Source organism: Oncorhynchus gorbuscha, linkage group LG05 (genome assembly GCF_021184085.1).
Source record: "Oncorhynchus gorbuscha isolate QuinsamMale2020 ecotype Even-year linkage group LG05, OgorEven_v1.0, whole genome shotgun sequence".
Classification (NCBI taxonomy): Eukaryota; Metazoa; Chordata; class Actinopteri; order Salmoniformes; family Salmonidae; genus Oncorhynchus; species Oncorhynchus gorbuscha.
The window spans coordinates 53,293,498-53,437,676 of NC_060177.1; the positions used below are offsets into that span (position 1 = coordinate 53,293,498).

At 43.7% G+C, this 144,179-nt stretch overlaps 3 protein-coding genes across 8 annotated transcripts; 2 read left to right on the forward strand and 1 right to left on the reverse strand.

Annotated features, from left to right (window-relative positions):
* The first annotated feature begins 3,512 nt into the window (after positions 1–3,512).
* On the forward strand, positions 3,513–35,548 carry LOC124036043 (ubiquitin-protein ligase E3B-like). 6 transcript variants are annotated; one of them, XM_046350134.1, is made up of 27 exons: positions 3,513–3,561; positions 15,609–15,778; positions 15,892–16,003; positions 16,200–16,259; positions 16,370–16,474; positions 16,591–16,687; positions 16,806–16,891; positions 17,002–17,084; positions 17,368–17,473; positions 17,629–17,749; positions 17,943–18,120; positions 23,354–23,517; positions 23,733–23,900; positions 23,992–24,163; positions 25,916–26,034; positions 26,176–26,290; positions 28,020–28,119; positions 28,227–28,346; positions 28,543–28,719; positions 28,984–29,094; positions 29,303–29,440; positions 29,723–29,788; positions 29,872–29,930; positions 30,531–30,713; positions 30,951–31,062; positions 31,985–32,077; positions 32,431–35,548. In XM_046350134.1, the coding sequence occupies exons 1-27, from the start codon at positions 3,559–3,561 to the stop codon at positions 32,620–32,622; spliced, it is 3,210 nt and encodes a 1,069-aa protein (XP_046206090.1). In that variant the 5' UTR covers positions 3,513–3,558; the 3' UTR covers positions 32,623–35,548. The 6 variants fall into 6 exon arrangements, with proteins under 6 accessions (XP_046206090.1, XP_046206092.1, XP_046206087.1 ...); XM_046350136.1 differs by lacking the exon at positions 3,513–3,561 and adding an exon at positions 3,948–3,997; XM_046350131.1 differs by lacking the exon at positions 3,513–3,561 and adding an exon at positions 12,705–12,725.
* Positions 35,549–39,182: 3,634 nt separating this feature from the next.
* Positions 39,183–42,766, reverse strand: mmab (metabolism of cobalamin associated B). The gene is made up of 9 exons (XM_046350139.1): positions 42,611–42,766; positions 42,076–42,140; positions 41,897–41,990; positions 41,752–41,809; positions 41,590–41,662; positions 41,387–41,484; positions 40,095–40,159; positions 39,930–39,989; positions 39,183–39,834 (listed from the first exon to the last, which is right to left on the reverse strand). Exons 1-9 carry the CDS (start codon positions 42,715–42,717, stop codon positions 39,750–39,752), a joined length of 705 nt encoding a protein of 234 aa, XP_046206095.1. The 5' UTR covers positions 42,718–42,766; the 3' UTR covers positions 39,183–39,749.
* Positions 42,767–42,888: 122 nt separating this feature from the next.
* On the forward strand, positions 42,889–70,874 carry mvk (mevalonate kinase). Its single transcript, XM_046350138.1, has 10 exons — positions 42,889–43,270; positions 56,160–56,307; positions 56,706–56,853; positions 57,647–57,802; positions 58,545–58,648; positions 58,992–59,037; positions 59,453–59,543; positions 60,935–61,054; positions 61,261–61,414; positions 69,835–70,874. The coding sequence occupies exons 1-10, from the start codon at positions 43,193–43,195 to the stop codon at positions 69,984–69,986; spliced, it is 1,197 nt and encodes a 398-aa protein (XP_046206094.1). The 5' UTR covers positions 42,889–43,192; the 3' UTR covers positions 69,987–70,874.
* Positions 70,875–144,179: the final 73,305 nt, after the last annotated feature.

Here is a 144,179-nt window from a genome sequence, read left to right on the forward strand (position 1 = left end):
AAAACAATGTATAGGAACGGTGTATTTTGCATTTGTGAAATTATTTTGACGTGATATAAAAAACAACAACATACAGTACTGCAAATGAGAACCAAATCATGTTTAGATGGAATATTTGATTGTTTTGGCTTCCAGGCCCAATTCCACCTTTAAACAGAACATGTAAGGTCCAATACTGGGCTAAACCAAGAAGACTAGCTAACGTTAGGCCAAAGAGACACGAATGTCCCACATTTGACAAATGAGTGATCATCATTGATTCAATGTTTTCTATTCCCGAAAGTGCTAGCTAACTACCATGTGATTTAGAACAATAACATTATTCAGTCATATCTACCATAGAACCCACCCCCAACAGATTTAGGTAATCTAGCACCAGCCCAAGTCAGGAATCACCCACTTCCGGACACTAGTATTTTGCCAGTGGAACTTCTTATGTGATTATGTTTAACGGCGGTTTGCATTCAACAATGTTGCATTACCGTCAACTACTAGACTGGAGTATAACTCCCTTATACTTTGCTTGAAAAAAATAAAAATAAACAAATACCCTACAATCTACAACACTCACAAAAAAATACAAAATAATAATGTTAAAAAATAACACCACCCTACTCCACTATATAAATCTATTTAGTCCCACTTCAGGCCAACAAACTAAAAGGATGAGACAACCCCACCTTAACACACCCTGTAACGTTTCTGATGTAAAGTCTCGCACACCCAAATACCTCTCTGCAGCTGCCACCACAACCTCAATTTTCTGCGAGTTACGTTCCATCCCTGCAGTACAGTTGATAACCATTGCTATAAAAAAATCCAATCTTACTGAAACATATATCACTTGTTGGCGTCTCCCTCTGTACTGGTACAGATCGCCTACTCACACCACTCCTCTCAGAATCCCCTCCCCATGACACATATTCCTCTACTTTCTTCACTGCCTCAGCATATGACAACGGCTGCTCTACTCTAACCCTGGAAACCTCAACCTGCCTCTCTCGCACGGGACATTTCTGATCCCAAGTCCCATGGGCACCCCTACAATTAACACATACCATTACTTTCCCAAATGCTACACATTCCTTTGGCTCATGCCCTTCTGCACAGTTCTAAACTCTCCTTCCAGACTCATATTTAGCATCTCCAATCCAAAATGTAATCTACAATCGGCTTCCTATTGCGCAATCCTTCACTTATGCTGCCAAATATACCCTCATAAAACTGACTATCCTACAGATCCTTGACTTTGGCAATGTAATTTAAAAAATAGCCTCCAACACCCTACTCAGCAAATTGGATGTAGTCTATCACAGTGCCATCCGTTTGTTACTAAAGCCCCATATACTACCCACCACTGCGACCTGTACGCTCTCGTTGGCTGGCTCTCACTACATATTCGTTGCCAAACCCACTGGCTCCAGGTCATCTATAAGTCTATGCTAGGCCTTATCTCAGCTCACTGGTCACCACAGCAACACCCACCCGTAGCACGCGCTCCAGCAGGTATATTTCACTGGTCATCCCCAAAGCCAACACTTACTTTGGCTGCCTTTCCTTCCAGTTCTCTGGTGTCAATGACTGGAACGAATTGCAAAAAAATCACTGAAACAGGAGTCTTATATCTCCCTCTCTAACATTAAGCATCAGCTGTCAGAGCAGCTTACCGATCACTGTACTTGTACATAGGCAATCTGTAAATAGCCCACCCAACTACCTCACCCCCATATTATTACTTACCCTCTTGCACTTTTTCACCCCAGTATCTCTACTTGCACATCATCATCTGCACATCCATCACTCCAGTATTAATGCTAAATTGTAATTATTTCACCTCTATGGCCTATTTATTGCCTACCTCCCTACTCTTCTAGATTTGCACACACTGTACATAGATTTTTCTATTGTGTTATTGACTGTTTATGTGTAACTCTGTGTTGTTTGATTTTGTCTCACTGCTTTGCTTTATCTTGGCCAGGTCGCAGTTGTAAATGAGAACTCAGCTGGCCTACCTGGTTAAATAAAGGTGAAAAAAGAAAAAGAACTTCTCCCACCTACACACTGCTGCCCTTAAGCAGTCCTTCTGTAGCTCAGTTCTGTAGCTCAGTTGGTAGAGCATGGCGCTTGTAACGCCAGGGTAGTGGGTTCGATCCCCGGGACCACCCATACGTAGAATGTATGCACACATGACTGTAAGTCGCTTTGGATAAAAGCGTCTGCTAAATGGCATATATTATTATTATATTATTATATATTATATATTAAGCTTGACACCTGTAACAACTTAATGTATTCGGCACAAAAGCTCGTACAGGATAACTTATATATCCTAATATTACTTTGTCGGGCAAAGACTCAAAATCAAAACTCAAAAGAACAGACAACGACTCTTCTGTTTCACCACTCACGCCACCCTGTCTGTGTCGCACTAAACGACGAGCATCACAAACACCGGGAATCTTCCCCTTCAGTTGGAAAACTTTTACATTTACTGCTAACAGTAATCACTCCTTTCAATAGCGCCCTTTTCTTGAGAGCAAAACAATTCACATTTCTTGCCCCCATTCATTTAATGTTGAGCGCCTTCACCCTCTGATCAGCAGAAACACAACCAATTATCACAATACCACTTCTGGTTACCCTCACCGATTCCATGACATCCAACTCTGTTTTCACCCACCCTGAAACCACAAATGGATCAGCCAAAAGGCAAGGGTACACTTTTTCCAAAAACTTCACTCCAACTGTCACAGACTCATCTTTATCCTGACCCTCGGTGCAAGCCTCAGGCTCAGAGAACATCACCACACCTTACAACTCTTCGCCCTCATGTAACAGTATAACTTTAAACCGTCCCCTCGCCCATACCCGGGCGCGAACCAGGGACACTCTGCACACATCAACAACAACAGTCACCCACGATGCATCGTTACCCATCGCTCCACAAAAGCCACGGCCCTTGCAGAGCAAGGGGAACCACTACTTCAAGGTCTCAGAGCAAGTGACGTCACCGATTGAAACGCTATTTAGCGCGCACCACCGCTAACTAGCTAGCTATTTCACACCCGTTACACTCATTCACTTCCATTTCTCCTCCTGTCTTCATTCACTCTGCTTACACTTTCTACCATTCTTTAACATCTCCCCTTTTCCCGGAATTTTTAACCGACTCAAGCCACCCTCTTCCTCCCTCTCTCTGACCTCTTCTGCCTCTCCTTTTCCCTCAATTCCTCCTATGTATTACAAGTAAACGTGTCCTTATGATAATACTGCACGTCTCCTGACATTTGCCAGGAGAACAAACTATGATGTCAGTTTAGTATGGTAATAAGGAAACCTCATTCAAAAGATATTACCAGTGGTGGAAAAAGTACCCAATTTTCATACTTGAGTAAAATTAAAGATTAACTAGGCAAGTCAGTAAAGAACAAAGTCTTATTTACAATGACGGTCTACCAAAAGGATTTAAAAATAAAATAAAAATATAGGACAAAACACACATCACGACAAGAGAGACAACAACGCTACATAAAGAGAGACCTAAGACAACAATACAGCATGGTACGCTACTGCTACTCTCTGTTCATCATATATGCATAGTCACTTTAACCATATCTACATGTACATACTACCTCAATCAACCTGACTAACCGGTGTCTGTATGTAGCCTCGCTACTTTTATAGCCTGTCTTTTTACTGTTGTTTTATTTCTTTACCTGCCTATTGTTCACCTAATACCTTTTTTGTACTATTGGTTAGAGCCGAAGTAAGCATTTCACTGTAAGGGCTACACCAGTTGTATTCAGCGCACGTGACAAATACACTTTGATTTGGTAGCAACACAACATGACGACAACATGGTAGCAACACAACATGGCAGCAGCACAGCATGGTAGCAGCACAAAACAGGGTACAACCATTATTGGGCACAGACAACAGCACAAAGGGCAAGAAGGTAGAGACAACAATACATCATGCAAAGCAGCCACAACTGTCGGTAAGAGAGTCCATGATTGAGTCTTTGAATGAAGAAATTGAGATAAAACTGTCGAGTTTGAGTGTTTGTTGCAGCTCGTTCCAGTCGCTAGCTGCAGCGAACTGAAAAAACGAGCAACCCAGGGATGTGTGCTTTGGCGACCTTTAACAGAATGTGACTGGCAGAACGGGTGTTGTATGTGGAGGATGAGGGCTGCAGTAGATATTTCAGAGACGGGGGAGTGAGGCCTAAGAGGGTTTTATAAATAAACGTAAACCAGTGGGTCTTGCGACAGGAATACAGAGATGTCCAGTTTACAGAAGAGTGCAGTGATGTGTCCTATAAGGAGAATTGGTGGCCGAATAGTAAAGAACATCTAGCCGCTCGAAAGCACCCTTCCTTACCTGCTGATCTATAAATTACGTCTCTTTAATTTAGCGTGGGTAGGATGGTCATCTGAATCAGGGTATGTATTGCAGCTGGGGTGAAAGAGGAGCAATTATGATAGAGGAAATCAAGTCTAGATTTAACTTTAGCCTGCAGCTCTGATATGTGCTGAGAGAAGGACAGCGTACCATCTAGCCATACTCGCAAGTGCTTGTATGAGGTGACTAGCTCAAGCTCAAAACCCTGTGGAGATAATAATCACACCTGTGGGGAGAGGGGCATTCTTCTTACCATAAATAGGAATCCTGACTTAATGAAGTGGTGATTAAAAAGCTCAGCCGTGTGCTTCTTGTCAGTAACAACCATATCATCAACTTTAAGGGACATGGGCAGCTGTGAGGAGGAGGGTTTATTCTCCAGGTCTTTAACCGTTTTCCAGAACTACTTGGGGTTAGACCCACAGAGAGAGAACTGCTCCTTAAAGTAACTAACGTTGGCTTTCCGGATAGCCTGAGTGCACTTATTTCTCATTTGCCTGAACGAGAGCCAGTCAGCCTGAGTATGCGTTTGCCGAGACTTTCGCCAAATGCAAATCTTTAAGGTGGAGTAACACTGCCAGATCACAGTCAGTTATTGGGGTGTGTTTGTTAATAATATAACTGAAAATAAATAAATAAATACGGTCCAAGTGTCTTCGACAGAGGGGATCAAGCTGATTCTATACCAATTTTCAGGTATTTTGTTATAAATATATTTAAGTATCAAAAGTAAAAGTACAAATCATTTCAAATTCCTTTTATTAAGCAAACCAGATGGAATGATTTTCTTGTTTTGTAAATTTATGGATAGCCAGGGGCACACTCCAACACACATGTACAAATGAAGCATTTGTGTTTAGTGAGTCCGCCAGATCAGAGGCAGTAGGGATGACCAGGGATGTTCTCTTGATAAGTGCGTGAATTGGACAATTGTTCTGTTCTGCTAAGGATTAAAAATGTAACTAGTACTTTTGGGTGTCAGGGAAAATGTATGCAGTAAAAAGTATGTAATTTGCTATATAAATGTAAAGGAGTAAAAGTAAAAGTTGTCAAAAACATAAAGAGTAAAGTAAAAAAAAACTTCTTATTTTTTTAACTAGGCAAGTCAGTTAAGAACAAATTATTATTTACAATGATTGCCTACACCGGCCAAACCCGAACAACACTGGGCCAATTGTGCGCCACCCTATGGTACTCCCAATCAAATCAAAATCAAATCAAACTTTATTTGTCACATGCGCCGAAAACAACAAATGTAGACCTTACCGTGAAATGCTGACTTACAAGCCCTTAACCAACAGTGCAGTTTAAGAAAGAAAATATTTACCAAATAAACTAAAGTTAAAAATAATAAAAAGTAACACAATAACATAACAATAACGAGTGTATATACAGGAGGTACAGGTACCGAGTCAGTGTGCGGGGGTACAGGTAGAGGTCATTTGTACATAATAATAATAATATATGCCATTTAGCAGATGCTTTTATCCAAAGCGACTTACAGTCATGTGTGCATACATTCTACGTATGGGTGGTCCCGGGGATCGAACCCACTACCCTGGCGTTACAAGCGCCATGCTCTACCAACTGAGCTACAGTAGGTAGGGGTGAAGTGACTACGCATAGATAATAAACAGCGAGTGGAAGCAGTGTACAAAACAAATGTAATAGTCCGGTGGCCATTTGATTAATTGTTCAACAGTCTTATGGCTTGGGGGTAGAAGCTGTTGAGGAGCCTTTTGGTTCTAGACTTGTTCTAGACTATTATTCAACCATGCTGGTCATTTATGAACATTTGAACATCTTGGCCACGTTCTGTTATAATCTCCACCCGGGACAGCCAGAAGAGGACTGGCCACCCCACATATGCTCTCTCTAATTCTCTAATATAATAATAATAATAATAATAATAATAATAATAATAATAATAATAATAATATATAATATATGCCATTTAGCAGACGCTTTTATCCAAAGCGACTTACAGTCATGTGTGCATACATTCTACGTATGGGTGGTCCCGGGGATCGAACCCACTACCCTGGCGTTACAAGCGCCATGCTCTACCAACTGAGCTACAGAAGGACCTGAGGACCTGAGCCCTAGGACCGTGCCCCAGGACTACCTGACATGATGGCTCCTTGCTGTCCCCAGTCCACCTGACTGTGCTGCTGCTCCAGTTTCAACTGTTCTGCCTTATTATTATTCGACCATGCTGGTCATTTATGAACATTTGAACATCTTGGTCATGTTCTGTTATAATTTCTACCCGGCACAGCCAGAAGAGGACTGGCCACCCCACATAGCCCGGTTCCTCTCTAGGTTTCTTCCTAGGTTTTGGCCTTTCTAGGGAGTTTTTCCTAGCCACCGTGCTTTTACACCTGCATTGTTTGCTGTTTGGGGTTTTAGGCTGGGTTTCTGTACAGCACTTTGAGATATCAGCTGATGTACGAAGGGCTATATAAATAAATTTGATTTGATTTAGACTTGGCACTCCGGTACCGCTTGCCATGCGGTAGCAGAGAAAACAGTCAATGACTTGGGTGACTGGAGTCTCTGACAATTTTATGGGCTTTCCTCTGACACGCCTATTATATAGGTCCTGGATTGCAGGAAGCTTGGCCCCAGTGAAATACTGGGCCGTACACACTACCCTCTGTAGCCTTACAGTCAGATGCCGAGCAGTTGCCATACCAGGTGGTGATGCAACCAGTCAGTATGCTCTCAAAGGTGCAGCTGTAGAACTTTTTTAGGATCTGGGGACCCATGACAAATCTTTTCAGTCTCCTGAGGGGGAAAAGGTTTTGTCGTGCCCTCTTCACGACTGTCTTGGTGGGTTTGGACCGTGATAGATTGTTGGTGATGTGGACACCAAGAAACATAAAACTCTCAACCAGCTCCACTACAGCCCTGTTGATGAGAATAGGGGCCTGTTCAGCCAGCATGTTCCTTTAGTCCACGATCAGCTCCTTTGTCTTGCTTACCGTTGAGGGAGAGGTTGTTGTCCTGGCACCACACAGACAGGTCTCTGACCTCCTCCTTATAGGCTGTCTCATTGTTGTCGGTGATCAGGCTTACCACTGCTGTGTCATCTGCAAACCTAGTGATCGTGTTGGAGTCGTGCCTGGCCATGCAGTCATGGGTGAACAGGGAGTGCAGGAGGGGACTGAGCACGCAACCCAGAGGGCCTCCGTGTTGAGGATCAGCTTGGCAGATGTGTTGTTACCTACCCTTACCACCTGGGGGTGGCCTGTCAGGAAGTCCTGGATCCAGTTGCAGTGAGAGGTGTTTAGTCCCAGGGTCCTTAGCTTAATGATAAGCTTTGAGGGCACCATGGTGTTGAACGCTGAGCGGTAGTCAATGAACATAATTTTTACATAGGTGTTTATTTTGTCCAAGTGGGAAAGGGCAGTGCGGAGTGCAATAGGGATTGTATCATCTGTTGGGGTGGTATGCAAATTGGAGTGGGTCTAGGGTTTCTGGGATAATGGTGTTCATGTGAGCCATGACCATTCTTTCAAAGCACTTCATGACTACAGACTTGAGTGCTACAGGTCGGTAGTCATTTAGGTTACCTTAGTGTTATTGGGCACATGGACTATGGTGGTCTGTTTGAAACATGTTGGTAGTACAGACTCAGTCAGGTACAGGTTGAAAATGTCAGTGAAGACACTTGCCAGTTGGTCAGCACATGCTTGGAGTACACGTTTTGGTAATCCATCTGTTCCGGCGGCCTTGTGAATGTTGACCTGTTGAAAGGTCGTACATCGGCTACGGTGATCACACAGTCGTCCAGAACAGCTGATGTTCTCATGCATGCTTCAGTGTTGCTTGCCTCGAAGTGAGAATAGAAGTAGTTTAGCTCGTCTGATAGGCTCGTGTCACTGGGCAGCTTACGGCTGTGCTTCCCTTTGTAGTCTGTAATAGTTTGCAAGCCCTGCCACATCCGATGAGCGTCGGAGCCGGTAAGGCTTATGGCCTTATACAGCTCGTTAAATGTGGACTTAGTGCCAGCATCGGTTTGTGGTGGTATATAGACAGCTATGATGAAAACTCTCTTGGTAAATAGTGTGGTCTACTGCTTATCTGTGACGTGGTAAGGTTGGACCCAGATGCAGAGAAGAGACCATACGAGGAATCAGTGGTTAAGGATAAACGTAATACTTTTACAGAGAAACGGTAGCCGCAGGATCACAGTACACTTGAAAAAACAACAAACAGTAAGTCTCGCAAACTCACTCAAGGAACAAACGCACACGGATAACAATTCAAGCTTCTGCAAAGGACAAAAGAAAACACACCTCTTTTAACAGGGAAATCATAATGAGTAAATTGGACACACTTGAGTGACGTTAATGTCTCTAGGACGGTATCTGCTACCCTCTGGTGACCGCTGGAACCATAAGATTATCATGAGATACTCTACATCAGGCGAGCAAAACCTTGAGACTTCCTTAATATTAGATTTCGTAGACCAGCTGTTGTTTACAAATATACACAGACCTCCACCCCTTGTCTTACTGGAGGAAATTATTATAGTGTATTTTGTCATTATGTTTCAGCTAACAGAAGCATGATATTAAATGAAGGGATTTATATTGGCATGTATATGAATTAAGATCATGTGTGAGCATGGAAGAAGTTGTATCCATAGTTTCTGCACTTGGCTTCAGGGTTTTAAAAGCGTTCGAAAATGATATCGGTCAGCTAATAGAGGACTAATAAAAGCCCAGTGCACTACTTTTGTAAAAAAAAAAAATCATATATAAAAAAAATATATATACAGATTTTTCAGGGTGTGCAGCAAGCACCCTCAGCACCCCTACTTCCCTCTAAAGTACAGCTTCACCAGATCATCGAACTCAGGCATTTCAATGGTGGCGCACACAGCACAAACCACTTTAATGTCGAAATATTGCCACTTTATTCATACAATTTAATTTAGACGTTATTCTCAAAATATTGGGACTTCATTCTAGAAATATAGCATCGCAGCTAATGTATTTTTTCTCTTCACTTGGTCCTAATACTCTTCTGTATTATTACGAACAAGATGCATTAGAATTTTTTTTTTTTGTTCTGTACAAGCTTCCTCCTTTTCATAAAGTCCATTTAGGTTGGACTAGTAACCAAGTGGTTGCAAGTTCAAATCCCTGAGCTGACAAGGTACAAATCTGTCATTCTGCCCCTGAACAGGCAGTTAACCCACTGTTCCTAGGCCATCATTGAAAATAAGAATGTGTTGTTGTGTATTGTGGAGTAACTACAATGTTGCTGACCCCTCCTCGGTTTTCTCCTATCACAGCCATTAAACTCTACAACTATTTTAAAGTCACCATTGGACTCATGGTTTAATCCCTGGGCAGTTTCCTTCCTCTCCGGCAACTGAGTTATGAAGGACGCCTGTATCTTTTTAGTGACTGGGTGCATTGATACATCATCCAAAGTGTAATTAATAACTTCACCATGCTCAAAGGGATATTCAATATCCACTTATTTTTTGTACCCATCTACCAACAGGTGCCTTTTTTGTGAGGCATTGGAAAACCTCCCTAGTCTTTGTTGTTGAATCTGTGTTTGAAATTCACTGCTCGACTGAGGGACCTTACAGATAATTGTATGTGTGGGGTACAGAAATGAGATAGCCATTAAAAATGTATGTTAAACACTATTATTGCACACAGTGAGTTCATGCAATTTATGTAAATTGTTAAGCACATTTTTACTCCATAACAAAGGGTTTGAATACTGACTGACCCAAAACATTTCAGCTTACATTTATTTTAAATTAATCTGTAAAAATTTATCAAAACCTAATTCTACTTGACATTATGGGGTATCGTGTGTAGGCCAGTGACACAAAATCTCAATGAAATCCTTTTAAAATTCGGGCTGTAACACAACAACGTGGAAAAAGTCAAGGGGTGTGAATACTTTCTAAAGGCACTGTGTATGGTGTTATTTCATGGGGGACTGAGGTCTAAATTGTCACGAACCTCTACTAAGATGGTGCCTCTTCCTGTTCGGGCGGTGCTCGGCGGTCGTCGTCGCCGGCCTATTAGCTGCCATCGATTCCCTTTCCGTTTGTTTCTGGTTATTGGGTAATTGGGTACACCTGTTTTGTGTTAGTGTTTGTTTGTAGGCTATTTAAGGGCACTAGGCCCGCTGGGTATTTGTGCGGGCTTGTTTTTTGTTACTCTGTTGGATGCTGTTTTTTTCGTGTCTTTATTCTCCGGACTATTTTGGTCCTGTTGTTTGGGCTGGTAAATTGTATGCGCCCTGTGTGTTGGCGTGACCGTTTTGTTGCGCCGGTGAATACATTTGACAATCTACTGAACCCTGCTCTCTGCGCCGGATTCCATCCACCACTCCTAGTTTATCATAATATAAATACAACACATTCTACTCCACCCACTCCAGTGGTCCCAATGCAATACACATTAGACCTATAAATTATAAATTGGCTTGTTGATAAGAAATGGGGGACTGAGGTCGTTATACCCAGCAGCACTTTATAATCCACCCATTCCAGTGGTCACAATGCAATACACTGTAGGGCTATAAATTACATATTGGCTTAAAAAAGGAGAAAAAACTCCAATTCTATGTGCCAAATTAAAATGGGGTTGGGATTACTCAGTAGGGTCTGTAGAATCTATATATGACTTTATTTATTGGGGGACTGTGGTCTAAATACCCAGCAGCACTTTCTACCCCACCCACTCCATTAGTCAGAATGCAATACGCTATAGGCCTAGAAATTACAAATTGGTTTACAAAGAAAAAAACATTTGATGTGCCGAGGTAAAAGTGTGGTTGGGAATACACAGTAGGGTCAGTAGAATGTGTATACTGTATGCTGTTATTTCACGGGGGACTGAATAGTACAGAGCACAGTATATGGATTACTGGATATTAATCCTGTGTGTTACATTAATCCCAAACAAATGAATTATTTGACTGGTGTGTTGAATATCAGTTGGAGAAAAAAAAACACCTTAAAAAAAATGTTAGGATGAGCAATGTTCGAGTCGGGAGTATAAATATATAAATACAGTATATATACAGTGCATTCGGAAAGGATTCAGACCCCTTTACTTTTTCCACATTTTGTTACGTTACAGCCTCATTTTAAAATAGTTTTTCCCCCCTCATCAATCATGCACACACAGTATCACATAATGACAAAGCAAAAACAGGTTTTATAAATTTTTGCAAATGTATTAACAATAAAAAACTGAAATATCACATTTACATAAGTATACAGACCCTTTTCTCAGTACTTTGTTGAAGCACCTTTGGCAGCGATTACCCGTGGCGACCCGTCATTCAGGGTAAGGGTAAGGCTGAGCCCCACATTTTTTGCAAAAAATAATAATAATAAATGAAATAAAAATCTATAAATATTTTTTTGGGGGGGCTTGCCTGTTTTGCATGTTATTTTGGCAGTAATACATGTCACATATCAGTTTACAAACAATTAAAAATAATATATATCATTGAGCTAATAAAGCTGCATACATACTTTTTTGTTTTCTTGAGTAAGGCAGCTCCAAAATACAGGTGTTTCAGCCTAGCTCAGTGCTTTCTGTGGTGGTGGGGCGAGCCAGCAAAAAGAGGAGCATTGCGCCGTGTTTGGCTCAGTGTTCTGTCACTCATGGGGACAGTACGTCATCATCAACAAGTTTAAGTGCTTAGTAAGGGTAGACATCCAAAATTGCAACCCTTTGGGTCCTGCCATAGAATTATATTACAAGTGCCCTTCCAAGAAAGCTCAAGGTCATTGGTCACAGATAAAATGATGTCAAATTACGTTATATGTACAGTAGCTTTGATTGGACTGAACATGTCAACATATTACTTTCAAAGTCTTAGCTAGCAGTCATCATCATGAATCAAGTCGACAATCCACTGGCAAATCCTTTTTAATCCTTGTCATATGAATAGAAATAATGAAGAGAAAATGTAGATAAAACGCATCGGTGCTCATCGGCCATTGGGCATAAAGATTACACAGCAAGTTAGAAATCGCAAATTCAACAGTGAGTCATTTGGAAGGAATCAGTGGCAACTGCAAGCATTGCAACGCAACCACTAACATTAGCCTGCTGTTCCACACTGAGGACCTTGGGTTTAGGGGTGAGGACCTTGATGATCTTCTTGGCCTTCTTGTGACACAGGGTGCTGTACATGTCTTCGAGGGCAGGCAGTGTGCCCCCGGTGATGCGTTGGGCAGACCACACCACCCTCTGGAGAGCCTGCAGTTGCAGACAGTGCAGACGCCGTACCAGGTGGTGATACAGCCCGACAGGATGCACTCAATGGTGCGTCAGTAAAGGTTTGTGAGGGTCTTAGGGTCAAGACAAATTTGTTCAGCCTCCATCTTCTGTGTGAGTGGACCATTTAAGATTGCCACTGATGTGTACCCCGAGGAAGCTTTTCACCTTCTCCACTGCGGCCCATCAATGTGGATGTGGGCATGCTCCCTCTGCTGTCTCCAGAAGTCCACGATCAGCTCCTTCGTTTTGTTGATGTCAAGGGAGGGGTTATTTGACTGGCACTGCTCTGCAAAAGGGCCCTCACCTCCTCCCTGTAGTCTCTCTCAAAAGTTTTTGGGATTCAGGCCTACCACTGTTGTGTCATCTGCAAACTTAATGATTGAGATGGAGGCGTGTGTGGGCACACAGTCATGGGTGAACAGGGAGTACAGGAGGAGACTGAGCACGCACCCTTGTAGGGCCCCTATGTTGAGGATCAGCGTAGTGGATGTGTTGTTGCCTATATGAGTTATTGGAGAGTAAATTACTTTGTTTAAAGAAGTTAAGGTTTTATGCTTGAAGGAGACAGCAGACTGATGAAATGAAGATATATTCTTAATAATTAAATTATATTTAAATATACATGTGTTATTTATTTAAGGTTAGGGTTAGGGTTAGTAGTGGGCACCAATGTTGACAACTCGATATATTGTTTGATATCGATATGAGCAAGGCATATTGTGATATCAGTTTATTCTTCCTCTTAACCTACACTATATAAATCAAAATCAAATCACATTTTATGGGTCACATACACATATTTCGCAGATGTTTATTGCGGGTGTTGCGAAATGCTTGTGTTCCTAGCTCCAACAGTGCAGTAGTATCTAACAATACACACAAATCTAAAAGTATAGGAATGGAATTAAGAAATATATCAATATTAGGATGAGCAATGTCTGAGTGGCATTGACTAAAATACAGTAGAGTACAGTATATACATATGAAATGAGTAAAACAGTATTAAACATTATTAAAGTGACTGTTGTTCCATTTAAATTGACCAGTGATTCCATGTCTATGTACATAGGGCAACAGCCTCTAAGGTGCAGGATTGAGTAACCGGGTGGTAGCCGGCTAGGGATGACTATTTAACTATTTAACAAGCTGTTGGCCTTGAGATTGAAAAACAGTTTCTGTCTCTCCATCCCTGCTTTAATGTACCTGTACTGACCTCGCCTTCTGGATGATAACGGCATGAACAGGCCATGGCTCGGGTGGTTAAGCCCTGTGGTTGCGGGCGGTGATAATAGTAATAGTAATAGTTTGTGATGGTCTTAGGGGCCAAGACCCCACCTCCTCCCAGTAGGCTGTCTCGTTATTGTTGGTAATTAGGCCTACTACTGTTGTGTCATCTGCAAACTTTATATTTGAGTTGTAGGCGTATGTAGCCACAGTCATGGGTGAACAGGGAGTACAGGAGGGGGCTGAGCCCGCACCCTTGTGGGGCTCCAGATGTGGTTAGTGGGTGTGCGCTAATAGTGTTTCAATTGGTGACGTCACTCGCTCTGAGACCTTGAAGTAGTTGTTCCCCTTGCTCTGCGATGGGTAACGATGCTTCGTGGGTGACTGTTATTGATGTGTGCAGAGTTCAAGCCCAGGTAGGGGTGAGGAGAGGGACAGAAGCAAAACTGGGACTCTTATATAGAGAAAAATAAATACGCTATTGTTCTGCCAGCATCATATCCTGCTGCTATGAGAACGGTAAACATAAAATAAAACAAAGATTCAACAAATTATTCTTTATAAGCCATAAATAGCGTTGGATTGTTATACGTCACTAATTAGCTTCCGCCCCACAAAGGAGTAACCAATAATATCTCCCCCCTTTTCATAGCAATACCTATAGTTCCTATAAGTTGCTTTAATTGAAGAGATGCAGTTCAAACAAGAGTAATTGTGACAAAATAAATGCTAATAGTTCAGTATAAATAAAATGTATCAATACTGAAATTATTTTGTAAGTGTCTACTCTCACACAATTACATCCCACTCACAATATATTCTGTGCGACAGTGCAAGAATTAATGGTTAAATTGGATGCAGTCAATGTACGGATCGCCTGTTATTGTTTACATTTTGAAACAGCGTACGGACTCTACTTAATGAGGGTGTCATATCCAGTGAACGTTCGGTTATTATTGAGTAATGTTTTATTTCGTTTTTCATGTTAGTAAAATGCTTTGACAAGTATTTCAATCAATTGGTGGCGATGAAGTATCTAATCTGCTATGCTAACCAACACAGCTAGCTAGCTAACCATAATAGCTAGCTGACTGGCGACAAAAGCTAGCGAGTTATTTGCCGGGTCTAGTTATCTACCTAACGCTACTGTAGTACGCTAACTAACCGATACAATTGATTGGTACCACATTGTCAGTTTGTCCATTGGATAAAAACATCGTTTATGTTGCTAGCTAGCTACCTGCCTTAGGAATGTCAACGTTTGAGACCAGACAACGTCGTCAATGTAGCTAGCTAGCGAATTTAGCTAACGTTAGCTAGTTAACATGGTCTCAAGTTGTAATGACGTGTTAATGTTACATATGTTATTTAAATAGTTATTTTCCTAGAGTTGACAATTGTAGCTTTTGCTGGGCTAACCGAAGCGCAGCTAGCTATAGCTCTCGAAGGGTGTCTAAACTTGGATGTCGAGGATGTTCAAATGACTTGAGAAGCATAGCGCATTCTGAGCTTCAAAGGTCTAGTCAAGACCAGAGGAAAACACAGGTATACCTTAATTTGAATGTATTCATATTCTATTCCAGTGTATGGTTCTTCTCCCTCCCCTTCCCACACTGAGACTATAGATGTGTTAATTTGACCATGAGTATTCATCTCCATTATGTTTCAGCACCAACTAAGTCTGTCCATTTTGTCTGACCTTAGGGGTGCACAATGTTTAGTGCAGCTCAGAGTTCCAAGTCTGAGTTTCTGGACAAAGCCAGGCAGGCACGTGAGGAGAGGAAGGGGTACAAAGCAAGGGACAGAGCAGCCACCCTAATTCAAGCGCTGGTCAGGAGATTCCTCTGTCGCTGCAGACTCCAGAAACAAATAAGGTTCGCTTTACAAGCAATGCGTGCTGTTATGCATTAGGACACACAATCTTTCATGAGACTAGTTTGTGAATAAACCTTTTGAAGTAATGTATGAATGCTCTCTTTCTTACTAGGAAAGAAGTTGATGACTTATTCCAAGATGCTGGGACCACAAAAAGAAACGCACTATCCATTTTTAAAATTGCACGGAAGTTACTATTCATTTTTTGCCAAGATGATAAGTTGGTAAGTTCTTTAACACCTACACTTTACCCTCACTGGTTTGAATGTATGTTTTGTACATTGTTATTAATTGTCTCTTACAGGGTGATTTCTCTTATTTACTAAATGAAAGGCAAATGAATGATTACATATAAGTATAGTACTTGAGATTGTTTAGGGTACATATAACTAACAAGCTATGATGCTTTTAACTACACAGAGATTTGAGAAGCTTTGTCGCTCCATTCTTGGCAGCATGGATGTTGAAAATGAGCCCAAAGTGAGTATGATTATAGTGGAGGAATCATCAGTGAGAACAGATTTTTAATTAACCCAGAGTGTGATTGACTCTGACTTTATATATAATAATTTATTGTTCTTTGTTATCAGGTTTGGTATGTGTCCTTGGCTCTTTCTAAAGACCTCACCATCCCTTGGATCAAGCAGATTAAAGATCTCCTGTGGATCTCCTGTCAGTTCCTGAAAAAATTAAAGGTAAATCAGAATGCTTTGATGATAATAACCTTCTTTAAGAAAACAGGTGTACCATTTTAAATATCGAAATGTTATAATTGGATCTTTACACCCCTTCTTCCTTCTGTCTCTTGTAGCCTGACATCATGCAGGACAATAAGCTGGTGACTCTGTACCTCACCATGCTGGTGACTTTCACAGACACATCAACCTGGAAGATAGTGAGAGGGAAAGGTCGGTCTCAGGTCAAACCACTGCTGCAGTACACACACCTCCTCTATATAAGTGTCTTGATGTTGAAAGGAAAAAGACAAAGTGGAGTCCTCCATTTGTTTTTCTCCCTCTGTGGTAGGCGAGGCCCTCAGACCTGCATTGACCCGGATCTGTGAGAACATCATGGGGCATCTCAATCAAAAGGGATTTTATTCAATACTGCAGGTACAGTGACACATGACATTTTCCATATTTTCATCAGGGCTTTTAGAATGATTATTATTATGTTGCTGACGTTTTATTGTTGGTTTTTGCAATTTTGTATTCCCTGGTAGATTCTACTCACCAACGGATTGGCACGCTCCAGACCCTCACTTACCAAGGGCACACTCACAGCAGTATTCACACTGGCATTAAGGTGAGTGGAAGCTCTCTCATTCCCATTCGACCACCACGGATCAATTGTCTCTGCATCACTAGAGCCTGGGCCAGATCTATTGTTGTATATACCCGATGTTCTGCTTGCTCAGACTTCCCTCTGTAACTGGGTTTGTTGGAAGAAAAAAAATCAAATGGCTTAGCTTCATGGAATATGAGGTCCTATCTTATCATAGTGTATGATCTGCTTGGTCACCTTTTTAGAATGCTTGGAGCTGAAGAAGGCTTGGGAGCCATTAGTGTAACTTGTCTTTATTTTACAGACCTGTCATTGCTGCTCACTTCTCTGACAACTTGCTGAGGTCTCTCCTCATCCACATCATGTCTGTCCCAGCAGTTGTCTCCCACATCTACACCATCACCCCAGAGGTAAACGCTAAACACTCAAAATGAAGAAATTGCAGCCAATTCTCTACCTAGTGCACTGTGTAGGGTGCCACTTCAGATATATAGACATTATTGTATAAACATATAATAGCTTGTACAATGACAAAGCCTCTGAGTGTGTGCTTGTCTCTGTGCAGTGCATGACCACCATCCAGACCCACGACCTGTTGAGGAAGTTCATCCTGTTCCTTAGCTGCGAGGAGCAGTGTGTCGACATCTGTGTCTGCCTGGAGGGGAGCCACACACTGTGCTTACTGGGTAGGGCCGTTTACACTGACTCTCATATCTATTCTATGGCAATATTGGCTACTACTGTGAGTGTGCATGTTTGAGTTGCCTTTTTTTTGTCTCTTTCTTGTCTTTCTCTGTGCGGTGCTGTGGGAAACATACTGAATCAGTTATTTGGGGTTGCTGCTCTGCGGGGCCTCCGTTTCATCCTGTTGTACTGTAGGTAACCTGATTCACCTGGGCTACCTCAACGAGAAAGTACTGGAGGAGGAGGCCAACCACTTTGTGACGGAACTGACGGACATGCTGTCCTACTGCCAGAGATACGTGTCCCAGAAGAAATCTAACCTCACCCACTGGCACCCTGTCCTTGGCTGGTTCTCCCAAACCGTAGACTACGGGTCAGTGAGACATCCTCATAGCCTGATCACAGATCGGTTTGTGCTCTCTTGCCGACTCTTATGGTTGTTGTCATGCCAAAATCAAGTGTCAATGACCTTAGGAGCAAAACAGCACAAACTGATCTGGGACTGGGCTATGAAATGGGATCTCAACTAGGGCTGTTATGGTGTCTGCGTTACTCCACACCGGCAGTCATGAGTCATTAGTCTTCTCCAAGCTCTGATACTGCTGATGGTCATTAGTAGCATACCAACTTGCTAACTGCCTTGTACTCAGCACTCTATTGTTCCTCTAATCACTCTGACAAATGTAAACAAAAATCTAATCAAATACTTAATGAGAGCCCATGAGCTCATGTTGTGCAATAATTCTATAGGCTATGCAATTGAGAAAACAGAGTTTTGATGGCCTCTATTAAAGAGAGGAGGATCCTATCAGCTTTCTAGACCTACTATATTTATTTCTCAACTTTCCTAATATTAAGCACATTGCTTCTCTTTACTGGCTGGCATGAATGTGAACCACAGGAAAAGCTTCCTCCATTTCCTATTTAAGTGCGTAGATGACATGTATTTCTTTCCCATGCCCCTGTTTTGAGACAGGTGCATGCTAATGGTCCATTCTAAATCAAAACAAATTTCACACATATATTATTTAGTATATGTAAAAACTAGATTAAATCAAGAATAGTCTGATTGTTGACAATATTAGCCCATCACTTGTGAATGATATAGTATCACTTGTGAATGACATATTATCACTTGTTAATGATGCCCAGCCTCTGTGCAGTGAGGCAAGAAACAGTGCATGCCTTTTTTGCAACTTTTTCAAATCATAGTTGCAAACCCCTTTGATAAGGTCTGTATCACCACTAAAGTGGCCAAATAACTTCTTAAAATTACAAACATTATTTTGCTTTACAACTGGTGTGGAGCCTAACTAGCTTACATGGGAGCCTAACTAGCATACATAGGAGCCTAACTGGCATACATTTTGTGGTATCCAATTGGAAGTTACAGTCTTATTCCATCACTGCAACTCCAGTACGGACTCGGGAAGAATCAAAGGACAAGAGCTGTGCGTTCTCCTAAACACAACCCAGCCAAGCCGCACTGCTTCTTGACACACTGCTCGCTTAACCCGGAACCCTCCCCTAACCCGGACGACGCTGAGCCAATTGTGTGCTGCCCCAAGGGTCTCCCCGTCGAGGCCGGCTGCGACTGAGTCTGGACTCGAACCAGGATCTCTAGTAGCACAGCCTTGGACCACTGTGCCACTCGAGAGGCCCTGGCAGCGTCTGAGTTTCAAGTTTGGGGAAGATAATTGTCGCCATAAAAATGTACCTTTATAATAAAGCATTACATGTATAATCGCATTTGCGGTCACTTTTAAGAATAGTATTTTCCCGCTAATTGCATTTTCAATATTCACTGTTATAGCCTACTGCCGTGTGCGCATTTCTGAGCTTATAATGTGAAGAAATAGCCTAATAGTTTATCAACATTTTAAGCTAAACCAGGGATCCCAAACTGGCACCCCATGGGTGGTTTTATTTGACCCCCCCAGGTTTTCTGAGGGAAAAAACTTTTAAAACATTTCAAATTAATTGTTGGACATAAGACTGTAAAAACATCAGGAAATCAGCTCCAAGTGATTTTAATTTAAGAAATCTGCTCCCAAGTATTTCAACGTATAATGGAGAGTTGTGATCGTACACAAATGTAAGCCAGGTTTAAAATGATTATGTTTTAATCAAACATTATATTGGTTTGGGCTTCCTGTGGCCAATTTGCAGTCTACAAATTATTTGTAAATAAGTTCTGGCACCCAACCTTCCGCTCAAGAAAAATTGTCCCACGACTTAATTTAGTTGACAATCAATGAGCTAAATGTTCTGATCTGTTGCATCAGCCTCATTGCTTTAAACATTTTTTTTATGCTAGTGGTTGTATTTAATTTGGGATCTGTTGCATTCGACAACTGTCCCAGATTATGTTTGGAATATTTATTTCTCGCACAGAAGGACAAGTTGACCAATAGAATAGGTCAAAATAGGTCAACTTTTGTACTATGGGAGTTAGTAGATTGACATAGGCTAGTGCGTTTGCTGTTCATTTGGCCTGCCAACATCTTCAATATGCGCCTCAGAATTTGATAAGTACGAGCTCAGTTGCTTCCCAGATGTGTGTGTTCACTTTTAGCCTGTGAGAAGGACCTGATCATGTGATGGCCATTGACTAATAAGAATTGCGGTATCTGAGAAAGCCACGTGAGTGAGAGGTGCTTTGGAGATCTCAGCTGGGGGAAGGAATTATTATATTTATCCAAGGGCACCATGACCGCTAGGCATTATCAATTGCTTGTCAAATTGTGAATGAGAGACTGATAAAGTGTGTGCAGCCTGCGCAAAAAACTAAACTAAACAAAGCAGAACTCATGCCTTTCATGCGTAAAAAAGGGAAAATCATTAGTCACATCCTGCAGAATGTATTAACAATCAAAACATGTAGCCCAATGTTTCTTTCACACCTAAAGTTGTATAAATAACTCTAAATGAATCATATATGAGGACCTGTTAATTTGTTAACCGCTCAACACAGAATAGCCGTAAAATCGATTGGAGAAAATATACAGTGGCTTGCAAAAGTATTCACCCCCCTTGGCGTTTTTCCTATTTTGTTGCATTACAACCTGTAATTGAAATAGATTTTTATTTGGATTTCATGTAATGAACATACACAAAATAGTCCAGATTGGTGAAGTGAAATTAAAATAATGACTTGTTTCAAAAAAATAAAAATAAAATAATGGAAAAATGGTGCGTGCATATGTTTTCACCCCATTTGCTATGAAGCCCCTAAATAAGATCTTGTTCAACAAATTACCTTCAGAAGTCACATAATTAGTTAGATTGCACACAGGTGGACTTTATTTAAGTGTTCCATGATCTGTCACATGATCTGTGTATATATACACCTGTTCTGAAAGGCCCCAGAGTCTGCAACACCACCAAGCAAGGGGCACCACCAAGCAAGGGGCACCACCAAGCAAGGGACACCACCAAGCAAGGGGCACCACCAATAATATATGCCATTTAGCAGACGCTAAATGCGGCACCACCAAGCAAGCGGCACCACCAAGCAAGGGGCACCACCAAGCAAGGGGCACCACCAAGCAAGGGGCACCACCAAGCAAGCGGCACCACCAAGCAAGAGGCACCACCAAGCAAGGGGCACCACCAAGCAAGCGGCACCACCAAGCAAGCGGCACCACCAAGCAAGCGGCACCACCAAGCAAGAGGCACCACCAAGCAACCGGCACCAAGGAGCTCTCCAAACAGGTCAGGGATAAAGTTGTGGAGAAGTACAGTTCAGGGTTGGGTTATAAAAAATATCCGAAACTTTGAACATCCCACGGAGCACCATTAAATCCATTATTTAAAAAATGGAAAGAATATGGCAACACAACAAACCTGCCAAGAGAGGGCCGCCCACCAAATCTCATGGACCAGGCAAGGAGGGCATTAATCAGAGAGGCAACAAAGAGATCAAAGATAACTCTAAAGGAACTGCAAAGATCCACAGCAGACATTGGAGTATCTGTCCATAGGACCACTTTAAGCTGTACACTCCACAGGGCTGGGCTTTACAGATGAATGGCCAGAAAATAATACTTTACTTAAAAAAAAAAATAAGCAAACACGTTTGGTGTTCGCCAAAAGGCGTGTGGGAGACTACCCAACCATATGGAAGAAGGTACTCTTGTCAGATGAGACTAAAATTGCGCTTTTTGGCCATCAAGGATAATGCTATGTCTGGCGCAAACCCAAAACCTCTCATCACTCCCAGAAAATCATCCCTACAGTGAAGTACAGTGGTGGCAGTATGATGCTCTGGGGATGTTTTTCATCGGCAAGGACTGGGAAACTGGTCAGAATTGAAGGAATGGTGGATGGCGCTAAATACATGGAAATTCTTGAGGGGAAACCTGTTTCAGTCTTCCAGAGATTTGAGTCTGGGACAGAGGTTTACCTTCCAGCAGGACAATGACCCTAAGCATACTGCTAAAGCAACACTCGAGTGGTTTAAGGGGAAACATTTAAATGTATTGGAATGGCCTAGTCAAAGCCCAGACCTCAATCCAATTGTGAATCTGTGGTATGACTTAAATATTGCTGTACACCAGCAGAACCCATCTAACTTGAAGGAGCTGGAGCAGTTTTGCCTTGAAGAAGGGGCAAAAATCCCAGTGGCTAGATGTGCCAAGCTTATAGAGACATAACCAAAGAGACTTGCAGCTGTAATTGCTGCAAAAGGTCATGCATGCTCAAGTTTTCAATTTTTTTGTCTTAATTTCTTGTTTTGTTTCACAATAAAAAATATTTAGCATCTTCAAAGTGGTAGGCATGTTGTGTAAACCAAATGATACACCCCCCCCCCAAAAAAAAAATGTATTCCAGGTTGTAAGGCAACAAAATAGAAAAAAATGCCAAGGGGGATAAATACTTTCGCTAGCCATGGTATTTTCGAGTTTATTCAGCTACAAAATATATATATACAAAACTGTGGACACCCCTTCAAATTAGTGGATTTGGTTATTTCAGCCACACCCGTTCCTGACAGGTGTATGAAATTGAGCACATAGACAAACATTGGCAGTAGAATGGCCCGTACTGAAGAGCTCAGTGACCTTCAACGTTCCAACAAGTCAGTTCGTAAAATTTCTGCCCTGCTAGAGCTTCCCCGGCCAACTGTAAGTGCTGTTATTGTAAAGTGGAAATGTCTAGGAGCAACAATGGCTCAGCCGTGAAGTGGTAGGCCACACAAGCTCACAGAATGGGAGTGCCGAGTGCGGTAGCGCGTCTGTCCTCGGTTGCAGCACTCACTACCGAGTTCCAAACTGCCTCTGGAAGTAACGTCAGCACAATAACTGTTAATCGGGAGCTTCATGAAATGGGTTTCCATGGCCGATTATACGTACCAAGATCACCATGGGCAATACCAAGTGTTGGCTGGAGTGGTGTAAAGCTAGCTGCCATTGGATTTTAGAGCAGTGGAAACATTCTTTGCAGTGATGAATCATGCTTCACCATCTGACGGATGAATCTGGGTTTGGCAGAGAAGCCTTACCGGAAGAGTGGAGGCTGTTATAGCAGCAAAGGGAGGACCAACTCAATCTCACACACCCACCCACCCACCCCCTTCCCACTCAACCTTTACTTCATCCCTCCAGTCTGAATGAGTCCATGCCACTGGTCACGAAGCAGTTGCAGTACCTGTGGGGCATGCCTGTGATCCGGACTCTCTTCAGTGACGTCCTCAGCAAAAAACTGGAGACCCAAGAACCCACGCCTCCGCCACAACCTACCACATCCCAAAACAACCTGCCAGTCAAGAGTAAGTCAAATTTGTATTTCAGTTTCTCTTTTGTTTTCTCATCAGGCATTTAATCATTTAATATCATGGGTTATTTATTTTGACACCATTATCAGATTTATTATCACATACCTGGGTTGTTGTTGATTGATCCAGATTATATTATAGAAGTGCATAATATAAGTTGTGTTTTTAAAAAACAATGAACTAACCTTATTGGATCGTTTTCCTCTTAGGTCTATTCAAGCGGGCATTTCAGAAGTCTGCCTCAGTACGAAACATCCTGAAGCCAGTTGGCGGGAGACGGGTGGACTCCGCAGAGGTTCAGAAAGTGTGCAGTATCTGTGTACTGTACCAGACAGCCCTCACCACGCTCACCCAGATACGACTGCAAATCCTTACTGGTGAGTCCATGCATAGTTCCATTTGATTCAGGCACGCATACACACGCACACGCACATTCTCTCATGTTGTATTCGGTGCTGTCCCCCTCAGGCCTAACCTACCTGGATGACCTGCTGCCTAAACTGTGGGCCTTCATCTGCGAATTAGGACCCCAAGGAGGGCTCAAGCTGTTCATAGAGTGCCTGAACAACGACACAGAGGAGTCTAAACAGCTGCTAGCCATGCTCATGCTGTTTTGTGACTGCTCCAGACACCTCATCACGTGAGCTCCATGAAATGCTACCACATAACTTACACGTTATACAGTATGGGGTGGTTTCCTAAGTATATATTAAGTCTAGTCCTAGACTAAGAAGCTCCTCTTTCAGTCCTAATCTGTATCCAGGAAACTGGCCCTAAATACAATATCCCATCTCTGTACTTACTTATACTGTCATGGCCGAAAGTTTTGAGAATGACACAAATATTAATTTCCACAAAATTGGCTGCTTCAGTGTCTTTAGATATTTTTTTCAGATGTTACTATGAAATACTGAAGTATAATTACAAGCATTTCATCAGTGTCAAATGCTTTTATTGACAATTACATGAAGTTGATGCAAAGACTCAATATTTGCAGTGTTGACCCTTCTTTTTCAAGACCTCTGCAATCTGCCCTGGCATGCTGTCAATTTACTTCGGGGCCACATCCTGACTGATGGCAGCCCATTCTTGCATAATCAATGCTTGGAGTTTGTGGGTTTTTGTTTGTCCACCCGCCTCTTGAGGATTGACCACAAGTTCTCTCAATGGGATTAAGGTCTGGGGACTTTCCTGGCCATGGACCCAAAATATCAATGTTTTGTACCCCGAGCCACTTAGTTATCACCTTTGCCTTATGGCAAGGTGCTCCATCATGCTGGAAAAGGCTTTGTTCGTCACAAAACTGTTCCTGGATGGTTGGGAGAAGTTGCTCTTGGAGGATGTTGGTTCCATTCTTTATTCATGGCTGTGTTCTTAGGCAAAATTGTGAGTGAGCCCACTCCCTTGGCTGAGAAGCAACCCCACACATGAATGGTCTCAGGATGCTTTACTGTTGGCATGACACAGGACTGATGATAGCGCTCACCTTGTCTTCTCCTGACATGCTTTTTTTCCGGATGCCCCAAATAATCGGAAAGGGGATTCAGAGAAAATGACTTTACCCCAGTTCTCAGCAGTCCAATCACTGTACCTTTTGTTGAATATGAGTCTGTCCCTGATGTTCTTCCTGGAGAGAAGTTGCTTCTTTGCTGCCCTTCTTGACACCAGGCCATCCTCCAAAAGTATTCGCTTCACTGTGTGTGCAGATGCACTCACACCTGCCTGCTGCCATTCCTGAGCAAGCTCTGTACTGTTGGTGCCCTGATCCCGCAGCTGAATCAACTTTAGGAAACAGTCCTGGCGCTTGCTGGACTTTCTTGGGCGCCCTGAAGCTGCTTTCACAACATTTGTACCGCTCTCCTTGAAGTTCTTGATGATCCGATAAAAGGTTGATTTAGGTGCAACCTTACTGGCAGCAAAGTCCTTGCCTGTGAAGCCCTTTTTGTGCAAAGCAATGATGATGGCACGTGTTTCCTCGCAGGTAACCGTGGTTGACAGAGAAAGAACAATGATTCCAAGCACCACCCTCTTTTTGAAGCTTCCAGTCTGTTATTCGAACTCAATCAGCATGACAGAGTGATCTCCAGCCTTGTCCCCGTCAACACTCACACCTGTGTTAACGAGAGAATCACTGACATGATGTCAGCTGCTCCTTTTGTGGCAGGGCTGAAATGCAGTGGACATGTTTTGGGGGGGGATTCAGTTCATTTGCATGGCAAAGAGGGACTTTGCAATTCATCTGATCACTCTTCATAACATTCTAGAGTATATGCAAATTGCAATCATACAAACTGAGGCAGCAGACTTTGAAAATTCATATTTGTGTCATTCTCAAAACATTTGGCCACGACTGTAAATGTTATATGTTGACCATCCTTTGTGTGTTATACAGGATCCTGGATGACATTGAAGTTTACGAAGAGCAGATCTCGTTTAAGACGGAGGAGCTTGTAACCATCTCCTCATTTCTCAACACGTTTGTTTACAAGATGGTCTGGGATGGCATCTTGGGTGAGTCTCCTCCCTCTGTTGAATTCTTGTCGTACTCAAAGGTGATGTGATTGACAGTGACAGAATTGCCAATCCCAGTTTCCGGCACCATGAGAAATGTCTTGAGGATAGGGTCGTTGAGTGTGTTGTTGTCTGTGACAGAGAATGCCAAAGGAGAGAAGCTGGACCTGTTCCACAGCGTTCACGGCTGGCTGATGGTGCTTTACGAGCGGGACTGCAGGAGGAGGTTCTCCCCTGATGACAACTGGCTGCGCAAGTAAGTGCCCCTCCGGGAAACATACTTATCCTAATCCCTGATCCTTCCCATAGTTAGTCTGCACTTCCCAAAACCTGCTAAGGTGATCCTAGTGATCAGTAGCGGTCAAATGCTTGAGGAGTGCTTGATGAAGCTTGCCCACCACAATGGAACCAATGGAACATTTGTGCCAACTTTGACCACCCAGTACTCCACGCAAGCCATGTTGGGCCCACCTCCACTACTTGGAAGTATTTGACTGAATTGAAAATGGATTGAATTTAGATGTTGTGTCACACACAATAACCCATAATGTCAGTGGAATTATGTTTTTAGAAATCTTTACGAATTCATTCAAATGAAAAGCTGAAATGTATTGAGGCGATAAGTATTCTTATGGCAAGCCTAAATAAATGAAAGAGTAAAAATGTGCTTAACAAGTCATATAATAAGTTGCGTGGACTCACTCTGTGTGCAATGAGTTTTTGACATGATTTTTAAATGTTACCCCATCTCTGTACCCCACACATACAATTATCTGTAATGTCCCTCAGTCGAGCAGTGAATTTCATGCACAGATTCAACAACAAAGACTAGGAAGGTTTATCAATGGTTCGCAAAGAAGTTCACCTATTGGTAGCTGACATTAAATGTCCCATGGTGCTGTTATTAATTACACTTTGGATGGTGTATCAATACAGCCAGTCACTACAAAGATACAGGCGTCCTTCCTAACTCAGTTGCCAGAGTACAAGGAAACCGCTCAGGCATTTCATCATGAGGCCAAAGGGGATTTAAAACATTTTATCGAGTTTTTAATGGCTGTGATTAGAAAAGTTGCTCCTAATACTAACCTAATTGACAGAGTGAAAAGAAGGAAGCCTGTACAGAATACATTTTTTCCAAAACATGCATGCTGTTTGCAATAAGCCACTAAAGTAATACTGCAAAAAATGTGGTAAATAAATTAACTTTTTGTCCTGTATTCAAAGCGTTATGTTTGGGGTAAATCCAACACATCACTGAGTTACCACTCTTTATATTTTCAAGCATGGTGGTGGCTGCATCATGTTATGGGTATGCTAATCATCAAGGACTAGGGAGTTTTTTTAATGATAAAAAGCAAAGGAATAGATCCAAGCAAAGGCTAAATCCTAGAGGAGAGCTTAGTTTGGTCTGCTTTCCAACAGACACTGGGATACGAATTCACCTTTTAGCAGGACAATTACCCAAAACACAAGGCCAATTATGCACGAGTTGCTTACCAAGATGACATTGAAAGTTCCGTAGTGGCCTAGTTATGGTTTTGACTTAAGTCTGCTTTAAAATCTTATGTCAAGACTTGAAAATGGCTGTCAAGCAATGATCAACAACCGACTTGACAGAGCTTGAAGAATTGTACAATCCAGGTGTACAAAGCTCTGCGATTTACCCAGAAAGACTAACTGCTGTAATGTATTGACTCTGGGTTGAATACTTATCTAATCAATATATATTAGTGTTTTATTATCCATAAATATTTTTAGATTTCAGAATTTTTCTGCCACTTTGACATTACAGAGTGTTATGTGTAGATCATTGACAAAAAAATGACATTTAAATCCATTTTAATCACTCTTTGTGACACAATAAAATGTGGAAAAAGTCAAGGGATGAATACTTTCTCAAGGCACTGTATTTGTCCCAGGACTGATCAGTAGGAAAAAAATTGGGACACTTACTGACTCACTCTTTCACCCCTTGTGTCCAGGGATCTAAAGCCGAGCCTTTTGTTCCAAGAGCTGGAGAAGGGCAAGAGGAGAGCTCAGCTGTTACTTCAGTACATCCCACACGTCATTCCACACAAAAACGTGAGTCTGCACAGAAATAATATTTGTCCTTCCCGGGCATTCGTATTTGTCGTTTCACTATACAAATAATGCACATAGTGTCTCACTCGTTGTCCTCCCCACTTTAGAGGGTCCTGCTGTTCCGAAACATTGTCACCAAGGAGAAGGAAACCTTGGGATTGGTGGAGACCAGCTCCGCCTCTCCGCATGTCACCCATATCACCATTCGCCGCTCACGGATGTTAGAGGTATGAAATGGATGTATCCATCTTTTGCATGTTTTCCCCCACACTAGCATATCACTAAGAATGTATTCTCGAAACAGTGTTATGCAAAGGGTACATATTGGCACAGAGCCTGATGTCAAATACAGTCAGGCATGGTGGTTGTGACTGATACCCAAACTGATCACCCAAACTCTTTGTGTCTGAACTCTCTCATAAGGATGGTTATGACCAGCTCCGCCGGTTGCCCGTCAACTCCATCAAAGGTGTGATCCGCGTGAAGTTTGTCAACGACCTGGGTGTGGACGAGGCCGGCATCGACCAGGACGGCGTCTTCAAGGAGTTCCTGGAAGAGATCATCAAGAAAGTCTTCAATCCGGCTCTCAACCTCTTTAAGGTTAGCTCTCCAGACCTTGCTTCAAATAATTTTTGAAATAATTTTGAGTGCTGTATCTGTGCTTGATTGAGCTTGCCTGTTGCACTGGAACCAATAGACAAGTCTCAAAAGTGCATACACTGCCCACCTGGCACTCCAGGATAGGCTAAAGCTAACGCTCATAGTCTTTTTGAAAGATTTCAAATAGTGTCAAGGTACTTTTAGCCACTGCTGCCACTGCTGCTAATGCTGCTGCTGATTTTATGCTGATGTCTCCCCCCATAGACCACCAGTGGCAATGAGAGGCTGTACCCCTCCCCTACGTCCTACATCCACGAGAACCACCTGCAGCTCTTTGAGTTTGTGGGGAAGATGCTCGGAAAAGCCATGTATGAGGTGTGCCTGCGCTCACAGAGGATGTTATTCATGTGAAATGACCATATATGTAACAAGAATTACTTATTTTAAAGCCACTAGCCCAACTCACCACTTTTTCCCGCTATAATGCTGAGGGATAGGTCTGGAGAAATGTTGCCACAATTTATAGATGGAGCTATCGATGCGAAGCCTGATAGTCCATGAGATCAACGTGTGTGTGTTTCAGGGTATCGTGGTAGACGTACCCTTCGCCTCCTTCTTCCTCGGCCAGGTCATGGGCCACCATCACAGCACTTTCTACAGCTCCATTGACGAGCTGCCCTCCCTGGACTCTGAGTTCTACAAGAACCTCACCTCCATTAAGGTCAGAAAGACTCCTCCCCCCTCCCAACACACAGACACTGAAAACAAAAGGGTGTGTTTCTTATTGTATAAGTCCATGAGGTCCTTTCTCCCTGTTTCAGTCTGTTTTGTTTCTACTTGGTGTCTGATGAACACAACCCTGGTTTATGGTGACCGCTATTTTGATTTGAGAAGTTTTTTTGCTTCGCTGTTATCCGTCGTTACTTTCTGTGATCAATATCACTCTGAAGTTGTGGAAGTCGACTCAAAATAGTTCTTTGATCTTCGTCTTGTCCTTTTCCAGCGCTACGACGGGGATGTTGGTGATCTAGGACTGACGCTATCGTATGACGAGGATGTTATGGGACAGGTAGAAGCCATAGTTTTTCTCTGAATGTAGAAAAACAGAACTCTTCTCTTGTCTCTTAATACTGTCTTCGTGTCATATCGCAGCTGGTCTGTCATGAGCTGATTCCTGGAGGAAAGACGATGCCAGTCACCAATGAAAACAAGTGAGAAAGATGCAGATGCAGTATCTAGAACAAACGTGTATATTTTTACAGTTGTTGATGTCATTTGATGTTAACACTCTCGTTCTCTAAACACAAGATTTGTTTATTGTCCCTGTAGTTATAACAAGTTGGATGATGACGTGGGGTTCCGTCCAGGAACAACCCCTAGCCCCTACACCCGGCCCTTTGACACTTTGTGGAGATCTGATAGGTGTAAGCAATATGGTGTATGTCCTACCAAGCCTATCACAGGGCAAGGTAGATAGGTATAATAAGCAATACGCTAGTACATATATCAAAACCTTTCAGTTCTCCACAAGTACCTAGGCGGAAGGGCTAGAGGGTTGTTTCTAGACAGGCCCAGGGTTATCCCCAAAGAATGTAAGCGGTTCGCTGTGCCATCTTGCGGACTGTCTGCACCACTATGTTAAAAAAAAAAGTAAAGGAAATGTTTGGCTCTAGATTATAGGAAATGGTCCCCCTGGGCCTCCCCCCACAGTACTCGGCAGCACCACCTTGTTAAAAAAGAAGAGAGAACCCTGAGGCCCATGGTGTTCTGAGTCTGACTTAACCTCACCTTTGACCTTGTCCGTGTTGCAGGATCAGCTATATCCACCTGATGGCGCACTTCCGCATGCACACGCAGATAAAAGAGCAAACGGCAGCTTTCATCCGAGGGTTCCGCAGCATCATCAACCCAGAGTGGCTGCACATGTTCTCCACCCCCGAGGTCCAGCGCCTCGTCTCCGGGGACAACGCCGAGATAGATCTGGATGACCTCAAGTGCGTGACCTTCCACCCCCTTTCCCCCTCGATGAGCTTCTCCACATCTTTTCGACCTGCCAATTCCCAAACTTTTTGGGGAAATCCTGAAATCCTATCATCCTAGGTTTGAATGTCCCATTTGATTGGGTAACGGACAGTGAGTTGACTGTGTAAGGTTGTAAAGCCAAGGTGAAGGTGCTTGCTGACATGGTCTCTCTCGCTCTCTTTCCTGCCCGCTCTCTCTCCTGTTGTCAGGAAACACACAGTGTACTATGGAGGTTTCCACAGCAGCCATCGGGTCATCATCTGGCTGTGGGACATCCTGTCCAGTGACTTCTCCTCTGAGGAAAGGGCCATGTTCCTCAAGGTAGTAACAACCCCCAAATGTTACTATACTGAACAAAAATATGAACACAACATGTAAAGTGTTGGTCCCATGTTTCATGAGCTGAAATAAAAGATCCCAGAAAGGTTCCATATGTACAAAAAGCTTATTATTCAAAAATGTTTCTTTACATCCCTGTTAGTGAGCATTTCACCTTTGCCAAGATAATCCGCCCACCTGGCAGGTGTGGCATATCAAGAAGCTGATTAAATAGCATGATCATTACACAGGTGCACCATGTGCTGGGGACAATAAAAGGCCACTCTAAAATGTGCAGTTTTGTCACACAACACAATGACACAGATGTCTCAAGTTTTTAGGGAGTGTTCAATTGTCATGCTGACTGCAGGAATTTCCACCAGAGCTGTTGCCAGATAATTTAATGTTATTTTCTCTACCATAAGCCGCCTCCAATGTCAATTTATAGAATTTGGCAGTATATCCAACCAGCCTCACAACCGCAGACCACGTGTAACCACACCAGCCCAGGATCTCCACATCCGGCTTCTTCACCTGTGGGATCGTCTGAGGAGGGGAGGATGGTTCTGAGGAGTATTTGTCTGTAATAAAGCCCTTTTGTGGAGGAAAAAGTAATTATGATTGGCTGGGCCTGGCTTCCCCTCCCAGGCCCACCCATGGCTGCGCCCCTGCCCAGTCATGTGAAATCCATAAATTAGGGCCTTAAGGAATTTTCAATTGACTGATTTCCTTCTATGTACTGCAATAAAGTTGAATATTTGAAATTGTTGCAATTTACATTTATATATTTGTTCAGTATAAAATGCTATTTTACTGTTCATACGTTAACTGAATTACGTTGGCTTGCGGGGCTGTCAGTTTGAGACCCCTGCTCTAGAACGCCCTTGCACTTGTTATGTGATCCTCTGTTGTTCTGCTTTTACAGTTTGTCACCAGCTGTTCGAGACCACCCCTCCTGGGTTTTGCCTACCTCAAGCCCCCTTTCTCCATTCGCTGTGTGGAGGTGTCTGATGATCAGGTGAGAACACTTGGATCATTGGAAAGTTCTAAGCCACATGTTTGTTAAATAAAATATATATATTTAACCTTTTATTTATCTAGGCAAGTCAGTTAAGAACATATTCTTATTTACAATGACGGCCTAGGAACAGTGGATTAACTGCCTTGATTTTTACCGGCTCGCGGATTCAATCTAGCAACCTTTCGGTTACTGGCCCAACGCTTTAACCACTAGGCTACCTGGCACCCCAGCACACACAACTAGTACGCCTATTTTAGTTGAAGAACTTAGGTTTGGAAAGTCAGTCCCTTGAGACTACTTTGGTTCTCCGTGTGTTTGTGTTCACGCTCCTGTCACCCATCTCTCTCTAGGACACGGGGGACACCCTGGGCAGTGTCCTGCGGGGTTTCTTCACCATCCGGAAGAAGGAGCCTGGCGGCCGCCTCCCCACCTCATCCACCTGCTTCAACCTGCTCAAGCTGCCTAACTACAGCAAGAAAAGCATCCTGCGTGACAAGCTCCGCTATGCCATCAGTATGAACACAGGTTTTGAGCTCTCCTAAAATAAACTCCCCCCTGCTCGTGGTCTGCTGCCAGCAAGACTAAAGGATAAACAACTAAAGAGCATCCTCCTTACCCAGGCTAAGGGTTGCAGCCGGTCAAGTCAGTGGAGCTTCACCAAAGCTGAAAAATAGGATACCCCCTTACCTTTATCCCAGTCTAGGAAACCAGAAGAGCGCCACCCTCTCTTACCCCAATAAGTCTGGATTCTGGAAACTCCACCCACCCCAAGGGCTTTCAACCCTATTTGCTGCCTGTGCAACCATGGTAACTTATGTTCTGACCAGTGGCAGTCATTGCCCATGTGAGTTTATTTCACTTTTTTTCTAGGCAAGTAGCTGAAGAAATTGTGGGAACAGCACAATTGAAACAGTCTCTCTTTACTCTCACACACCCGAAAACCAAATCCATGCTGATAATCGTAACAAGGAGGAATGTTTAACCTAACACATTGCTGAACTAAAATGGCTCAGTGTCTTACTATTTCTTCTCAGGCTTAACAGAACGATACTTGGATCTAGCACTCCCACGTCAAACAAACTGGAAAGCAATATAGATGCAATGCAAGCGATTACACGCGATAGACTCCACACTGGTGCAAAATCATATGAAGCTTTGTTCTACCTGCTGGAACAGGATGTCATCCGAGCAACTGTCCGCTGTCATTCGGCGAGTCTTAATAAACTTGTTTTTAACATGACGGAAGCATCTTTTCATAAAGAGATGACAAATCACCGCCTCGTGTTCAACGACAAGTTCTGACCACGGAGATGTGGTCACGTGTTGGCGCAAGTGTCATATCTGTTTATTGTCCCTCGTGGGTTAATTAGGGAATTAAATCCTGACGATCTGTCTCTCTCCCACACACACACACACACACACACACACACACACACACACACACACACACACACACACTACAGTCCGTCACCTGACAACAGCTTTGGAGCCTGTATGTCTCTGTTCTCTAATGTATTCAAATTAGAATTCATGTTACACAGCAATGCATTTGTGACCCAAAGTGATGCCATCAATACTTAAAGCAAACTCCATGCCGTTATTTGATACCAGATGTCCCCGTTATCTTCTGTCATGGTTCCGGAGTCTCTTGTCTTGTTGCGTTTGAAAATGGATAATACAGTGGCTCTGTTTAAAAAAAAAAAATGTTTTGCTGTGAAATCTGGGTCCGATAACTACAGCGGACACAACATTGACAACCATTGTTTTTTTCCACTTCGCATGTCCCTAATTGTGACATTCCCAAACGAATCCGTTACAGTGAAGTCAATCACAAACATTTCTCTATATCCACTAGGATTGGCCATGCCTCTTGGAATGGAATCAAGCCATGAACACATAGGACAAGGACTTGAGCCTGCTTATAGACAAAAGTCCCATGCTCCCTTTACCGCCACTGAACCGTCCAACCCAGGAAGGTTTGGTGTCAAGCATGTACTGATTCTCCCTTGTGTCTCGTAACCTTACAGCCACGTGGAAAAGGGGATACACAGGGAGCAAACCATACTATTTGTCATGGGCTGGTTGATCATGTGAATCTGAAAGCATTGCTTGTGTGTCTCTCTCTCTCACCTCTCCTTTCTTACCTACTCTCTCTTGCACATATAACCCTGCTCTTTTTGTGAGGGGGGGGACACACTTTTTTATTCTAAAGATTGCAAATTATTATACCATGCAAAACGTCAAAGGAGCAAATAAAAAGAGACAATTTGGGGCAGTTGTTAGTGACGTGTAGTTCCAACGTCAAGGTGTTTGCAGACGAGGCAGCACGAGTTTTAATAATGTGAAAGATGAACAGGCTGATTTTAAAAGCAATAGCCTATTTATTGATTCAGTATTTTATGCAAAACTGTTTCATGAGGGGTGTACATGTGTGCGCTGAGCGGTTGTCAGAACCATAGACATGGCTCTGGTTGTGGTCATAAAAAAAGGGAATAAAGCCTTTTTAAGCACCATTAATAACTATCGCTTATATATCCTGGCCACTGGTTAACAGAACTCAGTTCTGATGATTATACAGGCATGTTATGGGCATTACACAAGGTTCTATATGGTTTTGTATTGCTTTACTAACTGAAATCTGCTCGATTTGTATGTGTATAGGAATATTAAGGGGGTACAACATACCTGTACAGGCATTTCCCCCCATTTATAAATGCCATTAATCTCATTGACAAATAGAAATGACAATTTGTCTTAGTGACTCTATGGGAAGACTTTACCTCAATGTTCAGTCTGTTGTGATCACTGCGATATATTTCCTTACTTCCCAAGGACCTCTGACGAATCGTTCGCTTACAAAAAAAGATTGCAGTTTTGAAACTGCAGTAAAAATGCAGTAACTGCAGTCGACTGGTACCTTGAACTGCAGTTACACTGCAAAATTACTGCAGTAAAACAAAAGTATTTTTTTGGACGCAGTATTTGCAGCATACTGTAGTTATACTTCAATCTGACTGCATCTTTTTCACTTCAGTGGTGCCAGTCTGACTACAGTTACCCATTTTATTTCAATCAATTGTTTCAGCATCCTGAAATGGGTTAGAAATGAGTCATGGAATGGAAATGGTCAGTGTCCCAGAGAAGACTGGAAGATACCTCACAAGCTCTGCCTGGTGTTTTAATGGGGGCACTCCTCCATTTTAAACGATGTCATTAAAATCTCGCTATATCTTTTTATGAATTAGAAGAAAAGTAAATCCAGGAAGTGTGCTACATACTTCTATGAAAGTACTGTCCCCTCACAATCTGTGAAGTGTCTTTGGGAACTGGTTGCACTATGTGAAATACAGGTAATTGAAAACTCAATTTCAATGTAAAACATGTTTGTGTAAGATACTATTTATTCTGTAAAAACAGTAACATAATTGTTAACCATAATTATTCTAAAAACTTTACTTATCAACTGAAGTGAGTGTGTCTTGGTTTTATTTCTAGAGGAATCAATCCATTTATTTTCTCACTTCGGGACAAGTTCTGTATAGCTCAGAGCGGTATTTATTAATTAAATAATGATATAACAGTTGTGAAGAACAGGTTCTGTCAGTTCCATAGAGATTCATCTTTATCTGCCATTATAGTCTGACACAGCATGGGCAGCGCCATTGAGGTTATCTCCATTTTAACGTAGTACATTTTCTTCTTCACGATTGTCTGATCCTTCCTGATGAGCCGGTTGGACCTTGACTCCAGGTATTCAGGAGGGATCAGCCAATGGAGATGCAAGTCACACCCAGTTGACTGCATTAAAATGGTGGAAGCCCTCAATGGCGCTGCCCATGCTAAAATGGCCTTTTGGCCACTAGAGGCTTCTATCATTCTCTATGGTCAGTTCTCTATTAATGTTGTTACTATCTGCAAAGTTTGATTGTGTCACATGCTGGTTTATATTGTGCACACCCGAAGCACCCCAATCTGTCAGTTGACTCTGACGTTTGGGTTGTGAGCATGAATATCAATGCGTCCTTTTCAGAAACAGTTTGTTTTCCGACCATTTTATCTAAATAAAAAATAAAAAACACTAAAAAAACATGAGTACCCATCCAAGTCCTTCTCCAACGCGCTGGTTCACAGCTTTGCGGCGGTAAGTGCATTAAAACTAGTCAGACGCATCAATTTGCTGTCAAAATTCACATGAATTACTTTGTTATTACTAGCAATCTGTAATGATTTATTGATTTACTTTTGTTTCTCAAACTTAAGGACATTGTTCCTCTGAGATCAATATTACTTTCAGAAAGTTAAGGAGACAGGATCAAACTTGAATTTCTTTATCACATCTGTGACTGGTTTACTTGCATTGCCTGATTTGGAGTCATTTCCCTCTGATACTGGGGGTTTAATGGTATGCTTTACTGCCCAGGGTCTGTCCTCTGTTTAGTATACACTTTTTTCTGCTATGCATGGAAGAGTAATGGTCGCCTGACATGCAGAAGGTACACTGAATTATGATTTGTTATGGACTACTACAGTAACAACATAACTTGTTTGGTTTACACATAAGAATACACTGGCTTTTGTCTATGTGTTGCAGGACCAGGCTGGGGCAGCCCTGCATGAAGACTTATCTTTTAGAATGTGTGGAGGATGAATGGGCAACTGGGTATGGTTGTAGGTGCCAGGGGCACCGGTTTGTGTCAAGAACTGCAATGCTGAACAGTTTCCTGTGTGTATCAAAAAAGGGTCAACCACCCAAAGGACATCCAGCCAACTTGACAACAATTGTGGGAGGCATTGGAGTCAACATGGGACAGCATCCCTGTGGAACGATTTCAACACCTTGTAGAGTCCATGCCCCAATGAATTGAGGCTGTTCTGAGGGCAAAAGGGGTGCAACTCAATATTAGGAAAGTGTTCTTAATGTTTTGTACCCTCAGTGTGTATGTATATGTATGTACATTTCATTACAAATGTATGTGAACACCCCTTCAAATGAGTGGATTTGGCTATTTCATTCACACCCGTTGCTGACAGATGTATAAAGTCGAGCACACAGCCATGCGATCTCCATAGACAAACATTGGCAGTAGAATGGCCCATACTCAAGCTCTGACTTTCAATGTGGCACTGTCATAGGATGCCATCTTTACAAGCAGTTTGTCATATTTTTTTCCCTGCTAGAGCTGCCCCGGCAACATCTAGGAGAAACAACGACTCAGCCGCTAAGTGGTAGGCCACACAAGCTCACAGAACGGGACGGACGAGTGCTGAAGCGTGTAAAAATGGTCTGTCCTGCATTGCAACATTCACTACCGAGCAACGGCAGCCCAATAACTTAATCGGGAGCTTCATGAAATGGGTTTCTATGGCCGAGCAGTGGCACACAAGCCTAAGATCACCATGCCACTTGCTGCCTTTGGACTCTGGGGCAGTGGAAACATGTCCACTGGGGTGATGACTGACGTTTCACCATCTGGCAGTCCGACGGACGAATCTGGGTTTGGCGGATGCCAGGAGAACACTACCTGCCCGAATGCATAGTGCCAACTGTAAAGTTTGGTGGAGGAGTAATAATGGACTGTGACTGTTTTTCATGGTTCGGCCTAGTCCCCTTAGTTCCAGTGAACGGAAATCTTAACACTACAGCATACTATTACATTCTATACGATTCTGTGCTTTCAATTTTTTGGCAACCGTTTGGGGAAGGCCCTTTACTGTTTCAGCATGACAATGTCCCTGTGCACGAAGCGAGGTCCATACAGGAATGGTTTGTCGAGATAGGTGTGGAAAAATTGACTGGCCTGCACAGAGCCCTAACCTCAATCCCATCGAACACCTTTGGGATGAATTGGAACGCCGACTGCGAGCCAGGCCTCAGTGCCCGACCTCACTAATGCTCTTGTGGCGGAATGGAAGCATGTCCCTGCAGCAGTGTTCCAACATCTAGTGGAAAGCCTCCCCAGAAGAGTGGAGGCAGTATTATCATATATTGTATGTGTTTTATTATTTTATTGTGTAGTAGGTTGAAAGTTGTTTTTGTTCTCAGACAGACATAAAGGTCATAGCTTTCTAGGGGGAAAACAGGACATTTATGAAATATTGCCGTCTTGCTAGATTGATGACTATACCCACAGCTAAACAGTGTAAAACGTCTGTCAGCTCAACTGGTTAATCTTAGCTAACAGTAAGTTGAGACCACGACTGACTTCCTAAGGGGGGGGGGGCTTGTTCCTAGAAATGGCACTGATTATACACATACTATACGCTGCTCCAATGACAGGTCCTGCAGAGCCTGATGGTGGTCCTGCCTTTTCGGGGAGTAGGTAGGTTCTAGAATAGTCTGGGTCAGATCGCTGCCTCTGGTCTTCATCACTTCTCAGTGCGGAGACATGGGTCTTGTTCATTAAAGCAGATTGTTTTTGTAGCAGAACAAATTTGTTATTGGACAACAAAAAAAGTATCTCCCTTTTTTCAAAACATTTGCTCCCTACTGAACACAAGCCTGGACTTTTGATCTACTCTTCCATAATAAGGTCTGGTAAGCAGTACCATAGTAAGTTAATAAATACATATTGTTACATACCCATGAAAGGTGAAGTGAAATGTGCTTTACAGGGTCAGCCATAGTAGTACGGTGACCCTGGATCAAATTAGGGTTAAGTGCAATAATCCTCCATATTTGTTGAAAACTCCACTTGACAGGAACCCATTCCACTGGCACCTACCATGGGTGCTACAGCTTTAATAGCTTCTCACACAGGAAATCATGCCTGCTCAATCACCCACCTGCATTACCCACCATACGAGGATCACAATCTGTCTCTTATGACCTGGGCCAGTAGCATTTCCCAGAAAAGCCAGGCCTGGTGCCAGATAGTGACCGTGTGTGAGTTGGAAGACAGAGCCCTTTTCACAGTACTGAGCCAGACCGGGCTGTACTAGGCTTGCTTGGTTAAACATCCACCATAGTTGTTGAAACGATGTTGGAAAGCCCAGTGTGAACTGAGGATATCTGAACCGACAGTACAGTTCTGAGGACCAGTTGTAATAGGTTTTCAATATGACCTTCAGAACTTTACGTTTGAGGTGTAGAAGATAATGGTAATGTGATGATGAAAGAAGTTTATTTACTGCAGCATCAGATGACAGCATAAGAGTTTGTAGAAATGCTATACACATATAGGTTTATGATCATTCAAAATGGAGTCTCATCTGTTTTCATTAGAAAAGTGTACTTTCTGATGCCGAGTGATAAAAGCTAGTCATCCAGTTCTCTGAAATAGATTGATAGAGAAATTGTATTGAAAGCTTCTTGTGATACAACCTGTGCTTCATATACACAATACAGGATTATAACTTGTGCGTGTCATTACAAAATCAAACCTCATTTTATTATTATCCTGTTCAAAAATGGTTGCAACATTTTAAAAAGTACCGCATGGCAAAAGAAGTATCCGTACGTTTAGATTTTGCCTCTAGCGAAGTCGAATTTGGATTCAAGTGTTTATTTGAAATGTAGGAAAAGTTCCATCACGAGATAACAGTATTTCAACTTAGACCCATCAAACTGCCTTTCACATAAAACAATGCCGATGACTTAATTCAACCGAGAAGCAGAACAAAGGTTGTTCCACAAAGGTCCCCGATTTGATCTTTCACGTGTAGACGTGTGTCACTCGGGTCTTTTGTAGATCGTCTCCTCGTTGCCTTCTTTCATGGCTGTGTACCTGGCCACTGTGAACAGGTAGTCGCTCAATCTATGGGAAGACGTGAGGTAAATGATTATCAACAAGAGTACACCACTTCCTTAAACGCATGATAATACATCTGCACATGTATACAAGGATAATACCTGTTCAAATATTTGGCAACATCAGGATCGGCCTCACCTGACCGCACAATAGGGGAAACACTGGAAAGATAAGACAAGTGTTATGGCTGTTTCTGGGGCTACGTTCAGGATCACAACGTTATACAGTGTTGGGTCTAAACAACCGTATGATTCGTTGGAACTCACCTGCGTTCTGCTCGGCGACACACTGTCCGTGCTATGTGGAGGGCCGCACTGCTCTTTCCTCCAGACTAACCGGACAGAGAAGTTAAGATAAAAACACATCAAACCAATATGCACAATGTATTCACCCAAAAAGGGTCCTTATGAATAACACCAATATATACACAGTGCATTCAGAAAGTTCAGACCCCTCGACTTTTCCCACATTACAGCTATATTCTAAAATGAAATTTTTTCCTCAATCTACACACAATACCCCATAATGATGAAGCAATTTTTTTGCAAATGTGTAAAAAAAAGAGAAAAAAAAGCATACCTTATTTACATAAGTATCTGAATACTCAGAAAACCCTTCGCTATGAGACTCAAAATTGAGCTCAGGTGCATCCTGTTTCGATTGATTATCCTTGATGTTTCTTGGAGTCCACTTGTGGTAAACCCAATTGATTGAACATGATTTGGAAAGGGACACACGTCCATATAAGGTCCCACAGTTGAAAGTGCATGTCAGAGCAGAAACCAAGCCATGAGGTTGATGGAATTGTCCGTAGAGGGCCGAGACAGGATTATGTCGAGAAGGTTCACCTTGCAACAGGACAACGACACTAAGCACACAGCCAAGACAACTCAGGAGTTGCTTCGGGACAAGTCGTAAATGTTCTTGAGTGGCCGAGCCAGAGCCCGGACTTAAACCTGATCGAAGTATCTCTGGAGAGACCTGAAATAGCAGTGCAGCGACGCTCCCATCACACCGATCTGCAGCTTAAGAGGATCTGCAGAGAAGAATGGGATAAACTCCCCAAATACCCGGTGTGCGAAGCTTGTAGCGTCACACCGAAGAAGACTCGAGGCTGTAATAGCTGCCAAAGGTGCTTCAACAAAGTACTGACTAAAGGATCTGAATACTTATGTAAATATGATTTATTTTTATTTATTTGCAAAAATGTCTAAACCTGTTTTTGCTTTGTCATTATGGGGTATTGTGTGTAGATTAGAGAACATTTAATCAATTTTAGAATAAGGCTGTAAACTAACAAAATGCGGAAAAAGTCAAGGGTTGTGAATACTTTCCGAATGCACTGTAGTACAAGTCCATACACATGCATTGAGTTGCTTTACACATGGATTCACAAACACAATTACAGAACGTTATCTGCCTCATGCTGTTTTACCTTGAACATATTGTCAGCTCATGTATTTGGAATATGAACCCCCTAAGCCTCTCACAATTCCACATCACGTTTTAAATAACATTTCAGTTTTCTAAAAGATTCATCCAGTGTGTGAGTGCTTACAGGTAATATGAAGTTTGTCAGTGGTGGAAGCTTCTCTGTGAACTCATCAATCCAGCCTTCAAGGTCTGCCACGGGTTGGGAACTGAACTTAGTTTTTTCTGTTGGCAGGAGTGCGAGAGAGTATAAGGACACTGAGAAGACCATTGACTCGGGTAAGCTGTGTGGAATGATTCTTCAAAATGATTTACAACAAAGTCATTTACTTATATGAATTTCTCGTGCAGATGACTGAGGTGTGGCAATGTTGGATCCCACATCTTGTAAGACACACTGAATCTGTGGGGTTAGAAGGGTAAACGTTGAGTACAAGACATTCGTTCGTCGTTACTCTCCATAAATGAACGGGAAAAAGTTACAACTCAGACCTTGTCCAGTTGATCTGTGAATGTATGGCCTTTGTCGATACAAAACTCCCTGGCCAAGCTGCAGAAGACAACACAAGACGGTGAATAAATTCAGTAAGGGGGAACAAAGCATAAGACCCAATAGAAGGCATGGACATCACATTACCCTATCGCTGATGACAACTCATCCGTTGTTCCCAATGCTTCAAACACATGATCTTCCTTGGGTCTTCTCTCTCCAGTGTAAGTGCTAGAGAAACCTTTGGCAACGACAGGAAGACGATAAACAAAGTGTTCCTTGTTGAAATCACCATATGATGTGCAATAACTTGCTTGCATACTCACCTTTATCACCAGTTTTTGTGTATATTTTGGGGATCCTGCTTTCGCCATCAGTTTTGGAGGCATAACTTTTACAGGAGAAAAATATAATCAAGAGCTTTATGCTAGCTTGGCTATCAGTGCAGGCAAGATCATTTCAGCTGTCTGTCCGTAGGCAATATTATTGGCTAGCATAGTCAGCCGTCATCTACAACAATTTCAGGTGTGTTTCTTATCCCATTCTCTTGCACTACCTGTGTGACTAGTACTAACGTTACATGTGTAGCACAGGAGGCTGATGGGAGGAGCTATAGGAGGACAGGCTCATTGTAATGGCTGTTATAGAATAAATGAAGGTTATCAAGACTTATGCAAACCACATGTTTGACTCCGTTCCATTTATCCAATTCCATCCATTAATGGAACCCGTCCTCCTATAGCTCTTCCCATCAGCCTCCACTGATGTGTAAGCTAACTGTGTGTCAAATAACTATGGCACATAGCTAGCTACCAAACAAGATAAAATATTTGTATAAGAAGCGATGGTCCATATAGCTACCTTCTTTCTGATCCAAATGATGTCTTTGTCCAAGTCACAGCTAAACATTTGCTAGTCCTTGTCAGGATACAACGTAGGTGAGATGGTTTGGTAATCATTGAAGCCATGTTTACATAATATAAAAACGCGCGTTGTGCCTCTTGTTTATCCCTGGTATCCGTATGTGCGTGGGATGGACAGCTTGTCGCACGACCAATGGCACGAGGGACAGAGTAGGATGTTGATTGGCTAGCAAAAGATCTGTACATCTCACCTCTAGCGCTGATTGGACATGAAGCAGAGCTATGGCCCGCTGGCTGCGTTGTGTTGACAGTTCACTGTCGCATGATGTTTCCACTATTTTTACGGTAGCAAGCTATTTAAGTGGCAACAGCTTCATACTGACGTTTTATCCCTTTTAAAAATACATCGGGATTGTGTATAGACGACCCCTCATCATTCGGAGTGGTTGACGTATCACTAAAAATAGCCAGATAACGTTTTCCTGGCGAATTGTCTGGAGGCTAGCCAGCTAGTTACCTTGCTAACAACTAATAATTTACTTAGCAAATTCGCTGTACCAAAACGTAGCCCGCTATCAGAATGCATATCAAGGAATGTATCATGTCTGCACCTGGGAAAGCTATCCTCCACGGAGAACACGCTGTCGTGCATGGCAATGTAAGTACAGTACCGTTAGAGCGCAGTATAATCAGTGGACCACCTAGCTAGCGCCTGCCTTATTCCACACTGTGTTACAGCCTGAATTCAAAATTGATTCAATATAATTTCTCCCCCATCTACACACAATACTCCATAACGACGAAGTGAAAACATGTTTAGACGTTTTAGCAAATGTATTGAATGAAATAGAGATCTCATTTAAATAAGTATTCACACCCCTGAGTCAATACTTCGTAGAAGCACCTTTACAGCATTGAGTCGTCTTTAGTTTGTCTGTATAAGCTTTGCATATCTGGATATGGGGATTTTTTCCCCCTCATTCTTTCTGGCACATTTTCTCAACCACTTTGGAGTGATGGGGAGTGGTGGTGAACAGCAATCTTCAAGGCTTTCCACATATTTTCAGTGAGATTCAAGTCTGGGCTTTGGCTGGGCCTCTCAAGGATTCTCACATTCTTGTTCTGAAGCCATTCCAGTCTTGCTTGGGGGAATTGTCCTGTTAGAATGGGGCAAATATGTACATTCCAAGGTAGTTTCCACTCAGAAGAAGTTTCTCATCAAGGATTTGTCTGTATTTGGCTCCAGACATTGTTCCCTCTAGCCTTACCAGTCTTCCAGTCCCTACCACTGAAAAGCATCCTCATAGCATGATGCTGCCACCACCGTGCTTCACGGTAGGGATGGTGTTAGATGATTTGATTGATTTGACTTTGCATTCAGGTCAGAGTTACATTTTTATCTCATCAGACCAGAATCTTTTACCCGGTCTTTCACATGCATTTTTGTAAAGTCTAGATGTGCTGTCATGCCTTTTTCTCAGGAGGGACTTCTGTCTGGCCATTCTCCCATAAAGCCCAGATTGGTGAAGTGCTGTAGAGACTGTTGTCCTTTTATCATGTTCTCCCTTCTCGGCCAAGGAACTCTGTAGTTCTCTCAGAGTGGTCGGGTTCTTGGTCACCTCCCTGATCAAGGTCCTTTTTGCCAGGTTGTTTGGTTGGATGGCCAGCTCTAGGCAGAGTCTGGGTAGTGTCATTTTTAAAATTACCCAATTATGCAGAAATTATTGTATACCCTTTTCCAGATATGCCTCATTACAATTCTAAGTTGGACCCGTTCCGAAATGGACCTGAGGACAACTAGACCTTGTCGGATCCAGACCCGTTCCGATCCGAGTGAGGGAAGCAGCAGAATTGTTTTATTTTTTATTTAAGGGAGAGGATGGAGGATGGAGGGAGAGATGTGCCGCTCTAACAGGCAGGGAGGGGCCGTACTGTGAGCGAGTGACACGGGGAGGAGGAAGCGAAAGATGAGACAGCAACCAACCAAGCCGACTCGCGCTATAGTAGGCTAATAGCTGCCATAGCTAGATTATTTGTCATCGTATGATTACGTAGTATTGGTCTTGACTGGAACAAACTGTGAGAAGTTAGGTAGTTAGGCTAACTGAGGCTGCAGTGCATGCACTTTCTAATCCTAGTTACAAGTAACTCCATTCAGAATATTAACTAGCAGCCTACCTGTTGGCTCTTGGTCATTGTAGCCTATCCTCCTTTAACTTATGATTTTGTCATTTTAATTCCATCTTCCATTGATTAGATATCTCCTTACTCTCCTTACCATTTCTCTCTTGCTCTCTACTGCAGCAGTCACGTTCAGATCCTTCCGGATAAGTCAGTCAAAATTACACATACCTTAGACCCGTGACGTTCATATCAAATCCAACTCAGACCTGTGACATTATTTAGAATTCTGCATCCGGATCCTCTCGGGTCCAGGATTGGGTCTCGGGTATTCGCATACAGGTGGATTCGTGAAGAGCTCTACTCTACTCTACTGTGGGCGGAGTGTACCTCCCGACTACATCGAGTCGCTGTCAGTCAATATGGGGAAACTGTCGGTGGTTGTATTTGATTAACGGTTTATTTAAAAAAATATAGATTTCAGCAAACAAAGCTGCACAGCTACAGAGGACAAATATAGGTAGAATTAATATTTTTAGAAGTATCGACTGACAATGACTCAACGTAGTCAGAGATACAGTCCACACACTTGTCTATCACTCAACTCCATTGATGTGTTGTAACTGGCTGAGAAACCCTCAGCTAGCCAGTGAAGTAGAATTATTTGCTAGAATCAACAAACACAATTTGAGCCTAAGGGTGTTTATACACTTGGTCCCTTTGACAGTTTTTGTGAACTCAGTGCTGTTTGCTTACATTTTTGTGAAGTGTGAACACTCCAAAGGGACTCAGACCCCCCCAAAAGAGCCCCCGAAGCGAACCGAATGGAGACCATCAAGAGATGGTCTGAGTTCGGTTCGCTTTAATTCCTTAGTCCGGTTCCCTTTAAGGCAGCGTGAACGCAAAGCTCCCCAGGGTCTCTTGTCATTATTTCCGCACCACACACTAGACTACTGCAACACTGTTTCCCCTGCCATAAACCCATACATTTACAGAAGATGGTGATGTGCAGTTTCGCAGGAAAACATGTGTAGCCTTTTCTTCCTATAAATTGAATATCGGTCATCGGTGGAATTATCAGCCAATACCGATATAGCGCTAAAAGGCCAATATCAGCCGATAATATTGATGAACCTATACATTGGTCGGGCTCTATGTAAAAAGACCCATGATCACCAACGTGAGGTTTCTAGGAGCATGTCAAAGTGGGTGTCAAATAAAAGCAAAGAGTTATTTAAAAAAGGCATTCTTGTCAAACAGTTGGACAAGGATTCTTAGAAAACATCTACCAGAAAAAGTCTTAAAGGTATTTGAAATACATAAACATAAGAACTAATATCAACACTTATATTTAGTTTAGGATATTTTTTTCTGACACCGCCTAGTATATTGGTCCTGGATGGCAGTTAGCATAACAGGTGGTGGCGCAACCGGTCAGAATGCTCTTGATACTGCAGCTGTATAACTTTTTGAGGATCTGGGGACCCATTCCAAATCTTTTCAGTCTCCTGAGGGTGATGTGGACACCAAGGAACTTGAAACTCTCAACCCGCTCCACTACAGCCCCGTCAATGTTAATGGGGGCCTGTTCGGCCCTCCTTTTCCTGTAGTCCACGAACAGCTCCTTTGTCTTGCTCACATTGAGGGAGAGGTTGTTGTCCTGGCTCCACAATGCCAGGTCTCTGACCTCCTACTTATAGGCTGTCTTATGGTTGTCGGTGATCAGGCCTACCATTGTTGTCATCAGCAAACTTAAGGATGGTGTTGGAGTTGTGTTTGGCCCTGAAGGTGTGGGTGAACAGGGAGTACAGGAGGGGACTAAGCATGCACCCCTGAGGGGCCCCGGTGTTGAGGATCAGCGTGGCAGACGTGTTGTTGCCTACCCTTACCACCTGGGGGCAGCCCGTCAGGAAGTCCGGGATCCAGTTGCAGAGGGAGGTGTTTAGTCCCAGGATCCTTAGCTTAGTGAGGAGCTTTGTGGGCACTATGGTATTGAACACTGAGCTGTAGTCAATGAACAGCATTCTCACATAAGTGTTTCTTTTGTCCAGGTGGGAAAGGTCAGTGTTGAGTGCGATTGAGATTGCGTCATCTGTGGATCTGTTGGAAATTGGAGTGGGTCTCAGGTTTCCGGGATGATGGTGTTGATGTGAGCCATGGCTAGCCCAGTGCTACGGGGCGGTAGTAATTTAGGCAGGTTACCTTTGCATTCTTTGGCACAGGGACTATGGTGGTCTGCTTGCAACATGTAGTTATTAGACTCGGTCAGGGAGAGGTTGAAAATGTCAGTGAAGACACTTGCCAGTTGGTCCGCGCATGCACCGAGTACATGCCCTGGTAATCCGTCTGGCCCCACGGCATTGTGAATGTTGACTTGTCTAAAGGTCTTGCTCACATCGGCTACGGAGAGCGTGATCACACAGTCGTTCGGAACAGCTGGTGCTCTTGTGTGCTTTAGTGTTGCTTGCCTTGAAGCGAGCATAAAAGGTAAGCGTGCACCATTTGGCAGCTCGCGGCTGGGTTTCCCTTCGTAGTCCATTTACCCTGCCACATCCGACGAGCGTCAGAGCCGGTGTAGTAGGATTCAACCATTGTTCTGTATTGACGCTTTGCCTGTTTCATGGTTTGTCTGAGGGAATAGCGGGATTTCTTATAAGCATCCAGACTAGTGTCCCACTCCTTGAAAGCTGCCGCTCTAGCTTTTAGCTCGGTGCAGATTATGCCTGTAATCCATGGCTTCTGGTTTGGATATGTACAGTACCAGTCCCAAGTTAGGACACACCTACTCATTCCAGGGTTTTAATTTATTTGTACTATTTTCTACATTGTAGAATATTAGTGAAGACATCAACACTATGAAATAACACATGGAATTATGTAGTAACCAATAGTGTTAAATATATTTTAGGAGGTTTTTCAAAGTAGCCTTGATGACCGCTTTACACACACTTGGCATTCTCTCAGCCAGCTTCATGAGGTAGTCACCTGGAATGCATTTCAATTAACAGGTGTACCTTGTTAATTTCATTGTCTCAAACACATGAAGAAATTCCAATCAGTTGTGTTGTGACAAGGTAGGGGTGGTATACAGAAGATAGTCTTTTACCAAATAGGGTAAATGTCAAGAACAGCTCAAATAAGCAGAGAAATGACAGTCCATCATTACTTTGACTGACCTTCATGTCTTAATCTGGAAAATGTCAAGAACTTTAAGTTTCTTCAAGTGCATTCGCAAAAACCATCAAGCGCTATGATGAAACTGGCTCTCATGAGGACCGCCACAGGAAAGGAAGACCCATAGTTACCTCTGCTGCAGAGGATGCATTCAATAGAGTTAACTGTATGCCAGATTGCAGTCCAAATAAATGCTTTACAGAATTCAAGTAACAAGCACATCAACTGTTCAGAGGAGACTGCCTGAATCAGGCCTTCATGGTCTAATTGCTGCAAAGAAACCACTACTAAAGGACACCAATAAGAACAAGAGACTTGCTTTGGCCAAGAAACACGAGCAATGGACATCAGACTGGTGAAAATTTGACATTTGTAACCGCTGTGTCTTTGTGAGATGCAGAGTAGGTGAACGGATGATCTCCGCATGTGTATTTCCCACATGAAGCATGGAAGAGGTGGTGTGGGGGTGCTTTAGTGGTGACACGGTCAGTGATTTATTTCAAATTCAAGGCACACTTAACCAGCATGGCTACCACAGCATTCTGCTGCGATACACCCATCCCATCTGGTTTGCGCTTAGTGAGACTATCATTTGTTTTTCAACTTGACAATGATCCAAACACACCTCCAGGCTGTGTAAGGGCTATTTGACCAAGAAGGAGAGTGATCGAGTGCTGCATCAGATGACCTGGCCTCCACAATCCCCCGCCCTCAACCCAATGGAGATGGTTTGGGATGAGTCAGACTGCAGAGTGAAGGAGTAGTACGATTCTGACAGGATTAGTTTTTTTCCCAAACTGCCCCCCTGTAATGATTTTTTTTTCAATACATTTTTTCAGTTATGACGGAAGTGTCGCGATAATATTTGAATTGAGGAAGTGTGATCATAATCATATTTTGGCGTTCCGCATTAAAAGACATCCTAAATGCCCCCCCCCTTCAGATGTGAGCTAAACTGCGCACTTGCACTTGATATGCGTTGTTAGGCTATGAATGAGAAACTGAACTTGTCATTTCCAATTGTTTAGCTCAGTTTTATGCTGCTTTGCGATCTATTATCAGCAAGGGTTGCATTAAATAGGCACAATATTTTTTTATTATGCATTTGACATGTTAATTTAATTCGTACAGAACTTATAAGCAAAGGCATTCACTGTGACAGTTGATACATGTAGGTCCTTCATACAGTGCTTTCGGAAAGTATATGGACTCCATTTTTGTTATGTTACAGCCTTATTCTAAAATTGATCAAATATATATATTAATACCCCATAATGACAAAGCGAAAACAGGTTTAGACATTTTTGCAAAAAAAATGCCTTATTTACATAAGTATTCAGACCCTTTGCTATGAGACTCGAAATTGAGTTCAGGTGCATCCGGTTTCCATTGATCATCATTGAGATGTTTCTACAACTTGATTGGAGTCCACCTGTGGTAAATTCAATTGATTGGACATGACTTGGAAAGGCACACACCTGTCTATATAAGGTCCCACAGTTGACAGTGCATGTCAAAGCAGAAACCAAGCCATGAGGTCGAAGGAATTGTCCGTTGAGCTCCGAGACTGAATTGTGTCGAGGCACAGATCTGGGGAAGGGTACCAACACAAATGATCCCGCATTGAAAAACACTGTATATATTTTGAATGAAGCTGCAATAGGCTATTCAATTGTATTTTCATACAGTAGTGTATTATCCGCAGAAAACAAAAACTTTACCTCAGGCGACACTGTTTCTTAACATCTGTCAAAAACCCATCATGCATATGTAACAGTATAGCTTCTGTCACTCTCCTTGCCCCTACCTGGGCTCGAACCTCTGCACACATCAACAACTGACACCCACGAAGCATCGTTACCCATCGTGCCACAAAAGCCGCAGCCCTTGCAGAGCAAGGGGAACAACTACTTTAAGGTCTCAGAGCGAGTGACGTCACCAATTGAAACGCTATTAGCGCACACCAACGCTAACTAGCTAGCCATTTCACGTCGGTTACACTTAGTCACACTGTTACTACTGCCTACACCTTAGCTAGCTAGCTTAGATTTCTACTGCATCAATGGATTCGCAGGAAATAGTAATGTTGTGCTGGGAGCTGTTTCAGACGATCAGGGCTGCCAACTTATTGCCGACTACATTTTGACACCTGAGCCAGAGAGTGTGTCCATCAGCGACTCCAGACAGCACAGACACCGAGTCAGACGAGCTCACCGACTTTGAGGCCAAGCCCCTTGAGGCAACCGAGGAAGACCACCCTTTAATGTTGGCTCTTTCAATTACGGTGCTTCAGTCGGTTGAGGGGTAATATGTCAGTGATTCTGGACAAGAAATTGAAAAGGTTCGAGTTCAGGTGCACTTGCAAGTCCAATGAAGGGAGGACCTGCTATTTGCTTTTTACCCCCAAGGAGATGGTCGAGACGTGACCAGTTTTAATGAACTCACCAATGGTAAGTGCTTGCCATTCAACTATTAGTCAAGTTTAGTTTGCTGTGTGTGTGTGTGATGAGACAAATAGACTGACTAGCTAGCGTATTAAAGCCGAGAGCGAGACCTTAAAATATTTGCAGTAACTTATTCGACCTGTGCGTGTGTAGTGGGTGCTTATATTTGTCCTAAAGACAGGTTACATAAATGCATGAAATGGCCATCCATAATAGTTATCAAATACCTTCATATCAATACTAGTAAAACTGTGTACTGTTTGTGTGTTCACGTATGCATTTGAATGAGTGCAGGTTATGTGTAATTATTGATATTTGAAAATGTATTGGCCAAAATAGATGACAATGACTGAATGTTAAAGAATTATATATTGTTATCTTACTAGTTTTCTCTCTGGAAAAGTATCTTTTTCCAAGAACCTCTGCAAGAAAACGTTCAGCTCTAAAAGGAGCAAACAAACACAAAGGAAACATCAGGACATATTTCCTTGATGGCAAGCAAATCTGAAGAGAAACATTCAAGTTCCTACACTTAAGTTTTCTTTAGAGTAATACAACTTGGATGTTTTCTGTTATTATTGGAGCTGCAACAGTGGTAATGAGGTACTTCAGGAAGAATGAGTAGTATGCTGTATCATGAATAGAAATAAGAGCTCAGAATACATTGTTCCTTTCAGCACATATTAAAGGCTTGTTTTAAGTCATTTATTTTCTGGTTTCAGAATTTCTACAAATAAGCTGACAGCAGTGATAAAGTTCTACAAGGAACATGGTGTGGTTCCAAGGAAGAAGTATTGTGTTGGTCGTCTCGTCATCCGGGTGCTACCGACAATTTCAGACCAAGTCCTCTGTGTGGCACAAGTACAAAATATTGATGCATGAACTTGGTGTCTTCCTGAATCTTGATACTTAGAATTGTATCAAACGTTCGTCAGCTCAAGCCAGCGGACCAGTGACAAAGACTCCCACACAAATTGGATCCAAAAAAAGACGATCAGTCCTCACTCATTGGGGACGCGTGTGGACATATTTTCTTTAACATTTCTCATTTTAGTTGCTGCTTAGAGAGCCCAGAGCTTACTCTGACCCTTTTTAGCTCTCATCTCCTCCATCCTCTTCCCTGTTTCAGCTCTTTTCAGATGTAGTTTACTCTGTGCTTGGGGACATGTCAGACTGAAACTATTTGTTTGAGTATAGCCTATACACATTCTGCGACACGTATTTTATAAAGAGATGTTATTTAACGCGCTGATTATTTATCCTACCAAGCCTTCTCCCAGAATGTAATCTGACATGGAAAAAGTAAGGGTCACAACCATGATATGTGCGAGGAATACATGCATGTGCACATGCGCCACGAACGCGTGCACACCACACGTAGTCCTCACATGTTTCGAACATGTGCAGTATGAGTTTCTCTGTCACACATACTGCATGTACGTGTGTGAAAATAAGTGAATGTAGCCAATGTGAATCCCGTTGCTTGTATGTGTACAAACGTATACATGTGATTGTATGCATATTTGTGCACTACAACGATGCAGACGGACACTATGTCTGTAGAGTGAGAGCAAGATGTCATTTTGTGTGTGTAAGAAAAACACGGACACGTCATGTGGATTTCACGGTTTGGTGATGTTCCGCATGTAAATGGCACTAATGGAGGCTGCATAGGGGAGGACGGATCAAAATAATGGATGGAACAGAGTGAATGGAATGGCTTTAAACACACAGAAACCATGTGTTTGATATGATTCTGCTCCAGCCATTACCTCGAGCCCATCCTCCCAAATGAAGGTGCCACCAACCTTCTGTGAATGGCACGTAACTCGCTTGATATTTGGAGTAGAGAGAGCTCATGTTGGTCTCATAAGGAAGCTAACATTCTCCTCTTTCCGGCACTGTATCCAACTTCATGTGTCGCTTTACCCAAAGTTGATTACCACAAACTTTATTAATTCCCTTAAAATTGGTCCCTCCCAAAGATCTATTGCCTCAGCGAACAGAATGTGTGAATAGGGCTCTGATGGGAAGCCTCCCTGTTCTCGCTTGAACTATGCCATTACTGGTTAAAGAGACAGCTCACACGTTTATAAATTAAGCTAATTTTTATTTAAATGTTGTTGATCAGTCCAATGAAACAGGTTGCAAGTGGATTCATCTGTAGCCCCATGAAATCAGCCAAAACACGCTCCGTTACTTAATGCATGCACACACTCCTGTTTGAATAGGCCTAGGCTGCATCTTGATTTACCCAGTTTATCAATAAAGATTTACCATTCAAATTCACTGAACAGAAATATGAACACAAAAAGCTTATTTCTCTAAAATTGTTTGCACAAATGTGTTTACATCCCTGTTAGTGAGCATTTCTCATTTGCCAAGATAATACATCCACCTGACAGGTGTGGCATATCAAGAAGCTGATTAAACAGCATGATCAATACAAAGGGTCACCTTGTGCTGGGGACAATAAAAGGCCACTTTAAAATGTGCATTTATTTCACACAACATAATGCCACAGATGTCTCAAGTTTTGAGGAAGCGTGTAATTGGCATACTGACTGCAGGAATGTCCACTAGAGCTGTTGCCAGAGAATTGAATGTTCTTTTCTCTACCATAAGCCGTCTCCGTCATTTTAGAGAATTTGGCAGTACGTCCAACCAGTCTCATAACCGTAGAGCATCTCGTGGGCGAGTGGTTTGCTGATGTCAACGTTGTGAACAGAGTGTCCCATGGTGGCGGTGGGGTTATAAAGTATGGCCAGGCATAAGCATTTTATTGATGGCAATTTGAATGCAAAAATACTGTAATGAGATCCTGAGGCCCATTGCCCTTTGGTTTCTTTTTTTATTGTTTTTTAGTATCATGATACTAAACCTTAACCTGGTTTCTAAGTCAAAATTATGGTATCGTGACAGTAAAGAAAAGTAGAGTTCAGTACAGTACACAGTAGATTTATAACTAAACCAAGAAAGACCAGTACCTGACATTTCCAGTGGGAACAAATGATTCCTAGTGGGCAGGACAGGCAAGGAGGTGGGCAGAGCCAAGCATGTGCTAGCGTGATCCTATTGGCGCGTTTTAGCATACATCTGCATATTTCCGTTAGGGAACGCCTACTCCGAAGTGCACGTGTGCAATATCTCAATTCACCTTTGCACTCGTTCTACACAGCACGATTTTTAAGAAACGAAAGTCTACAGAACTTAGTCCAAACTGTTCATAACATATTCTAGTTTTGTGAACAGAGAACTGTATTGAGCGCAAATGTTAGATCAATGAGAAAATGTAGGCCAAAATCCATCTCCAATCTTCTCCCCCTGCCTGTCAGTGGAAATGTCAAGCTGATGCTTCACATTTATACACTACCTGGCAAAAGTTCTAGGGTTTTTCTTTATTTGACTATTTTCTACATGTTCTACATTGTAGATTAATAGACATCAGAACTATGAAATAACACATGGAATCATGTAGTAACAAGTGTTATACAAATTAAAATAGCCACCATTTGCCTTGATGACAGCTTTGCACACTTGGCATTCTCTCAACCAGCTCCATGGGGTTGTCAAATGGAATGCATTTCAAATAACAGGTGTGGCTTAAATTAATGTGTGGAATGTCTTTCCTTAATGCGTTTGAGCCAATCAGTTGTGTTGTGACAAGGTAGGGGTGGTATACAGAAGATTGATAGATATTTGGTAAAAGACCAAGTCCATATTATGGCAAGAACAGCTCAAATAAGGAAAGAGAAACGACAGTCCATTAATTTAAGTCGTGTTATTTCATAGTGTTGTTGTCTGCACTATTATTTTCTATTATGTAGAAAATAGTAAAATATTGAAAAACTCTTGAATGACTAGGTGTTCTAAAACTTTTGACCGGTAGTGTACATCCAGTGATGTACATCTGTCTCGTTGTTCAATCTGTGGTAGGGATGTGACAAGTGTACCATTTTGTTAGTTTAAACCATAAGAAAAATCCTAAAATGACGTGATTCAGATATGATCCTGCGTTTTGACCGCTAGTTGGCAATGCAGTTCAATCTACTGAAGTCCTGGATACCTACCAGACTGCACGCTTACTGCTGTCCCCCACACACTCGGCAACAATGGTAGTTAATGCCGTTTTAGGTTTCCTGCTGGGTGCCTCTCCTCCCATGTTCTCAGATGTCAGTACATGGGCTGTGTGATGGTGGCTCGTTTCAGTGATGCATGACAGCTTGTTCATAGATGTCCAACAATCTGCTGTTAACGCCACGCATGGTGTTTGAGAGCGCGCGCTTTTTACTTGCAGAGCAATCATACAATTTCTCCATCCGGGCTGTCGCGGTTTTTTTCGTCATCTTCCGTCTGGTTATAGTTATGCCATTCGGACATTGAAGCCGTCATCCTCTACCATTGACAATGTCTGCATATCAATTGCAATACTTTCTGTAGTCGGTGCTGTGATTTCTCTCACTACGTCCCTTATCGCACTGCTGCCAGCAACGGGTTGGGTCTCATGTTCCCTCCCTTTCAGCGTTGCACCTGTACTGCCACTGTTGCTCAGTTTCACCTCGCAAGATTAGCAGATTTCACCACCTTCTCATTTAATTTCTCAAAGTATTCCCATACAGGATTTTGCTGCTGCCGCTTCACTGTCTCACTCTGACATTTTTCCAACTGTTAATGACGAGCGGAGCGCTTTATATCCGTGGCAAATAATTTGAAAGATACGGATTTCCTCCTAACGTTACAGCATTGCTGCATTAGGTATTTGTTTAATTCGTTTTCACCCCTTTATGATGGTGATCGGGACCTGTTAGTGCAAAGTTAACCGCACTGTGATTTTAATTTTGTGAAAAACTAAAACGATTGGTTAGGGAGCTTTTCTAAAAGTTAACGATCCCAATTGAATTTATACGTCACACCCCTAATACACAGTAGAGCCCACTAGAGTTGAGTACACTACATTATAATGAACTATACTGTACTCTACTGAGCTCTTCTGTGCTGTCCAAACTTGTGGAACATATAGACGTCTATGATTGGTTCAGATTTGGTCCGGACCAACCAAATTTGGTCTTGTTTGGTGGCAGAGCTCATTAAAATAATAGCCTGTGTGTAGGATAATACCCAAATATGCAAAATAAGGATATTGCATATTTCTGCCTTTGTGTACCTGTTGAGGATACGTCATCATGAAGAGAATGACATTCATAGCCATAATAATGCATTTTTTGTGCAGTACAGAACAGAAACCCATGATGTAATTCTTTACCGCAATGCTGTTCCCTGGTGTACATCCAGTTCAGTTACTGTAGTTCAATAACCAAAATAGAACAAAAACTAAGTCAAGGTGTCATCATAGCTGACACATCATTATTTTCTGCAGATATATTTGAATCTTAATTCAGAGCAGATATTTAAGAGTTTTTGTAAAATGGTCACAAAGAAAACAGTGGCAGATCTCCACAGTTTTAATAGTACGTGTGCTTTGGAAACATGTTCTGTGTAAATTGTTGAAAGTATTCATTGTGCGTAGAGATTGTATGGTTTGTTCAACTTTGACATTTTTTTTTTCTTCTTTTGGCATAGGTAACATTTTAAGTGAACAACCTGAGTCTCAGTGCAACTCCTTTACCATGGAATTGCCCCCAGGCTAATACAACATCTTTATACACTCATGTATTCATGAAAGTTGTTCACCCAGTACTGACACAGTCTATTCTGTGTTTGCACTGAAAGATTGGTTGTTGACATGAAATTGATTTGACTATAACCACAACAACAATTCAGAGGTCTGTTTTCTCCAACCCCTGCTAGGTGGCTCTGGCTGTGAGTTTGAACCTGCGCACATACCTACGGTTGCAAGCCACATCCACCAGTAAAGTCTGCATCAATCTCCCCAACATCAACACTTTCCTCAGCTGGGATGTTACCAAGTTGAAGCAGCTGCTTCCTGACTCTGGAGGTGAGAGGTGCTTTCTGGCTGGAGGATTGAAATATACTGTAGTGAATTTGAAGGGGTGGCCCGAGTGGGATTGGAACCCTGGTCCCTGTGACTCAGTCCAACACCTTAGCCATTACACCAATCGGCTTAAACCTCCTGACAAGGTAGGTGTTGTACTAAGTTTGCTACAATACCCCCTTGGAAAGTCATATCCTTGTCCGTGCTATGGGACATACTGGCCTCCCAGCAGCTCCATTCCACTTCTGACACCAATGCAGCGAATTTGGGAGAGAGCCTGAACTAGACTTGAACCCCAAAACTATTGGTCAAGCTGTAAAACGGCTCAAAATATAATTGTTGGTTTTCTTTGTTTTATTCTTCTATGGTAATGTTGTCTATTTTTGTAATTCTGCTTACAGCCGAACTGGGGAATGTGAATGAGCTTGATGCAGAGCTTGTCAGGAGGCTGCGAGACTTGGTTGGTGTATCAAATGGAACCTTGGATACTCGCAGCATGGCCATCTTAGCCTTCCTCTACATCTACCTCTCTGTCTTTGCTGGGTCAGGGTAAGAATTGAAATTGATAGAGCTAATTTATATAGGAGTGTTAACATAGGATAATTCTAATCTTGACACCCAAGAATCAAACCTCTAATGAACAATACAGACCCCATGCTAGTGAGGAAGACTTAGGCAGCTGGGAGCTGGGCGGATGCTAAAGAGTAGGCCTAATCGGGGCTGACGCGGGCAGCGCTAGGCTAGCGTGTTTGAGAGAGGAGTGGACGGGCTCTGACAGGACGGACAGCCACTAATTAGAAGCTGGCACTGGGCCCCCGCTGCAGCCTTAACAAGTCTGGATGTGTTTGTCCCTGGGGAGAAGAGCTCCACAATTAGTTTAGAGCACCCGCGTTTCCTGTCTGCCCAAAAGGAGTCTGACTGTCATGGACATTGACAGTGGAGCAAGTATACTCAGCTCACACCCATGCACATATGCACACCACACTAGTCATTCCAGAGGAAAAGTACTGCTGTGCCTCGGTCCTTTGGCCTGTTTGATTAAGATCACAGGAAGTGTGCTTTCTGGATATTTTTGCTGTATGAGCTGTTGCAAAGTGTTAGGTTTTTGTGTGAGATGGGTACCCAAAAGCCTTTTACAAACAGTAGTAGGTACAAACAATAGCCCAGTTTTAAAGTGATTTCATGGAATGTGTTTATTTATTGTATCTTTTCCACCCAAATTATATACTTTTCTCCCTAGCCTATCTTAGTCTTAATAAATCATACTACTTTCCTATTCCTAGATATAAGCACATCTAAGCTGAGAATGAGAATTTGGTTCATGGTTCTTGCTCCATCGCAGGGAGTTACCCAGCCTGACTGTGTCTGTGTGGTCAGAGTTACCAACTGGAGCGGGTCTGGGGTCAAGTGCTGCCTACTCTGTGTGCCTGGCTGCCGCTCTGCTCTCTGCAAGTGGGACCATCCCTTCTCTACTCAGTGACCAGGAAAGCACAGCCAGGTAATGACTGCACAACAAATCTACTAGATCTAATAACATTGCAACATTTAAATTGTCTATTGGAACAATGTAAGCCATATTTGTCTTAGTCTGCATGTACTGTAGTTTTATGTAGAGTACTTGCACCACTCAATGCACAGTCAGACAATGCACGGTTCTCTCACCATAACGTATGTCCTAATATATACAGTGGGGCAAAAAAGTATTTAGTCAGCCACCAATTGTGCAAGTTCTCCCACTTAAAAAGATGAGCGAGGCCTGTAATTTTCATCATAGGTACACTTCAACTATGACAGACAAAATGAGAAGAAAAAAATCCAGAAAATCACATTGTAGGATTTTTTAAATGAATTTATTTGCAAATTATGGTGGAAAATAAGTATTTGGTCAATAACAAAAGTTTATCTTTTATTTTTTCTATACTTTTTTTATCCGTTATTTTATCAGGTAAATTGACTGAGAACACGTTCTCATTTGCAGCAACGACCTGGGGAATAGTTACAGGATGAATGAGCCAATTGTAAACTGTTTTATCTCACATGTATTGGGTACTGCCGCCACTGAAGGATGCTATTCCAAAAATCAGTTAGGACTTTGTTACTGATGTCCTCACAAGTCAGTACGGGTAGGGCTCATCACAAGCACAGACTGAAGGACAGCAGGGAAATGCTGATGGGGCTTGAATGCCCAGTGTACATTGTCATTGTAATCATCTTTACTATATTTCATCATGTTTCGACAGGTGGGGTGAGGTGGAGATGGAGCTGATCAACAGGTGGGCGTTTCAGGGGGAGAGGATCATCCATGGGAACCCTTCCGGGGTGGACAACGCCGTGGGGACATGGGGTAAGACCCACGCAACACCACAGTACCACACAGCTTTGCATTGTGATGTATGATACCATGAACTGTGTATGTGGACACTACAACGGAATGATATGATACAATCTGGCAACATTTGTCGTCTGCAGAACTCAGTGTTGTAGGGATTTATCTTGTTGTAGGATCTCTGTGAGAAGGCAGACGTTATTTGTGCGGATGTTACAGTAAACGGAGGGGAAATGTGCTGCACTATTCCTTTGTGTGTTGCGAGGGCTGTTTTGCGGTCAGAAAATGTATGCTCTATTGTGTTCTTTATTTTCATCCGATGCCCATTTCTTTCACTTTGTTTTGACTCTTTTTTTTTTAGGTGGCATATTGAGATACCATTCTGGGAAAATAACACCCCTAAACAGGTACTGAACAGTTTTTTGCTTAACAAATCACCTTTCCATGAATATGCTCGCTGGGCCTAATTTACATTGACAGATTTACAGACTGTGATAGCAGACATCATTTTAAAGTAGTCTACTGGGTTGGGATGGGATCCCAGAATGTTATCCAGGTCAGTGGGGGGGGGGGGGGGTTCCAGCAGGGCAGGTGGAATTTAAATCCCCAAGTGAAGTTGAAATTGACTACTTTAGAATGAAGACAGCGTTGCCCATGCTGTCACGAGTGGTCAATGGAAAAGATAGGCGATGCTCCCTCTGTGGACTCTACTATTGCCACTCGTATGAGGGAACCCATAACAGTAGCAACACCTGGACAAATACAGGTGCATCATGTGGTATTATATTGCTAACCTGCCTTTTTTTATTTTCCCATTTGCAGGGTCCCAATGTTAAGGATCCTACTCACAAACACCAAGGTCCCTCGCAGCACCAAGGTACTTGTTGCTGGAGTGAAGGACAAAATGAACAAGGTACTAAATGGCTGCCATCTCATCTCCCCTGTGTTCACCTCCCCAGCCCTGTAATTAGTGTAATCGCCTGTGCTTTCATTTGTATGGGAAAGGCACTCTGGGGCCTGGCATTGAGTGCCTTTGGGTCATTCCGTGTCATTTCAATTACTTTCTGACTGTACAACTTTTAGATTTCAACAAAACCTTCCGTACATGTTTGCCCGTGGTAGAAGTTGTCAGAAAGTGACATTTTGGACCTGAATGCCAAAACATTCAGGAGATAGAGGTGCTCAAACCACCCTACCACGGGCAAACATTTTACTTTTAAAATTAATTATCTAAAAATGATATCTGTTGTAGCTTAGATACAATTGTACATAATCAGAGGTGTTTGTGTTGTGCCCACCATTGGTTGAGACAGCATGCTCTTGAATACGTCATGATTACGTCATGCTCTTGAGTATGTCATGTTTTGGCTGATTTAATGAACAAAAAAATTCAATACAATTTACATTTCCACTTTCAAAATGGTTGGAAAGATGGTTGGAGGTCCACACATCAGAGAATGTTGACCTGAGTAAGAATATTCATTGTTTTAAAAGAAACTGTCCATTTTCCACAGTAAACCTATTGAAATCCTAGAAATATAGATAATAGAATAGACATTTCCATTCAAGTTGAAATTCAACGGTGGGTGGACTGGTGTCCATCTTTCTGTTAGTAATTGAAGTGTAAATACATCCCGTTCTATGAATTCTGTTTCTATGACTGCAACGACCCCCCCCCCCTCTGTATTCAAGATAATGCCGTGTCTCAATTTATGACAACACGCATACATTTTTCATTTTAAACAAGTATTTCGAAATGAAAAAATGATTTGACAACCCTTTTTGTAAGCTCAATCTCCTGAATCTTTGGGCATTCAAAAAGTCCCTTTCTGACCACTTCTGACATGGCCAAACATGTTTGGAAGGTTTTGTTGAAATCTAAAGGGGTGCAGTCAGAAAGTAAATGAATTCATATGGAATGGCCAGTTCATAAAACATAGAGATGAAGCACTCAGCTAGCACCCCTGTGTGGCGTTGCCTTGACGACACCCACAGGGGTGAGCACTTCTGTTCTGTTAGATCGACATAGGTGGTGTTACTGGCAGTGTTATGATGGGGGGGGGGGGGGGGGCAAGCAATGTTTTTCACTCAGCACTGAGTGACTGGCTTTTTGTGTTTCTGCTGTACGGTATCTGACTGTTTAAATGATTATGACCACTAGATGAGATATGAGTATTTGCTGCTTTAGTCTGCACTGTGGACTTCCTTTAGTATATTTAGTGTTGTTCAATTCCTTTACATTCAATTCCCAATTATTTGTAAAAAGTATTAATTCTATGTTTATTTGCTGCCCCCCCCCCCCAGTTTCCCTCTATTATAAACCCTGTACTGGAATCTGTGAATGCAGTCTCCTGCACCTGCGAGCAGACCTTATCAGAGATGACCAACGACACCCCCACACCAGAGCACTACAATATCCTGGAGGTACCGTATGGAAATGCATGCACACGTTGCCTATGGACAGTGTGTCCTGGTGCTGCAGACACACTACCAGTGTGACACAGTGTAGAAATGATTCCCTTCCTCTTATACGCGGTAAAGACTACAGCTGCATGAAAAGACAAAATAGTGTTTTCATGCAAAAAAAAAGGCTCAAATAAAAACGACAGCTGCTATTATGTCTACCGTAGGAACTCATTGACATCAACCAGCACCACCTGAACGTGATGGGTGTAGGACACCCGGCCCTGGACACCCTGTGCCGCGTCACCTTGGCCAGAGGGCTACACAGCAAGCTGACTGGTGCCGGCGGAGGGGGCTGTGGTATCACCCTGCTTAGACCAGGTACTGTACTGGCTATATACTTACCTCCCTATCTGGCTTACAGTAATCAAGTTGGGGGGGGGGGCGTCTGTCCCTATTTGTTCTTACACTGCATCGCCATCATCTTTGGTCCTCACCTTCATTTTGGGTTAGAGAGTTACCATTTTCTATTTGTAATGAATCCTTTTAAAAGTGAGAGATCTATGAAAGGACATCTGTAGATTTGGCTCCATTCTATTGATTGGGTGGGGGGGGGTTCCTTCCTGCTGGAATTATTGTATGTCCTGGAAATCTCTACCTTAGTCATCCTTATCTTCTTCCTCGTTTTAGGGAAAAGCTCTGTAGTCTCAAACCGACGGAGTAGAGAAGTAGGGATATGTCAGTACGCCAAGAGAGTGACAAACAGGATCCTATCTTCCACAAAAACAAAACAGGCAGAGAACCTGTCTGAATCCACTGCCTTCTTTGTTTATGCCTGCAGCCTGTAACACATTGAATTTTAAATCAGCTAAAGATCTCCTAAATATATCCCCAACTGATGTTGATTTGCTTTGTTGTACTAGCATGCAAGTGTTGCACATTTTTGTGGTTTGAAGCTATTTTCCAAAAAGTTTACTTAAGTGTCTGTTTTCCCTCCCAGTGCTCTCAGATCAGCTTTGGGCTTAAAGGCTTTGATTTGAGGTAGAGCAGGGACGAGCATGCAGTAAAGTAACCTGCTATCCTCCTGCCTTGTTAAAATCCACCACTGTCTGGTGACGTGCTAAATATTTATCATTTCTTTGCTGATGAGCATTGTAATGTTTTTTCTTCCACATAGAGATGTACTTTAGCTTATGGTTGGCTCTTCAGCTAAGTAAATATTACTAATAATACAGTATATGCTATTTCGCAGATGCTTTTCATCCAAAGCAGCAAGTGAGAGCATTTTTTTAGTATATTTGACCCCTAACAGGAATTGAACCCACAACCTTGGAGTTGCTAGTGCCACTCAATTTCCAACTTATGCCGGTCATACACTACACGGTTTCGCCACGTTTTTGCTGTCCCAGGCTAATTTTCATGATCGGGGTGAAATCCTATGAACTTGGGCTAGTGTCAGTACGTCAGGACTTGTGTAGTTTGAGCGGATCAAGGACTCAACCATGATGGCTGTTCCATTCACCAGACTCCTGTTGGTTGTGCATCTTGTAGTATGAGCATTGCTACGATGCGATTAGACAAGGACTACTTCTAATAGCCAATGAGCACTCGGCATGTAAGACCAAATCAATGATGGCTAACACGGAACCCAAACCGTTTGCGCGCATGCGCCATCGTGCATAAATGTATTTTGTCCCCCCACACCAAACGCAATCACGACACGCATGTTAAAATATCAAAACAAACTCTGAATAGACCTATCGGACATTTTTTTTTCTTGGGCCTCTATGACTATATCAATTTTTTTTTGCAAATTGGATTGATCCCCTCTACCACACGGAACCCCACTAATCCTACCGACGGAAACGCATGAGGTGGCTAAAAACAAACCTCCATCCTATGCTAGCTTGCTACCGATGGCCCGGCTAGCTGTCTGAATCGTCGTGACCCCAACCAACCTCACTACTCACTGGACCCTTTTGATCACTTGACTAAGCATGCCTCTCCTTAATGTCAATATGCCTTGTCCAGTGCTGTTCTGGTTACTGTTTATTGGCTAATTTTACTGTAGAGCCTCTAGTCCTGCTCTCTATACCTTGTCCAACCTATTATTTCCACCACTCACACATGCGATGACATCTCCTGGTTTCAATGATGTTTCTAGAGACAATATCTCTCTCATCATCACTCAATACCTAGGTTTACCTCCACTGTATTCACATCCTACCATACATTTGTCTGTACATTATACCTTGAAGCTATTTTATCGCCCCCAGAAACCTCCTTTTACTCTCTGTTCCAGACGTTCTAGACGACCAATTCTCATTGCTTTTAGCCGCACCCTTATCCTACTCCTCCTCTTTTCCTCTGGTGATGTAGCGGTGAATCCAGGCCCTGCAGTGCCTAGCTCCACTCCTATTCCCCAGGCGCTCTCTTTTGATGACTTCTGTAACCGTAATAGCCTTGGTTTCATGCATGTTAACATTAGAAGCCTCCCTAAGTTTGTTTTATTCACTGCTTTAGCACACTCTACCAACCCGGATGTTCTAGCTGTGTCTGAATCCTGGCTTAGGAAGACCACCAAAAATTCTGAAAATTTCATCCCAAACTACATTTTCAGACAAGATAGAACTGCCAAAGGGGGTGGTGTTGCAATCTACTGCAAAGATAGCCTGCAGAGTTCTGTCCTACTATACAGGTCTGTACCCAAACAATTTGAACTTCTACTTTTAAAAATCCACCGCTCTAAAAACTCTCACCGTTGCCGCCTGCTATAGGCCACTCTATGCCCCCAGCTGTGCTCTGGACACCATATGTGAACTGATTGCCCCCTATCTATCTTTAGAGCTCGTGCTGCTAGGCGACCTAAACTGGAACATGCTTAACACCCCAGCCATCCTACAATCTAAGCTTGATGCCTTCAATCTCACACAAATTATTAATGAACCTACCAGGTACCTCCCCAAAGCCATAAACACAGCCACCCTCATAGATATCATCCTAACCAACTTGCCCTCTAAATACACCTCTGCTGTCTTCAACCAAAATCTCAGCGATCACTGCCTCATTGCCTGTATCCGTAATGGGTCAGCGGTCGGGGTATCCTGGAAGGATATTGATCTCATCCCGTCAGTAGAGGATGCCTGGTTATTTTTTTAAATGCCTTCCTAACCATCTTAAATAAGCATGCCCCATTCAATAACTTTAGAACCGGGAACAGATATAGCCCTTGGTTCTCCCCAGACCTGACTGCCCTTAACCAACACAAAAACATCCTATGGCGTTCTGCATTAGCATTGAACAGCCCCTGTGATATGCAGTTTTTCAGGGAAGCTAGAAACCAATATACACAGGCAGTTAGAAGCAGAAATTTGCTTCCTGCAACACTAACTCAAAAAAGTTCTGGGACACTGTAAAGTCCATGGAGAATAAGAACACCTCCTCCCAGCTGCCCACTGCACTGAAGATAGGAAACACTGTCACCACTGATAAATCCACTATAATTGAGAATTTCAATAAGCATTTTTCTACGGCTGGCCATGCTTTCCACCTGGCTACCCCTACCCTGCTCAACAGCACTGCACCCCCCACACCAACTCGCCCAAGCCTTCCCCATTTCTCCTTCTCCCAAATCTAGTCAGCTGATGTTCTGAAAGAACTGCAACATCTGGACCCCTACAAATCAGCCAGGCTAGACAATCTGGACCCCTTTTCTTTCTAAAATGATCTGCCGAAATTGTTGCCACCCCTATTACTAGCCTATTCAACCTCTCTTTTGTGTCGTCTGAGATTCCCAAAGATTGGAAAGCAGCTGTGGTCATCCCCCTCTTCAAAGGGAGGGACACTCTTGACCCAAACTGCTACAGACTTATATCTATCCTACCCTGCCTTTCTAAGGTCTTCGAAAGCCAAGTCAACAAACAGATTACCTACCATTTAGAATCTCACCATACCCTCTCTGCTATGCAATCTGGTTTCCGAAATGGTCATGGGTGCACCTCAGCCACGCTCAAGGTCCTAAACGACGTCTTAACCGCCATCGATAAGAAACATTACTGTGCAGCTGTATTCATTGATCTGACCAAGGCTTTCGACTCTGTCAATCACCACATCCTCATCGGCAGACTCGACAGCCTTGGTTTCTCAAATCATTGCCTCGCCTGGTTCACCAACTACTTCTCCGATAGAGTTCAGTGTGTCAAATCGGAGGGTCTGTTGTCCGGACCTCTGGCAGTCTCTATGGGGGTTCACAGGGTTCAATAAGATTCTTGCTACGTAGCTTAACTTTCTGAACATTCGAGACGTGTAGTCCACTTGTCATTCCAATCTCCTTTGCATTAGCGTAGCCTCTTCTGTAGCCTGTCAACTATGTGTCTGTTTATCCCTGTTCTCTCCTCTCTGCACAGACCATACAAACGCTCCTCACCGCGTGGCCGCGGCCACCCTACTCTGGTGGTCCCAGCGCGCACGACCCACGTGGAGTTCCAGGTCTCCGGTAGCCTCTGGAACTGCCAATCTGCGGTCAACAAGGCAGAGTTCATCTCAGCCTATGCCTCCCTCCAGTCCCTCGACTTCTTGGCACTGACGGAAACATGGATCACCACAGACAACACTGCTACTCCTACTGCTCTCTTTTCGTCCGCCCACGTGTTCTCGCACACCCCGAGAGCGTCTGGTCAGCGGGGTGGTGGCACCGGGATCCTCATCTCTCCCAAGTGGTCATTCTCTCTTTCTCCCCTTACCCATCTGTCTATCGCCTCCTTTGAATTCCATGCTGTCACAGTTACTAGCCCTTTCAAGCTTAACATCCTTATCATTTATCGCCCTCCAGGTTCCCTCGGAGAGTTCATCAATGAGCTTGATGCCTTGATAAGCTCCTTTCCTGAGGACGGCTCACCTCTCACAGTTCTGGGCGACTTTAACCTCCCCACGTCTACCTTTGACTCTTTCCTCTCTGCCTCCTTCTTTCCACTCCTCTCCTCTTTTGACCTCACCCTCTCACCTTCCCCCCTACTCACAAGGCAGGCAATACGCTCGACCTCATCTTTACTAGATGCTGTTCTTCCACTAACCTCATTGCAACTCCCCTCCAAGTCTCCGACCACTGCCTTGTATCCTTTTCCCTCTCGCTCTCATCCAACACCTCCCACACTGCCCCTACTCGGATGGTATCGCGCCGTCCCAACCTTCGCTCTCTCTCCCCGCTACTCTCTCCTCTTCCATCCTATCATCTCTTCCCTCCGCTCAAACCTTCTCCCACCTATCTCCTGATTCTGCCTCCTCAACCCTCCTCTCCTCCCTCTCTGCATCCCTTGACTCTCTATGTCCCCTATCCTCCAGGCCGGCTCGGTCCTCCCCTCCCGCTCCGTGGCTCGATGACTCATTGCGAGCTCACAGAACAGGGCTCCGGGCAGCCGAGCGGAAATGGAGGAAAACTCGCCTCCCTGCGGACCTGGCATCCTTTCACTCCCTCCTCTCTACATTTTCCTCCTCTGTCTCTGCTGCTAAAGCCACTTTCTACCACGCTAAATTCCAAGCATCTGCCTCTAACCCTAGGAAGCTCTTTGCCACCTCCTCCCTCCTGAATCCTCCGCCCCTCCCCCTCCTCCCTCTCTGCAGATGACTTCGTCAACCATTTTGAAAAGAAGGTCGACGACATCCGATCCTCGTTTGCTAAGTCAAACGACACCGCTGGTTCTGCTCACACTGCCCTGCCCTGTGCTCTGACCTCTTTCTCCCCTCTCTCTCCAGATGAAATCTCGCGTCTTGTGACGGCCGGCCGCCCAACAACCTGCCCGCTTGACCCTATCCCCTCCTCTCTTCTCCAGACCATTTCCGGAGACCTTCTCCCTTACCTCACCTCGCTCATCAACTCATCCCTGACCGTTGGCTACGTCCCTTCCGTCTTCAAGAGAGCGAGAGTTGCACCCCTTCTGAAAAAACCTACACTCGATCCCTCCGATGTCAACAATTACAGACCAGTATCCCTTCTTTCTTTTCTCTCCAAAACTCTTGAACGTGCCGTCCTTGGCCAGCTCTCCCGCTATCTCTCTCTGAATGACCTTCTTGATCCAAATCAGTCAGGTTTCAAGACTAGTCATTCAACTGAGACTGCTCTCCTCTGTATCACGGAGGCGCTCCGCACTGCTAAAGCTAACTCTCTCTCCTCTGCTCTCATCCTTCTAGATCTATCGGCTGCCTTCGATACTGTGAACCATCAGATCCTCCTCTCCACCCTCTCCGAGTTGGGCATCTCCGGCGCGGCCCACGCTTGGATTGCGTCCTACCTGACAGGTCGCTCCTACCAGGTGGCGTGGCGAGAATCTGTCTCCTCACCACGCGCTCTCACCACTGGTGTCCCCAGGGCTCTGTTCTTGGCCCTCTCCTATTCTCGCTATACACCAAGTCACTTGGCTCTGTCATAACCTCACATGGTCTCTCTTATCATTGCTATGCAGACGACACACAATTAATCTTCTCCTTTCCCCTTCTGATGACCAGGTGGCGAATCGCATCTCTGCATGTCTGGCAGACATATCAGTGTGGATGACGGATCACCACCTCAAGCTGAACCTCGGCAAGACGGAGCTGCTCTTCCTCCCGGGGAAGCACTGCCCGTTCCATGATCTCGCCATCACGGTTGACAACTCCATTGTGTCCTCCTCCCAGAGCGCCAAGAACCTTGGCGTGATCCTGGACAACACCCTGTCGTTCTCAACTAACATCAAGGCGGTGGCCCGTTCCTGTAGGTTCATGCTCTACAACATCCGCAGAGTACGACCCTGCCTCACACAGGAAGCGGCGCAGGTCCTAATCCAGGCACTTGTCATCTCCCGTCTGGATTACTGCAACTCGCTGTTGGCTGGGCTCTCTGCCTGTGCCATTAAACCCCTTCAACTCATCCAGAACGCCGCAGCCCGTCTGGTGTTCAACCTTCCCAAGTTCTCTCACGTCACCCCGCTCCTCCGTTCTCTCCACTGGCTTCCAGTTGAAGCTCGCATCCGCTACAAGACCATGGTGCTTGCCTACGGAGCTGTGAGGGGAACGGCACCTCAGTACCTCCAGGCTCTGATCAGGCCCTACACCCAAACAAGGGCACTGCGTTCATCCACCTCTGGCCTGCTCGCCTCCCTACCACTGAGGAAGTACAGCTCCCGCTCAGCCCAGTCAAAACTGTTCGCTGCCCTGGCCCCCCAATGGTGGAACAAACTCCCTCACGACGCCAGGACAGCGGAGTCAATCACCACCTTCCGGAGACACCTGAAACCCCACCTCTTTAAGGAATACCTAGGATAGGTTAAGTAATCCCTCTCACCCCACCCCCCCTAAGTTTTAGATGCACTATTGTTAAGTGACTGTCCCACTGGATGTCATAAGGTGAATGCACCAATTTGTAAGTCGCTCTGGATAAGAGCGTCTGCTAAATGACTTAAATGTAATGTAAATGTAATTCTTGGACTGACTCTCTTCTCTGTATACATCAATGATGTCGCTCTTTCTGCAGACGACACCATTCCATTCCACCATTCCACCACACCATTCAAACGACACCATCCTTCACTCATGCTGCCAAACATACCGTTGTAAAACTGACCATCCTACCAATCCTCGACTTCGGCGATGTCATTTACAAAATAGCCTCCAATACCCTACTCAACAAATTGGATGCAGTCTATCACAGTGCCATCCGTTTTGTCACCAAAGCCCCATATACTACCCACCATTGCGACCTGTACGCTCTCGTTGGCTGGCCCTCGCTTCATACTCGTCGCCAAACCCACTGGCTCCATGTCATCTACAAGACCCTGCTAGGTAAAGTCCCCCCTTATCTCAGCTCGCTGGTCACCATAGCATCACACACCTGTAGCATGCGCTCCAGCAGGTATATCTGTCTGGTCACCCCCAAAACCAATTCTTTCTTTGGCCGCCTCTCCTTCCAGTTCTCTGCTCCCAATGACTGGAACGAACTACAAAACTCTCTGAAACTGGAAACACTTATCTCCCTCACAAGCTTTAAGCACCAACTGTCAGAGTAGCTCACAGATTACTGCACCTGTACATAGCCCACCTATAATTTAGCCCAAACAACTACCTCTTTCCCTACTGTATTTATTTTATTGATTTATTTTGCTCCTTTGCTCCCCATTATTTTTATTTCTACTTTGCACATTCTTCCACTGCAAATCTACCATTCCAGTGTTTTACTTGCTATATTGTATTTACTTTGCCACCATGCCTTTACCTCCCTTATCTCACCTCATTTGCTCACATCGTATATAGACTGTATTATTGACTGTATGTTTGTTTTACTCCATGTGTAACTCTTTGCTTTATCTTGGCCAGGTCGCAATTGTAAATGAGAACTTGTTCTCAATTTGCCTACCTGGTTAAATAAAGGCGAAATAAAATATAAAAAATAGCACCCTAAGTGTTTTTTAAATATGTTTTACCCCTAGCCCTTACACATTTTTAAAATCCAGTTATTTGTTTTGTCCCATTTATTTGGCACCGCTGGTGTGCCCCTTCTGCTGTTTGCTGGCGAGGGCTTTGTGAGCAGCTCTCACAGCGGCCATCAGACTCCCACGGCACAGAGCTCTAGGGTGCATCCAGGGCAAAGGGTGCCAATTGTGTAGCAGCCGAAGTCATTCTCAGAGATGAATTAGGTAAAAACCTACACAGATGTAAACTCATCCTCTTGCACAGGAGGCACGCACGGAGGGGCAAACACTGTCGTGTCGTGTATTTTTGAATGTAGCTCACTGTTTGTGATTTAGTTTTTCTTTGTGATTTTCCTCTGGTAGAAACGGAGTGCTCGGTGATCCAGAACACTATCCAGGACTTGAGAGACTGTGGCTATGACTGCTGGGAGACCAGTGTCGGTGCAGAAGGCGTGCAGCAGCACTCTCCCCTCGCCGTCAAAGAGGAGGCCCTGGAGGTTTTAGCACGCTACTGAGACCCACTGGCCATGGGTCTGCCCTTCCTATGGGTGAACAGGTGACGCTTTGCTCCATTACTTTGGCCTACCAAGTCTTCTATTGTTAAGGCCTGACAGCTTCCAGCAGAAGAGTTGGCTACAGCACAATACAGCATGGGACATGCATAAATGCTAATAGCGCTTCTCTAACGACCAACCGTCAAGAAAGCCTCTTTGTTTCAGGGGAGGACAGTTGCTAATCATCATATATTTTTCTGCCATTTCATGAGGTCATTGAACTAAGATTGTAGGGGCACTAGGCAGGTGATCACACCTCCCTTTTAAAATAAGTGGTGTTCTAGTTTTCATTATTTGGTATGCACTGTAGCCTTCCCTATCCCTGGCTTAAAATGATTGTTAACTAATGTGTATTTAAACTGTTTTTGGTTTAGCAGGAGCTTAACATGAAACCTCAAAAGATGTTGCAAAAAAGCCAGATAAACCCAGTGCGTAGCAGTGTGTCTCGGTGCTAGTATTTAAAAACAAGTAAAACATGTATTGAAAGATGACAGGCCACCGACCTTGACTCCAGTGTATATTTGCTTTTCTTTTTTAATATTAGTATTTAGCAAACTCAGTTGGTCACCTGATTTCTTTTTTTCAGTTTGCAGTTGTTTACACTTGTTTTTGAATATCAATACCTTGGTTGACTTGTTCTTCGTTTCAAATGAGGGTGCTGTGAGCCATTTGTCGTATAGATGGCAGCAAAATGTAAGAATGAACTAACCTCTTAAGTGACATGAGCAAATCGTAGCGAAGAGATTGTCATTCAGTTTTTGCTTCAGGTGTTGATACAATGCCAAAGCAGATGCATTCCTAGGAATACAAACCTTTTTAAAACTGAAAATAAAATGTGCATAAGGGTAATTGTTTTCTCAATGTCCAAAGCAAAAATGTAATTCCTCCATTTTTGGTGGCGAGAGACCATCTTTTGAAGAGAGCCCCTCAAAGCTCTTATTTCCAAGAGATGACTATGAACTTGAAAATGACAGCATTTCTCAGATTTCTTTGGTCATCAGATATGTCTGACATCACGCCACAGATCAAGAATTACGAGGCTTTTAAAAATAACTATTGGTAGGTAGGCCACCTCTCTGCCTCCGCCTTTCACATTGGTGTTCACGGTTGTAATATACACTCAGTGGCCAGTTTACTAGGTACTCCACTCGGTTCTCGAAAAAGGTTCGCTACTACAGACAGTGTGTCACGTGTGGCTGTGGCTTGCTATATAAAGTAGGCAGACAGGCATCGAGACATTCAGTTACTGTTCGATTGAACAAAACGAGTGACCTAAGCGACTCTGAGCATGGTATGATAATCGGTGCCAGGCGCGCCAGTTCCAATATCTAATAAACGGCCGGCCTCCTGGGCTTTTTATGCACGACAGTGTCTAGGGTTTACCGAGAATGATGTGACAAACAACAAACATCCAGTCAGTGGCAGTTTGGTGGGGGAAAACAGCTTGTTGATGAGAGTTAGAAGGGGAATGGCAAGAATTGTGCAAGCTAACAGGTGGGCCACAAACAAGAAAATAACGGCGCAGCACAACAGTGTGCAGAATGGCATCTCGGAACACACAACTCGTCGGTCCTTGTCACGGATGGGCTATTGCAGCAGACGACCACACCGGGTTCCACTCAAATCAGCTAAAAACAAGAAGAAAAGGCTCTAGTGGGCACGCGATCACCAACACTGCCTGGTTCGATGAAACCTGTTTCCTGTTGCGTAACGCTGATGGTAGAGTCAGGATTTGGCTTAAGCAGCATAAGTCCATGAGTCCCATCCTGACTGGTGTCAATGGTACAGGCTGGTGGCGGTTGAGCAACGTTTCCATGCCCCAAAGAATTCTGGCTCTTCTGGAGGCAAAGTGGTGTTCGACCTGGTACTAAATGGGTATACCTAATAAACTGACCACTGAGTGTATATGAACCATGTCATTGTTCTACAGAAAATACTCATGTCAAAAAAAAATCTACAAATGAATGAAAACAAAATAACTAAAATATAGTCGTTATGTAAGTATTCACCCCTTTCGTTTGGACAAACATAAATTCGTTCAGGGGTCAAATTTGACTTAACAAATCACAAAGTTACATGGTCCATCCAGTCAAGTATAGAATGTTAAGTCCAGATTCAACTACAAAGACCAGGGAGCCTCATAAAGAAGGGCAGTGATTGGCAGATGGGTAACAATAACAAATCAGACATTGAATATCACTTCAAGCATGGTCAAGTTAATAATTATGCTGTGGATGATTTATTAAACTACCCAGAGACAGCAAATATAGTTGTCCTTCTGAAGTGAGCTGCATGACAGTAAGGAAACTGCTCAGGGATGTCACCATTGTGATGTTAGAACCGCTAATGGCTGTGATGGGAGATCGAACTAAGCACAGGAACGATTATAGAGGAATACCTGCTTTACACCACATGTGGGAGAGGAGTTCAACTTTCAGCAGGAAAATAACATACAACACAAGGCCAAATCTACAATGGAGTTGCTTACCATGAAGACAGTGAATGTTCCTGGCCAAGATAGTTTTGACTTCAATCTGCTTGAAAATCTCTGGCAAGGCTTGAAAATTGCTGTCTAGTCATGATCTCTTGACAGAGCCTGAAGAATGTTGAAAAGAATAATGGGCAAATATTGCACAATCCAGGTGTGTAAAGTTCTTCGTCTTCTTGGGCTAGCCTCTAAGAACTTTAATCGCTGCCAAAGGTGTATTGACTTGGTGGTGATTTTTCATTAATCTTTTTTTTTAAGTAACATTTTTCTTCCACTCTGGCATTAGTGTTTTGTGTAGACATTGACAAAAAAGAGCAATTAAATTAATTTTAATCCCACTTTATAACACCAATAAAATGTGAACAATCCAAGGGGGTTTAATACTTATGATACCCACTGTATCTTGAATTGCTAAATGTGTAACAGTACATATGCATCCCATGTTTTGATCTTAGTTTGTTTTTGATCATTTTTAATGTTTAGTGAGAAAAGTGGTGTAGGACATGAGGAAGTGGAGGCTGGATCGGTAAGGCTCTTCAGGGAGCCTCTGGAATAGCTTCCCTCTAATGTGGATAAACAGCTCTGTGGCGTGCAGAGACTCACGCTTCCATTTGTTCTGACAAATTTGTTCCAATCGTTTTCCGTAACTGCTCACCCCCTAAGCAGAACAGAATTGTCTGCCTATGCTGCGTATACAGTAAGATATGGATTAGCTGAGTATAGAAAAACCTCTCATTTTGGAAAAGGTCAGTTGGGGATATCTGAGTCTTGAATTTCCATTTTTATTTAATTTTAAATGTCATGAAGATTGAGTAGTGTGGACCTGGCCATTGTATATGAATGAACACCATTTGTCACATTCCCCCACCACCCCTTTCCGCCTGTCGCCCCTTCCATCCCCCTGAATTGTGTCATCTGTATGTCAGGGCAGCCCCCGTCACTGCTCGGCACAGTCGCCCCTAACCCCTGCTGCAATTTAATTACCACTGCGCTTTTCAATTGAAATGGCATTGACAAGGGGGGGAGAAGAGGGAGAAAGCTTGCCCAGTCACGCCCGTTTCATTTGAAGACCCCCTTTCTCATCCCTCTCTCTCTCTCTCTCTCCCTTTTACCCCTGTGGCACAGATGTTTTCTTTTATCAATGTCAGCGCCCGCTTCTTTCTGCTCTGATGAATAGATTCTAAGGAGACCCTGACATTATTTCAGATAACAGCGGGAGCACGGAAAGGGGGTCAAGGATAGAGGGAGAATGTCAACACTGGAGATGAAATGAGAACACTATCCAAGCCTAAAAGCCTTGTCCCAGGAGATAAGAGAGATGTAAAATGGTAATTTTTTGGGGGGTGGTTTTGTTTTCACGGTGTGCCGTTTGAATCATTGTGGGAGAGTAATAAGGAATGCAGAAGTTTTACTGCTCATGCAAGAGTAATGCGATGGTTAATTTTGTGTGTGAAATGGAGTGGTCGTGTATCATGATCACTGCGGCACCAATCATGCCTCTAATCATGCCTCTGTTCTCAACAAGTTGGTGAAATGTTGTCAGGGGCCATTCACTTTCTCATTTTAATTTAATTTTGAACCCCTTTATTTTCCCCAATTGGTAGTAGTTAGTCTTGTCTCATCGTTGCAACTCCTGTACGGACTCGGGAGAGGTGAAGGTCGAGAGCCACGCGTCCTCAGAAACACAACCCAACCAAGCCACACTGCTTCTTGACACAATGCACATCCAACCCGCCGTACCAATGTGTCGGAGGAAACACCATACACCTGGCAACCTGGTCAGCGTGCACTGCGCCCGGCCCACCACAGGAGTCGCTAGTGCACGATGAGACAAGGATATCCCTGCCGACCGAACCCTCCCTAACCCAGGCAAAGCTGGGCCAATTGTGTACCGTCCCAGTCGCGGTCGGCTGCGATAGAGCCTGGGCTCGAACCCAGAATCTCTGGTGGCACATGCGATGCAGTGCCATAGACCACGGCGCCGCCCAGGATCCATTCACTTTCAACACACAATTGGAACTGACTGACAAGATGTCACATAGTTCTTGACCATGACTAATATTTGCGTATGCATGTTTTTCCTTGCAGTTCATTATATTGGTATCTACCCTGAACAAAAATATAAACACAACATGTAAAGTGTTGGTCCCGTGTTTCTTGAGCTGAAATAAAAATCCCAGAAATGTTCCATACCCACAAAACGTGTATTTCTCTCAAATGTTGTGCACACATTTGTTTACATCTCGGTTAGTGAGCATTTCTCCTTTGCCAAAATAATCCATCCACCTGACAGGTGTGGCATATCAAGTTGCTGATTGAACAGCATGATCATTACACAGGTGCACCTTGTGCTGGGGACAATAAAAGGTCACTCAAAAATGTTCAAACCCAATGCCACAGATGTCTCACGTTTTGAGGGAGTGTGCAATTGGCAAGCTGACTGTAGGAATGTCTATAGCGTACATCTATATGTCAGGATGAGAGGTGATAGTGTGTGTATAGAGTAGATCTATATGTGATAGCGTGTGTATATGTAGAGTACATCTATATGTCAGGGTGAGAGGTGATGGTGTATGTATAGAGTACATTATATGTCAGGGTGAGAGGTGATGGTGTGTGTATAGAGTACATTATATGTCAGGGTGAGAGGTGATGGTGTGTGTATAGAGTAGATCTATATGTCAGGGTGAGAGGTGATGGTGTGTGTATAGAGTAGATCTATATGTGATAGCGTGTGTATATGTAGAGTACATCTATATGTCAGGGTGAGAGGTGATGGTGTGTGTATAGAGTACATTATATGTCAGGGTGAGAGGTGATGGTGTGTGTATAGAGTACATCTATATGTCAGGGTGAGAGGTGATGGTGTGTGTATAGAGTACATTATATGTCAGGGTGAGAGGTGATGGTGTGTGTATAGAGTAGATCTATATGTCAGGGTGAGAGGTGATGGTGTGTGTATAGAGTACATTATATGTCAGGGTGAGAGGTGATGGTGTGTGTATAGAGTAGATCTATATGTCAGGGTGAGAGGTGATGGTGTGTGTATAGAGTAGATCTATATGTCAAGGTGAGAGGTGATAGTGTGTGTATAGAGTAGATCTATATGTGATAGCGTGTGTATATGTAGAGTACATCTATATGTCAGGGTGAGAGGTGATGGTGTGTGTATAGAGTACATCTATATGTCAGGGTGAGAGGTGATGGTGTGTGTATAGAGTACATCTATATGTCAGGGTGATAGGTGATGGTGTGTGTATAGAGTACATTATATGTCAGGGTGAGAGGTGATGGTGTATGGTGTGTGTATAGTACATCTATATGTCAGGTGATGGTGTGTGTATAGAGTAGATCTATATGTCAGGGTGAGAGGTGCTGGTGTGTGTATAGAGTAGATCTATATGTCAAGGTGAGAGGTGATAGTGTGTGTATAGAGTAGATCTATATGTGATAGCGTGTGTATATGTAGAGTACATCTATATGTCAGGGTGAGAGGTGATGGTGTGTATATGTAGAGTACATCTATATGTCAGGGTGAGAGGTGATGGTGTGTGTATAGAGTACATTATATGTCAGGGTGAGAGGTGATGGTGTGTGTATAGAGTACATTATATGTCAGGGTGAGAGGTGATGGTGTGTATATGTAGAGTACATCTATATGTCAGGGTGAGAGGTGATGGTGTGTATATGTAGAGTACATCTATATGTCAGGATGAGAGGTGATGGTGTGTGTATAGAGTACATTATATGTCAGGGTGAGAGGTGATGGTGTGTATATGTAGAGTACATCTATATGTCAGGGTGAGAGGTGATGGTGTGTATATGTAGAGTACATCTATATGTCAGGGTGAGAGGTGATGGTGTGTGTATAGAGTACATTATATGTCAGGGTGAGAGGTGATAGTGTGTGTATAGAGTAGATCTATATGTGATGGCGTGTGTATATGTAGAGTACATCTATATGTCAGGGTGAGAGGTGATGGTGTGTGTATAGAGTAGATCTATATGTGATGGCGTGTGTATATGTAGAGTACATCTATATGTCAGGGTGAGAGGTGATGGTGTGTGTATAGAGTAGATCTATATGTGATGGCGTGTGTATATGTAGAGTACATCTATATGTCAGGGTGAGAGGTCGCCAGACAGACGCACGGACCGACAAACAGGGCTGACAGACATCAGCCTCTGAAAGCCCTCGCGGGTCTAGCCTGCGACCCCTCTCACTCATTACGTGCTCTGTGACCCTCCTGCGGGGAGGTTGCCCTTTTGGGGGAAGTGATAGGGGTGGAGGGGGGCAGGGGGCGACTGATTGTGATGAAAGCAGGGGTCTGCTGACCCAATTAAGGCCAGCGGGGTGTGGTGGAATCTGTGACAGAATTCCCCACCCTTCGTTTAAAGAGGTCTGAAACATTGGTGCCACTTTGTGGAAAAGCAATGGGACACTCTTTTGACTATCACATGAGTTAATCCGAGTTCAAACCATGACTGGTTTTCCACTCCACATACCATATTCCATCATGGAATTGTATCATGTCATTGCATTGATCGGGTAATTGATTTTGTGAAGTAGTGAAGGACACCTGCACGGTAGTATGTCATCCCCTTAGTGCCGGCAGCTCTCTTATTTAATTGCAGGCTAAGGCCTCTCTTTTTCTTGTTGCCTTTTGAAGAGCCTCATTGATTTGTATACCACCCCTCATCCATGCTCTCCTTGTTTTAACAGCAAATCCCTTATGGCAAAGTTGCCGGGAATGTTGAAACATGAAATCTGGCAGCGTTTTTGCTCTTCACACAGGCTTTCAGGTGTCGTCTTGACATTAAAGTTGTGAAAGATCTGTCTCCTCTGCTTTTTAAAAAGAGTGAGAGGATGTACTGAAGCTGTATTTTATCCCCCCCCCCGCCTGTGTTGTGGAAGGGGCCGCTCAAGGCTCTGTTAAAAAAAAATATATATATTAAAGGCTTCTACTGAACGAGCCAAGTTCAACTCAACTCTAAAGCAGCTTAACCGACCCTGTAGAAAGTCAACCCCCCCCCCCCCAAGAAACATTGCCAATAATGATTTCTCAGGTTGTGTGGTTGTCTTCTGTAGAACGAACGGTATCTACTTTAGAATTTGGGTGAATATTGAACTTGCTCACTTGTGATATTATTACCTCAATTTAAGTGATTTATCTTGATCTCTGTTATTACGCTTCAATCGGAAATATGCACAATTCGTTGCGTCTAGTATTCGAAATGCAGCGACGCCAAATCGGATGCCAATCCTTTCGTCATGCTACCATCCCGCGTTGAGAAGAACTCAATGTAATTACATTTGGCTCTCTAAAGAACCAAAATATCCAAGCACAAATGTTATTAGCGTTAATTTAATAAGAGACGCGCGTACTCTAACAATGCATACTTTGAACTGCCTTTTGAATTGAAAATACACTCATTTCCCCTGGAATAGTTGCCAATTCATTGCATCCTGCTGTGTCTGTTTGTCTCCGAGGTTTTGAGTGGTAGATGTTGATCTTTGTATTTAATCACGTGCCGCCACAGTGTGGTTTGATGGACAATAAAAACCCTATGTCAACCGGTCATACTTAAAAGGCAGCATTAAAGGCCCAATGGGAGGCATTTTTACATCAAAATAACATGATTTCACAATTTAAGTACCTTACAGTAATAGATTTCCATTGAAATGTGTAAAAATAGCTTTTCAGCCAAAAACCTTCTCATGCAATAAGTGGTGTGGGGAGAGGAAATCTGAAAACCAGCTATTATTGGCAGAGAGGCTTGGAACTCTCTTTATTGGTCTGTTAATCAATTTACTGCATGGTGATGTCACTATGGAAAACTGAACCTCCTGCCCGTGCAAACCTGCTGATTGAAAGGTCCCGTGTAGATTTTATTTTTCAACCAGCAACTATCAGGAAATAACACTGATCAAATGTGTTCACACTTTTACAGTGTTATGTTCATCAGCTATTGTATAATATGATATTAAACACAGGAAAAAACAGAATTTTGACTGCACTGTGCCTTTTTAAAATGAAGAAATCAAGCGGGGGAAAATGGGATCCATAGATCGGGGAAACGCACTCATCCCCATTACAAGCTCTGTGTCCACATCCCTATATCCTGCTGTTCTGTGCTCCACTGGGGGCCACACACACAATTACTCCCCCACCCCCCATCTATTTCTCACCAGTCCTTCTCTCTCTCCCACTGCCTGTTTAGACCACATGTAATTACTATGGGACAGGTAGGAGTGTTCATATTTCATCCGCTGCATTCACGATAACATCTCAAATCTGAAAGCGTTGCAAAATTGGTATCTCTTTTTTTTTCATGCATTATGAATGAGTCGCTGATTGCTTTTCTGCATAGATTAGCAATCATTTCTCAGAACCCTTTCATATCAAAATGTACCAGGAAGTTTCGATCTCTAAATTTTTTAAAAAAATATATAAAAAAACGACTTGAGGTGAGGCATCCCTTCTCCTTTCAAGATGCGACAGATCAGGTGATATTGTCTCTCCACCGGCTGTCGCTCTTCTATTTTCCCTCTTGCTCTGCTCTCTGATTTGTTTGTCCATGCATATTATCAATCGGGGGGGAATATGTTAATCTGCAGTGTTGTTGTGTCTGGGTCTGAGTGGCTAAGCACCGCAGGGATGTTTTAATATCAAAGTAAACATTTCCCTACAACCCAGGAAAAGGAAGATAGCCTCCTGATACAATCCTTTAAGTTTCCCTCAGTGATGTTTGACTTTTAGTTGTCCCAGCACGTAGGAAGATTGGCATGAAGCATATTAAAGGGCTGGTATGGTCCGGGGGTTAGGAAAATGGACTGGTGACTAGACTGCCATTGTTACACACGCACACGCATGAACCCAGTTGTCCTTTCACTGCATTATACAGTGACTGGACTGTGTGTGTGGTTGTGTACCTTGTGTCTTCAAATCTTGACCCCTGACCTTTGCCCCTCTCCCTCAGCTGGCAGGTCCTCAGCCCGAGCCCTGTGGAGGTTGGTGACCTCTGTCTGACAGCCCGTCACTGTGCCATGGTGGCAGCGTTTTTGTTACCCCCCCCTCCTTTCTTTCTGCAGACAATTCTGTCTGATTGGGAGCATTGTGTGAATAGCCCTGTCACACTCGATAAGCCAGCAGGGCAACCTGTGATGGGGACATATGGCATGCTTGACAGGGAGAGAGGGTGTGAATGGTGCTGAATGATAAAATTGTGTCTTTCCCCCCTCGGCAATGTCATTCTTTCAGACAAGTGTGTGGACCATCGCTCAGTCAATTGGCGGACTTACTCCGGCCTCCTCGTGACATCTCCTTCAAGGTCCTGGGGGTTTCAAGGTCCTGCCTCGCGCCTGGCCAATTCTGACACTCCGGTCCAACGCTGTGCCGGCTGCAGAGCTGGAGCGCCTCACCACTGCTCGGTTAGCCTGTCAATGTGGGGAACATAATTGGATATCAGTTTAGTTTAGTAATGCGGAGAGGGAAATTCATCTTAAGAGCCTGTTCGTCTCTGTTTCCTCATGCAGCTCTGTCTGACTGCTCTGACTGCAGCACACCAGCTCCCCTCCTCTGAGCCAGTCACACTTCACAGGCAGTCCCTTCAGACGCCTATGGCTGTGGACCTGAACCCAGTAGGAACCTGACATGTTTTAAGAGAGAGAGAAGGCGAGAGAGACAGGCTGGGATTCCAGTGGTCGATGGAGGCCTGTTTAGCCGTGTGCACCTCCTCCACGCTGTCGCCCGGGTCTTTATTTCTAGTGCTGCAGCCTCAACTGCTGTCCTGTCATGTGCCACATAAGTTTGTGTTTGTAGCCCTGTGACAGACAGCCCAGGTGTCACACTCAGGCTTCAGTGCACCTTCGGTCGCATAGCTTGCCTGCGATCCCCAGTGGCTCACAGTCAGAGAGACAGCACAGCCCTTTTTCCTCCCTTACCTCCCCTGCCAGGCCCCCACCTCCCCTGCCAGGAAACCCTGTGGAGACCTGAGGTGGGTGACAATATGGGGGCACACTTAGAAGCACGACAGTCGATGCAATATTAAAACTGGCTGGAAAGTCAACCCTGATCACTGCAACAAAGTTTTTCCAGATCTATATAGACCTACACAACATGCTTATAAACTATGGGTTCTGAACCATTTAGAAAGTAACTTTGTTATAAAGTCTTTTTTTTCTTTTGTTGAGGGGAAAGCAGAGTCTGTCTTCACAAAGTGTCGCGAAGCAGCTGTGCTGATCTAGGATCAGGTCCATTTGTCCATATAATTGCATTCACCATGATCTAAAAGATAAATCTGATCCTATATCAACACTCCTACTCTGAATCGTTGTTATGTGAATATGGACCCAGGTCTTTATTTTATATTTGTTGTATTTATTATTTTACAGTTTGGTCTTTCTATACCTGAATATGATTAGTGTATAATGTCCTTATACACCAGTGTCCTCCTAGTCCCTCTGCTCTCTGTGATTGCAGCTGCGCCATTTGGCACTCCAATGTGGTCATAACACCAGAGACACCTCTGGCCCTCATTGACACGCTGCTCCCACTTCTTTTTCTGTCCCCTAGTACACACCCAGTCAATAACGCTTTGAGTGACAGGCTCTCTTGTCACGTGTGCCGTCTAACGAATCCCAAAAGCAGACTATGGGCGTGTCCCCCAAATCAAACCCTATTCCTTATATAGTGCATTTGCTTATCGCCCATATAGGTCCACATACGATGCAATCTCATGCACACTGCCCTAACCCATCTGGACAAGAGGAATACCTATGTGAGAATACTGTTCATTGACTACAGCTCAGCATTTAACACCATAGTACCCTCCAAGCTCGTCATCAAGCTCGAGACCCTGGGTCTCGACCCCGCCCTGTGCAACTGGGTACTGGACATCCTGACGGGCCGCCCCCAGGTGGTGAGGGTAGGTAACAACATCTCCACCCGCTGATCCTCAACACTGGGGCTCCACAAGGGTGCGTTCTGAGCCCCCTCCTGTACTCCCTGTTCACCCACAACTGCGTGGCCACGCACGCCTCCAACTCAATCATCAAGTTTGCAGACGACACAACAGTGGTAGGCTTGATTACCAACAACGACGAGATGGCCTACAGGGAGGAGGTGAGGGCCCTCGGAGTGTGGTGTCAGGAAAATAACCTCACACTCAACGTCAACAAAACTAAGGAGATGATTGTGGACTTCAGGAAACAGCAGAGGGAACACCCCCCCCGCCCTATCCACATCGATGGAACAGTAGTGGAGAGGGTAGTAAGTTTTAAGTTCCTCGGCGTACACATCACAGACAAACTGAATTGGTCCACCCACACAGACAGCATCGTGAAGAAGGCGCAGCAGCGCCTCTTCAACCTCAGGAGGCTGAAGAAATTTGGCTTGTCACCAAAAGCACTCACAAACTTCTACAGATGCACAATCGAGAGCATCCTGTCGGACTGTATCACCGCCTGGTACGGCAACTGCTCCGCCCACAACCCTAAGGCTCTCCAGAGGGTAGTGAGGTCTGCACAACGCATCACCGGGGGCAAACTGCCTGCCCTCCAGGACACCTACACCACCCGATGTCACAGGAAGGCCATAAAGATCTTCAAGGACAACAACCACCCGAGCCACTTCCTGTTCATCCCGCTATCGTCCAGAAGGCGAGGTCAGTACAGGTGCATCAAACCTGGGACCGAGAGACTGAAAAACAGCTTCTATCTCAAGGCCATCAGACTGTTAAACAGCCTCCACGGACATTGAGTGGCTGCTGCCAACACACTGACTCAACTCCAGCCACTTTAATAATGGGAATTGATGTAAAATATATCACTAGCCACTTTAAACAATGCTAATTAATATAATGTTTACATACCCTACATTATTTATCTCATATGTATATGTATATACTGTATATCATCTACTGCATCTTTATGTAATACATGTATCACTAGCCACTTTAAACTATGCCACTTTGTTTACATACTCATCTCATATGTATATACTGTACTCGATACCTTCTACTGCATCTTGCCTATGCCGCTCTGTACCATCACTCATTCATATATCTTTATGTACATATTCTTTATCCCTTTACACTTATGTGTATAAGGTGGTAGTTTTGGAATTGTTAGCTAGATTACTCGTTGGTTATTACTGCATTGTCGGAACTAGAAGCACAAGCATTTCGCTACACTCGCATTAACATCTGCTAACCATGTGTATGTGACAAATAAAATTTGATTTGATTTATATATGGTGCCATTTGAGATGCCGACTATAGCTTTTACAGGAATTATTGACCTCGGCGTTGCGACAACTCCCACTGCAGTGCGGCTAGCGGACAAAGGAAGGACCAGTGTCATCCACTGATCGCCTGTTGAAAGCAATCAGATGCTCTTCTCGGAATGGAAGAGAGGATGGTGTTTTTCTTCTGCCATGCAGCGAAGGGCATTTGGGAGAGGTTTGGAGGGAGTTTGTTTTATGTAGGTGGTAGCGATTCAGAATAAGCACTGTGTGTCACTATCTACGTACAGTGCATTCGGGATAGTATTCAGGACCGACATTTTGTTACGTTACAGCCTTATTCTAAAATGGATAAAAGAGAGAATGACACATTTGTTATCATCCATCTACACACAATACCCTATAATGACAAAGCGAAAACAGGTTTTTAGAAATTGTGGCAAATTTAGATTTTTGAAAAACAGAAATACATTATTTACATAAGTATTCAGACCCTTTGCTATGTGACTTCACATTTAGCTCAGGGGCATTCTGTTTCCATTGATCATTCTTGAAATGTTTCTACAAATTGACCACCTGTGGTAAATTCAATGGACATGATTTGGAAAGGCACACACACCTGTAAGTTGCCACAGTTGACAGTGCATGTCAGAGCAAATACCAAGCCATGAGGTCAAAATAATTGTCCGTAGAGCTCAGAGACAGGATTGTGTCGAGGCACAGATATGGGGAAGGGTACAAAAACATTTCTTCAGCATTGAAGTTCCCCAAGAACACAGTGTCCTCCGTCATTCTTAAATGGAAGAAGTTTGGAACCACCAAGATTGTTCCTAGATCTGGCCGCCCGGCAAAACTGAGCAATCAGGGGAGAAGGGCCTTGGTCAGGGAGGTGAACAAGAACCCGATGGTCACTCTGACATAGCTCCAGAGTTCCTCTGTGGAGATTGGAGAACGTTCCAGAAGGACAACCATCTCTGCAGCACTCCACCAATCAGGCCTTTATGGTGGTAAAGGCACATGACAGCCCGGTAGGAGTTTGCCAAAAGGTATCTAAAGACTCTCAGACCAGATTCTCTGGTCTGATGACACCAAGTTTGAACTCTTTGGCCTGAATGCCAAGCATCACATCTGGAGGAAACCTGGCACCATCCGTACAGTGAAGCATGGTGCTGGCAACATCATGCTGTGGGGATGTTTTTCAGCGGCATTGACTGTGCGACTAGTCAGGATCGAGGGAAAGATGAACGGAGCAAAGTCCAGAGAGATCCTTGATGAAAACCTGTTCCAGAGTGCTCAGTACAACAGACTGGGGCGAAGGTTCACCTACCAATAGGACAATGACCCTAAGCACACAACGCAAGAGTGGCTTCGGGACAAGTCTCTGAATGTCCTTGAGTGGCCCGGACTTGAACCCGAACGAACATCGCTGCCAAAGGTGCTTCAACAAAGTACTGAGTAAAGGGTCTGAATACTTATGTAAATGTCATATTTAAATGTCATGTTTTTAATAAATTAGCAAACATTTCTAAAAACCTGTTTTTACTTTGTCATTATTTGGGGTATTGTGTGTAGATTGAAAAAACAATAATCAATTTTAGAATAAGGCTGTAACATAACAAAATGTTGGAAAAAGTCAAGGGGTCTGAATACTTTCCGAATGCCCTGTAAATGATCAAATTTGAGATTCCAACATTGACCTAGCTCTACCCCTATGAATGGATTTCTCTCGAACTCCTTGAATGGTAATGTTTTACCATGTCCATTAATTATTCACTGGGCCCCATTGCTACAGGAATATACTCTATGTATCCCACATGAGCCTAGAAGACACACCCATGTTGGCACTCTTCACTAGTCATGAGTGCATCAGCATCACACTACTCAGGGTCACAGCACTTACACTAAACATGGATGGCCAGTACTTGTAATCACATACAGTCAGGTCCATAATTATTGGTGGCCTTGATAAAGATGAGGAAAAACAGACCTATAAAAATAAATAAATCATAATGCCGTTGACCTTAACAAGGACCCCTGGAGCAGTGGAAGCAAAATAGCCCCATAACCTCAAAGATCCTCCACCATATTTTACCGTAGGTATTAGGTACTTTTCTGCATATGCTTCCGTTTTTCAACGGCCAATCCACAACTAGTATCCATGGCCAGAGAGCTCTATCTTCCATGTCATCTGACCATAGCACCGGTTCCAGTCCAAGTCCCAATGCCGTTTATCAAACTCTATGGTCAGATGACATGAAAATATAGCTCTTTGGCCACACACACGTTATTCTCAAGAGAGTAGTAAGATGCTGGAGCACTGAAAGCGGGTGCAAATCATTTTGGCCCCTATCTTTAATATATATACACAACCATTCAAAAGTTTGGGGTCACTTTGAAATGTCCTCGTTTTTGAAAGAAAAGTCATCTTTTTTTTGTCCATTAAAATAACATCAAATTGATCAGAATTACAGTTTAGACATTGTTAATGTTGTAAATGACTATTGTAGCTGGAAGCGGCAGATTTTTTATGGAATATCTACTTAGGCGTACAGAGGCCTATTATCAGTAACCATCACTCCAGTGTTCCAATGGCACATTGTGTTAGCTAATCCAAGTTTATCATTTTAAAATGCTAATTAATCATTAGAAAACCCTTTTGCAATTATGTTAGCACAGCTGAAAACTGTTGTCCTAAAACTGGCCTAGTTGAGTATCTGGAGCATCAGCATTTGTGGGTTTGATTACAGGCTAAAAATGGCCAAAAACAAATAACTTTCTTCTGAAACTCGTCAGTCTATTCTTGTTCTGAGAAATGAAGGCTATTACATGTGAGAAATTGACAAGAAACTGAAGATCTTGTACAACGCTGTGTACTACTCCCTTCACAGAACAACGCAAACTGGCTCTAACCAAAATAAAAAGGGGAGTGGGAGGCCCCGGTGCACAACTGAGCAAGAGGACAAGTACATTAAAGTGTCTAGTTTGAGAAACAGATGCCTCACAAGTCCTCAACTGGCAGCTTCATTAAATTGTACCCGCAAAACACCAGTCTCAACGTCAACAGTGAAGAGGCGACTCCTGGATGTTGGCCTTCTTGGCAGAGTTGCAAAGACAAAGCCATATCTCAGACTGGCCAATAAAAAGAAAAGATTAAGATGGGCAAAAGAACGGATCAAAAAGAAGAACATTCGTGATACGCAGAAAATCTGAAAAGATTCTGGAGGACTGCTTGATGCCATCTGTCAAGCATGGAGGCAATGTGAGGGTCTGGGGGTGCTTTGGTGGTGGTGAAGTGGGATATTTGAACAGAGTAAAAGTTATCATGAAGAGGGAAGGCTATCACTTCATTTTGCCATGCCATACCAAGTGGACAGTGTTTAATTGGAGCCAATGTCCTCCTACAAGTGGACAATGACCTCAAGCACAGCTCCAAACTATGCAAGAACTATCTAGGGAAGAAGCAGTCAGCTGGTATTCTGTCTATAATGGAGTGGCCAGCACAGTCACCGAATCTCAACCCTATTGAGCTGTTGTGGGAGCAGCTTGACCGTATGGTATGTAAGAAGTGTCCATCAAGCCAATCCAACTTGTGGGATGTGCTTCAGGAAGCATGGGGTGAAATATCTTCAGATCACCTCAACAAATTGACAACTATAATGCCAAAGGTCTGCAAGGCTGTAATTGCTGTAAATGGAGGATTCAAATAAAAGTTTGAAGGACAATTATTATTTCAATTAATATCATTATTTATAACCTTGTCAACATCTGACTATATTTCCCATTCATTTTGCAACTCATTTCATGTATGTTTTCATGGAAAACAAGGAAATTGTGTGACCCCAAACATTTGAACAGTAGTGTAAACAACATCTCTTTCTCTGAACATTTTCCATTTTTTTGTAGCATGAAATATGGCTCGTTATTTGTATGATTTATTTTATGGTATTTTTGCTCATCATTTATGAAGGGTGCCAATAATTATCAAATCAAAATCCAAATCAAATGTATTTGTCACATACACATGGTTAGCAGATGTTAATGCGAGTGTAGCGAAATGCTTGTGCTTCTAGTTCCGACCATGCACTAATATCTAACAAATAATATAACCTAACAATTTCACAACTACCATATACACACAAGTGTAAAGGAATGAATACGAATATGTACATAAAAAATATATGAATGAGTGATGCCCGAACGGCATAGGTAAGATGCAGTAGATGATATAGAGTACAGTAAATACATATGAGATGAGTAATGTAGGGTATGTAAGCATTATATAAAGTGGCTAGTGATAAATTGATTACATCAATTTTTTCATTATTAAAGTGGCTAGAGTTGAGTCAGTATGTTGGCAGCAGCCACTCAATGTTAGTGTTGGCTGTTTAACAGTCTGATGGCCTTGAGATAGAAGCTGTTTTTCAGTCTCTCGGCCCCCGCTTTGATGCACCTGTACTGACCTCGCCTTCTGGATGATAGCGGGGTGAACAGGCAGTGGCTCTGGTGGTTGTTGTCCTTGATGATCTTTTTGACCTTCCTGTGACATCGTGTGGTGTAGTTGTCCTGGAGGGCGGGTAGTTTGCACCTGGTGATGCGTTGTGCAGACCTCACTACCCTCTGGAGAGCCTTACGGTTACCAGGCGGCGATACAGCCCGACAGGATTCTCTCGATTGTGCATCTGTAAAAGTTTGTGAGTGTTTATGGTGACAAGCCAAATTTCTTCAGCCTTCTGAGGTTGAAGAGGCACTGCTGCGCCTTCTTCACCACACTGTCTGTGTGGGTGGACCACTTCAGTTTGTCCGTGATGTGTACGCCGAGGAACTTAACTTTCCACCCTCTCCACTACTGTTCCGTCAATGTAGATAGGGGGCTGCTCCCGCTGCTGTTTCCTGAAGTCCACGATCATCTCCTTTGTTTTGTTGACATTGAGTGTGAGGTTATTTTCCTGACACCACACTCCGAGGGCCCTTACCTCCTCCCTGTAGGTCGACTCGTCGTTGTTGGTAATCAAGCCCACCACTGTTGTGTCATCTGCAAACTTGATGATTGAGTTGGAGGCGTGCATGGCCACACAGTCGTGGGTGAACAGGGAGTACAGGAGAGGGCTGAGAACGCACCCTTGTGGGGACCCCGTGTTGAGCAACAGCGGGGTGGAGATGTTGTTACCTACCCTCACCACCTGGGGGCGATCCGTCGGGAAGTCCTGGACCGAGTTGCACAGGGAGGGGTCGAGACCCAGGGTCTCGAGCTTGATGACGAGCTTGGAGGGTACTATGGTGTTATGCTGAGCGTAATCGATGAACAGCATTCTTACCTAGGTATTCCTCTTGTCCAGATGGGTTAGGGCAGTGTGATGGCAATTGAGTCGTCTGTGGACCTATTGGGGCGGTAAGTAAATTGGAGTGGGTCTAGGGTGTCAGGTAGGGTGGAGGTCATATGGTCCTTGACTAGTCACTCAAAGCACTTCATGATGACGGAAGTGAGTGCTACAGGGCGGTAGTCATTTAGCTCAGTTACCTTAGCTTTCTTGGGAATAGGAACAATGGTGGCCCTCTTGAAGCATGTGGGAACAGCAGACTGGGATACGAGTTGATGGAATATGTCTGTAAACACACCAGCCAGCTGGTCTGCGCATGCTCTGAGGACGCAGCCGGGGATGCCGTCTGGGCCTGCAGCCTTGAGAGGGTTAACACGTTTAAATGTTTTACTCACATTTGCTACAGTGAAGGAGAGCCCACAGGTTTTGGTAGCGGGCCGTGTCAGTTGCACTGTATTGTCCTCAATGCAAGCAAAAAAGTTGTTTAGTCTGTCTGGGAGCAAGGCATCGTGGTCCGCGACGGGGCTGGTTTTTGTTTTGTAGTCCGTGATTGACTGTAGACCCTGCCACATAACTCTCATGTCCGAGCCATTGAATTGTGACTCTACTTTGTCTCTATACTGACTCTTAGCTTGTTTGATTGCCTTGCGGAGGGAATAGCTACACTGTTTGTATTTGTTCATGTTTCCGGTCACCTTGCCCTGATTAAAAGCAGTGGTTCGCGCTTTCAGTTTTGCACAAATGCTGCCGTCAATCCACTGTTTCTGGTTGGTGAATGTTTTAATAGACGCTGTGGGTCACCGATGCACTTGCTAATAAACTCGCTCACCGAATCAGCGTATTCATCAATGTTATTGTTTTCCGCAATGCGGAACATATCCCAGTCCACGTGATCGAAACAATCTTGAAGCGTGGAATCCGATTGGTCGAACCAGCATTGAACAGACCTGAGCGCGGGTGCTTCCTGTTTTAGTTTTTGTCTATAGGCAGGGAGCACCAAAATGGAGTCGTGGTCAGCTTTTCCGAAGGGAGGGCGGGGGAGGGCCTTATATGCGTTGCAGGATTTAGAATAACAGTGATTTACATTTACATTTAAGTAATTTAGCAGACGCTCTTATCCAGAGCGACTTACAAATTGGTGCATTCACCTTATGACATCCAGTGGAACAGCCACTTTACAATAGTGCATCTAAATCTATTAGGGGGGGGGGGGTGAGAAGGATTACTTTATCCTATCCTAGGTATTCCTTAAAGATGTGGGGTTTCAGGTGTCTCCGGAATGTGGTGATTGACTCCGCTGTCCTGGCGTCGTGAGGGAGTTTGTTCCACCATTGGGGGGCCAGAGCAGCGAACAGTTTTGACTGGGCTGAGCGGGAACTGTACTTCCTCAGTGGTAGGGAGGCGAGCAGGCCAGAGGTGGATGAACGCAGTGCCCTTGTTTGGGTGTAGGGCCTGATCAGAGCCTGGAGGTACTGAGGTGCCGTTCCCCTCACAGCTCCGTAGGCAAGCACCATGGTCTTGTAGCGGATGCGGGCTTCAACTGGAAGCCAGTGGAGAGAGCGGAGGAGCGGGGTGACGTGAGAGAACTTGGGAAGGTTGAACACCAGATGGGCTGCGGCGTTCTGGATGAGTTGTAGGGGTTTAATGGCACAGGCAGGGAGCCCAGCCCAGCCAACAGCGAGTTGCAGTAATCCAGATGGGAGATGACAAGTGCCTGGATTAGGACCTGCGCCGCTTCCTGTGTGAGGCAGGGTCGTACTCTACGGATGTTGTAGAGCATGAACCTACAGGAACGGGCCACCGCCTTGATGTTAGTTGAGAACGACAGGGTGTTGTCCAGGATCACGCCAAGGTTCTTAGCGCTCTGGGAGGAGGACACAATGGAGTTGTCAACCGTGATGGCAGGATCATGGAACGGGCAGTCCTTCCCCGGGAGGAAGAGCAGCTCCGTCTTGCCGAGGTTCAGCTTGAAGTGGTGATCCGTCATCCATACTGATATGTCTGCCAGACATGCAGAGATGCGATTCGCCACCTGGTCATCAGAAGGGGGAAAGGAGAAGATTAATTGTGTGTCGTCTGCATAGCAATGATAGGAGAGACCATGTGAGGTTATGACAGAGCCAAGTGACTTGGTGTATAGCGAGAATAGGAGAGGGCCTAGAACAGAGCCCTGGGGGACACCAGTGGTGAGAGCGCGTGGTGAGGAGACAGATTCTCTCCACGCCACCTGGTAGGAGCGACCTGTCAGGTAGGACGCAATCCAAGCGTTGGCCGCGCCGGAGATGCCCAACTCGGAGAGGGTGGAGAGGAGGATCTGATGGTTCACAGTATCGAAGGCAGCCGATAGGTCTAGAAGGATGAGAGCAGAGGAGAGAGAGTTAGCTTTAGCGGTGCGGAGCGCCTCCGTGATACAGAGAAGAGCAGTCTCAGTTGAATGACTAGTCTTGAAACCTGACTGATTTGGATCAAGAAGGTCATTCTGAGAGAGATAGCGGGAGAGCTGGCCAAGGACGGCACGTTCAAGAGTTTTGGAGAGAAAAGAAAGAAGGGATACTGGTCTGTAGTTGTTGACATCGGAGGGATCGAGTGTAGGTTTTTTCAGAAGGGGTGCAACTCTCGCTCTCTTGAAGACGGAAGGGACGTAGCCAGCGGTCAGGGATGAGTTGATGAGCGAGGTGAGGTAAGGGAGAAGGTCTCCGGAAATGGTCTGGAGAAGAGAGGAGGGGATAGGGTCAAGCAGGCAGGTTGTTGGGCGGCCGGCCGTCACAAGACGCGAGATTTCATCTGGAGAGAGGGGAGAAAGAGGTCAGAGCACAGGGTAGGGCAGTGTGAGCAGAACCAGCGGTGTCGTTTGACTTAGCAAATGAGGATCGGATGTCGTCGACCTTCTTTTCAAAATGGTTGACGAAGTCATCTGCAGAGAGGGAGGAGGGGGGAGGGGGAGGAGGATTCAGGAGGGAGGAGAAGGTGGCAAAGAGCTTCCTAGGGTTAGAGGCAGATGCTTGGAATTTAGAGTGGTAGAAAGTGGCTTTAGCAGCAGAGACAGAGGAGGAAAATGTAGAGAGGAGGGAGTGAAAGGATGCCAGGTCCGCAGGGAGGCGAGTTTTCCTCCATTTCCGCTCGGCTGCCCGGAGCCCTGTTCTGTGAGCTCGCAATGAGTCGTCGAGCCACGGAGCGGGAGGGGAGGACCGAGCCGGCCTGGAGGATAGGGGACATAGAGAGTCAAAGGATGCAGAAAGGGAGGAGAGGAGGGTTGAGGAGGCAGAATCAGGAGATAGGTTGGAGAAGGTTTGAGCAGAGGGAAGAGATGATAGGATGGAAGAGGAGAGAGTAGCGGGGGAGAGAGAGCGGAGGTTGGGACGGCGCGATACCATCCGAGTAGGGGCAGTGTGGGAAGTGTTGGATGAGAGCGAAAGGATACAAGGTAGTGGTCGGAGACTTGGAGGGGAGTTGCAATGAGGTTAGTGGAAGAACAGCATCTAGTAAAGATGAGGTTGAGCGTATTGCCTGCCTTGTGAGTAGGGGGGGAAGGTGAGAGTGTGAGGTCAAAAGAGGAGAGGAGTGGAAAGAAGGAGGCAGAGAGGAATGAGTCAAAGGTAGACGTGGGGAGGTTAAAGTCGCCCAGAACTGTGAGAGGTGAGCCGTCCTCAGGAAAGGAGCTTATCAAGGCATCAAGCTCATTGATGAACTCTCCGAGGGAACCTGGAGGGTGATAAATGATAAGGATGTTAAGCTTGAAAGGGCTGGTAACAAAGACAGCATGGAATTCAAAGGAGGCAATAGACAGATGGGTAAGGGGAGAAAGAGAGAATGACCACTTGGGAGAGATGAGGATCCCGGTGCCACCACCCCGCTGACCAGAAGCTCTCGGGGTGTGCGAGAACACGTGGGCGGACGAAGAGAGAGCAGTGGGAGTAGCAGTGTTATCTGTGGTGATCCATGTTTCCGTCAGTGCCAAGAAGTCGAGGGACTGGAGGGAGGCATAGGCTGAGATGAACTCTGCCTTGTTGGCCGCAGATCGGCAGTTCCAGAGGCTACCGGAGACCTGGAACTCCACGTGGGTCGTGCGCGTTGGGACCACCAGATTAGGTTGGCCGTGGCCATGCGGTGTGGAGCGTTTGTATGGTCTGTGCAGAGAGGAGAGAACAGGGATAGACAGACACATAGTTGACAGGCTACAGAAGAGGCTACGCTAATGCAAAGGAGATTAGAATGACAAGTGGACTACACGTCTCGAATGTTCAGAAAGTTAAGCTTACGTAGCAAGAATCTTATTGACTAAAATGATTAAAATGATACAGTACTGCTGAAGTAGGCTAGCTGGCAGTGGCTGCATTGTTGACACTACACTAATCAAGTCGTTCCGTTGAGTGTAATAGTTTCTACAGTGCTGCTATTCGGGGGGCTAGCTGGCTAGCTAGCAGTGTTGATTACGTTACGTTGCGTTAAAAGAATGACAATAGCTGGCTAGCTAACCTAGAAAATCGCTCTAGACTACACAATTATCTTTGATACAAAGACGGCTATGTAGCTAGCTATGTAGCTAGCTACGATCAAACAAATCAAACCGTTGTACTGTAATGACATGAAATGAAAATGTGATACTACCTGTGGAGCGAAGCGGAATGCGACCGGGTTGTTGAGTTCTATTCGGTAGACGTTGGCTAGCTGTTGGCTAGCTAGCAGTGTCTCCTACGTTAAGGACGACAAATAGCTGGCTAGCTAACCTCGGTAAATTAAGATAATCACTCTAAGACTACACACTCTAAACTACATAATTATCTAGGATACGAAGACAGCAAAGACAACTATGTAGCTAGCTAACACTACACTAATCAAGTCGTTCAGTTGAGTGTAATAGTTTCTACAGTGCTGCTATTCGGTAGACGGTGGACGTTTGCTAGCTGGCTAGCTGCTGGGCAGATGGCAGTGTAGACTACGTTAGGACGACGAAATACGATAATTACGCAATTATCTTTGATACAAAGACGGCTATGTAGCTAGGTAAGAAGAAATTGCTAAGATTAGACAAATCAAACCGTTGTACTATAATGAAATGTAATGAAATGTAATGAAAAGTTATACTACCTGCGGACCGAAGTGGGGATGCGACCGCTCAACCCGGAAGTTGGAGCGATCTAGGGTTTTGACCGCCCTGGTAGCACAATCGATATGCTGATAGAATTTGGGGAGCCTAGTTTTCAGATTGGCCTTGTTAAAATCCCCAGCTACAATAAAAGCAGCCTCGGGATATGTGGTTTCCAGTTTACATAGAGTCGAATGAAGTACTTATAGGGCCGTCGATGTGTCTGCTTGGGGGGGGGGAAATACAAGACTGTTATTATGATCGAAGAGAATTCTATTGGTAGATAATGCGGTCAGCATTTGATTGTGAGGCATTCTAAGTCAGGTGAACAAAAGGACTTGAATTCCTGAATGTTGTTGTGATCACACCACGTCTTGTTAATCATAAGGCATACACCCCCGCCCTTCTTCTTACCAGAGAGATGCTTGTTTCTGTCGGAGCGATGCGTGAAGAAACCAGGTGGCTGTACCGACTCAGATAGCGTGTCTCGAGTGAGCCATGTTTCCGTGAAACAAAGAACGTTACAGTCTCTGATGTCTCTCTGGAATGCTACCCTTGCTCGGATTTCGTATACCTTGTTGTCAAGAGACTGGACATTGGCGAGTAGTATGCTCGGGAGCGGTGCGCGATGTGCCCATCTACAGAGTCTGACCAGAAGACCGCTCCGTCTGCCCCTTCTACGGCGCCGTTGTTTTTGGCCACCGGCTGGGATCCGATCCATTGTCCTGGGTGGTGGGCCAAACAGAGGATCCGCTTCGGGAAAGTCGTATTCCAAGTCGTAATGTTGGTGAGTTGACGTTGCTCTTATATCCTATAGTTCCTCCCGACTGTATGTAATAAAATATTTTCTGGGGTAACATTGTAAGAAGTATCACATAAAAAAAAATACTGCATAGTTTCCTAGGAACGCCAAGCGAGGCGTCCATCTCTGTCGGCGCCGAAAGTAGAATGGACCTGACTAAATGAAGATCTCATTCACAAGGGGAGCTGCCTTTCAAATCATGCAAGTGTTTTTATTTATTTTTATTTCACCTTTATTTAACCAGGTAGGCAAGTTGAGAACAAATTCTCATTTACAATTGCGACCTGGCCAAGATAAAGCAAAGCAGTTCGACAGATACAACGACACAGAGTTACACATGGAGTAAAACAAACATACAGTCAATAATACAGTATGAACAAGTCTATATACAATGTGAGCGAATTAGGTGAGAAGGGAGGTAAAGGCAAAAAAGGCCATGGTGGCAAAGTAAATACAATATAGCAAGTAAAACACTGGAATGGTAGTTTTGCAATGGAAGAATGTGCAAAGTAGAAATAAAAATAATGGGGTGCAAAGGAGCAAAATAAATAAATAAATAAAATACAGTTGGGAAAGAGGTAGTTGTTTGGGCTAAATTATAGGTGGGCTATGTACAGGTGCAGTAATCTGTAAGATGCTCTGACAGTTGGTGCTTAAAGCTAGTGAGGGAGATAAGTGTTTCCAGTTTCAGAGATTTTTGTAGTTCGTTCCAGTCATTGGCAGCAGAGAACTGGAAGGAGAGGCGGCAAAAGAAAGAATTGGTTTTGGGGGTGACTAGAGAGATATACCTGCTGGAGCGTGTGCTACAGGTGGGAGATGCTATGGTGACCAGCGAGCTGAGATAAGGGGGGACTTTACCTAGCAGGGTCTTGTAGATGACATGGAGCCAGAGGGTTTCGCGACGAGTATGAAGCGAGGGCCAACCAACGAGAGCATACAGGTCGCAATGGTGGGTAGTATATGGGGCTTTGGTGACAAAACGGATTGCACTGTGATAGACTGCATCCAATTTGTTGAGTAGGGTATTGGAGGCTATTTTGTAAATGACATCGCCAAAGTCGAGGATTGGTAGGATGGTTAGTTTTACAAGGGTATTGTTTGGCAGCATGAGTGAAGGATGCTTTGTTGCGAAATAGGAAGCCAATTCTAGATTTAACTTTGGATTGGAGATGTTTGATATGGGTCTGGAAGGAGAGTTTACAGTCTAACCAGACACCTAAGTATTTGAAGTTGTCCACGTATTCTAAGTCAGAGCCGTCCAGAGTAGTGATGTTGGACAGGCGGGAAGGTGCAGGAAGGTGCAGGTAGCGATCGGTTGAAGAGCATGCATTTAGTTTTCCTTGTATTTAAGAGCAATTGGAGGCCACGGAAGGAGAGTTGTATGGCATTGAAGCTTGCCTGCAGGGTTGTTAACACAGTGTCCAAAGAAGGGCCGGAAGTATACAGAATGGTGTCGTCTGCGTAGAGGTGGATCAGGGACTCACCAGCAGCAAGAGCGACCTCATTGATGTATACAGAGAAGAGTCGGTCCAAGAATTGAACCCTGTGGCACCCCCATAGAGACTGCCAGAGGTCCGGACAGCAGACCCTCCGATTTGACACACTGAACTCTATCAGAGAAGTAGTTAGTGAACCAGGCGAGGCAATCATTTGAGAAACCAAGGCTGTCGAGTCTGCCGATGAGGATGTGGTGGTTGACAGAGTCGAAAGCCTTGCCCAGATAAATGAATACGGCTGCACAGTAATGTTTCTTATCGATGGCGGTTAAGATATCGTTTAGGACCTTGAGCGTGGCTGAGGTGCATCCATGACCAGCTCAGAAACCAGATTGCATAGCAGAGAAGGTATGGTGAGATTCTAAATGGTCGGTAATCTGTTTGTTGACTTGGCTTTCGAAGACCTTAGAAAGGCATGGTAGGATAGATATAGGTCTGTAGCAGTTTGGGTCAAGAGTGTCCCCCCCTTTGAAGAGGGGGATGACCGCAGCTGCTTTCCAATCTTTGGGAATCTCAGACGACACGAAAGAGCGGTTGAACAGGCTAGTAATAGGGGTGGCAACAATTTCGGCAGATAATTTTAGAAAGAAAGGGTCCAGATTGTCTAGCCCGGCTGATTTGTAGGGGACCAGATTTTTCAGCTCTTTCAGAACATCAGCTGAATGGATTTGGGAGAAGGAGAAATGGGGAAGGCTTTGGCGAGTTGCTGTTGGGGGTGCAGTGCTGTTGCCCGGGGTAGGAGTAGCCAGGTGGAAAGCATGGCCAGCCGTAGAAAAATGCTTATTGAAATTCTCAATTATGGTGGATTTATCAGTGGTGACAGTGTTTCCTATCTTCAGTGCAGTGGGCAGCTGGGAGGAGGTGTTCTTATTCTCCATGGACTTTACAGTGTCCCAGAACTTTTTTGAGTTAGTGTTGCAGGAAACAAATTTCTGCTTGAAAAAGCTAGCCTTGGCTTTTCTAACTGCCTGTGTATAACGGTTTCTAGCTTCCCTGAACAGCTGCATATCACGGGGGCTGTTCGATGCTAATGCAGAACGCCATAGGATGTTTTTGTGTTGGTTAAGGGCAGTCAGGTCTGGGTAGAACCAAGGGCTATATCTGTTCCTGGTTCTAAATTTCTTGAATGTGTTTAATGCATGGACCATGCATCTATGAGGTTAAATTTGCCTTCTTTGTGTGTGTGTGTGTGTGTGTGCAGTCTAATGTTTGTGTGTTCTGCATAGCGTTGGGAAGCAGAATACATGGGAGGAGGGGGGGCAATACATACAGCTCCAGACCTTTCCTTGCTGCCTCTCCCCCAGCCCTGTAATTAAGAACAACATTTGGTGTTAGATTATAGGGGGACCCAGTGTGCCATTGTGCTGGCCTGCCTGATTAATAAAAGGCAGCTAATTTCGGTGGTGGAAGGCAGTGCTCCAAAATGGCTCCTAATTACACATTAGGAGTGTGAAAGGCCCCCCCCAACCCCCTACCCCTCTGCTGGGGTGCGTGTGCTAGTGTGCCCACCGACATATTATCGCCAGCTCCCAGGAGTTGCTAATTCCAGCCAACTCCACCAACATGGCAGACAATGAATATCCTTGATGTTGTGGGTAGAATAGCAGCGCAATGGGAGAAAAAAAGGTTCCCTTTTCTCCGTTACCATTTCGGTCGGCCAAACAAGCATATACTGTATATATATATATTTTTTAAAGATTTCTATTTGTCATTTCCAAATGGGGTCTGACTGCAAATTGGATGTTTTAGTCAAGTTGTCAAGGACTTTATGAGTTGGAGCGGCTGCCTGGTGGTATGAAGAGTGCACCCGCTTGGGCTGTGATAGTGCTGATGACTTCCCGTTCTCCCCTCCCCTGGGTGGTCAAGTCAAGGGCTCCGGCAGCTGGGAATAATGTCCCGGAGAGGGGAACACAACCTCTCACCGCACAACATTTGCATGGCTACATGATTACAGTTGAAATGGAAGGGGGAGGGAGTGACTGCAACAGCTGCAGAGACCAGGGACACACAGGAAATTAGAGCTGTTTTTTGGTCACTGCTACTACAGGCAAGATGAGAGTGGAGTGAACCAGAACCAGACTTTGAATATGGTGATTATCCTTTAAGCCCAGGAAGCAGCCATTCAATTTGCCATTCACCAGCTTTTCAAGCTTAATAATGTCAAAATACGTTCAGTACATACCAAAGAGTCGAGATTCGCTGAGCAATTATCTCCATTACTGCCATCCCGGCCAGTATGTACTTCCAAAAAAAGTCTAAATAAAAAGTTGGATGCAACCGAAGAAATGCCTTGTTTGGAAAGAATCAACATATTGTTTTGACCAAGTGCAAAGTCGCCAAATCCACATCTTCTGTACCTCCTGTAATATGAGTAATGGAATTAAAATAGACTAAATAAAGACTATATAGAATTATACAATCACTGTAAAAACGTACCGCTTAATTAAAAAAAAGGCGTTTTATTTCACCTTTATTTAACCAGGTAGGCTAGTTGAGTTCTCATTTGCAACTGCGGCCTGGCCAAGATAAAGCAAAGCCTTTCAACACATACAACAACACAGAGTTACACATGGAATAAAAAATCATACAGTCAATAATACAGTAGAAAACGTCTACAGTGGGGCAAAAAAGTATTTAGTCAGCCACCAATTGTGCAATTTCTCCCACTTAAAAAAGATGAGAGAGGCCGGTAATTTTCATCATAGGTACACTTCAACTATGACAGACAAAATGAGAAAGAAAATCCAGAAAATCACATTGTAGGATTTTTAATGAATTTATTTGCAAATTATGGTGGAAAATAAGAATTTGGTCACCTGCAAAGAAAAATAAATTCTGGATTTTTTTTCTCATTTTATCTGTCATAGTTGAAGTGTACCTATAAATAAAATTAAAGGCCTCTCTCATCTTTTTAAGTGGGAGAACTTGCACAATTGGTGGCTGACTAAATACTTTTGCCCCACTGTATATACAGTGTGTGCAAATGAGGTAGGATAAGGGAGGTAAGGCAATAAATGGTGGGTCTAGTAATTACAATATAGCAATTAAACACTGGAATGGTAGATGTGCAGAAGATGAATGTGCAAGTAGAGATACTGGGGTGCAAAGGAGCAAGATAAATATATAAATACAGTATGGGGATGAGGTAGTTGGATGGGCTATGTACAGGTGCAGTGATCTGTGAGCTGCTCTGACAGCTGGTGCTTAAAGCTAGTGAGGGAGATATGAGTCTCTCAGTGAGCTGAGATAAGGAGGGGCTTTACCTAGCAGAGACTTGTAGATGACCTGGAGCCAGTGGGTTTGGCGACAAGTATGAAGCAACGGCCAGCCAACGAGGGCGTACAGGTCGCAGTGGTGGGTAGTATATGGGGCTTTGGTGACAAAACGGATGGCACTGTGATAGACTGCATCCAATTTGTTGAGTAGAGTGTTGTAGGCTATTTTGTAAATGACGAAGTCGAGGGTCGGTAGGATGGTCAGTTTTACGAGGGTATTTTTGACAGCATGAGTGAAGGATGCTTTGTTGCGAAATAGGAAGATTTCATTTTGGATTGGAGATGCTTAATGTGAGACTGGAACGACAGTTTAGAGTCTAACCAGACACCTAGGTATTTGTAGTTGTCCACATATTCTAAGCCAGAACCTTCCAGAGTAGTGATGCTGGACGGGCGGGCAGGTGTAGGCAGCAATCGGTTAGAAGAGCATGCATTTAGTTTTACTTGATTTTAAGAGCAGTTGGAGGCCACGGAAGGAGAGTTGTATGGCATTGAAGCTCGTCTGGAGGGTTGTTAAGTGTCCAAAGAAGGGCCGGAAGTATACAGAATGGTGTCGTCTGCGTAGAGGTGGATCAGAGAATCACCAGCAGCAAGAGCGACATCATTAATGTATGCAGAGAATAGAGTCGGTCCGAGAATTGAATCATGTGGCACCCCCATAGAGACTGCCAGAGGTCCGGACAACAGGCCCTCCGATTTGACGCACTGAACTCTGTCAGAGAAGTAGTTGGTGAACCAGGCGAGGCAATCATTTGAGAAACCAAGGCTGTTGAGTCTGCCAATAAGAATGTGGTGATTGACCGAGTCTAAAGCCTTGGCCAGGTCGATGAAAATGGCTGCACAGAAATGTTTCTTATCGATGGCAGTTATGATATCGTTTAGGACCTTGAGCCTGGATGAGGTGCACCCATGACCAGCTCTGAAACCAGATTGCATAGCGGAGAAGGTACGGATTCGAAATGGTCGGTAATCTGTTTCGAAGACCTTTCAAAGACCTTAGAAATGCAGGGTAGGATAGATATAGGTCTGTAGCAGTTTGGGTCTAGAGTGTCTCCCCTTTGAAGAGGGGCATGACTGTGGCAGCTTTCCAATCTTTGGGAATCTCAGACGATACGAAAGAAGAGAGGTTGAACAGGCTAGTAATAGGGGTGGCAACAATTTCGGCAGATCATTTTAGAAAGAGAGGGTCCAGATTGTCTAGCCCGGCTGATTTTTAGGGTTCCAGATTTTGCCGCTCTTTCAGAACATCAGCAATCTGGATTTGGGTGGAGGAGAAATGGGGAGCCTTGGGCGAGTTGCTGTGGGGGGTGCAGAGCTGTTGGTAGGGGTAGCCAGGTGGAAAGCATGGCCAGCCGTAGAAAAATGTTTATTGAAATTCTCAATTATAGTGGATTTATCGGTGGTGACAGTATTTCCTAGCTCTAGTGCAGTGGGCAGCTAGGAGGAGATGCCCTTATTCTCCATGGACTTTACAGTGTCCCAGAACATTTGAGTTTGTGCTACAGGATGCAAATTTCTGCTTGAAAAAGCTAGCTTTAGCTTTCCTAACTGCCTGTGTATAACGGTTCCTAACCTCCCTGAAAAGTTGCGGGGGCTATTCGATGCTAATGCAGAACGCCACAGGATGTTTTTGTGCCGGTCAAGGGCAGTCAGGTCTGGAGAGAACCAAGGGCTATATCTGTTCCTGGTTCTATTTTTTTTTAATGAGGCATGCTTTTTTACGATGGGGAGGAAGGCACTTTTAAAGAATAAACAGGCATCCTCTACTGACGGGATGAGGTCAATATCCTTCCAGTTTTCCTGGGCCAGGTCAATTAGAAAGGCCTGCTCGCTGAAGTGTTTTAGGGAGCGTTTGACAGTGATGAGGGGTGGTCGTTTGACCGCAGACCCATTACGGATACAGGCAATGAGGCAGTGTATGCTGAGATCTTGGTTGAAAACAGCAGAGGTGTATTTGGAGGGCAAGTTGGTTAGGATGATATCTATGTCACCACATATGTGGGAGGTGGAACTAAATGGTTGGTTAAAATGGGGAGTAGGAGTGGAGCTAGGCAATGCAGGGCCTGGATTAACCTCTACATCACCAGAGGTTCAGATGAGAAGTAGGATAAGGGTACGGCTAAAGGCTAAAATAACTGGTCGTCTAGTACAGAGAGTAAAAGTAGAGTAAAAACTGGTCGTCGGAACAGAGAGTACAAGGAGCAGGTTTCTGGGCGCGATAGAATAGATTCAAGGCATAATGTACAGACAAAGGTATGGTAGAATGTGAGTACATTGGAGGTAAACCTAGGCATTAAGTAATGATGAGAGAGATATTGTCTCTAGAGACTTTTAAACCAGGTGATGTCACCGCATATGTGGGAGATGGACCTAAATGGTTGGTTAAGGAATATTGAGCAGGACTAGAGGCTCTACAGTGAAGTAAGACAATAATCACTGACCAGGACAGTAATGGACAAGGCGTATTGATATTAGGGAGAGGCATGTGTAGCTGAGTGATCATAGGGATCCAGTGAGTGGTTGGGCTGGCTGGAGACACGGCGATTCAGACAGCTAGCAGGCCGGGGCTAGCAAGCGAATAGTAGTGCCTTAGAGGGACGTCGCGACAGAGGAATGTCTGTTTTAGCCTCCGCATGTGGTGACGTCGATAGACCAGTCGTGATGGATTAGTAGGGTTTCTAGTAGCAGAGTGGTCCAAGTCCAATTGTCAAAATAGGTATAGTGGCCCAAGAAATTGTCCGATGGATCTATTCAGCTAACAGTCCAATATGCTCTCGACAGCTAGCGGGCCGTGGCAGATTCGGTAGTCCAGTCGTGAAGGATTGGCGGGGTTCCGTGCCCCGTACCGGCAGTAGAAGGGGTCCGGGTATTGTAGCCCAGGAGTGGTTGACGGGCCTCTTCAGATAGCCCATGCTAGGCCCATTCTACCGGCTATCTCCAGGCTAATTGGCGCTTGCTTCGGGACAGACGTTAGCCAGGAGTAGTCACTCCGATTGCAGCTAGCTAGCTGCGATGATCCAGGTGAAGAGGTTCAGAGCTTGCGGCACGAATCCGGAAAATATGGAGAGAAAATAGGTCTGGTATGCTCTGGTTTGAGTCGCGTTGTACAAACTGGCGAGAGCTTTCTGAGCTAAAGGTTAGCTGATGACCGCTAGCAGTGGTTAGCTGACTACTAGCTAGTAGCTAATGAGCTGGCTAGGTTCTGTTGGGGGATTCCGGTTCTGAGGTAAATAAAGATACTTTGAAGTTGAGGTTTAGAAAAATATAAAAAAAGATATATATATGGGACACGGCAAGACGAAGGATAATGACGTCTGACTGCTTCACCATCTTGGATTCAAATCCTATATTGTCTACCTAGTAAACTCACATGAAATATTATTGCATTCCGTATAGCGTGGGTTAAACTTCAGATTGATATGATGTTCATACATGGTTGTAGGTGATAAAACTGAGATCTGTGTATAATAACAAGATTATCATGTCTCTGCCCTGGGAGTTGTTGTCCCAAAGGCAGGAAGGCAGGTTACAAGCTTAGGTTCTAAATAATTCCATAAAAACGCATTGGGCTTATTTTTGCCTCTTCCTCTCTGGATAAAATCAATGACCTTTACTTAGATTAGATTAGTTTATTATTCACATGCACAGGGTTGCAGATGTAATCACAGAGCTCCAACAGTGCAGGTCAAAAATGGATCAGCCTGCTACTGGGTCAGTCGACCTGGCGTGGCAGTAATTTGTGAGGTGAAGAAGAGGGCTATTTGGCCTTTGGATCTTTTTTGAGCAACTAGATCAGGGGTTCACAAACTTTCTGGGGACCTCTTTTGTGATGGCAAATTCATCAGGAACCCTTCATAATCAGAATACAACTCGAGCGAGATACAAATAGCATATAAGGAGTTTTACTGACTTCGGCAGTGCATGGCAGGACGAACAGAGTCTCGGGGTCCTGGGAATGAAAATGTTAAAGGCTCATCTCTTGGTATTGGAGAGTAAATGATGCCGTTTCCAAGCTAATTTCCTGCAATTCTACACATTTTGTCATGGGGCAGAGAGATTTTTGTTGTTGTTGCAGCTTTAAAGCTAAAATCATCCATATCCACCCATTTTGCCATGTGTCAGAGAGAATCCGTTTCAAAGCTTAAATTACAATGCAATATATGTCAAAAAATATACATCAGTTTTTGGGGAATTAAACAATTATTGGTTGATTAACTGTGGATACCAATATCCCTGTAAGCCTCCCAGGTCCATGTTGCCCAGGGTTAAGAACATAATATGTAGATGAATACATTGTATTCATCACATTACATTGCATTGTATTGCACACTATAAACTTATTTCACAGAACCCTTAGCAAAAAGTTGTTTCATCTGTTCTTAGTAATATTCATTTAAAAAAAGTGAAATATAAATACATCTCTCTCTCATATATATATATATATATATATTTCTTTATACATTTTGAGATCTGACTGCGGACCCCTGGGGACCCCACTTTGAAAACCTGTGGTCTAGATAATACTGTATTTAAGGTACTGTTTCTATTCATTTGTACTGTAGCCTCCTTAAAGACAGATGTGTGGTTTCATATAATGTATATTTTAGTGTGATGAAATAAAGCCAAAATAAGATCATGTGCATTGCTTTTCAGGCAGGTGCAGGATACTTCGTGTTAGGTCTGACTACCTTTGATATGGATGGGAGAGCAATAGACACTAGACTTACTATATCTGCTGTGTCCAAGCAAGGTCCCTGAGACGTGATGATCAAATTGGACACCTTGTCAAAACAGACGCCCGGCTGATGATGTAGGTTGACTGGCTCGGGCTGCAGGTGTGTGTATTGCTGACGGGCTGCAGGTGTGTGTATTAGATGTGCACCTGGAAACCCCACAGGGGGTCACTGCCTGGGCCAGTGGCGTGGGTGGATGAAGAGGTGAGGTGGAAGACGGGCAATCTGCCAGGCCGGACTTCACCTTGCCACCCCAACTGATTCCAGAGGCCTATTACCTTTACCTATTACCTACTACCTTTCCTACCATTCATCATCAGTTGGCCATGACAGGCAAATTCATTTGAGCAGGAAGAGCAGCCTTGTCTCAAAGACTAGACATAACATAGTAGACATAAATTTGTGACCCTAAAATTAGTCAAATATGTTACGTTTTGTATGGTTACGTAAGACAGAGGTTACTTAAGCCAAAAACGAAAGAAGGGCGGTTGGTCGGGGGAAGATGGGTGGGCGTATAAAGCATGAAAGGTACTTATCACAGTAGGAGGCCATTCCATCTCTTGCTAGAACAAAATACGTACCTGCTTTGTACCGACAAACCTGCTGTTTCTACTTGTAGAATCGCAATGCTTGGCAGTGGCTGACAACTTGACTTTGAGCCAATCAGAAAGCACAAACCTTCATATGGGGCAGCCGACAGGAATGACAAGAAAAAGGAAGGGAACTTTTTTCAGTCTAATCCACCCTCTTATTGAAATTTTTTAGTCTTTTTTTAACCCCTTTTTTCCCCCAATTTCGTGGTATCCAATTGTTCCATCGCTGCCACCCCCATACGGACTTTGGAGACGAGAAGGTCGAGAGCCGTGCGTCCTCCGAAACACAACCCAGCTAACTGCACTGTATATATGACACAACACCCGCTATAACATATATACCCAGCTATACATGTATATAGGAAACACTGTACACCTTGCGATGTGTCAGTGTGCAGTGCACCCGGCCCGCCACTGGAGTTGCTATGTGTATGTGACAAGAACATCCCTGTCGGCCAAACCCTCCCCTAACGACGCTGGGCCAATTGTGCACTGCCCCATAGCCAGCTTGCTTAACATTTATCTTTTGGGCTGTATGCGATTATGGAGAGTGAATTCAATTATTTATTTGCCATCTTTGCTAGCTAGTTATCTAGCTGTGGCCATCTGGCTATTATCAACAAAGGCGTTCTACAACAATAGCAACATTAGTGCCGCTAGCTAGCTAACATTGACTAGACCATAAAGCAACATACTCGGACATGCTTTGACAAACAACACTACTGCCACTTCTGGTTTGGAGAATTTTAAAAAGGCTGAGTGGCTGATGACTTCAAGGTCTTTGCTGTGTGAACACGAAAGTGATTGACTGCCGACACTGTTCATAGGTGCTAAGTACTGTCGGCAGGCAAACGTTTGACGATCCTACCGGTTTCTCTGAGCTATAAGGCACATTTATAGCAACCCAAAGGTTGCGTGTTCACATTGCAGACAATTTTAGTATTTTAGCTAATTAGTAACTTTTCATATATGCACAAACCTGTATGTGTATATATATATATATATACACAATAAGGTCCCACAGTTGAGAGTGCATTTCAGAGCAAAAACCAAGCTATGAGGTCAAAGGAATTGTCCGTAATGCTCAGATACAGGATTGTGTTGAGGCACAGATCTGGGGATGGGTACCAAAACATTTCTGCAGCATTGAAGGTCCCCAAGAACACAGTGGCCTCCATCATTCTTAAATGGAAGAAGTTTGGAACCGCCAAAACTCTTCCAAGATTAGCCCGCCCGGCCAAACTGTGCGGAGGAGAAGAGGAGGAGAGCCTTGGTTATGGAGGTGACCAAGAACCGATGGTCACTCTGATAGAGATCCAGACTTCCTCTATGGAGATCGGTGAACCTTCCAGAAAGACACCCATCTCTGCAGCACTCCACCAATTAGGCCGTTATGGTAGAGTGGCCAGACGGAAGCCACTCCTCAGAAAACGGCACACGTGGAGTTTGCCAAAAGGCACCTAAAGGACTCTCAGATCATGAGAAACAAGATTCTCTGGTTTTATGACACCAAGTTTGAACTCTTTGGCCTGAATTCCAAGGGTCACATCTGGAGGAAACCTGACACCATCCGTACGGTGAAGCATGGTGGTCGCAGCATTATGCTGTGAGGATGTTTTTCAGTGGCAGGGACATGGAGACTAGTCAGGATCAAGGCAAAGATGAACGGAACAAAGTACAGAGATCCTTGATGAAAACCTGCTCAGGACTGGGGCAACAGGACAGTGACCCTATGCACAGAGCCAAGACAATGCTGGAGTGGCTTCGGGACACGTTCTGAATGTCCTTGAGTGACCCAGCCAGAATGTGGACTTGAACCTGATCGAACAGAGACCTGAAAATAGCTGTGCAGCGTCTCTCCCAATCCGACCTGACAGAGCTTGAGAGGATCTGAAGAGAAGAATGTGAGAAACTCCCCAAATACAGGTGTGCCAAGCTTGTAGCGTCATACACAAGAAGACCGGAGGTGGTTATCCCTGCTAAAAGTGCTTCAGACAATGGTTTGAATACTTATGAAAAGGTCATATTATACAGAGATATTATATATTATACATTTGCAAACATTTCTAAAAATCTGTTTTTGCTTTGTCATTACGGGGTATTGTTGTAGATTGATGAGGGGGGAAAAACAAGTTAATCCATTTCATAATAAGGCTGTAACGTAACAAACTGTGAGAAAAATTTGAGGGTGTGAAGATTTTCTGAATGCACTGTATCATACGTATTGAAAATTGGTAACATATTGTATGAATTTTAAGTAGTAACATGTCATACAAAATGGGTGATGGACATCCACAAATGAATACATACCATACGAAAGGTAACGTACTAAGCATACTAAATAGAGGGTGCAAATGTATGTTAACTGTGTTACTTCTACCTCCAAGTCCAGGTTGGGCGGAGAGAGGAGACTAGGCTAGATAATCCTCCTGTCCAGACAGTGTGAGACTGAGTAGGACAGTAGGGGAAAAAATGGTTAAAACTGCTGGTGCTGTGTGGTGGGGACCACAGGAAATTGGCTGTGTCAGTCACAATGAGTAACGTACAGTGGCAATTTTAGGCTGGTTGGCATTTATCGTCGGGAATCTTGGCCTGGAGGCAGCTCTGCAGAGTGGTCACTAGCTAGCACAGCCAGAAAGTCATAACATCTGATTTTAAACCTAACTTTTAACCACACTTCTAACCCTAAATTAAGACCAAAAAGCACATTTTTGTTTTCAATGGCATTTTACAATATAGACAATTTTGACTTTGTAGCTAGCCCATCTAGCAAAAATCGTTCAGTTCTGCCTGCAGGGCAAGATTCATGACAATAAATGCCAACCTGCCAATTTTAGATGCCTGTGGCTAACACTGACTTATTGAAAGAAATGTTTTAAACTACAGTTTAAAGCAGAGGAATGGACAATGGTGTTTGTCTTCTCTGATCATTTGGGTTTCTTTCCTGGGTACAGACATGGCATCGTCATCCATCAAAGAGGTTAAAGTGTTGTTTCAGGGTTCTGCTACTTTCTCTGTAGGGCTGTATATTGATGTAATTTCCTGATGAGTGCCTCACTTCTGACGCCCACTCGGCTCCTCATAATCGCAGTGGTCAGCATATAAGTGGTGTCTCCACCAGCAATATTGCGAAGCGAAAATAAAATCTATTCATTACCATGTAATGGAATCCCCAGAAGGGTCAAGTCGTTACTGTATGTAAAATAACCCCAATAGAATCATTGTGAATACAATGTCCCCCCTTGAAGGCCAAGTGCTTTTCCCCTAGCCTGCTGTCTCCCAGACTTCTGACTTAAGACGTGTGAATGCTGTCTGGCAGCAGACAGGCCCCTCCGAATAGAAGACTGTGGAGTACAGGGGTGATCATTCCTGGAGGTTTTTCCTCCTTCCCTCGAGTGACTCTGAAATACAATCTGGGTGCCCTTTTGTTGGAGGAAGACTGAGTGGCGATCGGCCCGAGTTTCTCCTCAACAAGGACGAGAAGGAGGAGGAGGTCCAGAGTAGACTAATGAGAGAGAGAACAGAGGCTCGGCTCCTTCGGCCTCCTCGCCTCATTTTTCTTTCTCTGCACAGGCTTCCTGCTGGTCAGGTGATGGCAGTGCCAGCTGGGGCATCCAGCACTGATGGCCTCCGATTCATTTCACCCGGCTGGTGATTTATGGGCCGGCAAAAGGCACCGGGTGGAGCCAGCGCGCATGGCACCGGCCGCCGGAGTTAGTGCACTCCTTACAACACAGCGGGCTGGACTGTCTAATTTACGCTGGCAGACAGTCACATATATCACCCCCCGTTTGGCCGATGAAGATTGGTGATGTTTGAAAGGGTCTGTGTACAGTCGATTTTACCCATGCGTTACTGCATGTCTGCTAAACTGGACTGAGCAGGACTTTTTTCAGTTGCTTTTGCTTCACCTTTTCTTTCAGTTTTTCTGTATATTCTTCCCTTTTCTATCTATCCTCTTTGTCTCTGCTCTCTCTCTCTCTCTCTTACCCCCCTTCTCCCCCTCTCTCTCTCCTCTCTCTCTGTCCCTCTACCTCCCACTCTCTCTGTGTGTGTCTCTCTGTCCCTTTCCCTCCCACTCTCACTGTGTGGATGTAATGTGAAGTGACTGCGGTGGAGGGAGGCACTCTCACGGGCCTACTCCGGCTCTTGAGCACTGGGCCCTTCTGCATGGGGGAAGCCCGGGGAGGTCACAGTAGGTAGCTCCCCCGAGCCGCGGCGTATTAATGCCTGCACTGACCTTGGCGATAAGAGTGGAGGCTTCAGGCACATGTTTGATTCATGAGCCCATCCTGAGTTGGCCCTGGGGGGGGGGGCTTTCTTCGACTGGCTGTCCTTTTACTGGCAGAGCGAGAGAGGAGAGAGGAGTGCTGCTGGGGAGATCAGCACTGTCTGTCACAGAGGGGCTGGGGTGTGATGAAGGTACAGGGATGTCTGGGAGAGGGGCAGGGACCTATGAGCGGCCCCTATGTGGAACACATGCGATGGACTTAATGTCGAGTGGTGATGCGGTGAAGTGTTGAGGATTATTGGAATGGATGTCAGCGACGGGGCCTCTCGCTCCCCCCCTCTTCTGTGTCTCCTTCCCGCCTGCCTGCCTGTCTGCCTGCCTGGAGGAGGGAGTGTATAGGGTGGGGTTGGGTGGGAGGGAGACTTTGAAAGAGGGATGATAGAGTGTGTTGGGGGGGCAGTTGATAGTTCAACTTGTGACATCTTTTTCAATGTTTTTATTTTCATGACTGACATGTTTTAGGCCTGGCAAGAGGCATGGATCTAAACTGAGATGGGATGGAAGATGGGGCTTTTAGGGGGTAAGCGGACACAGTTTCGTTGCCAGCGCATATCTCCAAATTACATCCTCAAGAGTTTGGTTGGAGATTACCCCTGTCTAATCCTGACAAATGCTGCAGAGTGAAATGCCTCTCTGACGACAGAGCAAACGACACAGCCTGTGATGACCATGGTGATCAGGTTAAACAAGTGTAAGACACAGGACGTACACTCGCCCACGCAAATCTCAGGATGCTTCGGCTTCGCATTTGCTCGGGCGGAAAATACAAAGGGAAATTGAGATGTTTATTTTGAACTGGCACAAAAAAATCCTACATTGTAATGACTGAGTGATGAACTAGACCTAATTAGTGATTCATTTGAGAGTTTCACCATATAGTCAGTCACTGGAATATAAGCTAAAAACCAAAGCAAAACATCTGACCAAGCTTTTATGCTTTAAGCAAATAGTGATTTTCCAAAGGAACAGATATCAGTAATTACATAGACGCACACAGAGACATCCATCCTTGAAGTATCTTGCCAAAATATACATCAGCTCCGAATGCCAGCTGTTTGAACAGCGCTATGTAATTCATAATCCCGATTAGTGTTCTATTCAGTCACCCAAAAATCCGTACACGCCTCAAAGAAACTTGTCAAGGCTTTTCAGTGTGCGTCGCATATTTACACTCAAGTTGATGCGTGCCAATCCTACTGCTATCAAAAAACGAGTGACAGTCCACGTTTCACAAGTCCCATTGCTGTCACCTCATTCTGCCTGTCACTAATCTTTCACAGCTATTTGCAGTTTTAATATGAATCTCAAATCCCCTTTCCTCTCTCTCTCTCGCCTCTCTCCCTCTCTCTTTGTTCTTCTTTTGTGGTTTGCTGGAGAGCTGAGATCGGGGTATAGAGTGATCCGTCTCATTCCTCAGTGCGTTCCCATGGTCGTGCTTTTGTTTTTGCTAAACTGGTGCCCCCCCGGATTTAAAGGGAAAATAATCTTTCTTTGGTTGTCTTTTTTCTTTTGAAAGCCCGCCCGAAAAGCGATCTGTTGATTCTTCTCTCATCTTTCACAGATTAAGTTGAAATTGAAGGAGAATTTGAGGCTAACGTCTGTTTATGCTTGTGCATGCTAAGGCAGGGGTAATGTTGGCATTGTTTTTTTACGTTATGGGTTTTAGGTTCTGTTTATTTAGCAAATCTCCTTTTTTTTGGCTCTGCTTAGCCGACATCGTTTTTGGGGCGGATTTACTTTTGAACACCGTTCTGCATCAGAAGAGGATATCAGCCTGAGAGCCATTCTAAATCTTATGTGCATGACACTTTAAGATGTAAAGATGTCTATTGGATTTAATACGTTCAATCAAATCTTTGAGTCCAATATGTTTGAGTCCCCCCCACCCACCACCACCACCACCACCACCACCCCCAGCCATCAGTGTCAGATGGCAGAATAATGCTGAGATTAATGAAGCCATTGCTTTAGTCAGAAAATCAATAGTCACTCGAAACAGTAGACATATCTCGGTGGGATTGGATGCTGACCCAGTTCCCATGCAATGACCTATCCTAACCCACGGAGTATTGTCTGATGCTCACAACATCTGCTACACTATACGATACATTTTATATTTACTATGTGTTGCAAAACCACTGGAAAATACAATACAAAGAAGAACAGAGACTAGACGGCAGGGAATTGGGGCAGCTGTAATTTAGAGGGGGTTTGAGAGTGGGAACAAGCACCACAGAGAATACCTGGATTTACTAATGCTTTACACAAATAGGAAGACCAATTCTACATCATTTCAACAGCCACTAAAGATAGGTAGGAAGGATGGACTGAGATGTTAACGTGGCTTTGGGATGAAACCTCCTGTCTTATTGTTGGATCTCCCAACGGCGTCTGTGCTGGATTGGGGCCACTGAGAGGCCAGCTGTCCTGGGAGGTCGAAGCAGGCACATGAAACACTCACATGCACACCTACACTGATACCCACAGACATATACACACACTGTACATTTCCGTCAGAACACCATGAACAGCATGTTGCATTATTATTACTTTAGTGGCTTCGGAAATGAACCCACTACAATTCAAATGTATAGCTTTGGAGTGCATGTGAAGCAAGATGAGTAGGAAACTAATTCTGATTTTTCCAGCTTGAGCAGCATGAGCCACTATGGGCTGTGGGGGAACTGAAGGAGTGCATCCTCAGCTCACCCACATCCGTATAAAAAAGGTAGTTTTAACTAGATATGAGGGAAATAAATTGATATATCGTATCATTCTGACAGTATCGGAACATTTTCCAGTATTTCTCCTTCGTCGCTTGTTCGCAAAACCTTCTTTTTAAAATTTGTTTTCAGCACTTTTACTTGACTGATCAAAACTGGTTCTCTCGGTGCTCTCTCTTGTTCCTCTGCAGCAGACGTATGTTGAGCAATATGTTTGGAGCATCGAATCGCAATACGGAAAGAATCGTGAGTATCGCAACACATATTGTATTGGCACCTAAGTATAGTGATAATGTTGTATCGTGATAATGTTGTATCGTGATAATGTCCCTGGCAATTCCCTGCCCTAGTTTGAACCACATGTCTTTCCCAGCTCTTTGGAGGAACTGTGAACTAAACATACCCACTGCTGTAGCATTTATTAGGATCTTCATGTGATGATTTCCGTGATCAAGCCACATCCTATGTAAGCCACCCCAAAGTAGAAGTTGTAAGACATTTCTGTGTGTAGGGAGACCAGGGAATTTTCCCCAAAACTTTGTAGCAACAGTAATGTGCTACCTTTACTTCTTTCAACTAAGTGTTTCGTTTGACATATAGTATTGGCACCTAAGTATCGTGATAATGTTGTATCGTGAGGTCCCTGGCAACTAGGGATGTGGTTCACCGTATTTTTTCTCGACCACCAGGCCCCCACCCAGCCGTGAGACAGTAACAATATTAAAAATCTTCCGTGAGTAAACGTTGTTCAACGTTCACTCACGGAAGATTTTTAATATTGTTACTGTCTCACGGCTGGGTGGGGGCCTGGTGGTCGAGAGAAAATAAGGTGAACCACATCCCTGGTTGGTTTACACAGAGGCCAATACCATAAATGACAATGAGGGGTAAGTCAGAGGAATGGTGTAGAGTAGACAATAGGCATCCCCCAAAGCACACAGAATACCAATACAAAACACAACCTGGTCCTGGTAGGCTAAACTCAAGACATTAAAGTAATACTGCAAAACAAGTGGCAAAGCAATTAACTTTGTCCTGAATACAAAGTGGTTTTGTATGTTTGGGGCAAATCCAATACAACACATCACTGAGTACCACTATCCATATTTGTAAGCATAGTGGTGGCTGCTTCATGTTGTGGGTATGCTTGTAATCGTTAAGGAGTTTTTCAGGATAAAAAAAATACATGGAATAGAGCTAAGCAAAGGCAAAATTCTAGAGGAAAATCTGGTTTAGTCTGCTTTCCACTTGACACTTAGAGATGAATTCACCTTTCAGCAGGACAATAATGGTTTTCTTAGCTAGATACAGCAGACAGTGTTTGTTTTAAGATGTAAACTGAACAATTTAGCAGCTTGCTTAATTCAAATTGAAAAGCTAATTTATTCAACATGAATGGCGAGGCGATATCAAGGTAATACGTTTTTGTGTTGCCTAATCACCTGATCGGATGGGCTACCGAGAATGGTGTCATAATTTAAATCACAGAATCTAAATTAATAATACGGATACGAACTATATATATGCTTGTCGACAATGGCAAGTGTTTGTTTTATTACCTGTAGTCTAATCAGAAGGGACTGTTACCTAAATCTAATTCATTCTAATAACTGCTGAGTGGCAATTGTGATCGAGCTGTAACCATGATTATGATAAAACAATACGACAACACCAATGGATTGAAGTTGTGGGTAGTAAGAGGCTGTAGTATTGTGAACTACTTTAGCTCACACTGAAATGTGTCTTTTCCCTTAAGAATTGGCTGATGTATTTTATAAAGTTGGCGCATTGCATGTTAATCTTTAAAATAATAGATGTTTAATAAGTCTGAAGCAGAAAGGGAATATCCAATAGAGGTTGGTATTAAAAATATAGAGTATTATTGTTTGGGTAGACTGAAATGAAATCAATGCCTTCTAATAATGTGAATGGAAATATGTTATTAGATATTAGTGTTTTTTGGATGGACTCTAATAATGCCATGTGAAAGCGAGTCGTGCTTGCTGGGCTATATCAGACTGTAAGGCACGCAGAGCGTAGGCCTGAAGAGTTGAATCAGAAACGATCTTTGACAGGTTCTGATTACTGTTGCACGGTTTTGTAGTTTAGGTAACACCAGAGAATTTGAGGAGGAATGTAATGTCATTTAAAACGATAATCTCTTTCCATTACATGGAACAGTGTTAAGTATTTAAAGGGAGTGTTTTAGTATTGAATATTGAGCGGTGCCAACTTTTTGAAGGTCCTAGATTTGTAAAAACAGGTTTTATATTTTGACTAAATTAATGCAACAAGTTAAAATGATAAGATTAACTACCAGAAAGGGGCTCTGGGATTGTTTACTTTAGAAGGTGTCTATTCCACTTAATGGAACATTGTATTATCTGATGTGTCTTGAGTAAGATTCTTTCTTTAGGACTGATGGAAGTCCACTACAGTATGTATGTTAAGGGAGCTCCCAAATTAAATAAGGCCTGGCCGAATTGTTCTAGTTTTACCCTACATGATGAATATTTGTTAGTGGTGTTAATACTGTATTTGATTTATTGTGTGGGGTCTTTTTATTTGGTTTTAGTAGGTTTTTCACAGGTTAGAAAGGATGCACCTTAAAAGGGGCACACAAATGACTTTTTCTGAAGTTTCTATTGTCTAACACGTGAATTATTTTGAAAAGGAATGTACTGAGGAAAACAACAATGTAAACCTGGTACACAAAATGTATGAAATGTTTGACATGTTTTAAAATAATTAGTCTGAGGTACAGAGACAGGACAGTGAGAGAAACACTCACTTGAAGGGGTTGAATGACCTCTGAACTCTGTTCTGACTTTTTGGTGATGCCTGATCACCTTCACTAGAGAGCCCAGAAACATTGGCAAAGATTTATATCTAATATGTAAATACTCATAATTACAGAGAAGTTTATAATGAATAGTTCTATGTGTGATTCGGACCACAAGAAGGACAGACCTGTCTCTAGTCTATTTTACTATGACCTATATATTTTTGGATACAATTATTTCCTTATGGAGTATTATTAAAGGTAGTAATTCTAATTTGATTTGTTGTGTCAAAATGGGGGAATTACCAGTCCTCCGAGGGTTTTTTGGATTGAAGATTACACACCACGAGTGATATGTAGGAGTGTAGCGAGTGATATATGAAGGCGTGTATTGTTGTGTTGTTTGTTCTGTTTCCATTTTGTTTCGATACAAATCTCACCAGATTGGGTCTGCTGGATGATCGGGATTTCTCCCTAAGGATAAGCCCTCTAACTTCCTGACCCTGTGACTCTGTGATGAGGTCGACAGTGTGATAAGGGAGTATAAGCCAATTTGAAAAAATGGTTTCAACAGAATGTGTTATTTTCTTTGACATTTGTCTTAGAAATTTGTATTAGGAATATTGGCAGTAGTAATAATTTATCATTCAGTAAATTTTTTGTCTGGATTTCTTGAATCGGAAATGCCTAAACCCAATTGTTGTTTTGATCTGTCCTCTTTCGAGGTTATGGCAAATGTGACCAAAGATGGTATCTAGATGCATGGCAGGGACAATTGAACCAAGGAACGGTGTGGACCTCAAACCCTCTCTAACCGGCTGAGGTAATGGCGAAAATGGCGTTCAGTATGGTCCTTCACCACTTCTACCTGAGTCCAAGCCGACAACCTTTTCTCTCATGCTTTTTCTCTCAGGAGTGCGACATGAGTTCACGTGGAGGGAGCATGGAGAGATATCCTGTCCGAATTTCTCTCATGCTTCCTGGTATACTGGTTGACAAATGGACATGACATAATGGGTGGTAAAGGTAGTGGCGGCCCAGGTGAGACATTGACATCGTCATGGGCATTGGCATGAGACATCGGGACATTGTAATGGGCCATCCACTTTGAACTGTGAAGTTATCTTGAAAAAGACAATGAAGAGACGCCAGAAGAATGAGTGCCTGAAGGGGGGATTGGTCAACTGCGCCCGTAATTGATTTAGTTGAGTTTATTTGGGGTATCAGGCTGATTGTGGAGGTCTACACACTGCACAATTTATAGTAATTTAGACTAAGAATGCATTGAGATACTGATCTGTAATTATATCCCTGATGAAAAAGTTCATGCTAGAATAATAAGATTGTTATGACGCTCTTGGATGAGGATCCAAGGCTCAGATCAGCGTGGCAATGGCTGATGAATGCCAGAACTCCTCTCACCTACAGAAGACGAGAGCGGGGGCTCTTCACACCATGTCGTAAATCAAGCTGGAGAGAACTATTTCTTGCTCTCTAGTATTGGGATCGGAATGTCTTAGTCTAAGAGAGACTTTTGCACCCCAAAAACTCTAACATCCAAGAGTGAACTTTGGAACAATATTTCTAACATCCAAATGTGGAAAATGGTCAGTGGGGACCTAAAGAGTAATAATGTCATGTTGCTTTTCATTATGTGACATTATTAAAAACTGTATGAACCAAATAGTGTAACTTAGGAAGGAAGCACACTTTATTTGTCAAGTTTCCATCCGATACGTTGTCTATGTGATATGAAACTATGGTTGTTAAGGATAGGAAGGTGATTTTAGGAGTCATAAGAGATGACTTCTAATAATACCCTTTGTACATTAAGTAGCCACGCCCCGAATGAGGTCAGAGAGTTTGTCAATGTGATGGAACTGCCATTTTCGACCAGAGTGCTTAAAAGGACTGGGTAATAATTAACATATCACACCAGAAGATGTGAGATTGTGGTCCACATGTTGAAATGGTTGGAAACTCTGAATCTCTCAACCTCAATACGAGGTGAAGAAGATCAACTCACCAGACTATACCCGAACATGAACAGGCTGCAGGTCTCCGTGTAAAGGGGGTCAAACTCTGACTATCCACACAAGCCAAGAACAAGTGGTGAACAAAAACAGCCCATTTGGAGACCAGACAACTAAGAAGAAGGACATTGTGGACAATCGGAGCCTTACACCCACGGGAGAGCCCATCAAAACAACCTTCTGAGAGGGCTTGGTTCTGACCAAGATAGACAACAAACGAAGACATTCACCAAGTAAATACATTTGTTATTTTCTTACCCAAAAGGGCAGCGGTTCATGTGCAAGGTATATGATTAATGTGAGAATGTATCCATGATAAATGTCCCTTTTTCTTCCCCTCTATCCCTCTTCCCCTCCATTTATGTTGTAACAAGCGTCATATCTTGTCAGTTCAGGGACTTTTTAGGGACTTTTGTCTCTTGTACAGTTGAAGTCAGAAGTTTACATACACTTCGGTTGGAGTCATTAAAACTCGTTTTTCAACCACTCCACAAATGTATTTTTAACAAACTATAGTTTTGGCAAGTTGGTTAGGACAAGTAATTATTCCAACAATTGTTTACAGACAGATTATTTCACTTATAATTCACTGTATCACAATTCCGGTGGGTCAGAAGTTTACATACACTAAGTTGACTGTGCCTTTAAACAGCTTGGAGAATTCCAGAAAATTATGCCATGGCTTTAGAAGCTTCTGATAGGCTAATTGACATAATTTGAGTCAATTGGAGGTGTACCTGTGGACGTACTTCAAGGCCTACCTTCAAACTCAGTGCCTTTGCTTAACATCATGGGAAAATCAAAAGAAATCAGCCAAGACCTCAGAAAAAAAATGTAGACCTCCAGAAGTCTGGTTCATCCTTGGGAGCAATTTCCAAATTCCTGAAGGTACCACGTTCATCTGTACAAACAATAGTACGTAAGTATAAACACCATGGGACCACGCAGCCGTCATACCACTCAGGAAGGAGATGAGTTCTGTCTCCTAGAGAAGAACGTACGTTGGAGCGAAAAGTGCAAATCAATCCCAAAACAACAGTAAAGGACCTTGTGAAGATGCTGGAGGAAACGGGTACAAAAGTATCTATATCCACAGTAAAACAAGTTATATATTGACATAACCTGAAAGGACGCTCAGCAAGGAAGAAGCCACTGCTCCAAAACTGCCAGAAAAAAGCCAGACTACGGTTTGTAACTGCACATGGGGACAAAGATCATACTTTTTGGAGAAATGTCCTCTGGTCTGATGAAACAAAAATAGAACTGTTTGGCCATAATGACCATCATTATGTTTGGAGGAAAAATGGGTGAGCCGAATAACACCATACCAACCATGACGCACGGTGGTGGCAGCATCATGTTGTGGGGGTGCTTTTCTGGAGAAGGGACTGGTGCACTTCACAAAATAGAATGCATCACGAGGAAGGAAAGTTTTGTGGATATATTGAAGCAACATCAGTCATGAAGTTAAAGCTTGGTCGCAAATGTGTCTTCCAAATGGACAATGACCCCAAGCATACTTCCAAAGTTGTGGCAAAATGGCTTAACCTCTCTGGGATATACCTGGCCAAAAGCCATGGAAAATGCAGTGCGCCAAATTCAAATAAATTACTATAAAAATCAAACTTTCATTAAATCACAGATGCAAGATAGCAAATTAAAGCTACACTTGTTGTGAATCCAGCTAACATGTCAGATTTCAAAAAGGCTTTTCGGGGGAAACAAACAATGCTATTATCTGAGGATAGCACCTCCGTAAACAAAGAGAGAAACCATATTTCAACCCTGCAGGCGCGACACAAAACGCAGAAAAAAAATAGAATTCATGCCTTACCTTTGACAAGCTTCTTTTGTTGGCACTCCAACATAAACATCACAAATTGTCCTTTTGTTTGATTAATTCCGTCGATATATATCCAAAATGTCCATTTATTTGGCGCGTTTGATCCAGAAAAACACCGGCTCCAACTTGCTCAATGTGACTACAAAATATCTCAAAAGTTACCTGTAAACTTTGCCAAAACATTTCAAACTACTTTTGTAATACAACTTTAGTCATTTTTTAATGTAAATAATCAATAAAATTGAAGATGGGATGATCTGTGTTCAATACAGTAAGAAAACAAACTGAAGCATGCTTTCTGGTCACGAGCCTCTATATAACAGTACACTTCAAGTGACCCTCGTTCAAGATGGCCGTACTATTTCATTACACATTACACAAAGGAATAACCTCGACCAATTTCTAACGACTGTTGATATCCAGTGGAAGTGATAGGAACTGCAAGAAAATCCGTTAGAAATCTGGATTCCCAATGAAAACCCATTGAAGAGAGAGTGACCTCAAAAAAAGAATCTGAATGGTTTGTCCTCGGGGTTTCGCCTCCTAAATAAGTTATATTATACTCACAGACATGATTCAAACCATTTTAGAAACTTCAGAGTGTTTTCTATCCAAATATACTAATAATATGTATATCTTATATTCTGGGGATGAGTTGCAGGCAGTTGAATTTGGGAATGCATTTCATCCGGACGTGAAAATACTGCCCCCTGTAAGGGGACAACAAAGTCAAGGTACTGGAGTGGCCATCACAAAGCCCTGACCTCAATCCCATAAAAAATGTGTGGGCAGTACTGAAAATGTGTGTGCGAGCAAGGAGGCCTACATACCTGACTCCGTTACACCAGCTGTGTCAGGAGGAATGGGACAAAATTCACCCAACTTATTGTGGGAAGCTTGTGGAAGGCTAACCAAAATGTTTGAACCAAGTTAAACAATTTAAAGGCAATGCTACCAAATACTAATTGAGTGTATGTAAACTTCTCACCCACTGGGAATGTGATGAAAGAAATAAAAGCTGAACTAAATCTCTCTCTCTACTATTATTCTGACATTTCACATTATTAAAATAAAGTGGTGATCCTAACTGACCTAAGACAGGGAATATTTACTAGGATTAAATGTCAGCATTTGTGAAAAACTGAGTTGAAATGTATTTGGCTAAGGTGTATGTAAACTTCCGACTTCAACTGTAAGTGTGTGTGTGTATTCTGTGTTATTATTTAGTTGGTTCGTAAATTAATTATTAAACCAATGTGTGTAGTACTGAATAATTAGCAAAGGGGTTCTTGGGGCTCGGGTTCTTGCGGATCCAAGAAGGTTACGACTGTTCAGAATGAGAACTGATATGAGTTAATGATTAATAAGTGACTGTTATCGATATATAATGAATATAAATCTTCTTGAGTTTAATTCGGGAGAAGGTATCTCATTAAATACCTTGTTCCATGGTGCCCCAAATTCATAATGAGTTAATTGTTGCATGATTAATTTATTTGGGTAACAATTAAACATAGTTAGTGGATTGAATAAATAACAACCATCAGATTGATGAAAGTCACGTCACAACAATATATTCATCTTGTATGTTAATATAAATGTACCTTTTGCCTGTGTTGATGTGTGTTAAGTTGAGGGTTTTAACTTTGAGTGATAGAACTAACGTGAATCACTAAGCATTGTCATTCTAAATTTGGGTTGGATAATTAATTGGGTTTTAATTGTGATTAGGAAACTGAAAGATTTTTTTGTAAACTGACTGATTTTGAGTACGTTTTTAGTACGTTAATAACGATATGACTGGAGCAATGAATGTTTTTTATGGATTGATTGTTTTGATTGTTGTTGTGCTAATTGTGACGTGTGCTAAGAAGTTGTACTAAAGCTGTTGACATTGTTCTCACCATGCCCTGCTGAGTGGAGTGGTGGAACCCTCTGATCCTGAGAGTGAAACTGATCCTAATTTATTTTACTTATATCCATTACCAAATGACCTTTTAATGATAATGATAATGATAATACTTAGGAACTATAGCAGGTTTGTGATAATGACACCATAGGCGATGCCATTGTAAACAGTGGGATCATGATGCTTGTCCTGGGTCGGATTGATGCCTCGTGTTTTTCTACATTTTGAATTGTCTTTTTGAAACTTGTAATTATATTTTAAGTTGAGACAAGTCCCAAAATGGGGGATTATGGTAGACAAATTACAATATTATATTTTAATACTGTTTATGCATCGAATATCTTTGATGAATACTCTCTCATCTGTGTCTGTGGGACTGAGTTGGGACTCTGGGGCTTGACACTGGCAATTGATTTACGATGCCTTGGTGATACAGCCTGCATTCCATTGTATGGCTAGTATCTCTGTGTTAAGGGGAGCTTGTATAAACAAGCAGAAAATGACCTAGAGACAGAAACCTGGCGCAATGTACATCTGTCTGGTGCTTGGTAGCACTATGTACCTTTGTATAATTCTATACATCTCTTGTTTGTCATTAACATTCAGGAGGATGTACTTCGCCATAAAATGCTGAGGCTCAAATCTGCTTGTTGAGCTCTCGGCATCACACTTCAGAGTGTGAGTGTGACCGACCAACTTCATTATTGTAAAGAAGGATGATTGTTTGAAGAAATGAGAAAGTCTTTGAATCAGAAATATTCCATGACATTTCTTAAGCACATTTTTACTCTTGAACTTATTTTGTCTTTTCCTAACAAAGGGGTTCAATACTTGTTGACTCAAGATATTTCCGTTTTTAATTTTTAAGTCATTTGTAAAAATGTCTAAAAACACAATTCCACTTTGACGTTATATGGGGTATTGTGTGTGTCGGCCAGTGCCCCCGAAAATGTATTTATTCCATTTTAAATTCAGGCTGTAGAGCAAAACAACCCACGTAGGTGTCACTGAGAGTCTCCCTTTTTTCCATGGTGGAGTCAAATTAGTGTGTAACCCAACCCGTTTGGACGCGACAGATAGAAGTTGGCACATCAGCGGTACTGATTTTGTGGGGGTCATAGAGCAAAACCAAACCTTTCGGACCCTACGGATGTTTCCGTCTGAAGAGTGATTTTCGGTGTGTCTCCTGGTCTGACAAAGACCCGCTCTAGCTCTGGAAGGCCGACATTGACAGATGCGGTGGATTTAGACACAAAAAAAACAGACATCTTTAGCTTCAGGACCTGTTATCAAATATGAATAATGAGCACGTACATGTATATACTTCATTTAATGGTTAACAAACTGTCAATGTTTATAAGCAGTTTATAAGCAGACCTTCAAAAACAATACTGTATTGCTTAATGGGATTTTTTAAATTTCTCCTCCCATTTGTTCCATGACACTAGTTTCTTTCTTGTTGCATCATTAATGTACATTATTTCTCACCATTTCCCCCTGTTCTGCTTTGTCATTATGAAACTATTCATGCGAGCCCTAAAATTGGCTTTAGTGGAATAGCACATTTGAGGAGCATAACGCTAACCCAGTTTGTCATTAACACTCCATTGTTTCCGCAGCCTCATTAAAGCAGCACTATTAGACGATGATGCCACCACACTCTGTGTGTACATGAACATTCCACTAAGGCGTCTCTGAGAATTACATTGGGACTCACAGATTCCGTTGATAATGTACGTGGGCACTCAGACGGACTCTGCTTAAACCAATCCCCTTCATTGCGCTCTGCGGTAATGCAATTAGGTGATATTCTCATTGGCACAATGGGAGCAGAGCGGGGCAGGGAGAAGAAAGGGGGGGGTGGCAGACAATTGCAGGCTGCACCCAGTCTATTTTTGTCAATTCAACAGTTGCCATCTCATCATGCTGGAGAGTAGCGTGTTTGGAGACGCTTCAGTGCGTAATAACGTGAAGCTCAGAGCTACAGGGAGAAACAGCTGGGACAGTCAGCTCGCTCTGCTCAGGCACATGTGGATAATGGATAAATCTCATACCATCGCTGATGCGTTTGCACAAGTTAGAGGGAGTAGAGAAGGGCGTGGAGGGAGACAGGTTATGTTAAATTAAATGTGGAGTGAATGCATAATGAACTGTTAAGGACTGGTGGGGAGGGAGGGGGGGCCAAAGCCACATGGCCAACTAAAGGGGTTCTCCACAAACCTCTTTCACCCCTCAGAGAGGAGTCCTGGTGAGGGAGAGGGTTTGTGTGTGTTTGTGGGGTGATCATGTGCTGGTTGAATTGAGCGTTTTCATAATTTTAGGTCAAACCTCACCCCAGGCCCCTGACCATCTGCTCCTGGGATGGTGGCCAAGGAAGTGCCACAGGGCAGGGAAGCAAGAAGAGTGCTGGCCCTCTGGAGGAGAACGCCACCATGCATGCCAGGGAGCTGGGAGGGCGAGCAGACTCTGAGACTGAGTTAGTGAGAGCAGTAGCGGTGCGTGGGTAAGATTACCTATGTGTTACGATAATTGCGTTGCTTGCTCTGTAACTTGTTCATTCATATGCCTTGCGACTGTGATATATAGGCCTAAAGGCAGAGACAATAAGAAAACACAGTGGCATAATACATTTAACCACACCTTTGTTTAATCACAAAACCGGAGAGCAACCTCTGTCCGGTGAAGAACCACCTACATTATGGTCCAGCAAGTTAATGTTTCCAACTGTCTGGTCCATAGATAGATGGCCTACACATAGAGACAGAGGGGCGCTGTTTTGCTTGATCGGATGCTTTCTCCAGAGAGAAAAAATTGTGAAACACAGTGTCCAAAGATAAATTGTATAAGTTTTTGGTCAAGCCTGCCTTCCCTTGACATCCATGAATACACGCAAGAGACGGACGGACAGACAGACAAACAGACAGACAGAGAGACAGACAAACAGACAGACAGAGAGACAGACAGAGAGACAGACGGACAGAGAGACGGACGGGCGGGCGGACGGACAGACAAACAGACAGACGGACAGACAGAGAGACGGACGGACAGAGAGACAGACAGAGAGACAGACGGACAGAGAGACGGGCGGACAGACGGACAGAGAGACAGACAGAGAGACAGATGGACAGAGAGACGGACGGACGGACGGGCGGACGGGCAGAGAGACAGACAGAGAGACAGAGAGAAAGCTGAGATCAGCACAGCCCCGCCCCGCTCTGAGGGTGTGTCTGAAATGTCCACTAAGTGGGAAGTGGTCTAAAGTTGTGCACATTATAGGGAATAGGATGCCATTTCACAGCCTGACTCTACACTCCGCCAGCTTGGTGTTTCTCCCTTTTTACTAGCCTCCTCCAGGGACCCTCTCTGGGCTAGAATGGATGACTGCCTGCGCCCGCTGCATTAGACGCATTAATTCCCACTCTTGTCATGCAGGAAATGATGAATTGGGAGCGTCAGCGCTGGGCTCACCTTTGTTGTCATTTGAACAGAATCAAAGATTTAAATCACAGGCACTGCACCTGGTAATGGGAAGGGGCTTGCATTATAATACGGCGTGTGACAGAGCTGCACTGCTTCCTGCTGATTTAATAACTGTGATCCATGAGGGGTGTAGTGGGGGATGGCGCTGGGCTAAATGAACATTTGAGCACCGTCTCGAAAAACTCTGACTGCCGGATGAAATGGCAGATGCCCTCGTTTCTTTGGTAAATGTGCCCGTTCTCTCTCTCGGCGTATTACAAGTCTCCCAAGTTTTGGCTGTCAATGTCGGGCCCTTTTTAGCGGTTGCCGTGCCGTTCCCAATTATCTGGATCACGACTTGACGTGGCTATTGGCACAGAGATTTCTGGCACGTGCAGGATTTTTCTTTTTTTTGGGGGGGGGGGGGGGGGCGTAGATGATGCCCACTCTGCTTCCCACATGGCTTCTGCTCAGGGTTCCCACTGCTCCACTGCCTCTTCCCTCTCATTGACATGGACGGGGGAAGCTTTGTTGTCCACTAAAGATATGGTCGACGTGTTCGAACTATGCATTCCATGCCTCAAGCGTGTAGCCTACACAAAAAGACATTGACATGTCCGTTCCCTCGTTGTTGTCTGTTGTAACAGTACCTTCAGGCAAGCAGATGGAACACAAGCAAGACACATGCAGGCAGTCAAAAGAGCTTTTATTTTCTCATCATTGCAAACATTAGCTAGTTATTTATTCAGCAACTCTCGCTACGATATTGCAGAACAACTGTGAAATAGTAGGCAGTCTACAGCAATAGTTGACAAACAATGTAAGGAATAGACAATATCCAAAGGTAAATGTGTATTATTGATATCATGAATTTGGCATCCTACTTATAGGGCTACGGGTAACTAAACTACGGGTAACTAAACCAGAGATCCAATCAACCATCGATGAATGATAGTATACCTAACTACACGTTGAAATGATGGTGTCCTTTGTTGGGCAAATCAGATGTCATTGTAGCCTACATAAACCCAATCCCACTCTGGATTGACTTTCACATACAGCTTGTGTAAGAAAAGTTAGAGGAGTTACTTCAACTATTCAATGTTATTTACATAGTCTACGCAAATGAGTATGGAAACTGATCCATGTTTAAATGTGTTGACATGATAGCTCGGCTGAAACAAACACAGCTTGTGTCCAATGCTAAGCAGGGTACATAGAGGTAGGCATCTGGATGGTAGACTTGTTCTCATTGAAGTGTATTTTCCCCTCTTATTCCAGAAGGAGTTCAGGCAGAAATTGTTGGACTGTGGCTCCACATTTTATTTCAAGATAGCTTTTTATTTCGGTTGATGTTGAAACAATGACGTTGATTCAAAACATACCATTTCACTATCAACATTGAAACAAGGTCAAATAAGATGTCCTTTTCAAATCTAAAATTCGACTTCATTTCAACCACCCAATAAACTGCATATTGAATATATTCTGAACAGAAATATAAAACACAACATGCAACAATTTCAAAGATTTTACTGAGTTACAGTTCATATAAGGACATCAGTCAATTAAAATAAATTCATAAGGCCCTAATCTATGAATTTCATATGACTGGGAATACAGATATGCATCTGTTGGTCACAGATGTCTTTAAAACAAAGTCAGAGGCGCGGTTCAGAAAACCAGTCAGTATCTGGTGTGACCACCATTTGCCTCATACAGCGCGACACAACTCCTTCGCATACAGTTGATCAGTTTCTTGATTGTGGCCTGTGGAATGTTGTTCCACTCCACCTCTGGAAAATGCAATTGACTGGACATGTTTTGGAAAGGCACACGCCTGTCTATATAAGGTCCCACAGTTGACAGTGCATCTCAGAGCAAAAACAAAGCCATGAGGTTGAAGGAATTCCCCATAGAGCTCAGAGTCAGGATTGTGTCAAGACACAGATCTGGGGAAGGGCACCAAAACATTTCTGCGGCATTGAAGTTCCCCAAGAACACAGTGGCCTCCATCATTCTTAAATGGAAGAAGTTTGGAACCACCAAGACTCTTCATAGCGCAGGCTGCCCGGACAAACTGAGCAATCGGAGGAGAAGGCCTTGGTCAGGGAGGTGACCGATAGTCACTCTGACAGAGCTCCAGAATTCCTCTGTGGAGATGGGAGAACCTTCCAGAAGGACAACCATCTCTGCAGTACTCCACCAATCAGGCTTTTATGGTATAGTGGCCAGACGGAAGCCACTCCTCAGTAAATCGCACATGAAAGTTTGCTTGGAATTTGCCAAAAGGCACCTAAAGACTCTCAGACCATGAAAACAAGATTCCCTGGTCGGATGAAACCTAGATTGAAGTCTTCGGCCTGAATACCAAGCGTCACATCTGGAGAAAACCTGGCACCATCCCTACGGTGAAGCATGATGGTGGCAGCATCATTCTGTGGGGATGTTTTTCAGCGGCAGGGATTGGGAGACTCGATTGGGATCGAGGGAAAGATGAATGGAGCAAAGTACAGAGAGATCCTTAATGAAAACCTGCTCCAGAGCACTCAGGACCTCAAACTGGTGTGAAGGTTGACCTTCCAACAGGACAACGACCTTAAGCACACAGCCAAGACAACGCAGGAGTGGCTTTGGGACAAGTCTCTGAATGTCCTTGAATGGCCCAGCCAGTAACCAGACTGGAACCCGATCGAAAATGTCTGGAGAGACCTAAAGATATCTGTGCAGCGAAGCTCCCGTCCCAACCTGATGGAGCTTGAGAGGATATACAGAAAATAATGGAAAAAACTCCCCAAATACAGGTGTGCCAAGCTTGTAGTGCCATACCCAAGAAGACCTGAGGCTGTAACTACTGACAAAGGTGCTTCAACAAAGTACTGAGTATAGGGTCTGAATACTTATGTAATTGTGAGAGCATTGTATTTGGTACAAATCATTCCCTAAGCGCTAAACCTCAGCTGAATATGGTAATGAATGGTGTGGCTGTGGAACAAGTTGAGGTGACTAAATTACTTGGTGTTACCTTAGATTGTAAACTGTCGTGGTGAAAACATATAGATTCAATGGTTGTAAAGATGGCGAGAGGTCTGTCCGTAATAAAGAGATGTTCTGCTTTTTGGAGTCTGCACTCCACATAACAAGCCCTGCAGGCTCTAGTCTTGTCTTATCTTATTGTCCAGCCACGTGGTCAAGTGCTGCTAAGAAAGGCCTAGTTAAGCTTCACAACTTGCTCTTCATGGTAATCAGCATGCTAATATAAATACTATGCAGGCCAGTCTCTCTTGGCTAAGAGTTGAGGAGAGACTGACTGCATCACATCTTTTTATAAGAAACATGAATGTGTAGTGAATTCCAAATGATTTGCATAGTCAACTTACCCACACGTCTGACACACCCCACCAGACATGCCGACAGGCGACTTTTTCATAGTCCCAAAATCAAGAACCATTATTGCATGGTTCATCTCAACTTGCTCAAATGAACAGAAAACCTGGTTTCAAAAAACAGATAAAGAAACACGCACAACGCCTCGCCCCTATTTGACCTAGATATTTTGAATGTATGTATTGATGTGTAGGCTATGTGTGCCGTTTTTAAATGTACAGTAGTTGTGTCCTTGTCTATTAATGTTCTGTATTATGTCATGTTTCATGTTCTGTGTGGACCCCCGGGAAGAGTAGCTATGGCTTTCGCAAAAGCTACTGGGGATCCTAATAAAATAACAAATACCCTCCTGTACACCCTGTTCACCAACAACTGTGTGGCCACGCACAACACCAAATCCATCATCAAGTTTGCTGATGACAAGACGGTGGTCGGCCTAATCACCAACGGCGATGAGACAGCCTACAGGGAGGAGGTCATAGACCTGCCAGTGTGATGCCAGGTCAACTATCTCTCCCTCAATGTCAGCAAGACCAAGGAGCTGAAACAACTTGGCATGGCCTGTCTGTCACGCTGTATAATGATAGGAGACAGGCGCAGGAAAACGTAATAGGTGGTTTTTATTTCTCCACCCAAAATAAAGTATGTAATGAAAACGACGGGGATGATATATATATAACACAGGGATGTAACCCAAACAAAGTGAGGTGTAAACCTGTAAATAATACACAGGACGAAACCCATAATAACAAGTGCACAATAACACGTAGCATGAAAGCCAATACAACAGAGCACTGGTACTCACAAGACCAACGGACATAGGACAATAATCGACAAGGACAATGGGAAACAGAGGACACATATATACGCGTACTAATCAGGGGGAATGGGAACTGTGTGTCCGTAATGAGACAAGACAGTCCAGGGTTGGTGGTAATGAATCCAATTCAGTGACGCCTAGAAGGCCGGAGACGTAGACCTCCGGAGCTGCACTAGCAGCGGGACGACACTGGTCCCAGATCAGGGCACCGACGGTGAAAATCACTGGTCAGCGAAGTGTCCAGGGTGTGCATCGCAGGAACCCAGTTGATGAGGTACTGGAGACGCTCCGCCCGATGCCTTGAATCCAGGACCTCACGGACCGAGTACGCCAGACCTCCCTCGATGTCCATAGGAGGCGGGTCGTCACTGGATCAAGGGGTAGCACCACTGGCCTGAGGAGAGACACATGAAAAGTCGGGTTAACGCGGTAATCAGCAGGGAGTTGCAGAGGGGCAGGTTCTGGGTGGAAAGCCAGAACCGGTCGCTTGGAGAGAAAACAGATGCCTCACTGTGGTGACGGTCGGCCTGTTCCCTGCCGATGACTGGGCCGCTGGAGATGAGTGTGTGCAGCGTTCCCGGTCTCCTCAGCGCATTGGAACCACTTGTGCACCACAGGTGCCTCAGTCTGGCTTGGATGCCAGGGTGCCAGGGCTAGCTGATACCCCAACACACACTAGAGTGAGGTTAGTGGAAGAGTGGCGGAGGGAATTATGCGGGTACTCAGCCCAAGGTAGAAAATACGCCCACTCCCCCAGCCGGTCTTGACAGTAACACCTCAGGCACCTGCCCACTTCCTGATTGACCCTCTCCACCTGCCCATTTGATTCAGGACGGTATCCGGAGGTGAGACTGACCATGACCCCCAGGCATTCCATGAGCACTTTTCATACGCGTGAGGTGAACTGAGGGCCACGATCTGACACAATGTCCTCTGGGATCTCATAGTGCCCGGAAGACGTGTGTAAAAAGGAGGGATGATGGGGGATCTCTCATCTGCGTCATAGAGGCGAGACAGGGCGTCCACCTTCACGTTCTTCGAGCCTGGCCTATAGGAAAGTGTGAATTGTAACCTGCCAAATAATAGAGCCACCTGGCCTGTCTCGGGTTTAGCCTCTTTTCTGCCCTGATGTACTCCAGGTTGAGGTGGTCCGTCCACACCAGGAAAGTGTGTTTGGACCCCTACAGCCAGTGCCTCCATGCCTTCAGAGCCTTCTTGACCATCAAGAGTTCCTGGTCCCCTACGTCGTAATTCCTCTCGGCGGGGCTCAGCTGCATGGAGTAGAAGGTGCAGGGCCACAGCTTTGGAGAGGTTCCAGTGCAATGGGACAGTACTGCACCGACTCCTATTTCAGAGGCATCCACCTCGATGATGAAGGGGAGTGAGGGGTCGGGATGTGCCAGCACGGGAGCAGTGGTGACGCAGGCCTTCAGTGTCTCGAACGCCTTCTCCACCTCCGCCGTCCAACGAAGCCACTGGGGACCTCCTCTCAGTAGGGAGGTAAGAGGCGCGACCACCGTGCTGAAGCCCCGGATGAACCTCCGGAAATAGTTGGCGAACCCCAGGAATCGCTGGACTGCTTTCACTGAGTTGGGGATGGGCAGTGACCTGAGTGCGCTGACGTGTTGCTCCTCCATCTCCACTCCCTCCGTGGATATGAGGTAGCCCAAAAAGGACACAGACCACTGAAAAAATAAACGTTTATCTTGTTTAACTTATAGATCATGCTCCAACAGTCTTCTCAGCACAGACCTGACTATCGAGACATGCTGGGCGCGGTCAGCAGAATAGACCAAAATATTGTCAATATTAACCACTACGCCCCGTTCCAGCATGTCCCGGAACACTTTGTCAATAAAGGCATGGAAGACTGAAGGAACATTAGACAGGGCAAAGTGAATTACGAGATACTCACAATGGCTCATGGTCGTGGAAAAGGCCGCTTTCCATTCGTCGCCTGCACAAATGCGCACCAGATTGTAGGTTCTCCTCAAGTCCAGTTTCGTGAAGTACTGCGCCCCGTGCATTTGTTTGATGATGGTTGGGATGAGGGGTTTAATTCAGTGTTCGATAATCAATGCAGGGGCGCAGTCCCCCATCTTTCCTCTTAACAAAATAATAAGCTTGAGGAGGCTGGTGATGTAGAGGGGTGGATAAACCCCTGCTGGAAGCTCTCATGTACATAGGTCTCCATGGCCTCGGTCTCCACATTGGAGAGGGGATAGACGTGTCCTCTCGGCAGGGCTGTGTCAGACAGCAGGTCAATGGCCCAGTCCCAGGGGCGATAAGGAGGCAGGCATTTAGCCTGGGTCTTAGAGAAGACCCTGTGCAGATCCTGGTATTCCTCCAGTAACTTCACTTGAGGGGCGTGGCCTGAACTTTCCACCGTAGTGGTGTTGACAGACACAGCGAGACACCTCCCCCTGACACTCCTATGACCATCCCAGCAGTCTCCTCTCGGACCAAGAAATAACAGGGTTATGCCAACTCCATCAGGGGAGTTAGAATTTTTTAATTGTAACCTTTATTGAACTAGGCAAGTCAGTTAAGAACAAATTCTTATTTACAATGACGGCCTACCCCGGTCAAAGCCCGACGATGGGCCAATTGTGCGCCTATGGGACTCCCAATCGCGGCCAGATGTGATACAGCCTGGATTCGAAACAGGGACTGGTTCTTATGCTGAGATGGTGTACCTTATACCGCTGTGCCACTCGGGAGCCCCACTACAATCAAGGCCTCAGGTAAATGTGTTTTACGAATATGTTAAACATAGAATTGTATTTAAATGTAATCTCTTCATCAAACACTTACTGTGGCCTTATGGGGCAAAGTAAACGCCATATTGTGATATCAGGTGCTATGTCAGAGAGAAAGTTGACAAATCTCCTGTTAATATGAATATCTTTTGCCGCCATGATTGATTTGACAGTATGCATCAGACATGTCACTGCCTGCCTCTCGCTGTTTATTACAGCTGCCTAGACCTTACTTAGATGAAAGGTGAATGAATCACAGAACAGCGCTTGACCAGAAACAGATCAGTCTCTGTGAATGTATTTGTCTTGTGCTCCCTTGTTTGAAACAATGAACAGTTTAATTGCATAATCAAAGTTAGTTCAGCCTAAACGGTTCATAAAGTTGTATGTTGCAGAAAAACGCAAGAAAGTCTATTGAGGAAATAAATTGCAATGTTATGTATTAATCTAAATAAAGAGAACTATATAACAGTTTTTAAATGAAAACGTATATTTTTCCTTCCGTATATTCCCAGATCAAAAGAGCCTATTACATTGAACTAATAAAACGGATAAAATGTGCACATTACTTAAAAAATGCTAACAACCAGAGTATTTTCTTTCTGATTTAGCCTATGTTTAAGTTTTCTTCAGTAGGAAATGCGACAGAACAAGATTTGGGTTTTTGGAGGTGTGCTTTGATGTTGGTTTCTCTTGTGTGTGTGTTCGAACGTGGGAAGCGTTTGTACTTTCACTCTGCCAAAACAGTACACAGTTACAGCCACTCATCCTTCTAGATAACTTGAAAAAGGTCTTGTGTCTGGTTGTAGCCTTGACTACTAGTCAAGTTCTTTCGCCTATTAGCTTCAGCCGGCCGGTGTGCCAATTAGCACATACACACTCACACTAACACTCTTACACTTACATACACACACCCACCACTTATGCTGCTGCCACACTGTGTATTATTATTATTATTATTATTATTAGTAGTATTTATTCTGCTACCAGTCACTTTCTCCTAATCCTGTCTACATGTACATATCTACCTCAAGTACACAGCATCCCTGCACATTGTACATTTGCTACTGGCACTGACCCTGTAAAAAGCTGCCTCTTATTTCTCCATTTTTAAATTTGTTATACTTTTTTTGATTTTGAATATTGCACTGTTGGGTAGGGTTTGCAAGTTAAGCATTTCACTGTACTTGTGCATGTGACAAATAATACTAGAAATGAGCCCAACCTAAGGAAAATTGTTACGCTACCTACCGGTCACAATCGCTGTCGTCGTGGAAAGGACCGGACCAAGATGCAGCATGTTGAGCGTACATTTCTTTTATTGATAAATGTCGCCAACAAAACAAAGAACAAGGAATCGACCGTGAAGCGTACTTAGGCTATAATGCCCCATAACAAAGACAACTACCCACAAATACAAAAGGAAAAAAGGCTGTCTAAGTATGATTCCCAATCAGAGACAACGATAGACAGCTGTCTCTGATTGAGAACCCTACCCGGCCAAAACATAGAAACAAGTATCCCACCCGAGTCACACCCTGACCAACCAAACATAGAGAATAAAAAGATCTCTACGGTCAGGGTGTGACACTACACTTCATTCCGTGGCATACAATGTTGCAAATCATTCCCTTATCCTCCTCCCCCTGCTCCTCCTCCCCCATCTCCCCCTTCTCCTCCTCCTCCCATGTATCCTCCTCCTTCTCCAATTCCTACCCCTTCTCCTCCTCCTCCTCCTCCTCCTCACACATCCCACTGGTTCTCTGTCCGCCTCTCTACCAAACACCCAAAAGGTCTATGGGTCACTCTACCTGCTCAATTCATACCCTTCATGTGGAAAGCAGACCTCTTCTGACAGTCTCATATAACAACAAATAAATATAGGACAGTAATCATGTATGTTGCTCTGAATGGCTCTGGGTTATGGTGTATATTTTAGGACATCCTCAGCTTCAAGCCTCGCACGATGGACTCAAGTAGGGGTGAGACTTAAAGCTGAGGATGTCCTAAAATGTACACAGTGATGAGAAGTGTATACTCTCTGCTAAACATGAGGATTGGGTTGACACGTAGCCAAAGATAATTTAAATCTGGGGAGGTCACAGGAAACAATCGCAAATTATCTACCCAACACGTTCAGAGATCTCCAAACAGATAATGAAAAAAGCCAATCTATTCTGCTGATCTATATCTTATCAGAATAGGCTGAGAAAAGCTTGGAGTAATTTCACTTGATATGATAGGAGATTTCTCCTCTCTTTCAGGCTGGGTTTGTGGACTCGTAGGCCTCAGGGTTCTGTACCATAATTGTAAGCATCTAACAAGACGAACATTTGTGGAATTTACAACCGCCTTTTAGCACACAGTATTGATATGAGATGAATTAACGATGAACACTTTTCACTAGTTTGTAATGTTGATTGTAGTACTCGAGACAAGTCCGGTCTGGAGACCGTTATTGTCTTGTCTCAGTGTCTGATACATTTTTACTCGGTTCTTGACTCGGTCTCGGACTGTGAGCACTTGTCATTTCTTCCAGAGACCAGCCAAGGCCAGAGGAGTAAAACAACTCATACAGTAATTATCAGGTTCCATTCAGTCAGAGCATAAAACTGCTTCGCCAGGCCAAATATATACACTCCTTTTATGAAACACTCATATCTTATCGCCTATTGAAACCTGGGCCTCCTACTTTACTCATAACATTACTGTTCTTTACTTTAGTTGAAAAATATCCTCAAATCCTCATCAGACTTTTCTGGTTGGGAAGAGTGGGAGGAATTATTTGAAAGTTGTGCATTACTATTATACTGAACAAAACTATAAACACAACATATAAACTGTTGGTTCCATGTTTCATGAGCTGAAATAAAAGATCCCAGAGATCTCTCTCATATTTTGTGCACAAATTTGTTTACATCCATGTCCTGTTAGTGAGCATTTCTTCTTAGGGCCTAATGAATGTATTTCAATTGACTGATTTCCTTATATGAACTGTAACACAGTACAATTGTTGAAATTGTTGCATTCATATTTTTGTTCAGTGTAGTAAGGGGAGACCGAGGGGGAATTGTAACAGTCTTTATGTCTATTATAGACATGTTTGAGCAGTGGCGAATTGTGGCTATAGGACCTTCAGTGGACATAGCCGCAGGAAGCAGTTTAGGGGTGAAGGGCCTGCGATTTTATTTGCCCACGCTGAAGACGTCTATATCGGTCCACAAATACAGGATGAGCAAAGGCCCAGTGCACTAAACATTTTAACTTAATGTATTTGAGTGTTTACCAGCATTTGTAACTCGAGTATGATAATTATCTGTACAAAATAGTTAATCTGATAATACTTCTGGGAAATAAACACTTGCTTGATGTTTCCCAGTTTCTTGAAATTCTTTGCAAATGCAACTTATTTCTATGTGAAAACTGAAATGGTCTATTCATTCCTTTTCAGTAGATGCTCTTATCCGAGAAACTTTCCTTTCCAACAAAAGCTGGAGAGATTCTGTTAGAACAACATATTCTTCTTCTTAATAGTCTAATTTCTGAGGCGTAGAAGGCCTTATTGTTCCCTAATGTGTTTGGGTTCTTAACAACTTTTTCCTTAGCATGCATTTTGTTCTCACCATAATGAACGTCTAAAATATTCATATTTTCTTCTGAAATATAATCACAAAAATACTGGACGCTTTGAACTCTTGTCATGGCAATTTCAGTGATAGTCAGTCAGTGACGATAAATGAAGAGCTTTTTCAAACAGATGGCGAAGTTATTACACGGGTCAATCCAAAACACCATGACATGCATTCAAGCATAATTTTTAAATGTTCTACCTTACCCTAACATGACTATGATGGTCATTTGTGTGTACTGTTTTCACTGTCTATTTGTCAAAACATTTTCTTTGTCTGACCTTAAAGAAATGGAAATCCGCCATCAATGAACCGGGAGCCATCTGTCTCCCATCTGTAGGAGAGATGGGAATATCGGAAACGTCATCTTCCAGGGAGAGAAAGAGGGAATCTTATCTGTCCAGTCAGCGCGATTCCATTAGACCGGTTCCTTCCCAATATTCCTTATGCACTCCCAGCTTTTCTTTTAGTTAGGCACGAGCAAGCCACCACTCAGATGCAGAGGTCTGAGATTAATCGGAATTGGGTCTGACAGCCGCGGCTATAAAGTGGAAACAGATCCATCGCATTCTATACAATTGACGTTGGAATTCCAGTGCTCTCTGAGGTAAATCAGGTATCCATTAGACCAGATCGATTGGATTCCATTGATTCCCCAGCCTATTTAATTTGGTTTCTGATGTCTGATTAGTAATGACTTACAGAGCCCTGTGTGCCGTCAAATGTCATATAAAATCAACAGTGCAGAGCTCTCACTGTCCTCTGCAGTGTCTGGATTGTATTACTGCTAATGATATCTTGAAATGTGCACATACACCCTAGCCCATCTACTGTTGCTAGCCCCAATTCTGACTTGTGCTCTGATATCTGCTTCACTGATTCCTGCCCTCGTAAAAGCCTGGGTTTTCTGCACGTTAACACTAGAAGCTTATTACCTAAAATTGTTCAATTGAAAGTATGGGTTCACAGATCCAATCCATATGTGTTGGCAGTGGCGTGCCGTTGTTCTGGGGCCTGGGCCTTCAATGAAGTCCCACACAGTCCCACCCCTGAATTAATCCGCCTCTTATTACCATCATTATGATGTCATGGCTCTAGACACTATACATTTAGACAGAAACGCAGTATAACCAGGCGTTGCGTCACCTTGAAATTGACATTTTTATTCAGAGAATTGCAGGGGAAGAGTACAATACCTTTTCATTGTGCAGCTTCGTTGCCCTGCGTGCTTGTTCGTTGAGCTGTAGATCCACTCGGGTGTCCCCAAAAGTTTTCAAAAGCACCATTGCTTGTAAGTGCCCAGCCGTACTTTGGTGTCTCGTTGCTGCCTTGGTTAGACAACTCAGGTTTGCAAAGCCAGTGTGGCTCCAAACACCAAATTGATCACTTGGAAATAATAGGCATTCCCAGCAGTACAGTTTGCAGTGCTTCTCGGAGCCTGTGAGTCATTGATAGCGCCCATAGTTGAAAGTGGCGAACAAACCCCTTTCCCGCCTGTAACAGGCTTTGTAGCGTCGGCGTCTACCTCTCCTGACAATGTCTAACTTTCCTTGAAAAGTTTGTCTTGAGAATGGCATTATAACTATATCCTCGACCAAATCGATATCTTCTCCTTCCGCCATTGTGGGTTGAAAAAACAGCTTAGTAGTACGCAAATTAATTTGTTGATCAATTTCAGTTTCCTAGTTCTGAGACCTGCCCATATAGGACCTGCCTCTCAATATTGGTAATCCAATCAAAAGACGTGCACGCACTACGCCTGATAGCTGGCTCCTGTGTAACACTGGAGCCAGCCAGCAGGTGTACAATAGCCAACTCTAAAGCTGATTGGTTGACACTAAATTGTAATTTCCATTCACTTTAAGCTACAAGTACCCGCACTGTTGATTCTGAAGGCCTGAGGGCAGATTTTAGACCCCTGGCAACACATGATGGCTGAATATGATTGGATAAAAGATCTAACATAAAGACCAGCCCTCCAAATCTCATCCTGGGGCTGGAAGTAGTGCAACCAAGAGGAACGCTATGAAATGAAGAGTGTAACTCTTACTCTGGGGAATAATTTAATACATATTTGTGGGAAAATATATTTAAAAATAAATTATATTCTGATGATGTTTAGGCCAGCAGAGAAGGCCTTGCTGGCCCTGACGGCCCACCACTGTGTGTTGGTCATTAAGAAAGAGTGTTTTGAACACTGATGTTAATCTTTCTGGTTATAACCTTTTTCGACAAGATCTACCAAAGGTGGGGGAGTGGCACTCTTTACCAAGGAACACCTTCAGTGCTCGGTTGTCTCCTCCAAGTCTGTCCCCAAAGTATTTGATTAGCTGGTTTTAAGCAAATTGACTGTTGCTGGTTGTTATCGTCCACCATCAGCACCGGCCTGTACCCCAAATGCCCTAAGCTCTCTCCTGGACCTTACACTAAGTCTGTCCTGCTAGGTGACCTGAACTGGGACATGCTTAATCCACCTGACCAAAGCAATGGGACTCCCTAAAATTTCCACAGATGATTACCAATCCTACAAAGTATGACTCCAAACACCCAGAAAAGGCTACTCACCTTGATGTTATTCTCACAAATAATCCTGATAGGTATCAGTCTGGTGTTTTCTGTAATGACCTTAGTGATCACTGTTTTACAGCCTGTATTCGTAATGGCTGCTCAGTGAAATGACCTGTCCTGATTTGTCATAGACGCTTGCTAAAAAACTTTAATGTGCAAGCCTTCCTTCATGACCTGGCCTCTGTAAATTGGTATAGAATCATCTTGATCCAATCACTTGGACTCAGGTTCAGCCCCTGGTTCGACCGTGATCTGGCAGGGTTACTCCACCTCAAGAATTCCATTTGGCAAAAGGCTCAGCACACGCATACTCAGGCTGACTGGCTCTCGTTCAGGCAAATGAGAAATAAGAGCACTCAGGCTATTCGGAAGACCAAAGTTAGTTACTTTAAGGAGCCGTTCTTTTTCTGTGGGTCTAACCCCAAGAAGTTCTGGAAAACGGTTAAAGACCTGGAGAATAAACCCTCCTCTTTACAGCTGCCCATGTCCGTTAATGTTGATGATGTCGTTGTTACTGACAAGAAGCACATGGCTGAGCTTTTTAATCACCACTTCATTAAGTCAGGATTCCTATTTCACTCAGCCATGCCTCCTTGCCCGTCCAACATTTCCTCATCTCCCACGCCTTCTAAATCGACTAGCCCCGATGCTCCTCCCTCTTTTTCCCCTTCCCCGCTTCTCCCTGTTAGTCTGAGGTTCTAAAGGAGCTCCTTAAACTTGATCCCAAAAAAACATCTGGGTCCCTTTATTCTTTAAGGTTGCAGCCCCTACCATCGCCAAGCCTAGCGATGACCTTTTTAACCTGTCTTTCCTCTCTGGGGAGGTTCCCAATGCTTGGAAGGCAGCCACGGTGCATCTTTTAGGGTTTCCCAATTTATGCAGCGGTCTAAAGCTCTGCATCTTAGTGCTAGAGACGTCACTAAAGACCCTGGTTCGATTCCAAGCTGTATCACAACCCGGCCGTGATTGGGAGTCCCGTAGGGCGGTCCACAATTGGCCTAGCGCCGTCCGGGTTTGGCCGGGGTAGGTCGTCACTGTAAATAAGAATTTGTTCTTAATTGACTTTCCTAGTTAAGTAAAGGTTAAGTAAAACATGTATTTAAAGGGGGAGATCAAGTTGATCCTAACTGTTCTAGGCCAATTTCTATCTTGCCCTGTTTATCAAAAGTGTTGGAAAAACTTGACAATAGTCAACTGACTTTCTTGATGTCTATAGTATTCTCTCTGGTATGCAATCTAGTTTCTGCTCAGGTAATGGATGTGTCACTGCAACCTGAATGGTCTTATTAAATGATGTCACCACTCCTCTTGATTCTAAGCAATGTTGTGCTGCTATTTTTATTGACTTGGCCAAAGCCTTTGATACGGTAGACCATTTCATTCTTGTGAGCTGGCTAATGAGTATTAGGGTCTCTTAGGGGTCTTTGGCCTGGTTCGCTAACTGCCTCTCTCAAAGAGTGCCGTGTTTTAAAGTCAGAACATCTGCGGTCTCAGCCACTGTCTGTCACCAAGGGAGTACCCCAAGGCTCGATCCTATGCCCCACACTCTTCTCAATTTACAACAGCAACATAGCTCAGGCAGTAGGAAGCTCTCTCATCCATGTATATGCAGATGATACAGTCTTATACTTAACTGGCCCCTCTCCAGATTTTATGTTAATCTCTCTACAACAAAGCTTTCTTAATGTCCAACAAGCTTTCTCTGCCCTTAACCTTGCTCTGAACACTTCCGAAACAAATGTAATGTGGTTTGGTAAGAAGAATGCTCCTATCCCCACTGGTTTGATTACTACCTCTGAGGGATTAGAGCTAGAGGTAGTCACCTCATACAAGTACTTTGGAGTATGGCAAGTTGGTACACTGTCCTTCTCTCAGCACATATCAGAGCTGCAGGCTAAAGTTAAATCTAGACTTGATTCAGATGACCATCCTACCCATGCTAAATTACAGAGACGTAATTTATAGATCTGCAGGTAAGGGTGCTCTCGAGCGGCTCAATGTTCTTTACCATTCGGCCATCAGATTTTCCACCAATGCTCCTTACAGGACACATCACTGCACTCTATACTCTGTAAATTGGTCATCTCTGTATACCCGTCGCAAGAGCCACTGCTTGATGCTTATTTATAAAACCCTCTTAGGCCTCACTCCCCCCGATCTAAGATATCTATTGCAGCCCTCAAACCTCACATACAAACACCCATTCTACCAGACAAATTCTGTTCAAGGTCCCCAAAGTACACACATCCCTGGGTCGCTCTTCTTTTCAGTTTGCTGCAGCTAGCGACTGGGACGAGCTGCAAAAAACTCCATCTCTTCATTCAAAGACTCGATCATGGATACTGACAGTTGTGGCTGCTTTGCACAATGTATTTTTGTCTCTACCTTTTTGCCCTTTATGCTATTGTCTGTGCCCAATAATGCTTGTACCATGTTTTGTGCTGCTACCATGTTGTGTTTCTACCATGTTGTTATCATGTTATGTTGCTACCATGCTATATTGTTCTCTTAGGTCTCTCTATGTAGTGTAGTGTGTTTTGTCCTGTATTTTATTAAAAACACATTTCAAAATCCAGTCCCCGCAGGAGGCATTTTGGTAGGCTGTCATTGTAAATAAGAATTTGTTCAAAACTGACTTGCCTAGTTAAAGAAAGGTTGAATAAAATAATTGCAGAATCCCTCAAAGATATGGGTGAAATTCATGCTAACTTTGATGAGCCTTCTTGATTTGAGTTTCTTTAAAAGCAAGCAGGAAATCTTTGGACTCTGACCCTACAGACAGATGATGGGTATCACATTCTACACTCTGTGGCTTCTGAATGGGGGGGGGGGGGGGTTGAAGGCACTATCTTTTGATCTCCTGTAGGGAGTGAGGGAGTTGTTGGGGTGGGGTGAGGGAAGGACTCTCTCCCCTGCTGTCAGTGGAGAGGGGGAAGCGGAGTGCCTGTCTGGAAAGCAGCATTTCAGAAGAAGTGGCCTGTGGGTAAATGGAACAGCACAGTTGGAGCCCCCATGCCGTGTCCTTGTTGGCCCCTACTGCAGGTTACCGTGGTGCTTAGTTCCCTGTGATAAAACACAGAGACAACATGTGCTGAGAACAAAGTACGTGAACAAAGAAGGAAAATATATCAAAATAAAAACTCTAAATAATTTCATAAAGAATGTTAGCGATGTTGAACCTTGGTGGGCCAGCGGTTAAGTTATTCACTGTTGGGTTCTGTCTGCTCCTTGATCATTCGTCACTGACTAAGCTCCCATATAGATTTTTTTTGCAAAGCAAACAGTGCACTGCTGACTGACGTTTTTACAAGACACTCTCAATGCCTCTGCTGTTTATCTCTACGTAGAACCTTATTTTGATCCATGCGTTCTATTTGATGTGTGCTGTGGGATTTAAAACTAGTCGGTTGACTTCAATCCCCCTCAGTGGAGACATGTGAACCAGTAAGGTTGTACTTCTAAAGGCGTCTGCATGCTTCCCAGCTGAAACTGTTCAGCAGAGTTTGTGCATATAGGGGTGCATTGTGAAAGTATTTTTCCAAATTTTGCTACGTTACAGCCTTATTCTAAAATTGATGTAAAAAAAAATTCTTAGCAATCTACACACAATACCCCATCATGACAAAGCAATACCAGGTTTTTTGAAATTTTTGCTAATTTATTCAAATCAAATCTAAAACTGAAATATAATATTTACATACGTATTCAGACCCTTTACTCAGTATTGTGCTGAAGCACATTTTGCAGCGATTATAGCCTCAAGTCTTCTAGGATATGACGCTACAAGCTTGGCATACCTGTATTTGGGGAGTTTCTCACATTCTTCTCTGCAGATCCTCTCTAGCTCTGTTTAGGTTGGTTGAGGAGTGTTGCTGGACAGCTATTTTCAGCTTCGATTGGGTTCAAGTCCAGGCTCTGGCTGGCCACCCAAGGACATTCAGAGACTTGTCCCAAAGCCAGTCTTACGTTGTCTTGGCTGCGTACTTAGGGTCTTTGTCCTGTTGGAAGGTGAAAATTCACCTCAGACTGAGTGCTTTGGAGCAGGATTTCATGATCTCGCTCTACTTTGCTCTGTTCATCTTTCCCTCGACCCTTACTAGTCTCCCAGTCCCTACCACTGAAAAACATCCCCACAGCATGATGCTGCCACCACCATGCTTCACCGTAGGGATGGTGCCAGGTTTCCTCCAGACATGACGCATGGAATTCAAGCCAAAGAGTTTAATTTTATTTGATTTAACTAGGCAAAATCTTATTTACAATGACGGCCTATCTTGGTTTCATCAGACCAGAGAATCTTGTGTCTCATGGTCTGAAAGTCTTTAGGTGCCTTTTGGCAAACTTCAAGCGGGCTATCATATGCCTTTTACTGAGGAGTGGCTTCTGTCTGGCCAATCTACCATAACGACCTGATTGGTGGAGTGCTGCCAAGATGGTTTTCCTTCTGGAAGGTTCTCCCATATCCACAGAGGAACTCTAAGGCTCTGTCAGAGTGTCCATCGGTTTCTCGGTCTCCTCCCTCACCAAGACCCTTTTAACGTTCGTCGTAAGAATGAGTGGACCAAGGCGCAGCGTGAGTTCCACATATTTATTACAGTGATACTTCAAGAATTAACGAACGTGCCATAGGCACTAAACATAGGCACTAAACAAAACAATATTCCACAACGCAGGTGGGAAAAGGACCACACTAAGTATCATCCCCAATTAGAGGCAACGATCATCAGCTGCCTCCAATTGGGAACCATACTACTCACACCAACATAGGAATGAAAGACTAGAACATCCCCTAGTCACGCCATGACCTAAAACACCATAGAGAACCCTGAGGCCTCTCTATGGTCAGGGCGTGACAGCCCTTCTCCCCCGATTGCTCAGTTTGGCTGGGCAGCCAGCTCTAGGAAGTCTTGGTGGTTCCAAACTTGTTCCATTTAAGAATGATGGAGGCCACTGTATTATTGGGGACCTTGAATGCTGCGTTAATGTTTTGGTACCATTCTCCAGATCTGTACCTCAACACAATCCTGTCTCGGAGCTCAATGGACAATTATTTCGACCATCATGGCTTGGTTTTTGCTCTGACATGCACTGTCAATTGTGGGACCTTATATAGATAGGTGTGTGCCTTTCTAAATCATGTCTAATCAATTGAATTTACCACAGGTGCACTCCAATCAAGTTGTAGTAACATCTCAAGGATGACCAATGGAAGCAGGATGCACCTGAGATACATTTCCACTCATAGCAAAGGGTCTGAATACTTATGTAAATAAGGTGTTTTTTTGCAAAAATAATCTAAAAACCTGTTTTTGCGTTGTCATTATGGGGTATTGGGTGTAGATTGCTCAGGAGTTGTTTTAGAATAAGGCTGTAACGTAGCAAAATATGGAAAAAGTCAAGGGGTCTGAATACTTTCCAAAGGCACTGTATTATGACAAGATTTTGTGTCGTTTTGGACTTTGGTGATTTTTTGGGGGGCATTCAAGCACACACAAAAAATGTCTGAAGGCGAGCCAAAGTTTGGAGCCGGAGTTTACACCCCTTCGTCGGTAATTGGTCAATGGTAGGGATTCTTCAGTAGAGCCTTTGTTGTTATTCAACGAGAGATGACTCATTTCATGCAAATTTTTCTGTGAAAAATACAGCACAAAAACATCTTAATTAGATGTACAATTGCGCGACTAAGATCTCCACGGCAAAAACGTCAGAATGTATGACAGATTTCTTGAGTTATCTTATATTTATTCTGACTATTTTGAGGAAGTCTATACTGTTTACGGTGTCTCAAAATGGAAAACTGGTACGATTGCTGCTTTTTTCAAATTTTTCAAGTGATGGTCTTTTAAGGGAGTATGCAAGCCCACTCGTTTCGGTTTGGCTAGCCTTAACCCAGGCTGTTTCTAGATGTTATGTAGTCTCTGGGGCTTGTGGTTTGGCCATCAGCTGGCAAACCAATTCTTCGGGACGCTACCTCTTCCACTTTATTGAAATTACATTAAAATGCTGCTAGTATCTCATGCTAAAAGTCTCTCTTATGCAAATGCCAAACTTAATCTCACAGAGGTCATTTCCAATATGTGTAGCTCCACGTGAATGACTTGCCGTCTCTGGTGTAGAGGCTGATTGTGTGCTCGTGTCATTTGACTGCCAACGGGCATGAAGACACAGAGGAAATGAGGCGTGCCACACGAGTTCTCACCCGCCAGCCAGGTGATATGGCGGTTGCTGGGACTCTGAGTTCAGGGCTTGTATTCATAAAGCGGTAGAGTGCTCATCTAGGATCAGTTTTGCCTTGTCGATCATAATGAATAAGATTACATATATAGGGGGGACATGATCCTAGATCAGCACTCCAAATCCGACTCTTGGGAAATATGGGACCCAGGTTGATATAGGCTTATGGATCTCCAGTTGGAATTGATCCTGGTCACCCTATGTTGACAGTAAATATTACAATGTTGTTCCATACCACAGAAGAAAGGGGGACCGTGTTATGACTGTCCATTTTGTATTCTTGATGAGGCGTTGACGTTCCGGATGACTTTCCCAACTACGTATCTCAAAGCTTATGGCTTGTAGATTCTGTATGAAGGCGAGGTCAGTGCAGGTGCATCAAAGCTGGGACGAGAGACAGAAAAACAGCGTCTATCTCAAGGCCATCAGACTGTTAAACAGCCATCACTAAACACAGAGAGGCTGCTGCCTACATACAGACTTGAAATCATTGGCCACTTTAATAAATGGAACACCAGTCACTTTAATAATGGCACTTTAATAATGTTTACATATCTTGCATTATTCATCTCATATGTATATACTGTACCGTAAACCATCAATTGCATCTTGGCGATGCCACTCGGTCATCCCTCATCCATATATGTACAGTGGGGCAAAAAAGTATTTAGTCAGCTACCAATTGTGCAAGTTCTCCCCCTTAAAAAGATGAGAGAGGCCTATATTTTTCATCATAGGTACACTTCAACTATGACAGACAAAATGAGAAAAAAATATCCAGAATTTATTTGCAAATTATGGTGGAAAATAAGTATTTGGTCACCTACAAACAAGCAAGATTTCTGGCTATCACAGACCAGTAACTTCTTCTTTAAGCGGCTCCTCTGTCCTCCACTCGTTACCTGTATCAATGGCACCTGTTTGAACTTGTTATCAGTATAAAAGACACCTGTCCACAACCTCAAACAGTCACACTCCAAACTCCACTATGGCCAAGACCAAAGAGCTGTCAAAGGACACCAGAAACAAACTTGTAGACCTGCACCAGGCTGGGAGACTGAATCTGCAATAGGTAAGCAGCTTAGTTTGAAGAAATCAACTGTGGGAGCAATTATTAGGAAATGGAAGACATACAAGACCACTGATAATCTCCCTCGATCTGGGGCTCCACGCAAGATCTCACACCTCAAAATGATCACAGGAACGGTGAGCAAAAATCCCAGAACCACACGGGGGGACCTAGTGAATGACCTGCAGAGAGCTGGGACCAAAGTAACAAAGCCTATCATCAGTAACACACTACGCCGCCAGGGACTCAAATCCTGCAGTGCCAGACGTGTCCCCCTGCTTAAGCCAGTACATGTCCAGGCCCGTCTGAAATTTGCTAGAGAGCATTTGGATGATCCAGAAGAAGATTGGGAGAATGTCATATGGTCAGATGAAACCAAAATATAACTTTTTGGTAAAACTCAACTTGTCGTGTTTGGAGGACAAAGAATGCTGAGTTGCATCCAAAGAACACCATACCTACTGTGAAGCATGGGGGTGGAAACATCATGCTTTGGGGATGTTTTTCTGCAAAGGGACCAGGACGACTGATCCGTGTAAAGGAAAGAATGAATGCGGCCATGTATCGTGAGATTTTGAGTGAAAACCTCCTTCCATCAGCAAGGGCATTGAAG

What these genes read in the sequence shown, in the direction of transcription:
- LOC124036043 (XM_046350131.1), top strand. An exon ending in AGTTCCTGAAAAAATTAAAG is followed by an intron (nt 16,475 to 16,590) that starts GTAAATCAGAAT and finishes TGTCTCTTGTAG; the next exon opens with CCTGACATCATGCAGGACAA. An exon ending in AAACAACCTGCCAGTCAAGA is followed by an intron (nt 23,518 to 23,732) that starts GTAAGTCAAATT and finishes TTTTCCTCTTAG; the next exon opens with GTCTATTCAAGCGGGCATTT.
- mmab (XM_046350139.1), bottom strand. Translation starts at nt 42,717, where the DNA reads ATGGCTTCAATGATTACCAAACCATCTCACCTACGTTGTATCCTGACA. An exon ending in TGCACGAGAAATTCATATAA is followed by an intron (nt 41,485 to 41,589) that starts GTAAATGACTTT and finishes TCCTGCCAACAG; the next exon opens with AAAAAACTAAGTTCAGTTCC. An exon ending in TGACAAACTTCATATTACCT is followed by an intron (nt 40,160 to 41,386) that starts GTAAGCACTCAC and finishes CTGTCCGGTTAG; the next exon opens with TCTGGAGGAAAGAGCAGTGC.
- mvk (XM_046350138.1), top strand. Translation starts at nt 43,193, where the DNA reads ATGCATATCAAGGAATGTATCATGTCTGCACCTGGGAAAGCTATCCTC. An exon ending in GCTGCTTCCTGACTCTGGAG is followed by an intron (nt 56,308 to 56,705) that starts GTGAGAGGTGCT and finishes TTCTGCTTACAG; the next exon opens with CCGAACTGGGGAATGTGAAT. An exon ending in AGCACTACAATATCCTGGAG is followed by an intron (nt 61,055 to 61,260) that starts GTACCGTATGGA and finishes TGTCTACCGTAG; the next exon opens with GAACTCATTGACATCAACCA.